Source organism: Rhinoderma darwinii, chromosome 1 (genome assembly GCF_050947455.1).
Source record: "Rhinoderma darwinii isolate aRhiDar2 chromosome 1, aRhiDar2.hap1, whole genome shotgun sequence".
In the NCBI taxonomy this organism is placed as follows: Eukaryota; Metazoa; Chordata; class Amphibia; order Anura; family Rhinodermatidae; genus Rhinoderma; species Rhinoderma darwinii.
The window spans coordinates 118677037-118821215 of NC_134687.1; the positions used below are offsets into that span (position 1 = coordinate 118677037).

At 41.3% G+C, this 144179-nt stretch overlaps 2 protein-coding genes across 2 annotated transcripts in view; one reads left to right on the plus strand and one right to left on the minus strand.

Moving 5' to 3' along the window:
* Nucleotides 1-16978, plus strand: part of ASIC5 (acid sensing ion channel subunit family member 5) — a 33092-nt gene extending 16114 nt beyond the window's left edge. Inside the window, exons 8-11 of the mRNA XM_075847596.1 lie at nucleotides 2200-2256; nucleotides 4194-4362; nucleotides 10295-10386; nucleotides 16797-16978. Coding sequence (XP_075703711.1) covers nucleotides 2200-2256; nucleotides 4194-4362; nucleotides 10295-10386; nucleotides 16797-16978 — 500 coding nt within the window. The remainder of the gene's footprint in view (nucleotides 1-2199; nucleotides 2257-4193; nucleotides 4363-10294; nucleotides 10387-16796) is intronic.
* A 19678-nt stretch (nucleotides 16979-36656) lies between these two features.
* Nucleotides 36657-118923, minus strand: GUCY1B1 (guanylate cyclase 1 soluble subunit beta 1). The gene is made up of 14 exons (XM_075860317.1): nucleotides 118795-118923; nucleotides 111966-112039; nucleotides 88339-88439; nucleotides 85573-85691; nucleotides 82572-82769; nucleotides 71099-71329; nucleotides 68155-68271; nucleotides 61694-61827; nucleotides 58390-58587; nucleotides 57921-58158; nucleotides 54885-55025; nucleotides 52988-53142; nucleotides 39119-39245; nucleotides 36657-37708 (listed from the first exon to the last, which is right to left on the minus strand). Exons 1-14 carry the CDS (start codon nucleotides 118795-118797, stop codon nucleotides 37703-37705), a joined length of 1842 nt encoding a protein of 613 aa, XP_075716432.1. The 5' UTR covers nucleotides 118798-118923; the 3' UTR covers nucleotides 36657-37702.
* Nucleotides 118924-144179: the final 25256 nt, after the last annotated feature.

Here is a 144179-nt window from a genome sequence, read left to right on the forward strand (position 1 = left end):
ACGGTGTCTGGTCCTGAAGGCGCAAAATAGCCCAGTCCTGAACTAGATAAGATCTTCTGGGGTCCTGTATCTAAGCCTACATTGTTAGGGTATGTTCACACGAGGGCGTCCATAACGGCTGAAATTACGGGGATGTTTCCGCCTGTTTTTTTTTTAAGCGGAAACAGCGTAGCAAAACTTGTAAAAAACGGCCCGAAAATGCGTACCATTGATTTCAATGGGAGGCGTCGGCGTCTTTTTCCCGCGAGCAGTAAAACTGCCTCGTGGGAAAAAGAAGCGACATGCTCCATCTTCGGGCGTTTACACCTCTGACCTCCCATTGACTTCAATGGGAGGCAGAGAAAGCGTATTTCCGTTGTTTTATGCCCGCGGCGCTCAATTGCCGTGGGCGAAAAACATGACGGAAAACGACGCGAAAAACGCAGCAAAAAAAGCCGCAAAAACAACGCCAAAAAGGCTACGATAAACGCCGCGATAAACATCGCAAATAAAGCCGCGAAAAAAGAGGCAAAAAACGCCACGAAAAACGACAGGAAAAACGCCATGAAAGACGCAACGAAACGCAGAAAAAAAACCGCAAACAGCGACGCAAAAAAAAGAGGCGAAAAACGACGCAAAAAAGGCTACGATAAACGCCACGGAAAACGTTGCGAAAAACATCGCGGAAAAAGCCGCAAACAAAGAGGCAAAGAACGCCGTGAAAAACTACTGGGAAAACGCCACGAAAGACGCAACGAAAAACGCAGCAAAAATAGCCGCAAACAACGATGCAAAAAAAGAAACGATACGAAAAAGGCTACGATAAACGCAACGGAAAACACAGCAAAAAAAGACGCAAACAAACAAGCAAAAAATGCCAAGATAAACGAAGCGAAAAACGGCCCGAACAAAGCGGCAAACAAAACCGCAAACAGCGCACAAAAAACTCCGGGAAAAATGACGCAAAAATCAACGTGCAGGGAGAGGTAAATCTGCCGCAAACTTCAAGACGGAATTTTGAGGCAGATATTCCTCCGGCAAAAAAACTCTGTGTGAACATAGCCTTAGTGGAGAGAGACGTGAGATAGAGGAGGGTGGGCGAGGGTTAGGGTGAGGGTGAGGGTTAGGGTGAGGGTGGACGAGGGTGAGGGGAGACACGAAGAGGTTTATAGACCTGAAAAGAGAAATAAAACATAATGGGGGGAGAACATTTGCTCACCATCCTTCAAGAATGTCAGCAAGGAGACAATCCAGTGAAGGAGGTCAGCGGGAGGAGCAAGGACAGCTCACGTGAACTCTTGGAAGGTACGTGCACGCTCATTGCAGCCTGCAATGAGCGTGCACGGGAAAAAAGTTTCATAACAAGGAAAGATCAACAAACCAGAGCTGAACTGCATGTAAACAAACTGTGCTAAATTCAAAGAAGAAATGTGCTAAGTAGAATTTTTTTTAAAAATAATGCTTTATTTAGGTTGTCTGTATAAGGGGTAATGTATGACAGAGTTTTTGAAAAAATGTTGGTATCTCGGACAACCCCTTTAAGATGTCTTCTAGAGTCCATGCCTGGATGGGTCAGAGCTGTTCTTGCAGCACAAGGGACACACACAATATTAGTCAGGTGGTTTTAATGTTATGGCTGTAATATTACTGTGCATTTAAGCTCCAAGCATTGTTTTTAACAGTCTTTGTCTTTCAGCACTGTCAATAAGAACATTCCAATATTCTGTACGTCACTGAACCCTAGTGTCCACATTAGTTAAAAATCAATGTTAAATCAATGTCAGACTGTATTGTACGTTATAATTTCTTACCGATGGCCTCTTCAAGAGAGAATTAAAGTTGTTGTAATAAAATGTCTTCTTTTTTTCCCAATAACAGCATTACTCATGTGCATGGGCTGCGTCTGGTACTGCAGCTCATTACCATTCATATTCATTCTCATACAACCCTTTTATGCTCCCAATAGCTGCTCACAAGATGTGGAATCGCTTAGCAAAGGATGGTGGGTTCTACGAGGGACGTGAAACTCATACTGTCATTCTAAACCTTTCTCATTGTAAAATTAGATGCAAGCTACTTATGAAAGCTAATACAATTTAGAACAATATTTAGCTTTGATCAAAGCCCAAAAAAGGTTTTTCATTAAATATATACAACTAGAATAATTATTTGTATTTTGAAACAAGGCTGATGAGCAGATGTTTATTCGTTTCTTTATAGGTAATGGTAAAGAATGTGATCTTCAAAGATTTTATAACTGTGCATACCCAACAATATGTAAGTATACAGATTCACAGAGTGCAGTTCAAATATATTTGTAGAGAAATGGTTAAAAATTAAAGAGGTTTACTCATTGTGACAACCTTCTTCCATATGCCCTATATAAGTGCCATGTGATAAAATGAGAGAGACTGCATCAGGGTTGCCATCCTCTCTTCTTTTTTTTTTTTCTAGATAGAAAAAGGTAATATAATGTCTACAGCTTAAAATATGTAAAATACTAATCATCAGCATGTACTGTGAACTGTAAAATAATGATCATTACAATCACAATAACCTGTACAAGCTCCTCCGGCTTATAAAAATGAGCCAAAGGTCCCCTATTTCTACAGACTTAGTGAATTTACTAACAGTTGGCAACTCTGAGTATTACCTATGTCTACCTATTCAAAGGCAACAGCCATAGAGCATATTCTTAGGGAAAAAATATGAAAAAGGCCACACAATTTAGGTGCATTTTGAAGAAATCCTTTTTGAAGAAAATGATTATAGTTAGTCTGGATTTCTCACATGCATTTTTTATGCAGTTTTTGTTAAAAAAAATTTTAGCCAAACACAGGAAGGAAAAAATTGAGCAGCTTCCTGTTCAATATTGTACGGTAAATTGTAGCTTATACTAAAAAGACAATGCTTTCAATATTAATGAAGAAAACACATTTTACAATTTAATTTCCATTTCACTTTCCTATTCATTTGTTGATGAGAAAGATTTTTATGTTTTTAGTTGTGTTTTATGACATGGACTTAAAACTCAATTTCCAGGTTGATAAGTACTAGCAAAACTATTCGGGATAAACTGCGTTTTAACACACTTGTCTGTTAGACTTATACGTCAAAGTTATCCAAAGATACCTATTCACGAGTATGTCCTTATGATGTACGCCAAGCCGGTATGCATCTGCAAACTTTATTTTTTGGTGGTATGGAATAGCATAGTAGACCATGCTATTCCATACAAAGGTATTAACGAAAAAAAATTATGCATTTTTTTTTACCAAAGTGTCCTATGGATTAGGTACTGTGGGATACATCACAACCTTCTGTACGATTTATATGTCCAGAATCCTCCCGACGTATTCCTCCAACATAGGGCTCTGTTATAATGTGAACAGAGCCTTATTCTGGTTTCTTCATCTAAAATATCCAAATATCTTATAATCACTCTCTTAAGTATTAGGGACAAACAATAAAATGTAGAGGGAGTGAAAGGGCTGATAATATTCAAGCGTTACCCACTATCAGTACTTATGTAATATAGAAAGTAATAATGCTGAATGCCACAGTGGCAAGAAGATCCAGCTTGGTCACTTTTAGGAGTGTTGTTTTTTTTGTTTGTTTTTTTGCTGCTAAAAGCCATTATAACTCCCTAATGAATAAGTCCAGGTAGAGTCAATTGTATTGAATTCTGCTAACCTGCAGACCCACACACCATTGTATGACTCCATAGGCTCAACAATGGCTGCTGTTTATTCTGTTGAAGGACTTGTACAGTAGGTCCATGCTATTCAATTCAATTTTCCTGCAGCTGCCCTTTAAATTTGTTCCCGAAATGCTGTATATTCAGTTCTATACCATATTATCCCAGGGATATGTCATCCCTTCTTCTGGAGAGAAAACCACTTTAACATTTTACTCAAGTTGCCCGGGTGTCGGATATACCATTGGTGCAACCTGTGCAGCTGCAGTAGGTAGGGGGGCCCACTGCCACATTAAATTCAGCTTTTTACTGCCTATTGGATTGCATGTGTGGACTGCGCAGTTGACAATGGCTCAGAATTATTGACAAATCGTTAGAAAGACATGACAGCGGGTTGTTCTTTGATGAGCTAATGGAGAGTAAGGGGCCCACATACTGTTCTTGATTGGAGGCCATCTGTTGACTATGTCCGCCAGTGCGAGTGGCTTTACTGAATGTGATGTCTTTGTGTCTACAGTTCGAATTGAGAAGGATGAGCTATGTAGTGTAGGAACGTACAATTCTTCTTGTCCGGTTCCTTGTGAAGAGACAGACTATCCTGCTACGCTCTCATATTCAACGTTTCCAAGTGACAAAGCTGCCGATTATCTCTCCGCTAAACTGAACAAAAATGCCTTATATATGAGGTAAATGTACATGTCACCAGTCTGAATTAAAGTTCTTCTGTTGTCACATTAATTCTGGTATGTATCCATGTTCTCTTATTGATTACAAAGAAATATCTGAGCTCATCGATGACCTTAGATTTTCTCGAGCTAAGATTTTATTATCTGCAAACAGAGGAAGCCCAGGAGGCTCGCAGTCAAACATGTTAATGTATAAAACATTGTTCTATCACTAAGTACTTAAGCAACATAAATCATATACAGCAAGTAACAAACATCAGCTGCCGTTTTCTAAAAGAGCAGTCTATTGATTTTAAATATGTAACCTGAGGAAAGAATGCCTTGTACAGTTATTTCCTAGATTAGAAAATGGGCCATCCGCAAGGAGGTCTCATTAATGTGTTCTATACACAGTCGTTAATGACCATGAGGGACAATAGCAGATTTTATACAATATTCATGTATTAGATTTTTATTATGAGCTTATATGTGATCGTTATTTGCTGGATCCTGTGTGTCAGAGAGATGCTGGACCAGCTTTTAAGCTGAGCCGTCAGTTCAGCTGAACTAACGCACGCGGCTTAGACAGAACAATACAGCTCCTATGTATATAGGATACATAGAAGCTGTGTCTTAAAAAGTTAAACTTTTTTGTAATAAAAGTGATAGCACAAAACACTAAATACATGAATTAAATTTAAAAAAATGCTTACAAAGATTACATATCCTTTAAAAACAAACTAAACTACAACTTAGACAACTTTTTGACTTCAGTTTTGTCTACTATTTATAGACTGTAATAGCGGCTTTACACACGCAGATGTTGCCTGTGTTTACAACTTTTAAAAAGAGCGCCGATTGACAATACAGCTTGTCGATCTGCGCTCGTTGCTCCGTTTAAATGGAGCAATGATCGTTTAGTAAGGGGGAGAACGATCGTTACTACGATTACTCGTCCCTATGCATTTGCATAATGTCCGCAGCACATCTCCCTGTTTACTAGCAACCATTTTTCAGCTACATAGAAAAGGTGATCCACCAATGAATGAGCGTTTGCTTGTTTATCGGCTGATCTTTGCCCTGTTCACACAGGGCAATAATCGGGAATGAGTGCTTATTCTCCATTTTAGTTTCCAATTACAGTATCTATAACGATCTTAAAGCGCTTTAATGAAACAGGGTAAATTAAGAGTACCTTTACATGCGGCAGATTTGTTGTAGAAATGTCTGCAACTGTCCCATTTATTTGAATGGACCTGAAGAAATCCATGAGCATGTGGCAAAAACAACCCCATTTATGTGTATAAAATGAAATTTTTCAGTTGCATAAATTTATGCAAAGAATCAGCCATGTGTAAATGTCTAAATAAGAGCATCTATAATATAATTATATAGGGTTAAAAAACAGCAGGTGCGCAAACCTGATTAAGAGCAAAAATGTTTGCATAGGTGAAAAAAACGTTTTTGGATCACGGTCTCTGACTTTAACCCCTTCCCGCCGCAGCTATTTTTCAGATTTTCATTTTCGTTGTTTCATCCCTACCTTCCAAAAGCCATAACGTCTTTATTTTTCCATGGATATAGTCCTATGATGGCTTGATTTTTGTGAGACGGGTTGTAATTTTTCGTAGCATCATTTATTGTGCCATATAATGTACTAGCAAATGGGAAAAAAATCATTTGTGGGGTATTCTGTGGGTCAATATGATTACGGCGATACCAAATATATATAGTTTTTTCTATATTTTACTACTTTTACAAGTAAAAACCTAAGTGTCAAAAATAAAATTTATTTTGCGTCGCCAAATTCCGAGAACCATAACTTTTTTTTATTTTTCTGTCGATTTAAGTGGTGTGAGGGCTTATTTTTTGTGGGATAAGCTGTAGTTTTAATGATACCATTTTTGGTGTACATGCGATGTTTTGATCACTTTTTATTTCATTTTTTGTGGGAGATGAGGTGACCAAAAAATAGAGATTCTGGCGTTTCCAATTTTTTTTTTTACGGCGTTCACCGTACGGGTTAAATAATGATACATTGTAATAGTTCAGACTGTTACGGACGCGGCGATACCTATTATGTTTATTTTTTTACTATGCTCTAGGGGGAAAATGGGAAAAGGTTTTTTTTTTTTACTTTTAATATATATATATATATTTTACATAAAAAGCAACAACTTTATTTTACTATTGTTTACTCTTTTTATTAGTCCCCCTAGAGGACTTCAACCAGCGATCGTTAGATCGCTTGCACGATATACTGCAATACTAATGTGTTGCAGTATACCGTGATTCTGACAGGCTCCTATTAAGCCCTGCCGGAGGCAGCGCTTAATAGGAGCACAAACATGGCGGACCTGGGGGCCTTCACCAGGCTCCCAGGCAGCCATAGCAACCATCGCCACCCCGCGATTGTATTGCGGGGGGCGTGATGAGCTGTTAGAGGGGGTCGCCCCCCACTTTCTAACTATTTAAATGCCGCGGTTGCTATTGACCGCAGCATTTAACGAGTTAAACGAGCGGGATCGCACTCGAGCGCGATCCCGCTCGCTACTCTGAAGTGTCGGCTGTAGCATACAGCCGACACCCGCATCGTATGGAGAGGGTTCACTCCGTGAGCCCGTTCCATACTTCCCCTTCCCGACTTTCGCATATGGATACGTCAAATGTCGGGAAGGGGGTTAAAGATTCTACAATGCTGCTTTGGTCATTGTTACATTACTTACGCATCACATTTACTCTTTAAATGGATATACATTTTTAAGTATCAGATGAAAAAAATATTTTTGGGAATTCTCTATTTTATTACTTTACTGCTGGATTCACACAGGATGGAAATGCTGCAGAATTTCCGCAGCATTTCCACGTTTCTACACCGTTTTTGCATTGCATCTGCGGATATCACCCCTTCTACATTGAAAAGGCTGAAATCCATACTGACCATGCAGAACAGAATGAGTATGCTGCCAATTAGATAACGTCCAGTAGGATGTGGATGAGATTTGTTAGAATCTCATCCTCATGACTCCGATTGTAATCCGCTGCAGATTTTCCGCATAGAAATTCCACACACAATATCTGCAGCATTTCTGTCCCAGGTGAATTGCATTCCGACAATTACAGGGATTGGCCTGATACTTTGCACATATAGGGTATGTTCACACGGCCTATTTACGGACGTAATTCGGGCGTTTTAACCCCCTAATTACGTCCGAAAATGTGGCTCGTTAGCGTTGGCAAACATCTGCCCATTCATTAGAATGGGTCTTACGATGTTCTGTGCACACGGTCATTTTTTTTACACACCGCTGTCAAAAGGCGGCGCGTAAAAAAGACGCCCGCGTCAAAGAAGTGCATGTCACTTCTTCAGACGTAATTGGAGCCGTTTTCCATTGACAAATTAATTGGAAAAGCAGCTCCTATTATGTCCGTAATGGACGCAGCAAAAAGCGCCTCAACATACCCATACTATCTAAGGGCGCGAGGCACACTAGAATAAAAATGGGGATCTTTATTCTCTGGTATTGGGCCTCTTTCACACGGCAGTGTTCTGGTCAGTATTTTGCTTCAGTATTTGCATGCCAAAACCAGGAGTGGAACCTGCACACAGAAAACGGATGTGAACATTTGCACTTTTTCTGTGTTTTGGACCCACTCCTGGATTTGGTTTCAAAATACTGACCAAAATACTGTCATGTGAAAGTGACAATAGAGCAGTATTGTAGTTTAAGAAAATTTCACATATTTGGTATCATCATTGACAGGAGAATGAGTGGTCAGGTTAAACTTATTACATTGAATTAGAAATGGAAGAAAAGTAGAAATGTAGCATTCTTTCCTATTTCTGTGCGTTTCTTAATTTAAAACATAAAGGGGTTTTCCCATGAGGGACATTTATGACATATCCACAGGATATGTCATAAATGTGAGATAGATGCGGGCCCCACCTCTGGGACCCGCACCTATCTCTAGAACGGGGCCCCTAAACCCCATTCTACCTCTTTGTGTGTCGGCTGATTTACGACCATGAAGGTGAAAATAGCATAGCTCGCTGAGCTACGCTGTTATCGTAAGCTCCATAGAACGAAATGGTAGTTACGGAAACAGCTATTCACTACTATGGGAGTTACGGAAACGGCGTAGCTCAGCGAGATACGCGGTTTTCTTAACTCCCGACCATACGGTCAGGAAGTGGCCGGGAGTCAGTGATAGCAGACAAAGCTAGAACGGGGATTTAGGGGGCCCCGTTCTAGAGAAGGTGCGGGTCCCAGAGGTGGGACCCGCATCTATCTGACATTTATGTTATTCGTGGGAAAATCCCTTAAAAACAATTAAAATATACTGGTTCTGTTTTAGTACCATATAAAAGCCCCATCCCCCAAAAAATGAAAAAATAAATAAATAAATAGCTGGTAGAAAAAAAAACAACAATTCACCTTTAGGCCAGCTTCACACGAGCATTGCGCATCTGGGACGTGAAAAACTGTGGTTTTTCACGTCCGAGTTGCAGCTGTGCTCTGCGGGACGCGTTATCACGCATCACCCATAGACTAGAGTCTATGGAGGGATGCGTGGATCGTGAAAAAATAGGACTTAGGTCATGAAACAACGAGCGTGTGAACTACCCCATTGAATTACATAGGTCCGTGGGACGAACATTGTTTTAATGGCCGTCACACGGACGTATAACACGTTCGTCTGAATAAGGACTTAGAATGTGTTGTACTAAAAGTTTAAATTTTGATGTTGGCATTTGGGCATTGAGGGCTTTGGTCACAAAGTGTTTAAGAATTCCCTGAGCTCATAGTAGTTTATATTTGTACGTTTAGCGGCCGTAGATAGAGATTTTTTAAGTTTCATTTGAAAATTAATTGAGTCTCTTTTATTTAATAATACATATTCACAAGGCAATAATTTCTATAAATAATCTTCATAAAAGACCTGAAACAATGGGACAGATTTACTGAGGGTAAGTTCACACATGGCAGATAGGCTTCATAAAAGCACACAGCATATCCGCCCTGGGCACCATAGGGAATTCCGGGCAAAAAAATATCACTAAATTGTGGTGCAGTTTTTCATCCAGAATGTCCCCTGCTGAAAACTGCACATAAAAAAATAAGTTTAATACTTACGTATCCATGTGACCGCTGCAGCCTGTGATTGGCTGCAGCGGTCTCATGGGATGAAACGTCATCCCAGGAGGTTGACCTGCATGGACAAATACAGAATTCTAGGTAAGTATAAGAAAAAAAATGTATGAGTTGAGTTTTTTTTGTGGCGGAATCGCAACATCTGCTATTTGTTTCTGGTTTTACCTCCGCATTGAATTGAACAGCAACACTATAGCAGCGATTCCGCAAATACAATTGACATGCTGCGGATTAAAAAGCCGCACCGATGGTGAATTTCTGAGTGTTTTTTCCACTTATTATTTATGCAGCGTGTGGATGAGATTTGTTCTGCTGCTACTGTATTATGCTGCGGAATTTCCGCAACAAAATCTGTTGCGGTAAATCCGCAGTATTTACTCTACGTGTGAACTTGGCCTAATGGTGTCTTACATTCAGACAGCTTAGAAATAGACTAGATGTGGCAAATTTATCACAGTCGCTTATGCTAGATGATAAATTTGGTGCACCTTTAGACATTTCCGTCTAACCTTATACAACCTCTTGGTTGGCTCACTTTAGACCAAAATGTTGTTGTAATTTTGTGCATCTTAAGCCACACCTCCTTTCCCACTAAACCACACCCCTTTATCACAAACAGTTAGTTTTGGTGCATTCCACTGATAAATGTGTCTAAAATTATTTGCGCCAAAAAGGAGCGTCTTAGGTCCGAATTCTGGAATAGCACCAAAAGTAAATATGCCCCAATATGTTATTTAGTACAGTATTTTTAGTTATGTTTAATACAGGAGATGCATGTGATCATTTTTTTTTCCTTTTAGGAATAATTTGGTGTACATTGACATTAAATACCAGGAGTTGAATTACAAAATAACCAAGCAACAGAAGGCTTTAACGTCTAGTGAACTTCTTTGTAAGTTAACGAGAAGATTACTTTCCAACTAAAATCATTATTTGTATTATTCTACTGTTGTGTATCCAGCATAAGTGTTCTAGGAAGCAAAATCCAAATGTGAAAATTTGGTATTGCCATCCTTATTTCCTTAAAAAATAGGTACATGTTTGCAGGTCTTCAAAGATCTCCAAAAATGTTGTGTTGTGTGCAACAAAATGTTGCAGTACCTTGAAATGAGATGTTTTTCCAAAATATTTTTAAAGGCTATGTACACCTTCAAAAGCGATTTATTATTTTTGTTTTATTTTATTTCTTTATTTTTTTTAATAAAATTGTGTATGTAAAAAAATTTTCTTTTTGAGATACAGCTGCTTTGTATTCTGTATACAAAGCAGCTGTATCTTGCACTGAATCCTGTATCCGTCAGGTCAGCGGCACTGATGGGTTTAGTGACAGCGGGTCCTGCATGTCTCTGACACGCAGGACCCGCTGACACTGAACCTGTCAGTCCCGCAGTCTCAGCGATAGATATAGCTGCTCTGTATACAGAATACAAAGCATCTGTATCTCAAAAAGTAAAAATCATTTTTAATTAAAAACAAATTAGAAAGTTGTACCAAACACACTGATACACATTTTTATGAAGAAAAAAAAAATAATCTTTCGAAGGTGCGTATAGCCTTTAAGGAGTTTACACTTTATGCTTACATCTGCTTCACAATATCTTCTCAAAACTTATAGCTCATTACTTGTTCATCTGCATCCTGCACTTTCATTCTACTAGAGATAATGTCATCCCATGAACGGTGTTCACTGGCGTTACAGAAGTTGCCGCATGGTTGAATACTAATTTATTTGTTGAATCACGCATAACACTTTTTCAATTGGAATAACGTAGAGACTCTGTCACCAGTTTATTAATTCCCTATCTCCTAACTAATATAATAGGCACTTTGTAGCTGATAACTACAGTGGGATTTGTTTTAAAAAAACGTTTATTATTTTAAAAGTTATGTGCATTTTTCTAAATATGCTAATGTTGCTCTAATAGCCAAATAGGAGGTGACTTTATTTTAACTCAGGGCGGTGTAATGTTTTCTGTATGACGCTGTCGAATTGTCATACAGCTTCTCCCCCTGACCAGCAACTTAGCGTGATCATATAGTATACAGCTTCCACTCCTGACTATGCATTCAACTGGTGATATCTCCGGTAGTTTCACAGCTAGAACTGCGATCCTGGAGCCACGGTTCTAGGTGGTCTACAACCAGAGATATGGCTATTTGAAGTGATCCCCTTCCCTCCAGCCTCAGTCTCCCACAGTGCGTGGAGCAGCTTCATGCGGATAGGACACCGTCAGAGGCTGTGCTGAGGCTCCACCTCAGGAGAATCGCTGGTGTTGACATCCACTTGTCTAGTATAGCCTCATTTACATATTTAGAAAAAAGCTCATAACTTGTTAAATAATAAACTTTTTGTGACACAATTTTCACTAGCCTTATCAGTGTGACACCGCCTATTAGATTAGCCAGGAGATAGGGCATTACTAAACTAGTGACATATCCTCTTTAAAACAAAATGCACCTGTCTAGATATTGCTGTTACATACTTGTTATTGCGCCCCCTATTATTCTTTTGATTCCCTTTCAGAATGCCCACCTAATGTGTCCAGTACACACTTACCCAGTAGCTCAGTGTCACCGCCCATATCCTCTAGTACACAGCTGGCGGTGTGATTTCTCCTATTGTGGAAGCCAGACAACGAGAATCAGTGCACTAGAAGCAGCTTCTTGGTATGCTTCTTTGAGAGGATTGCCATAAGACTGCACATTTTTGGCTTCTTCTCTGACTAGGTGAGAAGCCGATTCTTATTAACTGGACTTCACAATAGCAGGAATCTCCTCCACCGTTGTACAATAGGATCTGGGCGCCTACCAGGGCCTGACTGGGACATAAAATCATCCCTGGCATTTTAATGCACAGAGTCCTAAATACTCTCCATCCAATATGTTTGCGCAGTTCTGAGCCCACCCTCCAGATATACAAAAACATTACAGTGTTTCTGATACTCTTTGAAATGCTGCTTTCCATTTGTGCTATTCTGATATTTCATGAATCAATAAATGCCACAAAACTGTCCAGCATGTGATAGGCTGAATGTATACAGCGGCCCCAGCTCACATACAGGAACGGTGGCTGATTATCTGTTATAAAATGTTTCAGCAGCACAGAAGGAAGGCAGCAGGAATAGGATCCACTGGAGATGGTGACAATACACGGAAATGATCTCTCCTCAATAATATTAAAATTTCTAGTAATAAATAGAATATTGGAAAATATTAAGAAAATATGTGTGCAACAAATATAATACATCATACACCACCAGGATATACTGCAGCGTTCCGCCTCTGAAGCCAACAACCGAAATCTGTCCCACTGCAGTCGAGATAAAGTCAGCCATGTTATTATGAATTCCCGGGACATGTACCGCCGCAAACAAGGAGTTAAGACACAGGCCTTGTAAAACCAAATATCGCAATGGCCGTACAACCGGGGGAGAATTGGCCAATTGATTATTGACTGTCTGGACTGCTCCCATATTATCGCAAAAAAAACGAACCCTGCGATTTTTCAGTACCTCCCCCCAGATCACTGTAACCGATAAGATCGGAAATAATTCAAGGAGAGCAAGGTTAGACACTAGGTTCTCTGACTTCCAAGAGTCTGGCCACAGTCCCGCGCACCACTGATCCTGAAAATATGCAACATAATCGCACGCCCCAGACGCGTCCGTGTACAACTTCAACGCATCACTACTGATTACCGCATCAATCAATATCGACAAACTGATGTCCTTGTGATCCTATGTAAGGGAGGAGCGAACCGCTTTTCTCTGCCTAAATTGCTCATCATATTGCAACCAAGCAGTACCCCCATACACCCGATACGCCTCCACCACAAAATCAAATAACAGAGTAACGATGTACAATGCTCTTATGCCTTTTCACCAATGACGCTCGCCAATATTGAAAAGGCCTGCAGCCAATTGGCAAAAGTGCAAGGTATTAATCGATACCTGCGCTTTTCCTTCTCTCCCTAGTCTACGCCTATCTAAATTGAACTTCTTTAAGGGGAGTAATGAAAATATTTCCACATACTCGTCCTTCCAAATTTTTTCCCACACACCTTGCTTTAAATGGGCACCCAATGGTTGCACAGGGTGCATCACTCCAGCAGGTGAAAGGGGGCGCTGCGCTGGCTCCCTTCCCCTGCTTGTTTCAGAAGTGCCCGGGCCCGTCGACTCAGCGGCCGCCTTCCCGCCCGAGCACTTCTTTACTCAGCGGCGTCGCTACCGCTGTAGTAGCCATAGTGGCTGCTAGCAACAACACAGGGAATGAGGGTGCCCATGCCGCCCGTCAGGACAGGCCCCCACCCATGTCCGGCGATGCCACTATAGCAGAGCAGGGAGGTATCTTCCTGCTCTGCTATCTACTAGTGCCACTGTAGCTCCCTGAAGGAGCGGAAACCCTGTGTGGCCGGGGATTCCGCTCCTGGACAGAGCGCTTGATGTCTCTGTCCATATATGGACAGTGAAATTAGGGGCAACTCCTGAAGCGGAATCCCCGTCCACAGCGTTGCTAACTCTGTCACTGGGGATTCCACTCCAGGAGAAGCCACAGATGTCACTGTTCATATATGGACAGAGACATCAAGCGGAGCGCTCCAGGAGCGGAATCCCCGGCCACACGGGGATTCCACTGCTTCAGGGAGCTACAGCAGTGGCGCTATCTACAAGGGGGCTGTGTGCCACTACATACAAGGGGGCTGTGTGGCACTACCTACAGTGTGCTGTGTGGCACTCACTACCGTGTGCTGTGTGGCGCTCCCTACAGGGGGCTGTGTGGCACTACCTACAGGGGGCTGTGTGGCACTACCTACAGGGGGCTGTGTGGCACTACCTACAGGAGGCTGTGTGGCACTACCTACAGGGGGCTGTGTGGCACTACCTACAGGGGGTTGTATGGCACTATTTATAGGGGGCTATGTGGCACAATCTACAAGGGTTCTGTGTGGAAATATCTACAGGGGGAATCTGAGAGTGGCGGGCTGATGGTTAGTTTACTGTGATCGGCGGGCTGATGGTCATTTTAGTGTGAGTGGGGGGTTGATGGTCATTTTACTGTGAGTGGGGGTTGATGGTCATTTTACTGTGAGTGGCAGGCTGATGGTCCCTTTACTGTGAGTGGTGGGCTGACAGTCATTTTACTGTGATCGGTGGGCTAATGGTAATTTTACCGTGAGTGGGGGGGTTGATGGTCATTTTACTGCGAGTGGCGGGCTGATGGTCCTTTTACTGTGAGTGGCGGGATGATGGTCCTTTTTCTGTGAGTGGCGGGCTTATGGTCATTTTACTGTGAGTGGGGGGCTGATGATCTTCAAGTGGTTTCCACTTCTGTGCTCCAATTAAAATTAAAAGGAGGCAGAAAATACCTGCGGCGCTCGTTTGGTGCTTTTTTGCCTGCGTCTTTTGCATTAGCTTCAAAGGCTTAAAAAAAAAGGTCAAACAACGCTGTCAATTCAAAATCTGCTTCAAAATTCCTGAAGGAATGTTTTTTTTGCCTTACAAAAAACCCTGTGTGAACATACCTTAAAAATTGCTGTTTTCTGTGAACCCTGACTTAAATTTTTTTTTTTTTATAAAAAGTGATCAAAAAGTCGCATCTACTCCAAAATGGTACCAATAAAGACTACAAGTCTTCCCACAAAAATAAAGCCCTCATACAACTGCATCGGCGGAACAATAAAAAAGTTATGGCTCTTCAAATATGGAGACACAAAAACAAATAATTTTGAAAAAAAAGCGTTTTTACTGTGTAAAAGTAGTAAAACATACAAAAACTATACAAATTTGGTATCGTTGCAATTTTAACAACCTGCTGAATAAAGTTATTGTGTTATTTATATGACACGGTAAACGGCGTAGATTTAAGATGCGAAAAAGAGTGGCGAAATTTCAGGTTTTTTTCTATTCCCCCCCAAAAAAAAGTTTATAAAAGTTAATCAATAAATAATATGTACCTCAAAGTGGTGCTATTAAAAAATACAACTTGTCCCGCAAAAAACAAGACCTTATACAGCTATATCGACGCAAAAATATAAAGGTTATAGCTCTTGGAATGCGACGATGGAAAAACGTAAAAAATGGCTTGGTCATTAAGGTTTAAAATAGGCTGGTCATTAAGGGGCTAAAGCTGAGCTGTTTTTGCTTCCAGACATTTCTACATCACAATTACAGCACTTGCAGTTAGTTAAAGCAGTTGTCCGAGCAAATATGCAGTAAATTACAATTATTTTTGAACATCAAAAAATCACACAATATGAAAAATGTACGGTAAATGTTCCTATAACCTAATATGAAACCATCTTAACCTATACATTGTGTATACATTAATGCACAAAAGTATGTTTTTGGATATGGCAGGTACACTATAAAAATTAAATAATCAGAACTTAGATAGATTTCTGTTTGTGACAATAACACAAACACCCTGCAGACTAAAATACAGCAAGTGCGGCAACAAGGAAAACATCTTATTTTTGCTTTAACAGCTCTTGCACACGACCGAGATCGGGTCGTGAAAAACGGTCTCTGTATTTAGTTACAATAAGCTTTAGTTGCAATATGTATTTTAGTGTGTACGTTGTGAGTGTTTCACATTCATCACCATTGCGCCTAGTTCAAGGCCTTTTCTCAGCATTTACAACCCTTGCACACGACGATACGGGCCGTGAAAAAAGGTCCGTGTGTCAGACGGATTTCCCGGCCCGACCGTTACAGGTGAACGGGACTCCTGGCATCATAGACATTTTTTATGCCAGGAGTCTCTGCCTCCCTACGGAACAGCTGTTCTGTATTGAACAAAATGATACAGTATGGAACAGCAGATCCGTGGAGAGGCAGAGACTCCTAGCATTAGAAATGTCTATGATGCAAGGAGTCCTGTTCAGCTTTTCTGCGGTCGGGCCAGGAAATCCGTCCGACACACGGACCGCAGTGTTTCTAGCATACAAAATATACCTTTTTCATATTTTTTTTTTCTTCCATGTGTCCCCCTTGGTGCTGCTGATAATCTGTGCTGCTGAAGACACTCTCTGAGCAGAATCAGTCTCCTTCCCTTCTGGTAGCTTAAAATATAGTCCCTTCTTACCTCCCCTGCAGGAGAAGTCTTCCGAACTATACTGCCATGCTCCACTGGATCATTTTTTTTAACAGCATATAAATGGCAAACATAATGTTTTATGATCTACACAAAAATGTACTATTGTATACACGACAATACTATAATCTTACATAAACTATTAGATTATCTGTATTTTCTAGTAATTAAAGCCATTTTAACAGATTTCCCCTTTGTTTGTTTTTTTAGCTGACGTGGGTGGACAGTTGGGTCTGTTCTGTGGAGCAAGCATGATTACAATTATAGAGGTTCTGGAATTTCTGGTCACTAACTTCTTCTGGCTGGCTGCCTTCCTAATCCTGAAAGTACCCAATATCTCACAATGGACTGACAGCCAGTCAAGATATAAACAGGAGAGACAAGAATGCTGATAACAATATATTATGTCTTTATATCACTCATGTTATATTCCATATATCCATACATACTTTACAGAGTAGATATCTGAATCTCTGAGCTAAGTGTTTTAAATAATGAATGTGATGTACAGTATATATGTGTGGATTTTATAGATATGTATATTTTCCAGATACACTATGTGGACAAAAGTATTGGAACACTTGCACATTACACCTACAGGAGCTTTTATTACGTCCCATTCTAAATCCGTTTTGCCCATTTATCCAGAATAGCATTTGTGCCAGAAACTGATGTTGGGTGTCAGAGCCTAGCTCACAATCTTCGTTCTATATCATCCCAGAGGTGTTCGAAAGGGTTGAGGTCAGGACTCTGTGGGGGCCAGTGAAGCTATTCCACACCAAACTCACCCAACCCTGCCTTTATGAGCCATTGTTCACTGGGGCACAGTTATGCTGGAACAGAAAAGGGCCTGCCTAAAATGTTCCCACAAAGTTGGAAGTATGCAATTGTCCAAAATGTCTCGGTATGCTGAATCATTCAGATTTCCCTTCACTGGAACTAAGGGGCCTAGGCCAACCCCTGAAAACAACCCCATAGCATTATCCCTCCTCCACCAACCTTTACAGTTGGCACAATGCAGTCAGGCAGGTAGCTTTATCCTGGCATTTGCCAAACCCATATTCGTCCATCCATCTTAACGATGGAGAAGAGTGATTCGTCACTCCAGTGGACACGATTCCACTGCTCCAGAGTCCAGTGGCGGCGTGCTTTACACCACTCCATCCGACAACACTTGGCATTGTGCTTAGTGATGTATGGTATGCCAGCAGCTGTTCGGCCAAGGAAATCCATGTCATGAAGCTCCCGGGGCAAAGTTTTTGTGCGGATGTTAATGCCAGAAGAGGTTTGGAATTCTTCAGTACTTGAGTCAGCAGAGCGTTGGCGGCTTTTATGTACAATGTGCTTCAGCACTCGCGACTCCGCTCTGTATCTTTATGTGGTCTACCACTTCGTTGGTGAGTTGCTGTGGTTCCTAAACACTTCCCCTTTACAATAATGCTACTTACTTTCGACCGTGGAATATCTAGGAGGGTAGAAATTTCACTAATTGAATTCAGTGAACTCTTTACAAGAAATCCATTCGTTCATAAATGTTTGTAAAGGCAGACTGCATGGCTAGGCACTTATTTTTTTTTTATACACCTGTGGCAATGGGACTAAATGAAACACCTTAATTCAATGATTAAAAGGTGTGTCCCAATACTTTTGTCCATATTGTGTATGTATATATGTGCAAGATCTTTCAGTACAGATGTAGGACGTTGACATGCAGAAACACATTTTGTTGTACAGTGTTTTTCTGTGCTTTATATGTACGTATAGTATCTAGTGATCTGTCTATTTGAATATTGTTTGTATAGAATATTATAAAACACTTTATATGTGATGGTCATATTGGGTTTCTTTTGCATACATTCTAGCAAGAGGTAGTGGTACTGTAATGGAGAAACATTTTTACTAGAATCTACACTTTCCTGGATTTAAAAAAAAAAAAAAAAAAAAAAAAGTTTAATGGACAGTGATGATAAAAATGAAGAAACTATTAACTGTATATTGTATTCTTCCCTCTGGAATACTTCAGGGGGAAGTAAACAATTAATGTTTATGTATGGTATCCCAGGGAAATGTCTATGGGCAGGCTTCACCCTATTGTTCTCCTAACTCCCTAATGCCAGGGTGTATTTGGGTGCGTGTGTATATTTCCTGCATGGCAAACAATTCATGCAAGTTGGCACAAGAAGTCCCTATGGGTCTATATTACAGACTGCAGGCACTCTTTATATTGGAGCCTGCCACTTTTTATAGCAGATTTCGTTTGAGAAAATCTACATGTGTCTACATATAAAAACACATGGCACATGGAGGTACAGTATGGGCCCATAGCAGGCTTTATATATCATATTACGGATCTATACACAAATCCATAATATGGGCTTGTATGAGAATTAACAATGTTAAATGTACCAATAATTATAACTTACACTTCCCATTTATATTAAATCTGTAATTATGTAATTTTATGTTACATTAAATAGCCTTTAAATAATCAGTCAGTATGCCATAATACTTATCCTATGGAAAGGTAATTATTAGCAGGCATGGCAGTCATATATGGCAATAATTCCCCACAACATAGGGCATAAGCAAATGCTACTCACTGTAAGTTTTGCCATAAGACCAAACTAGTATTAGCAATATAGTAATTCAACAATAACATGCCATCATTTATAAACATGTAAAAAGAAGATAATAAAATCAGTGAAAACTGCAACGCTCAGAGGTTTCTTATAATCAGTCTATTAAAGCAGTGGTTCCCGAACTTTCTGAGGCCTAGACCCATCTTTTGTCGAGACTTTTGTTTGGGACCCCCACTATGATACTTAGCCCCATTTCGTCTGATGTATGTCAACATTATTCGTAGCTAGATGCCGGTACTTAGCTCCATTTAAAAAGTAAGTCCCTGCAACATTGAAAACAACGATAATGGGCCGGGGAGTGGGCAGGGTCAAGGTATCCTGCTGAAGTGCATCGCTGTGACCCCTCTATGGCTGCTGATGGTGGTTCATGGTTGGTACCCCACCCTTCCCTCAGTGGCCATCACAGGCATAGCTAGGGGTTTAGCACAAGGGAGTGAAACACATTTGAGTGTGCCCCAACCCAGTGGGCCCCCACACGGTATAATGACCCCTTAGTGGCACCCACACAATATAATGCCCTTATAGCTGTCCCCACACACAGTATAATGCCCCTATAGCTGACCTCACACAGTATAATGTCCCTATAGCACCCCTACACAGTATAATGCCTCTATAGTGCCTCCCGACACAGTATAATGCCCCTAAAGCTGCCCCTCATACAGTATAATACCCCCTTAACTGCCCCCACACAGTATAATGCCCCTATAGCTTCGCCCACACAGTATAATGCCACTATGGTCTGTGGAGGATTAAGAAATCCATAGGCCCTGGGCAGTTCCCCAAACTTGGGCCGACCTTTCCCTCCGCCGCTCAGCCATGCCTATAGTGAACACCACTTTTCTGTGCGAGCATTGACAAATGGGTGTTATGATTCCCCTTGTCAAAGGGCTGTGTCCCTACATACTGACAGTCTCCAACCATCACTAACAGTATCACAATGTGTAGAGACAGATCCTCTTGAACAATAGGAATGGTAACACACATTTGTCTATTAGTCCTAGGCTACACAAAGACTTTATGTGGAATACAAGGATTTCCTATAACAGACATGTCAGGAGAGGAGACAGATCCTCTATAGATCGAGTGACTGACACAATAGTGAGGTCTTCTGTGATAGGAGTCGTTCTCTTTTCTTTTCTTCTCCATCTGACACATTATGGCAACTTCTCCTGACCACTGCAGAGTTTCCTGATGAGACATCTTTGCCCCTCACTTCTACAGCCGTTTCCAGCCTCTATAGCAAGGGTGGGGAACATCTGGCCCGCAAGCTGTATAAGGCCCGCAAGATCATTTGGTCCGGCCCGACCTCACTTAGACTGCGCTGCCGCTGCATCATTCGCTACTTGGCTCCGACCCGCCAAGTACGGAGCCATGTATGGCAGCGGCGGTCTGAGTGAGGTCGGTGCGTCCTGGCCCAAGTGTGGATCATTCCGGTTACCTGACCTGAGTCAGTGACGTGAGGTCAGGTGACCTGACTGGTCCACTCCAGGGCCGACACAGTCCACTCCTGTCAAAGCACGCCCCGACCTCACTCTGAACTGCCACTACCGCCATGTTATTCCCTCCTTGGCTCTGTCTGCCCTACTCACTCACATTTAGGAGCAGGAGACAAGTATGGCGGCGGTGGTCTGAGTGAGGTGGGTGTGTGCCGACTCAAGTGTGGATCAGTCTGGTCAATTGACCTGAATCAGTGACGTGAGGTCAGGTGACCGGACTGGTCCACTCCCAGGCAGACTGGTTCACTCCCGTCACAGCACGCCCCGACCTCACTCTGACTCGAAGTGAGGTCCAGGTAACTTAAAGGTTTTTTTTCATCAAGGACATTTATGATATACCCACAGGATATGTCATAAATGTCCAATAGATGCAGGTCCCACCTCTCGGTCCCAGATCTATCTCTAGAACGGGGCCCCCTAAACCCCGTTCTACCTGTTGTGTTGTGGCTTCCGACAATGAAGAAGATTCTACCGCTCTGTGTTCCGGCTGATTTCCGACCATGATGAAGAAAACAACACAGCTCGCTGAGCTACCCTGCTTCCGTAATTCCCATAGAACTGAATAGTAGTCACGGAAGCATTGTAACTCGCATGCTACACTGCTGCTGTAACTGCCATTTACTACTAAGGGAGTTATGGAAACAGAGTAGCTCAGCGAGCTATGTTGTTTTCTTCTTCATGGTCGGAAATCATCCAGAACACAGAGCAGTAGAACGGGGTTTAGGGGGGTCCCTTCTAGACCCTCATCTATCTGATATTTGAGATATCCTGTGGATATGTCATAAATATTCCTGATGGGAAAGTAAGTAAGTCGGCATGCTGCAAATGGCAGCTAACAGCGTGATCTCGCGAGATCACACTTGCTGTCATTAAGTCCCACACAAACATTACCGAAGTGTCGGGATTGTGAATAGACATCACATCACGGCTGGAAGCGATGTCTATTCACTCTTAAGACACTTCAGTAACGTTAATGTGTGAGTAAGTGCCAGCACATCATGATCTAGCTAGATCACTATGTGCTGAGTACATGAATGGAGAGAAGTGTATGACACTGATTGGTCAGCGTCATACACTTCTCTTTACAACGTCCACTTGGTCAAAAGCTAAAATACGCCCAGTTGGGCATTAAGAAAGTCATTAGCATAAATCTAAAATAGGTCATAACTCCGTCAAAATTGATAGTTTTCTAAATAAAAAACAGCTGTAATCTACATTACAGCGCCGATCACATTATGTAGAATATAGGGCACTTATAATTTGGTGACAGAGCCTTTTTAAACTAATCCATCTACTTATACTTACATAGCTGCTCACAGTCTTCTCTCTGGGATCTTGCTGCTGTTCTGTACCTGCAGCCATGTGACCTGCAGGTCTCTTAACAGTAATAAGAACTTCAAACATACGGTCATGTGACCTTATGTCTGCATGTCCTTTTGCAGGACAAACAGAATTCAGTTCTGTCGCATTTTTGGGCGGAAATAGCTCGACAATGCAATGTACTTTGGGCTGCCCAAAAAGCCCATTTGATGATCCGCCATTGCCTATAGTGCCTCACCACACAGTATAGTGTCCCTATGACTGCGCACACAGGATAATGCCCCTATAGTGCCTCCCCACAAAGGATAAAACCCCTACAGCTGTCCACACAGGATAATGCTCCCATAGCTGCCCCCACACATTATAATGCCCTTATAGCTGCCCCAAACAGAATAAGGCCCCTATAGCTTCCCTAACACAGTAGAACACACCTATAACTGCCCCGACACAATATAATGTCCCCATAGCTGCCCCCATTCACTATATTGGTTTATATCAGCCCCCTCTCTATGTCCAGTATAATGCCCCCATAGAGCCTAATAGAAAAATAATAAAATAATTACTAACCTATCCCCATTCCCACAATGAGTGGAGGAGATCCCACATCACGTCTAACTGCGCCGAGCCGCTCACGGCTCTCCGCATAGTGAATGATGGAGCAAGGAGTTGTCAGCTCCTTGCTCCAGCATTCAATTCAACTGTATTTGTGTCCTGAAGACGCAGCTACAGTTGGAACCGGGACATAGGGGAGTGGCTCGAGATCCCACGGATGTCTTTACACGACCCCCCCAGGGGGTCGCGTCCCACAGTTTGGGAAATGCTGCATTAAAGCATCCAATCCCATATACAGTATAGCTAAAGCAACAATTTTATAATGCACAAAATGTTTCTGTAGGTAATGTGTAAGTTAGTACATCGAAGATTGTGCACTAAATATTTTTATCACATTTACAGGAGTGGGATCATCATTTAACAATAAAATACACCTAAATCACAAACCTAAGTATCTTATAATATTGACCACAAAATTAGCTGATTGATGCATTAAGCTGCCATGCATTTTACAGTTTTTCCAGCAGATGTCCTTACAACCCTTTTTTTTAAAAAAAAAACTTCTTAAAACACACTTATTCTTATCCTTATTCTTTATGAATCTTAGGCTCTGTTCACATTTTTGTTCAAGCTTTCTTTTATGGGTTTTCGTCTGGGTATTTATCACTTTTGACGGTAAGAACGGTGTAGCATGCTAAGCTATTCTTGCAGTCACAACTGCGGACACCTCAAAGGAATCACGAGGGTGCCCATTATAAGTAATTGGGCTCCATCAAGTGCTGCCTGGATCCGACATAGCATAATAATATCTGTCCTAAACAGAAGCCATATGGCAGATGTGAACAAAACATTATTACCTTAATCCATTTATGTATCTGAAAAACTGGCGCAGGGCTTCATAAATATAAACGTTCGACCAGGACACCATATTTTTACATGTACTTACGGTAGAAAGCTGGCATAGATTCATTGCTAAATTTGTGCCAATATCTTTCAGCATTACTTGATCAGCTTTCATTAATTTGATCAACTTTCAATATTACTCGGATAACGCCTAAACAAAACAACATTAGATAATTACAGTGGCAAGAAAAAGTAAGTGAACACTTTGGAATTACATGGATTTCTGAATTGATTACTAATAAAATGTGGTCTGATTATTATCTAAGTCACAATTACAGACAATCTCACTATAATGTAACATACAAACAGTTGCACTGTTCCCGTCTTTTATTTATCACATTGAGTAAACATCCAATAGTTCATAAATTAAATTCAGTAACATCCAAAGCAGGATTCCTTAACCACAGTACTGTTAACTTCCAATAGTTCATAAATCAAATTCAGGAATATCCAATTAACGGGTATTTTCGTTTCTTCCTATTCTCCATAAACATATTATTAGGGAATTTAGATTGTGAGCTCCACTGGGGACAGTGAGTGAATGCAACTTCTGTAAAGCACAGCGGAAAATGTCGGTGCTATATAATCAACATAAATAAATTATTAAACTAATGTGATTTATAAAAAAAAAAAAAAAAAAAAAACATTTTTAAAAATAAATACATAGCAAAGGTTTTGTTTTTCTTAAAGAGGCTCTGTCACCACATTATAAGTGCCCTATCTTCTACATAATCTGATCGGCGCTGGAATGTAGATAACAGCAGTGGTTTTTATTTTGAAAAACGATCATTTTTGAGCAAGTTATGAGCAATTTTAGATTTAGTTTCTTAATGCCCAACTGGGCGTGTTTTTACTTTTGACCAAGTGGGTGTTGTAAAGAAGTGTATGAGGCCGACCAATCAGTGACCAATCAGCGTCATACACTTCTCATTGTTCCAGCCCAGCTTCTTTCACGGCACAATCTCACTGTGCTGTGGATCATGCTGGGCTGGAACAATGAGAAGTGTATGAAGCTGATTGGTCACTGATTGGTCGGCCTCATACACTTCTTTACAACACCCACTTGGTCAAAAGTAAAAACACGCCCAGTTGGGCATTAAGAAACTAAATCTAAAATTGCTCATAACTTGCTCAAAAATGATCGTTTTTCAAAATAAAAACCACTGCTGTTATCTACATTCCAGCGCCGATCAGATTATGTAGGAGATAGGGCACTTATAATCTGGTGACAGAGCCTCTTTAACACCTTAACGACGAAAGACGGATATATCTGTGCTATGCAGTAGTTAGTTCCCGCATAAGGACAGATATATCCGTCCTGTGATGGCGCGGGTACTGCCACTATACCGACGCGATCAGTGGCAGGAGCACGGCTGTTATACACAGCCTGGCTCCTGCCCCAACTTTCGGAATCGAAGCACGCGCCGATCCTGGCAGTTCAACCCATTAGATGCCGCTGTCAATAGCGACAGCGGCATCTAATGTGTTTGACAGAGGGAGGGAGCTTCCTTTGTCACCCCATCGGCACCCCCGCAAAGAAATCGCAGGGGCCTTGTCGGGTTTCCATGGCAGCCGGGGGCCTAACAAAGGCCTCCAGGTCTGCCTTCAGCAACTACCTATTAGGCCATGTCATAGGCACGGCCTAATAAATTGCCTGTCAGTTTTACACTGACAGGAAATAATGCTTTGGTATACTATCTAAAGATCGCAAAGTAAAGTCCCCTGGTGGGACAAAAAAACCAAAGTAAAATAGTTAAATAAAGTTTATATATAAAAAAAAAAGATTACAGTAAAAATAAAAACAAACCACTTTTTTTGCCCAAAAAGTGGTTTTATTTTGTAAAAGTGTCAAAACAAACAACACATACACATATAAGGTATCGCCACAATTGTAACAACTCGAACAATAAAATTAACACATTAATTAAACCGCCGGATGAACGGCGTCCAATAAAAACACAAAAAACAATGGAAAAATTATTATTTTTTCTCCCATTCCCCCCATAAAAAATAAAATAAAAGTTAATCAACAAGTTCCATGTACCCCATAATAATACTAATGAAAACTACACCTTGCCCCGTAAAAATGAAGCCCACATACGGCCACATTGACGGAAAAATAAAGAAGTTACGTCTCTTGGAATGCGGCGATGCAAAAACAAGTAAATGTTTTCTAAAAGGGTTTTTATTGCGTAAACGTAGGAAAACATATAAAACCTTTACATATTTTGTATCCCCCTAACCATGCCGATACATAGAATAGTGGTAACATGATATTTACGCTGCATAGTAAACGGCGTAAATTTATAACGTGAAAATCAATGCTGGAATAGCTGCTTATTTTCAATTCTCTCCTAAAATAAAGTTAATAAAAGTTAGTCAATATATTATATGCATCCAAAAATGGTACAATTACAAAATACAACTCGTCCCGCAAAAAACAAGCCCTTATACGGCTATGTCGACGGAATAAAAAAAAAGTTACGACTGTTGGAATGCGACCGTGAGAAAACAAAAATAATCCAAAATGGCCTGGTCATTAAGGGGTTAATATATCTATTGGCTATTTATGTTCGTATTTACATCTAATCATAACTGAATGATTCCCATGGGCTACAGTGAGAATAAACACCAAACAGTTACAGTTTGCTGTAAAATTCATATTAGGAACACAATTCTAGATCCTATACATCCAATTAAAATGGCAATAATTCAGATTTACTGATCATTTAAAATCATTTGTTCTAAACCACATACACGAGGGCACATACAGCTCAAATATTCTGCTGAGATAGGTGACAATAGCGCTAAACAGCTATAAAATCTGATATAATCCTGTGTGACAGACTAATACATTATTGATTTCTTTCCACTCTGTCCTGTTCTATTCCTCATAGACTGTCTAGTGTATTGATCCATGGTACGTAGTATATATTGGCATGCTCAGGAATTGAATTAAAGTTACCTCAGAAATGAACAGGTAAATGCCACGCTTAAAACAATCGAATCCTGCAGCAAGCTGTTGTGTTGTCTATCAGTCATGGATTATTGGGCCACTTGCCTGATTCACTGATACAGCAGACAATTAATGTCATTAAATTACCAGACCAGATATACTAATCTGAACACGCACTGATAGGAGGACTGATGGGAGATGCAAAATAAAATTAGAATTGTCAAATCTTACACAAACTACATAAACTGTTCATTTCCGTTATCGTGCATGTATATTTAGTATCTATGTAATGTGTTGTGCAGAGAATGAATGTGCATTACATAATACTGATATGTTCTATAAAATATCACAGAAATAAAGAAACAACTTAGTCCGTGAATGTGAGGAAAAATAGTACAAAGAGTACTCGGCACACCAATTTGGAGTGAGCTATTTTTCTTATTTTATTATGCCAGTGGATATGTCATAGCTGCCAACAGTTCCGAATTTGCCGGGACTGTCCTGAATTTACAGAGACATTCCCGGCAAATTACTGTCTCGGGACGTGTCCCAGCAACTGCCACATTGAATTGTATCTTCGTGAAAACTATCCACTTCCTGCTCTGTCATTCACTCCTCCTGGAGCAGAATCCCCGCCCAGAGGATTGTCAACTTTCTGGTCGGGGATGCCGGCGCTCCAGGAGGAGCCCCTGACTTCACTGTCCATATATGGACAGTGACATCGTCAGGGGTTTCCTCTATGAGCGGGGTTTCCTCTACAGAGGAGGGGGGCACCATCTACAGGGAGGGGCGAGTGTGGCACCAGCTACATAGGGGACTGTGTGGCCCCAAAAACAGATGGGCTGTGGGGCACCAGCTACAGAGGGGGCTGTGGGGCACCAGCTACAGAGGTGACTGTGGGGCACCAGCTACAGAGTGGGCTGTGTGGCACAATCTACAGAGGGTGCTGTGAGGCACCAGCTAAAGAGGGGGCTGATTAGCCTGATGAAAGTCGATTAAGACCGAAACATCGCATGCACATATCCACTGGCACAATAAAATAAGAAAAATATCTTACTCCAAATTGGTGTGCCGAGTACTCTTTATACTGTTCTACAGGATTGGACCCCTACTCATGCACCCACTTCCACCGAGTGCTGTGCGAACCACTACAGATTGTGATGCAAGATAAAGACTGTCAAAAAATAGTCTGTAGTTTACTGATGGTATGATATCCTCCAATGGGGAATTGTAACCCCATAACCCACTCCCCATTGCATTATAATAGTGTTCGCACTGCTACATTATACCTCCCAAGTGTCCCTTTTTTTTAGGTACAGTCCCTACTGTAGACGTAAATTCCTCTGTCCCTCTTTGCTCCTTGAATGTCCCTCTTGTTGACCTGATAGATTTTTATTATTCAATTTACTATACTGCTCCAGAAAGTGTTTGCCTCATTTCTAACAGCATATTCAATCCCTGATTTGAACTATAAAAACATTCTACTGTATATTCAGATAATTTTTGAGATGTGTCAATAAAAATTAATTTGATGGGAAAAAAAACATGTTTCATGGAATGAACCATAAATGTCCCTCTTTGACCACCGAAATGTACCTCTTTGGGAGGTATGCTATAGTAGATGATTGCTATCATATTTTCTATGTTATCTAACTAGTCATCACATGTATGTAAGTTTTGGATTAAGACTATTACACCAACTGCCACTGTATGCCCCATAATTCAGCCCTGAGTACCAGATGTCCTTATAGTGAAGGTCCATCCTTCGGCTCGGGCACCATTTGTGCCTAATGGAAAAAAACGTTCCTAATATCATATTTATTATTCCAATAAGAGAACAGTAAAAACCAAGTTGTAAGTACATTTTTGTATGTGCAATATTTGCTATTAGTAAGCAGCAAAGTTTAATTACATTACCTATTCATTAATTATTAATTAATATGGGCACAATAAGTATCAACATTGAACTGATCTGTGACCTGAAAACTCATTAATTTTTTTTACTATGTACCAGATTCTTTGTAGTGATATTTTACATACTTGCATTGTTCATTCTGAAACTCTAATTTATACACCACCATTTATGGAGATCACTAGATTTTTATGTTCTTTGCAGCCTAATCAGATTACTGAAAGGAACGCAATGACAAAGGATGTGAAAATGGATTTATGGGCTGCGTCACAATGCTTACAATTATTGTAGGCGATACGTTTCCTTTCATGGGTCATTTACAGGAGTTTAGGAAGAGCATTTGACCAAAGTCGAGTAACCAAGGTCACAGCCAAAATCAGCTGACATTTCCCAAAGCAAGGGAGGACATAGTGACGTATTTCATAGGCCCTGTTTAGTCAAGTATCAGACATGCCCATTTGAGGATTCCCTGACTTGCCAACATTCTGGTACGTCTATTAACATAAGCCTGCCCCCTCAGTATAAACCCACCACTCCTGTTGACAAAGTACAGTTGCAAATAAAGTGAAAAGAGACCTTATCTTCCCATTGGGAATGTAATGGCTGCCAAATGACAGCTGCTTTCTTTTTACCTTCTTACACAGATGTATAGTTAGGCCTGGGTGGTGTAAGGTGAATGTGCAGCATAGTTGCGGAGAGAAGGGGACCAGGAGTTAATGGCAAATACAAAGTCACTTTACTTAAGCCTTTGTAACACTCACATATGACCACAGCGGACATCAACACAAAACTCAACAAGGTACATAAGAGGCACAGTCTTTTTTACTTGATTCAACTTGTTTAAGTCAATGCTGGCTTTGCACCCCTCAATTGCAGGACAGAGTCTCGGCAGTCCTTCCTGATACAGGGGTATGTCCTCTGCAGATACACAGGCCTTCACTTGACATTCTGGCTTACAGCCTATCCAAATTTGCTTGCGGGGAGGCTCTTGCCTGTTCACCGGCCAATCACAAGCTGCCTTTGGTGTGGAGGCACCTGTCCATTTTCCGACCGAGATTAGTACACACGTAGGGATGCTCTTGCCCATCACCCGCCGATACTCTAGACTGTCTTTGACACTTCTTCCGTATGGCACACCGATGCAGCACTTAGCAACAACTCCACTGAAGCTTTGGGCATAGCCCGCGCACTGAACATCCGCCTTTTATGCACTAAGTACCGCCCTTAGCGTGAGGACGCAGCCAAGCCGCATTCTGTCACATCTCTAATGCTGTCATAGTGTGACAAACATCTTAACTAACACGGTGTATGTGCCGTTTCTCCTGTATCAAAATACCCTAAAGCTACAGCAGCCTCGATTACCTGTACAAAAATTAAACTGCAATATATATGACATTAAAAATGACAAATAATCTTACAGTACACAACAGGAACATGTCTTACTCCGGAACTCCAATCCTGGTGAGAAAAGCATATTAGAGTCAACAAAATTACGTTTTAAGAACAGTACACTTTACTTCTATATACAAGTTACTTCTATATATACAATACAAAAGAAATAGGGTATGTTCACACAGCCTATTTTCGGCCGTTTTTCGGGCCGAAAAATCAGAAGCAGAATGCCTTCAAACATCTGCCCATTGATTTCAATGGGAAAAACGGCATTCTGTTCCGACGAGCAGCTTTTATTACGCGGCCGTTTTGAAAAACGGCCGCGTAAAAAAACGGCCACGAAAAAGAAGTGCAGGTGACTTCTTGAGACATTTTTTGAGCCGTTTTTCATAGACTCTATTGAAAACAGCTCCAAAAACGGCCGTAAAAAACGCAGCGAAAATCGTGAGTGGCTTAAAAAACTTTTGAAAAGCATTAGCTGTTTTCCCTTGAAAAAAGCTCCGTATTTTCAGACGTTTTTGACTCAGCGTGTGAACATACCCATATACTTGTGACCCTTTAAGGATGGGGGTCACTCCTACACTCTAACACGGAGATAAAGGAAAATACATGTGATGGACCTAAGTATCAAGGATGAAATGAAGTAACAAACCTTGGACACAGAGAAAGACAGGGACAATATGTCACATCATACCAAAAGCTGGGGCACTAAATCAATGAATCTCAAGACTAGAGCGCAAAACAATGGCTATGTACAAGAGAAACTGGCATACTGGTTAGGGTTTTGTCAAGGAACCATTATAAAAGGGCACTATGATGTGCGCCTTGCCCTTAGTAAATCATCTTTCAAAGAGCAAGGGGCCTGCATACTGTTTCTTTGTAGGAGCCCTCTGCAGTTTGTGTCCTCCCCTGTCCCCAAGAATAGAGTGCTTATTAGAATATGAACAGAGTAGAGAAAATAGAGTAGATACTCCTATAGGGACAATGTTTACTGGAACATGTCTATTTTAACCTGGCCTTAGAATAAGATCCTATATTGGTGTGGGTTTTTCTGAGCATTATCAATGACATTGGTAGGTTCTAAAAAAAAAATGCTCAGGGTATACCCAAGCTACTATACTTAGAACTACTTTTACTGTAAGTGTGAATAAATGTGTTCACACTTTTATCGTATAGTATGATGTTTGACATACCAAGAGCAGTACCATGCTATACTTTATTAAATGGATATGTTAGTCATTGTCAAAATTCCCTACCTATTTCCAAGTTCCAATGTTTATTACCCTTCCTGAGGGCAATGGGCAATGGGTACAGTACACTCAATAGCCATCCGTTTATTATTTCAATAGTTTGGACTGATTTTCCTAAGGCTATATTTACACGAGTGTGTTCGATTTGCGGGTGTAAAAAATGCCGCGTTTTTCCTACATTTCATGTCTGTGTGCATTGCGTATTTGCATCAGTGTGCTTTGCATGTGGCATGCGTTTTTCACCTCCATGCAAGCACTTCTTTTTTTTTTTTTTTTCAGTTCTTTGTAACTGATGTCGTCCGTGTGCTCTCCGTGGTTTTCACGCACCCATAGACTTCAATGGGTCGATGTGCTGTGAGTTATTTCAACGCACAGCACACGGACGAGTATTACGCTCGTCTGAATGAGCCCTTAGGTTACTCCTAGGTGTTATCTTTTTAAATGTTTTTTGTATTTTTTGATCATTGTAGTGTTACGTCGAGATTCCACTGAAAAAACTGAGTTTCATGTAGTTTCTTCTTTAAACATTGTTCAAATTGCACATTCATTTGTGGAGTTGTATCTTTGACACCTTTCTTCTAATACACCTAAATGTTCCATATTTAATCATGGAGATGGTAAAGAATGTTTCTATTGTGTGCTTGGTTCACAGCGCAGTTTAAAAAAAAATGAAAGCTAAATATTGGTGTAATTTACTGTTTATGGTATTTGGGAACACACAAAGAACTGGATGGCCAATTCCAAGCAGAGGACCATCAATAATGCTTTATCACTCTAAGGGTATGTTCACACGCTAAAATAAAAATGTCTGTAAAATACAGAGCTGTTTTCAAGGGAAAACAGGCTCTGATTTTTAGCCGTTTTTTTTTAGGCATCAAGCATTTTTTGATGTGTTTTTAACGGCCGGTTTTTGGGCTGTTTATAATTAACACAATGAAAAACGGCTCCAAAAACGGCTCAAGAAGTGACATGCACTTCTTTTTACAGGGCATTCTTTTACGCGCTGTTTTTTCAAACGACCGCGTAAAAAAAACGCCCCGTCGAAACGAAATGCCGTTTTTTCCATTGAAATCAATGGGCAGATGTTTGGAGGAGTTCAGCTGCCGTTTTTCTGGGCAGTTACGGCCCAAAAAACCGCTGAAAGTAAGCTGTGTGAACATAGCCTAAGCTGTGCATACTGGAACCACTACTATTTCAGGCTTAGCTTTTGTAGAGGTTTACTGCATGCCATTCCAAACTCTGTCACTTGTTCCCTAGCCACAAATTACAGAATTGCCTTTTTCCCCAACTGTGCTGAGAAAGTGTCAGCTCGCAGTGTGTTGGTAAAGAACAATTGAAAATTTTTTAAATGAAATGCGAGAAATTCTAGAGAAAGCGGACTTGTGCTTTGAGGTGTACCTCAAGGGATCCTCTTAACCCTTTACCGCCACAGCCATTTTTATTTTTTTTTCATTCTATTTTTTTCCTCCCCATTTCCAATAGCCTTAAATTTTTTATTTTTTCCTCTACATAGCCATTTGAGAGATTTTTTTTCCCTTGTGGAACGAGTTGTAGTTTTTAACTGCACCATTTTATGTAGAATATGATGTACTGAGAAACTTAGGCACTTAGAATTAATGTTTTTGGGGGTTTAGTTTTTATGGCGTTCACCCTGCAGTAAAAATTACATTTTAAAATTATTCTTCATGTCGATACAAATATGGCAATACCAAACTTATTTAGTTGTTTTTTTATGTTTTACTCTCTGTAGATGAACCTTGCTAGTCAACACTGTCTCAAACAAGCAGTCTCTGCAGTGTGAGAGCTGTGAGGGAAGCAGCGGCAAGTGTAATGTTAACTAGCAGGCTTGTAGAAACAGTGACCATGACCGGGCTGCAGCTAAACTATATCTTTAACTTGGCAGACAATGATAACAACTTTCATTTGATGAATTAGGAAGGAGAGGTCTGCATCCAGGGCCAGCGTTAGTGGGGACAAACTGGGCAATTGCCCAGGGCCCACATCCTCTTGGGGCCCCCTGCCCACTATAGCAACCATAGTGGCTGCTATGAGCCCGAGGCATAAGGGGGCCCACGTTGCCCGGCACATAAAATTTATGGGACGGTCGGCATGGGCCCCCTCATGCCCAGTGGCGTTGCTAGCACCGGGGGGAGGGGCCCTGGTGCTAGCGACAACCACATACAATTAAATACCAGATACAATTAAAACCATAGGCTGCAGGCCACGTTAGGCCTGCAGCCTATAAAATGCTGGGAAGAATCCCTGCGCAGGCCGGCGTGATGATGTTACTGCATCACGCTGGCCTGCGCGAGGGTCCCACCCAGAGGCTGTGATGCGCTCTGTCTGTCGCGGGAACGGAACTAGGTAAGTACAATTTTATTTGGGGGGGTCTGTGTGGCACTATATACAAGGGAGGGGGGCTGTGTGGCACTACCGTATTTTCCGGACTATAAGGCGCACATAAAATGTTGAGAATTTCTCAGAAATAGAAAGTGCGCCTTATAATCCGGTGCGCCTTATATATGAACCCGACAGTAAAGAGAGGGGTTCATACAGGATCCTTTACCTCTATCGTGGGCGGCAGGGGTCGGCGGCGGCATACCACAGCACACACCATGCTCCTCCCCCCCGTGCGCCTATGAATTTATTCTTCACTTGGGTTTTTACAGTATCCATAAATGGATTGAGCATTACGGCCACCGTAATCAGGAGCCACACTGAGTGATACTTACAGCTCTGTAGGATCCTTGCAATATATCTTTGCTTTAGCGTTAACTATACCCACTACCCCAAAAAATGCCTCCTGTTAAGAGACATGCTTATGATGCAGGTTTCAAGCTTAAAGCTATAAGTTATGCAGTAGAGCATGGAAATAGGGCAGCTGCAAGAGAATTCAACATTAATGAATCCATGGTGCGTAAGTGGAGAAAACAAGAAGATGACCTCCGCCAAGTAAAGAAGACCAAACTGAGTTTCCGAGGAAACAAAGCAAGGTGGCCACAGTTGGAGGACAAAATAGAACAGTGGGTTATGGAACAGAGAAACGCATGTAGAAGCGTCTCCACTGTCTCTATTAGACTCAAAGCCACTGCTTTAGCACGTGACATGGAGATCAAGGACTTTCGAGGAGGTCCTTCATGGTGCTTTCGTTTCATGCAAAGGCGTCATCTCTCCATTCGCACCAGAACTACTGTGTGCCAGCAATTACCAAAGGATTATGAAGAGAAGCTGGCCATTTTCCGCACCTACTGCATAACCAAGATAAATGAAAAGAATATCCAGCCAGAACACATTATTAACATGGATGAGGTTCCCCTCACTTTCGATATCCCCGTAAACCGTACTGTTGAGAAAACAGGGACCAGTACGATATCTATACGTACCACAGGAAATGAGAAGTCATCTTTCACTGTAGTTCTCGCTTGTCAGGCTAATGGCCAGAAACTACCACCCATGGTAATTTTCAAGAGGAAGACTTTGCCTAAAGAAAATTTTCCTGCTGGTGTCATCATTAAGGCTAACCCAAAGGGCTGGATGGATGAGGAGAAGATGAGTGAGTGGCTGAGGGAGGTCTACGTCAAGAGACCGGGTGGCTTTTTTCACAAATCCCCATCCCTATTGGTCTGTGACTCGATGCGCGCCCACTTGACCGATACTGTCAAAGCCCAAGTGAAGAAAACTAATTCGGAGCTTGCTGTCATCCCTGGTGGATTAACCAAAGAGCTCCAGCCGCTAGATATCAGCATCAACAGGTCATTTAAAGTTAAATTGCGAGCTGCATGGGAGCATTGGATGACAGAAGGTGACCACACATTCACCAAAACAGGGAGGCAACGCCGTGCGAGTTATGCCACTATGTGCCAGTGGATCGTGGATGCCTGGAAGAATGTATCAGTCTCCAGTGTCATCCGAGCTTTCAGGAAGGCTGGAATCACCACTGAAGAGCCTAGCAGCAGCAACGAAACCGACTCGGATAATGAAGAGGAGGACCCCATGCTTGATGCCGAAATCGCCCAACTGTTCAACTCCGACACTGAAGATGACGGATTTGATGGATTTCTGGTGGAGGAATGAACTGAAAAAGTACGGTAAGGGTATGTGCACACACACTAATTACGTCCGTAATTGACGGACGTATTTCGGCCGCAAGTCCCGGACCGAACACAGTGCAAGGAGCCGGGCTCCTAGCATCATACTTATGTACGACGCTAGGAGTCCCTGCCTTGCTGCAGGACAACTGTCCCGTAGTATAATCATGTTTACAGTACGGGACAGTTGTCCTGCAGCGAGGCAGGGACTCCTAGCGTCGTACATAAGTATGATGCTAGGAGCCCGGCTCCTTGCACTGTTCGGTCCGGGACTTGCGGCCGAAATACGTCCGTCAATTACGGACGTAATTAGTGTGTGTGCACATACCCTTAACGTTTTGATTTGCAATTACAGCTGAACCAGTTGCAAGTTATTGTTAAAAAGTGTAATAAATTTTGACTTGCAGTCTGAGCAATGGTTTATTTAACGGTAATGTGCTGCGCCTTATAATCCAGTGCGCCTTATATATGAAACATGATTGCTTACAAGGCGCTCATAGAAAGTGCGCCTTATAATCCGGTGCGCCTTATAGTCCGGAAAATACGGTATATACAAAGGAGGGTGAGCTGTGTAGTACTATATACAAGGGGGGCTGTGTGGCACTATATACAAGAGGAGGGGGATCTGTGTGGTACTATATATAACTACATATAATTACATATAAATAACCCTTTGGAAGCACATTTCACAATACTTTTCAGACTACTGCTTCCCATCTTATACACTAAGAGGTCACTTTATTAGCGACACCTGCCCTTTCACGATTGGATCTTTCCTGTATGAACGTTAGACACGTAACCCCTGAGTCCAACATGAAATCAAGTGAGCAAATTTTCAGTGATCAGTTTCAGTGTGAATACACATTAGAATGGGAAAATCTAGCGATCTGAGCAATTTTGAAAAATACATAAATATCGCTGCTAAACAAGCTTGGGCCAGTATTTTACAAACTTCCAACCTTGTGGGGTTTTCCCATTGAACAGTGTCAGGCTGGTGGAGTAATGGTGTGTGAAATGTTTTCTTGATAACGCTGGGTCCTCTGATACTTGTGGATGGACGTTTGAACATTAAAGCTGACCTTGACATTGTGGCTGACCAAGTTCATCCCTTTATGGAAACTGCTTACCTTATGGTAGAAGGTGACTTTAGAGTCAATTGTGGGAAGCAATCTGGTCCGCATGGGCCAATATTCCTGCAGAAATATTTCAACAACTAGTGGAATCTATGTTCAAACAAATTTCTGCGGTTCTGAAGGCCAACTGAGGTCCAACGCGCTACTAGATGGGTGTCTCTAATAAAACTTACTTGCAAACATTATTTTTACATAATAAAACAGCAAAAGCTGAGTTTATTTATGTTAAACCAGTCCATCATAATTTAGGTAATTTTTTTAAGTAACAAATCGGTATATGTTAAGTAATACATTTATATAAGATGATAAAAAAAATGTATACAACATCAGATTTTTTTGCCACTAATGATTACATCTGGAAATTATGTTTTATTATTGACCATTTGAAGGTCTTAACAATACATGAACACAATAAAATATACTGTATACTGTGTGATGAAAAAAATAATTTATTATGGATGTCTTTACACTACCTGGACAATTTATACTGTACATATGTGACGTGTAAAGATACAGATAAATATTAGGAAGCTTTTTTTCTTATACAAGGTTAGGTAAATCATGAAGTAACGCCTTACATTACATTCTGTATGTCAACTAGGAAGGCTTCATTCATCTACAGAGATCCCCAAATATACTATAATATGGCACATAGTTAAAAATATGACCTTTCTATCTGTATTTACAAGCATTTGCTTCTGTGTGTCAAAGTACAGACTTCGTTTTTATGTCAGCTCAATGGACAAATATACCCTGTTATTTACGACTATTATCTAAAATACATATCCTATAGAATACTATCATGTACATTGTTGACCTAGAGCACTGCCACTCAAATAACATACTAGTAAACATATAAAAATTACTACATTACATGTGGTGAAAGAGTATTATGGATACTAGCAAAAAATACTGAGAACACTAAGCAGGTCAGTAGCAACAAGCACAGTAAAGTTATGTATGTCATTCATTTGTACACCGTAGCTTAATTTGGGGTCACCATATATTTAGAAATTGAGGCTTTGTAGACATACAAAAATTTTTGAATTTAACGGAGTCTTCAATCAATTGGTTTATTTGTATACTGCACAGTTGTCCCTGCCTGATGTCAACACTATACATTTCTTTTTTATCCAAAGTACATAAATGACATAAATGTATGCATTCATTATATAGAGTGGTGCTAAATATCAGCTCTAAATATAGACTATCAACTAAATATAATAGTGTGCCACAATATTTGAACAATTTATTTTCTTACAAATTTGGCATATAGATTACAAGTTACAGGTTGCCACCAGGGCAACATACAAAGTACACTAAATTAATATTCACAGTAAACATGTACAGCTACAGTTTACATATTTGTGTGTAACAAATGAAGGGATAAGGAATAAAGGTTATTAAAATAAAACACGTCACGCAATATCTTGGTGATTTTCACTGGATTTTGCTCTTCAGTTCTAATGCTGTACTTATTCCTTTGAAAACAAAGAGAAAGATAATTTAATCATATAATGCACACAGTATATACACTTAGCACAATTAAATACTGACATAAACATAGAATGTGTCTTCGTTTTGGAGAGATTTAATGGAGCAGCTACAAAGAGTGTCTCTCTTTTCCTCTTTGGAGGACCCAGCATCTCCATGCATTACATGGACAGATCTTTTATTTCAATGAGAACTGTGTAATGCTTTATTTCCCCTGTGATGGCGCTGCTGGGGAATTAAACACTTGCTGACGGGCTCCTCTGCAGATTTTAAGTGATTATTGGGGGTCTAAGCAGCAGGACACTTTTTGATCAGCTTATTTTAACCCCATTGGTGAGGGGTTTTTCCAAAAACGGCCAAGCATAAAAATATTCTTTCTTTCAATGGAGCCTTGGCTATACATACTGTATGACAAATTAAAATATAAAACGGAAAAACCCTTTTAAAAACAGACATACGGTACTGCATTAAGGCCAACTTGATCTTGGTTCCAATACTACTCAGTAAGGTCACATGCATATAGCTATATTATGGATCTGAATTTTAAAGACCCATATATGTTATATGAAGGCATACAGAGGATGTGGCATGTTCTATTACATGCTGTATTTCAAAAGTAGCCTCCCCTAGATTTATTGCTTGTAGAGGAGAATACAATGCCCATAAAGGCACCATACAGTGGCACTTGGCTCCATTATACAGATTGTAGAGACTCTGTGTGCCACTGTACAGGCTGCCTGCACATGGCCTTTGTAGAGAGCCGTAATAGAGAACCCATAAAAGTGCATTGGGACTCTAATGTGGTTCTTTATGCCTCTGATTTCATATGGACTGACAGAAAACAAAATGTGGCATGGTCCATTAGATGCCGTATGTATAGAGCTATTTTCCTTAGTTATGGCACCCAACAGAGCCTGTACAGCAGTGCACGGAGGCCATGTGACTCCAAACTAGGGAACAGTATGGCCTCCATACAGTTTCCATGCATGCGGCTCTATAGTGTGTATGATCCCGAATACTGCAACTCTGCAGGAAGAAAGAAACCCAACACAGAAGGATGTGTGCTATGGAGAAACCAGAGGCATTCAACTACTGCTTCAGTCCTAGAAACGGACCAACGCTATTGAGATGGTGGATATATTGTGCACATTTAATTTTTAAATTGCAATCTTTTTCTAAAGCTCTATGGCCTGTGATGTGTTCTAGAATTTTTCTCTCAGTCAAAATAAATGCTGATTGTACAAACAATGTTGAAAAATACTTGGGTACAACTAGAGAGTAATATTTAGAAATTAATCATTCCACTGACAATGATTTATAACTCCAGATTTAATTCAAACCAAAAAAAAAAGTAAAATGTTTAGATAAGAGCAGTCTTCTATCCAGATTAGTCATACCTCTGTTTCTGCAGTCTTTCTGGATAGAAACCAGACTTGCATTGGGTCTGTTTTCCCCTTCATGCTCACTGGTCCTCTATGCCGTAAATGGAACTGGGGGTCAGCATTTTCTGCACTCATGAGACATCTGCATAATCATAAAAATTATAACATTAGACCAAAGGTGGAGTTTAGATTACTTCCATAATGCATAATAGAAGCACTAACGTTAAAGTTTTTTTCCAGTACTTAAATGCTGGTCTATGTGTAGGAGTCCAACCTCAGGATCCCTGCCGATCAGCCCAATAAAGGGGCAGCTCAATGCCTTTTACTTGAATAGGACTGAGCTGCAGTACCAGGCAAGGCCACTAGTAAAGAAGAGCTGCTGTGCTCCTGCCACGGCCCCTTCGTAGTGCTGATTAGTGGGGTCCCGGGGGTCAGATCTCACTGATTAAACATTGATGGACTATCGTTAGTCCTGGAAAACCCTTTAAAACTCCAAATGTATGTGCAGTACAAAGCCATCCAATTGTATTGAATACTGAAAACTACCAAAAACGTAGCATGATCATAGGTCTCAGTTATGCCAATGAAATTAGTTTTCCCACAGCATATATACAAATTTATGCTGCCATGTATCTTTTCATAATACAATATCTAGCACCTAGGGGTACACACAATGTCCCTGGGGGTACTCCTACTGTTTTCATGCTGTGCTTTTTTGGAGGTACTTTGATGCAATGTATTTCAGTTGAGGTACTTGATTTAAAAACATTAAGAAATACTGACCTAGCAAACTGACCATTCAGATCTTCAGGCCCTGCCGACTTCACAACACCTATGAACATGTGCACCGATTCAAATAACTAAATACAACATTATCTACTTCCTATCTGGCGGGAATAACGGCAATTATATGCACAAATGTTTTGACATCAATGTATTTGGTTGCTTGAAAAAGGGGGCGGACCCCCGAAAGATCACATCAGGCGTAGTAAGACGCCAATCAATCCTCCACATGGAGTCTCTGCTAAACAGAACCAAGACACTATTTTTGAAAAAAGAAAAACTACGATAGTGACGTACTTATTTCTATATAAATACTGCATTGTTTTAATACTCTGGAAGCATCTCATTTAGCATGTATCTAGCACCCTGATACTAAAATTGGGATTGAATTACCGGTAATTCTATTTTCGTATGGTGATTTGAAACCACACAATCTCCGGTCTATATCTGACAATGCAATGGATCTCATTTTTTGCTTCCCTGTTAGCTACTATCAAGCAGTCGACTAACTTTATATTACCCTCCAAACTGGATTTTTTTACATAACAAATTACCAATAAATACACTTTTTATTATCTTCTATTAAGTAAACATAAAAAAACAGCAAATAACAGAGATATTAAGTATCTCCAGAACCGTAATGACCCATACAATACAGTAAACACATTATGTATAGTGATCGTAAATGGCACAAAAAATGGCTTGTTTTTTTCAATAGAAGCTATGTGCAGAGGAGCAGGCCAGTGAGTACCTTGAGTTGAACCAGGCTCAGAACTGAGGAGACAAGGAGGCCAGATAAAAGGGGATCCAAGCGGGGGTAAGCACCAGAGTGGGGGTCTGCCCCAGAGTGGGGTCTTGAACAAAACAGCAGATTCATCGCAGAATGGCCTGAAGTGGCTATCCATAAAGAGAAGAGCACCTGGTGTCCGGAGAGCACAATACAAATTGAGGTAAAAATAGCAGCCTCACAAACTATATTGTAAGGCCTGAGTTGTCCTGTTGAACTATTCTGATATTATCATCAGACTAATTAAGAGGTATTGTTCTGAGGGACTTTCCAAAGCATTGAAGTATCTTGGTTGTCACTGTTGCCAAGATTAATGGACTGACTAGATATACAGTTAGGTCCAGAATTATTTGGACAGTGACACAGTCTTCATGATTTGGGCTCTGCATGTCACCACATTGGATTTTGAAATGAAGCAACTGAGATGCAATTGAAGTGTAGACTTTCAGGTTTAATTCAAGGGGTTGAACAAAAATATCCTGTGAAACGTTTAGGAATTGCAACCATTCTTCTACACAGCCTCCTCATTTCAGGGGCTCAAAAGTAATTGGACAAATTAACATTACCATAAATAAAATGTTTTTTTTTTAAATACTTTGTAGAGAATCCTTTGCAGGCAATGACAGCCTGAAGTCTGGAACCCATGGACATCACCAAACGCTGGGTTTCCTCCCTTGTGATGCTTTGCCAGGCCTTTACTGCAGTTGTCTTAGGGCCTGTTCACAACAGCGTTGGCTTTCCGTTGAGGCGTTGCGGCGTGGAACCTCGCAACGGAAAGTCAAACGGAAACCACAGCTTCCGGTTGCATCACCATTGATATCAATGGTGACGGAAACATTGCTAATGGTTTCCGTCTGTCACCGTTAAGGCAGGTCGACTGCGCTATTGATTCCGTTGAAAAAATGGAAACCTGCCGGAACGGTGACAAACAGAACGGAAAGCGAATGCTGATGTGAACAGGCCCTTAAGTTGTTGCTTGTTTGTGGGTCTTTCTGCCTTAAAGGGAACCCGTCACCAGAATTTCACCTATTGAACTTTACATATCCCTCACAGGCCGCTGCTATAAAAAGTTCATTGCCGTTATCCCCTCTCCTAAACTCCTCCTCTGACTGCAAATAACGGTCTGCAAACATTTTGCGCCTTTTATTGTAATAATCTGGTGTCCCTTTGTGCGCACACTCCAGAAGAGGACATCAATGCACAAGCGCGGGATTTTGTGTGCTGGGGAAGGCGAGGAGCTGTCAATCAAAAGTAAGGAGGCGGGGTAAACTCGGAAAAACTTGAGGAAAGAAGATTTGACTCTTTTCAAACGAAGATTTGACACTTTTCAAGCGAAGATTTGACTCTTTTCAAGCGAAGATATGACTCTTTTATGGTCATTAGCATACGTGTGGGAACACTAAAAGCCTGAATATTAAAGCTACAGAGCCGACTAAGAAGACAATTATAGGTTATATAGAAATGATTTTTCACCCACTACCACCTGGTATTGCTTTTTTAATAGGTGAAATGCTGATGACAGGTTCCCTTTAAGTTTTGTCTTAAGCAAGTGAAATGCATGCTCGATCGGGTTGAGATCTGGTGATTGACTTGGCCATTGCAGAATATTCCACTTCTTTGCCTTAAAAAACTCCTGGGTTGCTTTCGCAGTATGTTTCGGGTCATTGTCCATCTGTACTGTGAAGCGACGTCCAAACAACCTTGCTGCATTTGGTTGAATCTGAGCAGAAAGTAAATCCCTGAACACTTCAGAATTCATCCGGCTGCTGCTATGTTCAGTCACATCAATAAACACTAGTAACCCAGTGCCTTAGGCAGCCATGCATGCCCATGCCATCACACTGCCTCCACCATGTTTTACAGAGGATGTGGTGTGCTTTGGATCATGAGCCGTTCCAAGCCTTCTTCATACTTTTTTCCTCCCATCTTTCTGGTACAGGCTGATATTAGTTTCATCTGTCCAAAGAATGCTGTTCCAGAACTGGGCTGGCTTCTTTACATGTTGTTTGGCAAAGTCTAATCTGGTATTTCTATTTTTGAGGCTGATTAATGGTTTGCACCTTGTGGTGAACTCTCTGTATTTGCTCTCATGAAGTCTTCTCTTTATGGTAGACTTAGATACTGATACACCTACTTCCAGGAGAGTGTTCTTCACTTGGGTAAATGTTGTGAAGGGGTTTTTCTTCACCATGGAAAGGATTCTGCGATCATCCACCACTGTTGTCTTCCGTGGACGTCCAGGCCTTTTGGAGTTCACCACCAGTGCGCTCTTTTTTTTCAAAAATGTACCAAACTGTTCATTTGGCCACTCCTAACATTTGTTCTTTCCCTCTGATGGATTTCTTTATTTTTTTTAAGCCTAACAATGGTCTGTTTCACTTACATTGAGAGCTCCTTTGACCTCATGTTGTGGGTTCAGAGCAACATCTTCCAAATGCAAATGCCACATCTGGAATCCACTCCAGACCTTTTACCTGCTTAACTGATGATAGATTAATGAGGGAATAGCCCAGGCAGCCCATTAAATAGCTTTTGAGATAATTGTCCAGTTACTTTTGGTCCCTTGAAAAAGAGGCATCTACATATTAAAGAGCTGTCATTCCTAAACCCTTCCTCAAATTAGGATGTGAATACCCTCAAATTAAAGCGGAGAGTCGGCACTTTAAGCCCATATTGATTATATAACTGTATATTCAATATGTTTTGGTAAACAGCTAAAATGCCAAAACTTGTGTCACTGTCCAAATAATTCTGGACTTAACTGTATATTCCATCAGATGTATGGAGGTATTGCCCCCTCTATGGGAAAATATGTGTGGCATACACCACCCTACACAGATTATATGGCAGCACATGGAGGCCATGCGGCTCCATACTAGGCTCTGCTGTGCACAAGATTACACAATGTGTTGTGCTGCAATCTTATGTGAGAATGCAGAGCAAATTTGCAATCAATCTGATAGCTGTGATTGTTGGAAGTTGGGGGAGGGATATCAATTAAATTTCTATGATAATATAAAAAAAAATACTGTTAGATTTTTGGTGATCGCATGCGATTTCGTAGACTAAAATGACATGCAATATCGGCATACAATTTACCAATTACACTCAATCATTGCACTTAACGTAATCAAATGTTCATTGTGTAGAAAAGCATAATTCAAAAATATATATAAAGCTACATTTTATTACCTGAGAAACCTTGGCATTAGCTAAACATTTCTGTCTTTCACTGCACTTTATTGTTTCCAGAAAACATGCCATTTCATATTTGGAAATTCAAACTCCCCAGCCTCTAAACTCCTTTTCACCAGACACTTAGATTAATGATCTCGCCCGTCATTTTACCACACGTTTATTTTAGTAAATAATTGTTCTATTCTCCATTCATGCCTGGTAAAGCTACATATCTGTCATAAGAATACAATAAATCAATCATGATGCGCTTAGTATTTAGTTACTAGTGTCCCAATATACTTTCCAGCTGTAGCAGATGTGAAGTAAATCTTTTCATTTGGAGATTTGTGTACTTAAGATATAGCACTCCATTAAGTTTTTATTGTGCATTTCTTTTCTTTAATCTAGATCGGTGCCAGCTATCACTGGATATCTGATTCACAGTCCTTAAAGGTACGTTTGCTCCTTTCACAAGGAGCTATGTATGGGAACGATCGCTCCTTACTCTGATCGCTCGTCCCCATACATTTCTATCATGTTGTCAGAACAACTCTTTGTTTACACAGGGAGATGTGCTGCCAACTACGATAATATTTTAGGCTGCATAAACTATACAATCAGCCGATGAATGAGCCACTGCTCGTTCATCGGCTGATGGTTGCCCTATTTACACAGGGCAATGATCGGGAACGAGCGTTCTGTGAACGTTTGTTTGCCCGATAATTGGCCTGTATAAAAGGGCCTTTGCACTCACTATTTAAAGGGGTTGTCCATTCCCTAAAAATGTATGGCCTATCCTCAGGATAGGCCATCAATAGCTGATGGGTCAGGGGCCCGACTCCCGGGACCCCCGTCTATCAGCTGTTTTGAAGGGGTGCAGCACTCGTACGAGTGCTACTTCCACTTCAATTCTACTTGCTCACTGTGAATCGTCGACACACATGTAGCGGCGATTCAAAGGTATTGCAGCCTTTTCCCCCATTGAAGTGAATGGGAGAAGAAGGCTGCAAAAAATGTGTCGATGATTCACATTGAGCAAGTAGAAATGAAGGGGAAGTAGTGCTCGCACGAGCGCTGCACCCCCTTCAAAATAGCTGATCGACGGGGGTCCCGGGAGTCGGACCCTGACACATGAGCTATTGATGGCCTATATTGATTTTTAGGGACTGGACAACCCCTTTAACATGTGCTCGTTGCAATGCTAAGTTCTCCTTTTTACAGGGGCCAATGATTGGGTGAACGAGCACTCGTATGTTCACTCGTCCCAGATGATAGGCCCGATTAAACATGGAAGCCAACAGCGGACGAATGAGCAAACACTCGTTTGTCGACTGAACTAATCTTTTATGCTGTAAACAGGGGATGTGCTACCGACAGTAAAACTATAGGGAGACAAACAAATGGTCATTGCTACATGTAAATGGACCAAACGAGCGCAGATCAACATGTAATTATCGTCGATCGGAGTTCATTACCGGTCATGTAAAACCCCCTTTATAGATGAAAGACTGGAGATTTAGCATGTTGGACTTCATGTGTATGGAGATATTCTTCCTAGAAGAAATGCTTCTATACATCTATATGTATGAAGTTTAAAGTATCATGCCACAATGCCTCTGCTGTACCTGCATTTCAAAATGCTGAAACTTATATTTTATGGTACTCTGCTTTCCTGTCTTCCTATATAGTCTAATGTTATCTCTAACTTTTGTCAAAGTGTTTGATCGTGTTAAGTTTTATGATCATTCTGACCAGCTAGTTTGTTTGTTTATCTCTGCATAGCTTTTTCACCTCATGTGTCTAGTTGATTTGATTAATAGCTGAACGAGCTTAAAGGGAATGTGACGCTAGAATTTTTTTTTTTTTTCAAAACAGTTAGTATATAAATGATTAGACATTGTTCTAATTTTTTTAATTTTTTTCACAAGTCAGGAAATATTATAAATTAGATTCTAATTTATAACATTTCCATGTGCTGGTCACTAGAGGGAGCAATTCCCAAAATTGCAGCATTGGCATGTGGTAAAGCAACCTCATTGCTTTATGCTGCAAAATTGGAGAAGACACACTCGCTCTATTGTCCTCAAACAATCCCCCCTCCTTTATCCTGGCTAGTGCCAGGAGAAAGGAGGGGGTTGAATGTTAAAACCTCCTACACTGTGTGCTGCCATTTTTTGAGCGAATGCACAGTGTAGGAGGATTAGATACAGTGGTAATCACACAGTATAACACGAACATACACACACACACATCACATACACAAACATAACTTACCTGCTCCTGTCACCGCTGCCGCCGCTGCCTCCACTCCTAGTCCTTGCTTCTGAACATATGGACGGAAGCCGCGACCGGAAGTAGTCGTCTTACTGTCCGGCCGCAGCTTCCGGTCCACATGAAAATGGCACCGGATGTCGCTCTGCCGAAGACCTGCCTTTTGGTCTGTGTGAGAGTGGTGCATGCACCGTTCCCACACAGTCGGCGTACGCTATAGTGAATGGAACGGCTCCCATTCGCATTCTCTATGGGGATGTATGTGCCGTACTCCATCTCTGTATGTGTCGTTAATCGACACATACAGAGATGAGAAAAAAATTGCAGCCCCCATAGAGAAGTAAAAAAAAGAAAAAAGTAAAACACAAAAACACAAATAAATAAAAATTATTTTAATAACATACTAAAAGCAATAACATATAAAAAAAATGTTTTTCGTGACACCTTCCCTTTAATTAGGCCTAGATCTGAGCATCTACTCCCCTATAAATTTAGATGTAGCATAAGGGGAAGGCACTCGACGGCAGAAGTCATCTCTGTCTAAGTGGCATATTGTCAAAGTATTCTGGCAGTTAGACATGGCAGTTAGACAGGGTAAGTGACAGGTGATCTGCGAAATCAACAAACTATCACACATTCTAATTATTAGATTCAATAATCTATCTGTTTACAAACAAAATACAAACAAACATGTTCACTACCGCACTCATCATTATAGCTGCTCTTGGTTTACAATCCTACCGCCCATTTAGGCCTTGGCAAAAATCAGTCCACATCAGTCCCTCTCTCCTTGCCTCGCCCATATACAGCTCCCATGCACTATTCACTTTCCTCAGTCACCTTAACCCATCTCATCCCAATGCTCAACATAAAAATCACCCTCATAAATCACATAACCATCTGCTGTCTCTCTCCATTCTCCTGCTACTAGCTGCAGGGGACATCTCTCCCAACCCTGGTCCTCCCTTTTCTTCTGCCAAGCTCAACCACTTACCTGCCACACATAGAAACCCTGCAAATCTTCTTACCATTCCTTGTACGTCTTCTCCTGTCTCTTTTAACTGTGCTTTCTGGAATTCTCGGTCCGTGTGCAAAAAAACTCACCTTTATTCATGACTTATTCATTTCTAACTCTCTCAACCTCCTGGCTCTTACGGAAACATGGCTACACCTGTCTGACACTGCTTCCACTGCTGCTCTATCTTATTATGGTCTCCAGTTCTCTCATGCCCCCAGACCTGAGATCAGGCAGGGTGGAGGAGTAGGTATACTTCTTTCCCCACACTGCACTTTCCAGGTCATTCCCCCGGTCCCCTCACTCACATTTCCCTCTTTTGAAGTCCACACCCTCAGACTCTTTCACCCTTTTTCCCTTCGAGTGGCAGTTGTCTACCGCCCCCCGGGGCTCACCCCGCCAATTCCTACATCATTTTGCTGCCTGGCTTCCACAATTTCTATCCTCTGAAACACCCACTCTCATCATTGGTGACTTCAACATCCCCATTGATAACCCAATCTCCTCATCTGCCTCCCAGTTTCTATCTTTAACCTCGTCCCTAGGTCCGTCACAACTTACTAACTCTTCTACACATGAAGACGGGCATTCACTTGACCTGGTCTTCTTTCGTCTCTGCTCAGTTTCTGACTTTATTAACTCTCCTCTCCCGCTCTCTGACCACAACCTTCTCTCCTTTACTATCAAATATTCTCTGCCTCCTGAGGTCATGCCTACGTATCAGACACACAGAAATCTACATACCATTAACACTCAGAAATTCATAGACAGTCTACAGTCCTCATGGTCCCCTGTCTCTTCCTTCTCCTGTCCCAATCTGGCTCCCAAACTTTACAATAACACTCTCAAAAATGCATTGGATGAAGCAGCCCCCCCTACACTCCGAACCACCCGACAAAGACGATGACAACCCTGGCACACGCCTCAATCCCGCTTTCTTCAGCGGTGCTTGAGATGTGCCGAACGACTGTGGAGAAAATCGCATTTGGCTGCAGACTTCCTCCATTACAAATTTATGCTCAAAATTTACAACTCTGCCCTTCACCGCGCCAAACAAGTCTATTTGACTTCTCTCATCTCCACACTATCTAATAATCCAAAACGCCTCTTTGATACTTTTCACTCCCTCCTTAGTCCTAAAGTGCAGACGCCAATCACAGATCTCAGTGCTGAAGACCTGGCCACTTATTTTAAAGTTAAAATTGACAGCATCCGGCATGATATTATCTCCCAGTCCCCTAGTAACATCGATCCCCTTCCCTCCCGCACTCCCTCTTCTTCACTTTCAGCATTTGACCCAATAACAGAAGAAGTCTCTAGGCTCCTCCCTTCTTCTCGTCCTACTACCTGCCCTATTGATCCTATCCCCTCACACCTCCACCAGTCCCTCTCCCCGGCTGTCACTAGTCACCTGACTAAAATATTTAACCTCTCTCTTTCCTCTGGTATCTTTCCCTCCTCTTTTAAACATGCCATTATAAACTCATTACTGAAAAAAACAACTCTTGACCCATCCAGCGCTGCTAACTACCGACCAGTCTCTAATCTGCCCTTCATCTCCAAACTCCTGGAATGCTTGGTTTACTCTCGCCTTATCCGCTATCTCTCTGCTAACTCCATTCTAGACCCCTTACAATCTGGTTTCCACACTCTATACTCCACAGAAACTGCCCTTACTAAAGTGTCAAATTATCTCTTGGCGGCTAAATCGGACGGTAAATACTCTCTCCTGATTCTTCTCGATCTCTCTGCAGCCTTTGACACTGTAGACCATAAACTCCAAACTCCTACTTAACATGCTCCACTCTATTGGCCTCAAGGATGCTGCTCTCTCTTGGTTTTCCTCCTATCTCTCTGACCGCTCATTTAGTGTGTCATTTGCTGTTTCTACTTCTTCTCCTCTTCCCTTTGCTATCGGGGTTCCTCAGGGATCAGTCCTAGGTCCACTCCTCTTTTCTCTCTACACAGCCCCTATTGGACAAGCCATCAGCAGATTTGGATTCCAGTACCATCTCTACGCTGATGACACACAATTATATGCCTCTTCCCATGACATCACCCCTGCTCTAATACAAAACCCCAGTGATTGTCTGTCCGCTGTCTCTAACATCATGTCCTCTCTCTATCTGAAACTGAATGTTTCTAAAACTGAGCTCCTTGTGTTCCCACCATCTACTAACCTCCCTAAACCTGATGTCTCCATCTCTGTGTGTGGCACTATCATAACTCCTAAGCAGCATGCCCGCTGTCTCTGGGTTATTTTTGACTCAGATCTTTCCTTTACTCCTCACATTCAATCACTTTCACGCTCCTGTCATTTTCACCTCAAAAACAAAATCCAGAATCCGCCCTTTTTTTACGGAGGAAACAGCCAAAACTCTCATTGTTGCCCTGATTCACTCTCGACTTGACTACTGTAACTCATTACTAGTCGGTCTTCCCCTCACTAAACTCTCCCCTCTCCAATCTATCCTCAATGCAGCAGCCAGGCTCATATTTATGACCAACCGCTACACCAACGCCTCTACCCTGTGCCAGTCACTCCACTGGTTGCCCATACCCTTCAGAATAGAATTCAAACTTATTACTCTTACCCACAAAGCTCTACAAAGTGCTGCACCTCCTTACATCTCCTCCCTCATCTCTGTCTACCACCCTACTCGTGCTCTACGTTCTGCCAACGACCTTAGATTAAAATCCTCCATAATCCGAACCTCCCACTCCTGTCTCAAAGATTCTTCTCGTGCTGCACCAGTCCTCTGGAATGTGCTACCCCAGATAATCAGATTAATTCCCAATATCCACAGTTTTAAACGTGCCCTGAAAACACATCTATTTAGACAGGCCTATAACATTCCCTAATCGGACTCCTTTCCATGGCCCCCCTTTTAGATTAGTCATCAGAATAAGATTCCCTCACACTCCTTCTCTTCATGTCTGTCATACACGGATACTGGCTGGTGACCGGCTCATGCAGCTTTATGTGTACCACCCCATGTGTATAAAAATGGCTGGACTATTGTACAGAACAAACACTGTTACACTTTGTGTCTCCTTCATTTCCTCATAGATTGTAAGCTCTTGCGAGCAGGGTCCTCACTTCTCTAGTTTGAATTATAAATTAACTTTGTCACTATGTAATGTCTGATATTGTTTGTTTCATGTTCCCTCTAAATTGTAAAGTGCTGCGTAATATGTTGGCGCTATATAACTAAAGATTATTATTATTATTAATGGGACAGATTCACTACTGTGTCTGCATCTAAAAAGGGTCAGAAAAAGGTGGCAAATTTTTTGTGTAATTTATCACATTTCATTTTAGTCTAATTTAATAACAGAAGTTTGTACCTCACTAGAAACTTTTAAAAGTGTCTATAAAAGTGGATTTGGCTTAGTGGGGGTGTGGCTTAAAATGCACCAAATGAAAACTAAGCCACCAAGAGTTAATATAAGGAAGAGAAAAGTGCCAAGCATGTCTAGCAAGATGCTCCAAATACATTTGGCTTATTTTCAGACTGCCTGGTGTAAGTTTACACTATCTAAATCTTAGACAACTTAGTTAATCTGCCCCAATGTATTTACTGTCTAATTCATACAGAATCCGACAGATAATAATTTAATATGCCTCCATACATAATCAGAGGCACACAGAGATACAGTAGAGGCCTCATGGATTTTAATGGCAGCAATATTATCACTCTGTAGAAAGCAGGGCTGTAATATGGTTGTCTGCTTGAGCCTTCATACCCTCATACTTACAGTGAAGGAAATAAGTATTTGATCCCTTGCTGATTTTGTAAGTTTGCCCACTGTCAAAGACATGAACAGTCTAGAATTTTTAGGCTAGGTTAATTTTACCAGTGAGAGATAGATTATATTTAAAAAAAAAGAAAATCACATAGTCAAAATTATATATATTTATTTTCATTGTGCACAGAGAAATAAGTATTTGATCCCCTACCAACCATTAAGAGTTCAGCCTCCTCCAGACCAGTTACACGCTCCAAATCAACTTGGTGCCTGCATTAAAGACAGCTGTCTTAAATGGTCATCTGTATAAAAGACTCCTGTCCACAGACCCAATTAATCAGTCTGACTCTAACCTCTACAACATGGGCAAGACCAAAGAGCTTTCTAAGGATGTCAGGGACAAGATCATAGACCTGCACAAGGCTGGAATGGGCTACAAAACCATAAGTAAGACGCTGGGTGAGAAGGAGACAACTGTTGGTGCAATAGTAAGAAAATGGAAGACATACAAAATGACTGTCAATCGACATCGATCTGGGGCTCCATGCAAAATCTCACCTCGTTGGGTATCTTTGATCCTGAGGAAGGTGAGAGCTCAGCCGAAAACTACACGGGGGGAACTTGTTAATGATCTCAAGGCAGCTGGGACTACAGTCACCAAGAAAACTATTGGTAACACATTACGCCGTAATGGATTAAAATCCTGCAGTGCCCGCAAGGTCCCCCTGCTCAAGAAGGCACATGTACAGGCCCGTCTCAAGTTTGCAAATTAACATCTGGATGATTCTGAGAGTGATTGGGAGAAGGTGCTGTGGTCAGATGAGACTAAAATTGAGCTCTTTGGCATTAACTCAACTCGCCGTGTTTGGAGGAAGAGAAATGCTGCCTATGACCCAAAGAACACCATCCCCACTGTCAAGCATGGAGGTGGAAACATTATTTTTTGGGGGTGTTTCTCTGCTAAGGGCACAGGACTACTTCACCGCATCAATGGGAGAATGGATGGAGCCATGTACCATCAAATCCTGAGTGACAACCTCCTTCCCTCCACCAGGACATTAAAAATGGCTCGTGGCTGGGTCTTCCAGCACGACAATGACCCAAAACATACAGCCAAGGCAACAAAGGAGTGGCTCAAAAAGAAGCACATTAAGGTCATGGAGTGGCCTAGCCAGTCTCCAGACCTTAATCCCATCGAAAACTTATGGAGGGAGCTGAAGATCCGAGTTGCCAAGCGACAGCCTCGAAATCTTAATGATTTACAGATGATCTGCAAAGAGGAGTGGGCCAAAATTCCATCTAACATGTGTGCAAACCTCATCATCAACTACAAAAAACGTCTGACTGCTGTGCTTGCCAACAAGGGTTTTGCCACCAAGTATTAAGTCTTGTTTGCCAAAGGGATCAAATGCTTATTTCTCTGTGCACAATGCAAATAAATATATATAATTTTGACTATGTGATTTTCTGTTTGTTTTTTTAAATATAATCTATCTCTCACTGGTAAAATTAACCTAGCCTAAAAATTCTAGACTGTTCATGTCTTTGCTAGTGGGCAAACTTACAAAGTCAGCAAGGGATCAAATACTTATTTCCTTCACTGTATGTGTTGGAATTTTTCTGTCTTGATCTTCTAGCTGTATTAAATACCAGATCTATCCACATCATTCTAAAGTAACAGGAAAAAAATTCCAAAATAAGAAACCATTTAAATTCCTACATATGATTGTTTAAAGTATTTTAGGCAATAGGAAGGTTTCCTGTATGAAGACAGAATAGTCAAATTATGATCAGACACAAAGTGAATCTGTAGATTGGAAATTAGGGTTATTTAAATTAAGATGACATTCTCAGACAGTCACAGGCTAGGTACAGGCTGTCCCCTGATCTCTGTATACATTAGAAGCAGGATTAAATTAGAAGCTTACCTGCATAGACCAGACCTATTTTCCCCCTAGTAAGAGAGACTTTGGTTGTAGGCTGGGGGTACATGACTGTCCACTTTAAACTAAGGTTTAACTTTTTGACTGGAGCGAAATGTTAGTGTGATTTACCATTAATATTTAATTAATTTGTTTTGACTTCATTGGTATTGTCTTACCTGTATGTATATTCAGATATATTTATCTTTCCCTTCTCTCCAGTTGTCTCCGTTCTGCTAGTCAAATTGACAGTATTTCCAAACAGGCAGTAACGTGGCATTCTCTGACCAATAACACCCGTCACTACTTCTCCTGTATGTATGCCAATTGTGATCTAGGAAGACAGAAATAAAAGCTGGGCTATTAAATCTTTATTTTAATTTTTTTTATCAGCTCACTGTAGTCAATGGATATCCATGAACTTTTTTCAATGTCACTATTTATAATAAAAAATAATAATCCTAAAATTTTGCAGCTTTCACACTGGCCACTGAGCCCTATAATAGACTGATACTTCCTGTTCTGTAGAGATCACTTTTCATCAGTCATATCATTATCATAACAGGCAGGATTACAATGACAGGTAACGCCTATATAAATATAACTCAGGATCCACCCTTGACAATAGGGGATGACACAACTCCCCTCCTATCCCTTTCTACACAATGACCTCTGCACTGGTCACAGAGCAAGCCATGTGGCTGCTGTAAAGCATATCTCTAAATACTGTTAACAGCAGCTCAAGAAAAATTACTGTCCCCATAATCATGTACAGAAAATAGAACTAAAGAAATCTATAATATAAATCTACAAAGATTATGTTTCACTATGTAGTTTTAAATAGTAAAAAAAAAATAAGCCCAATTAGCCCTAACAGGTCATGTGATAAGGGTTTATCTGAAGCAAACTACTGTGCCCATGTAGATATTTATAGATGTACAAAATCGTACCAGGTTCATATGACTCAAATTATCTGTAGGTTATAACACGTAGATATAATATTTGTAGGCAATGCCAGTAGAAATGCAAAGATAAAGTTTTACATCATAGTATTAAAGTTGCAGACTGCCAGTGACAAGAGTTTCTGTGTTTATGTCCCCACGACAACACTTCCGACGTAGAGGCTAAACGTGTCCATGGGGTTAGATTAGCACGACGGAGGTCCTTTTAACCTTCAACTGGCCAGTATATGTTGGTTTTCAGTAGAAAAAAAATTATACTGCGCATTGATGTATACCACTGTATGGCAATTGTCAGAGGCATCCATTTAATGTATACATCGGAAGCGTTTCCCGTCATACACGTTAAACAGAGGTCCTAAATGTGATGTAAACAGGCCCTAAAAAAACATGTAAAAACACACCACGTGGTTCATGTGGTTTTGATGGTATTTTTTACATGCATTTTTTATAGCATTTTTTATTTAGTCTAATTTTGTGCAGGCATTTTTATGGATGTTGATTAAGTGATATAGAAGGCTATAGAAAAATTTCCATACCTCGTGAATGCTGCATTAAGATAAAAAAAAATGACACTGACCCCAAAAACGCTACCAAGACACCACAAACCAATACACTGTGTATGTAGGCTTTCTCATATTTTATTATAGACTTTAAAGTAACGAGTGGCCACAATGTTTTTAGCGAAAAAAGGGCAGAAAAACCGCAGCAGAAAAATGCGAGTAAAAGATGTGCGTGTATCCAACCTTAAAAAGGTTCTCCAGGACATTAAAGGGTTTTTTCACGACTGGACAACTGATGACCTATCCTCCGAATAGTTCGTCAGCATATGAATGTTGGGGGTGCGACACCTGGACCCTGCACTGTGTGACACCCGGACCCCGCACCGATCAACTGCTCCGGCTGCATCCAGGTGATGTTTTGAACGGTATGCAGTAGTTGGAGCCAGAAGCAGATGGCTTCGATCACGGAATAGCGGCCGAGCTGCAGTACTTCAGCTGTGCTCCTATTCAAGTTCTGCAGGTCTCGGAGGTCAGATCCCCGTCGATTAAACATTGATAGCCTATCCTATCTCAGGTGACTCTTGTCACCAAACACATTTTGAATGACTATTTACCTGTGCAGATTCCCCATCTACTTGAACTTGTCCAGCAATCTCCATCATGTCTAAAGCCAGGTGACATATAGACCTTGCATGGTGGACACATGGTTCTGGAAGGCCACTCACTGTCATGTACTTGTCGCCAACAGTTTCAACCTTAAAAATACAATTCTACATTATTCTACGCACAATGTTACCAAGGTGAACGGATTAATCAGGCATAAAAGTGGATTGACTTGGATTGATTAGGTTTTGACACGGGGTAGCAATATTGAGGGAATGTTTTCTAAATAGCACTTCACCGACACTGGCGATACTTTTAATTGTTCCAATCCCTTGCAACAGGGACGAGGAGCATATCACCTCCTTCCTTCTTAACATTGTACTACATACGTTCATGCCGCTCTGGAAAATGGAACGGAGCCTGTCTGGTTAACAGGCTCCATAGCATCAGGGGGACGGATGCAGATGCCCTTGCAAACATTCAAGGGCTCAAAGAATTAAAGCCTCATCTGTTAAACAAAGGAACATTGGACCATGAAAGCTAGCAATGACTTACTATACAACACAGTTAGCCAAATAGATTTCTATTAGGTTTTTTTTTCTGCTTCCTTAATTACATTTAACCCCTTAGTGACCACCAATACGCCTTTTCACGTGATTCACTAATGGGCTTTAGGCTAGGCTGACGCCTTTTCACGTCAGCCTAGTCTAAGTCCTGCACAGGTCTCCCGTGCAGGCAGGAGCCGGGGCTCTGCTGTCTGATGACAGCTGAGCTCCTGCTCCAACGCCCGCGATCGAAGTTTACTTCGAACGCGGCCGTTTAACCCGTTAAATGCCGCCGTCAATAGCGACCGCGGCATTTAACTTTGTTTACAGAGGGAGTGCGCTCCCTCTGTCACCCATCGGCGGCTCGCAAATGAAATCACGGGTCTCCGATGGGGTGTCATGGCAGCCGGGGGCTTGATAAAAGCCCCCAGGTCTGCCCTGGACATATTCCTGTTAGGACGCGCCGGAGGCACGTCCTAACAGATTGCCTGTCAGATTTACACTGACAGGCAATAATGCTCTGGTATACGAAGTGTACCAGAGCATTATAGCAGCGATCGGAAGATCGCACAGTAAAGTCCCCTAGTGGGACTAATAAAATCAGTCATCAAAGTGAAATAAATATTATTAATAAAAAGTACAGTAAAAAAATAAATAAAACCATTTTTTTCCATAAAAAGTGGTTTTATTTAGTAAAAGTGTAAGTACACATATGTGGTATCGCCGCGACCGTAATGACTCCATTAATAAAGTTGATAGGTAATTTAAACCGCAAAAAAAACCGCAAAAAACCATGGCGAAATTGCAATTTTTTTCCATTGCCCCCCAAAAAAGTCATAATAAAAATGAATCAATAAGTCCCATGCACCCCAAAACAGTGCCATTCAAAACTACGTCTTGTCCCGCAGAAAACAAGCCCAAAAAATCACTACATTGATGGAAAAATAAAAAAATTCCGGCTCTTGGAAAGCGACGATGCAAAAGCAAAAGCAAAAGCAAATAATTTTAGTTCAAAAGTGTTTTTATTGTGCAAAAGTCGTAAAACATAATAAAACCTCTACAATTGTGGTATCGCCGTAATCGTACCGACCCATAGAATAAAGGTAACATGTTATTTACGTCGCATAGTGAACGGCGTCAATTTAAAAACGCATAGAACAATGGCGGAATTTCAGGTTTTTTTTATAATCCCCCCCAAAAAGGTTAATAAAAGTTAATATAAAAATTATATGTACCCAAAAATGGTGCCATTAAAAAGCACAACTAATCCCGCAAAAAACAAGTCCTCATACAGCTATGTAGACGAAAAAATAAAAAAGCTATAGCTCTTTGAATGCGACTATAGAAAAACGAATAAAATAGCTTGGTCATTAGGGCCTAAAATGGGCTGGTCACTAAGGGGTTAAAGGATATTCAGAAGAAAATGTGTCCATTCTCTATTTTAAAAGTTTATGGTGACATACGAGGCATCTTGTCAGCTGGCACCATGTAGTGACTTTTGTCAACTCATTTTATATTGAACATGAATAAATATCATATTTATGTTGTATTTACAGTCAGCTGAGACTATATTTAATACTACAATTCCTAAAGTAGAACTAGTCTGGGCACAGCACGCATGGGATGATTCGATGCAATGGAATGTGCCTACAATTTGTGCTACAGATTGTAATACATTAGACGTAATGGAACTTCCATTACTATTAATATCATTTCGATGTGGCGCTAAAATATGATATATTAACTGCGTAAGAGAAAACTTTCTGATGGATGGAATAGATTTGTTTCTGTTTAAAGAGACATGAATACACAAGTGCATGCAGTTTACGTTTACGTTTTAACATTGCCATAACGGGACTGTAAATATTATTTAGAATGTATATAACTTCTTTATATACCTTTGGAGTGACTGATACAGCTAAACAATAAGTTGCTGAATTTTTAACTCATTATTAGTTCTAGAACACTTACTGTATCTGCATTTAAAAGAACCGCCATAATTATAATTCAAGGTTAGATCATTAATTATATCAAACACAAGTTAGGCCACATGCACACGGACGTGCTTTTGCGGCCACAATTCTCCCAAAAATCCACGGGAGAATTGCGGCCCCATTCATTTCTATGGGGCCATGCACACGACCGCAGTTTTTACTGTCTGTGCATGGCCCGGGAGCCCGCACCGCAGAAATAACGGACATGTCTTATTACGGCCATCTTCTGCGGTTCGGGCTCATTGAAAATAATGTCCGCGGCCATGTGCATTGCCCGTGATTTGCGGGAGGCTTGCGGCTGAAAGTCCGCTGCCGGCCGACCCGAAAATCACGGCCGTGCACATGGCTACGGTCGTGTGCATGAGGCCTTAGACCTTTTCTAAGATGACTTTTGAAGAATAATAGAAATTACGACGCAAATGTGAACATAACCTTAATGAATAGCCTTACAGAATCAACTGAAATAGTGGACATCCAATTTAAAAAAAAAAATATAACAATTATTTACCTTGTAGACAAAAGGATTCTTTCGAGAGTCAGTTAAAATATCAAATCTTGTGTATACGTCATTCAGAAGATTCACAATCTTCATTGCTCCTTCCCCAGATGCATGCTTGCTGCAGAACGCATTAAATCCCACAATCCCACTAAACAGAATTGTGACATTGTCATATCGCTTGGCTGGGACTGGGCGCTTATGTCTCAGCTCATTAGCAACAGAAGGTGGAAGAACAGAGTACAGAAGGCTAAAATGAAAAGAAAATGGGACATAGACATTTAATAGAAATGTAACGGAGAACAGCTGTTATGAATAATATTATATTCATAATGAGCAGAAAATGGTTAATTAGACAATGGTGAAAGGTTTTTCACACTGGTGACTCATAATCCTCCTTGAAATGGGGTCACGCTACATTTCTGATGTCATCATTACTATCATCATTGCTAATGTAATATAATGTGAAAGCATCTCTTACGTATCAGTCTTTTTCTTCTCATCTTCCAGGGCCCTGAGGGTGTGCTGCAGCCGGTCAGTAAGTATTTCCAGTTCTTGAGTCAACTTATATTCTTCTCTGAACTGTTCTCCAAGAAGTACAAGGTCGCGAGTAGCGTCATGGAGAGGTATATCGCTGAGATACAGACCTCTTCTTGTCAAGTCATCCAGGTTCATCACACTGTGATTAAGGATATTATCGATTCATCATTCTATATTTTACATATGTTAAAAGCCAATACATATTTATGTAAAAATTACAATTCTGCCACTGCACGTCATGATCTATTTTACTGGGCAATTTCCAATATTCATATACTTCAAGATTATAGGGCGCATTTTTCTTTTTATTTAAATTACATAATATTACTTTATGAAGGTTATTACAGTTATTTAAAACACAAAGATACTATGCAATGTGAAATATCCTAAGTTCCAAGATGGAGAAGGAACAGGTGGTGCTAGTCTGTGAAACATGGTGCTGAGCATTAGGAATGTACTGTCATTTAGCAAGGGCAAACACAGGATTTGTAAAGAGGGGGTCCAAATTTGTTGGTCCACACATTTGAGGGTGCCCCACATTATAGTTGTTTTGCCAGCTTGACTATATTTACTACATCATAAGTTAGTCCTAGAGTAGTTGAGAGGTTATAGTGATATAGTGCAATATATCCAGTACCGAATTTAGCTCCTGTAGGCACAGATTGTCTGGCGTCTTAGGCTCTGCCTACCAAATTCATTACGTTTGTATGGCTTTAAAATGTAGCTTTTACAAAATAAAGCAGAAAGAACATTGTGGTGCACATCTCACAACATCTAGCATTATCTGCAGCCTTCCCCTCGAACCTCCCTAGGTGTCTTCCTCTCATATAGTGTATTATTATGTCATTTTCCCTTTAGCAGATACGCTTACTCCTAAGAAATCTATAAGTTTGTGCCTATAGGTAAATCCAGCCCGGTAAAATCCCTAGATGCGTAGAGTGGTTTAGGGCTTAATATTTCTAAAGGTCTACGGTAATAAAGGAGTTAAAAGTAAAATCTGGGATTCTTCAAGGTGGTTATGGGTTAATATCTGTTCGGATAGTGAAGTGGTTAATGGTATTATCTGCATGGTCTAGAACATTAAAGAGCAAACATGTACATAAAGTATAATTTCATTTTATTTAATCTAAACAGACTACTCAGATTCATTTCTGATTAATGATATATCTATATAGCGGTCTAGGCTCTGTTTTTCTGTCCCATGCCTCCAAATCCAAGTCCTCTGCTTCCCTTCTGACAGCCATAGAGTTACATGATAAAATACTGGTTGCCCGCAGCCACCACTAGGGGTAGCTCATGGCATTCAGAATTATAGTGCTGTCATTGAACTCAATACTAGATGTATCAAATCCATATGTAAGGAGCTCCCCCTAGTGGCAGCTAAAGGCAAAAATAATTTTCATATAACTAATGTGTGCCTACTTCTCCTGAAGGAGGTGTTTCCAGGAACAATAAAAAGTGCAGCCCTGCCTAAATAACATTGTGTTTAGTCAAAGACAGGCTCGCATCTGGTTTATTATGAAAATTTAGTTGTGAACTTATTTTCTTTGCCTGCCATTGTGAGCACATTGACCAAATCATTCTATTGCAGAGTTTTGACTTTTCTTAAAAAGTTTACAATTTTAACTGAACCCAAACTGGTACAGTAATTTAAAGGGAATGTATAACCTATATATTTTTTTTTTACTAATTAAATCCAGGGAAAACCATAATATTTTTCAATACTATTTTCTGTACATGGGGCGGCCATCCTGACTCAACTGCTGCTCTGCCATGTTAACAGCATTTAGATATCTACTTTACAGCAGCCACATGAGCTATAGGAAACAATAGTGTGCAGATGACCCATTGACTTCTATTGGAGCGTGTTCTAGGCATGCTCTGTGACCTGTGCAGAGGTTGCTTTGCAGGAAGGGGGAGGAGGGGAGCTGTGTCCATCCCCTATTGTCAAGGGTGGATCCTGTGTTATCTATATAGAGGAGTTAACTTTCATTGTAAGGGCTTGTCCACACGTAGCGGAATTGCTGCGTATTTGCCGTCCGGAATTGCAGATGGAAAATACACAGCAGAATACAGTAGAAGCAAAGTGGGTGAGATTTAACAAATCTCATCCACACGCTGTGTAAAATTCAGACCAGAAATGGGCCTGCGGTACGTATTTTTCGTACCGCAGCATGTCAATTCCTGCTGCAGAAAGTGAACTGAATTCCTGCGTTTTTTCAGGGGAGACGTCACCATCTCACAATATTGAGACAAATGCAGAAAAATCTGCACCATATTCTGCTGTAAAAAATGCAGGAAATAGTGTGTTTTTTCCGCAGCTGTATTTCTGCTACTTTCTGTGGAATTGCTGCAGAAATTTTCTGCAGCAATTCCGTTACTTGTGGACGAGCCCTAATGCTGCCTGTAAAGATAATGAGATAACAGCTGAGAAGTGATCTATACAAAATAGGAAGATTCCGTCTATTGTGAGGCTCAGTGGCCAGAGTGGAAAATACTTAGCGGGGGATAACACCTCACTGCAATGGGCGGAATCAAAGATCAATTTGATTTTGCCCGTTTAACCCCTTAGACGCAGCGGTCAATCATGACCGCGCAATCTAAGTCGTTAGAATGAAATGGGCGGCCCCCTCTCCAACACAATCGTGGGGTACCGATGGTCATCATGGCAGCTTGGGGTCTAATGAAGACTCCCAGGTCTGCCATCTTTGTACTCCTATGAAGCCCTGCTGGCATAGCTTCATAGAAGACTGTAAGAAACACAAGATACTACAATACATTAGTATTGAAGTATATCATGTAAGCGATCCAACAATCGCTGGTTCAAGCCCCCACAGGGACTAATAAAAAATAAGTAAAAAACATTAAAATATATATTTTTTCATTGTCTAAAAAAATAAAAAATTAAGTGAAAAAAAACTTTTCCCATTTTTAATGTAAAAAAACCCTAAAAGTTAACATAACTGGTATTGCCACGTTCATAAAAGTTTGAACTATTACAATATAATAATATTTACATAACTCACTCGGTGACCGGCGTAAAAAAAAATTTTATATCCGATTTGCTGCTTTTTGGTCACCTTAGCGCCCCAAAAATATTGAAAAACAGTGATCAAGAAATCGCATTTACCCCAAAATAGTACCAATAAAAACTACAGCTTGCCCTGCAAAAAATAAGCTCTCACAAAATAAAAAAGTGGAGGAAAAAAACTAAAATAAAAAAATTAAAATTGACGTCTGATTACCTTGGAGAGCAGAGAAAAAGTATGTTGTCGGCTTCTGGCAAGTAGATCATCTGTCCTTTTAAGCGTAGACAACTTATTTCAGTTAGAGTCAGTTCATCTTCGGTCTCTAATTTTTCCACATCAAGCAAACCTTCCTTGTATTAAATAACATTATATTAATGAAAAAATTTCACAGCCATACAGACAAATATAACAGACATCATTATTGCAAGTGTTGGTGAGGAAACATTAAATTTTTATGTCTTCTTAGTTGGCTCTGTAGCTTTAATATTCAGCTTTTTACTGTTCCTGCACTGTATGCTAATGAGCATAAAAGAGTCATATCTTCATACGAAAAGAGTCATATCTTCATACGAAAAGAGTCATATCTTCATTCCTCAAGCCTTTCCGAATTAACCCGCCTTTTTGCTTTTGATTGACAGCTCCTCGCCTCCCCCCAGCACACATGAAACCCCGCACTTGTGCATCGATGTCCTATTCTGGTTCCTTTCGCACAACGGGACACCATAGCGGCACATTCGCAGTAACTAGATTTGAGGCCTGGATGAAGCAGGGAAGGGTATCGGACCATACACGACAGGCACATGCACCCGTCATCTCAGATGAAATTCTGGCATTCTGGGTGGGCCAGTATTCGGCGGTGGGCCGGCATAAGAAAAGGAATGAACGAGACTGCTGGATTATTATCATAAAAGGCGCAAAATGTTTGCAGACCGTTATTTACGGTTGGAGGAGGAGGAGTTTAGGAGAGGGGATAACGCCAATGAACTTTTGACAGCAGCGGCCAGCGAGGGGTGAGTAGAATTCAATAGGTGAAATGTTGGTGACAGGTTCCCTTTAAGGTAATGTGCACACTAGGCGGATTAGCTAAAATCTACAGCATATTACATTAGCAGCAAAGTGGAAGAGATTTGAACAAATCTTATTGACACGCAATGGAAAAAATCAGCTGAGAAAACTTGCATACATTGACCTGCGTTGTGGATTTTTAATCGGCAGCATGTAAATTTATGCTGCGGAATCGTACCACTTTTGTTGCAGTTTCTCCCCATTGAGTTCAACAGGGAGGTAAAAGCTGCAACAAATAGCAAATGTGCGGTCTCTTAGCTGGATTTCTTTGCGGGTTGTAGGTCGGATAGGCTGTGTACTTTTAAGCATCGTATCAGTCCTGTGTGATCATACCCTAAAGTTGTTTTATTATTATTTTCAATTGAGTAGTTTTCCTTAGGATAGATCATCAATCCATGATCAGTGGGGTCTGACTCCCCCAGGACAACCCAGCGAGCAACAGAATGAAGGGGCAGGGGTACTTGCTGGTATGTTGCAGTATCTCAAAATGGCCATACAAGTGTGTCTGTCCCTGGTGCTGCAGCTCAGTTCCACTTTGCCTGTTCAATTGATCAATGCGCATACAACTTTTTTGCCAGGGAAAGCTTTGTACGCTCATGTGGTATTACACAGCCCTCATTGAAATGAATAAACGTTAACCCTGAGTCCGCCACAGTGGGAGCTGCTCTCCGCTACGTCTGTCCACTCTGGCTGATAGAAGAGGGACATCCTAGTGGAACATTTACATAGGGGTTGTCCTAAAGGAACACGCCATTAAATGCTATCTCCATTTAACATTACAGATATTAGAGGCTGGACCACTGACTTCTTTTTGTTAGATTATTGTTAAGGGACTTTTAAATGGAAAGACTTCGACAAAATTATATTCAATTTTGTGAAAAAGAGAATGATTGTCAACAAAACAAATTAGTAGTTGAATTAGTACTGAAGAAGAAATTATTTCTTAGGAAGTCATAAAGATGCTAATCCCGACTGCCAGGGAGAGAAATGGAGCTTTTTTTTCTCACTGCTAGAGATTTTCTATTACACTATAATCTAATAACTACGTACTATAGGTGGTTGTATATTGTATTAACCTCTCGGTTGCTGTACCTTTGCACTGTGTTCAATCGTTAACAAAAATAACAGGGAAAAAAAAGGAAAAAATTGAATTTGCGCAGACATTGAAGATGTCTCCGAAATGAACCTATCCAAACGATCAACACTTTTCATTATAATCCTTAGTAGTAAACTGAAAATGAAATGTATTAAAAATAACAGCCACTGGTCAAGCCATATGATAGGGTTAAACTATGTTACATCCTTTTCCTCGATATTAAAGGAAATTCAGCAATTAAACATCTGACCATCACAATAAAAGGAAGGGACACTTCATTTAGCTTGCTTGGCGCTATGCGACATATAAACATTCTACGACAGCTTTGGGTTGCTACGATCCTATGTAGTCCAAATAAAAATCTTGCTGTATATTTTAAAATGTTTTTTTCCATTTTGTTTTTCCTGTGCTGAGACATTGTAACTGTGGGTAAACATAACCCTATTAGGAAATATTCCTGCTTGAAACCTAGTATAAATGAAAGCTGGCTGTGAACTACAGCCATATGTGGAGCTAATCATAAATACTACTTTGAAATTCCAGAAAGAATGTACAATGATTTAATATATCATAATGTAACTTTTGCAAAGATTTCTTTTATACTTCTTCTCAACAGACTTTTCTTCTGTTCATAAACATTTCTTGTCTGTGGCTAACAAGCACATGAGCAATACTTGCAAAGTGGGGCTAAGCTTTAGGTTCAGATATTTTTTCGAAAAGAAGTAATTGGATGGGAAGTTTTTGTGAATGCAGCTAACCATTAAATGTAAAGGGTTATTCCCTTATCTAAGCCCTGGGACACCATTGTCAAGAAGTAGGGTCCTACTACCACCGGAATGCCTGGTGAGCCGGCCACCACATCTAAGGAGAGAATAAATAATGTAGAAGTCGCACATGTGAGAAGCCCTCTCCATTCAATTATATTGAAGTTACGGAAACATCTGTGCACGGCCACCCCTCCATTTATTCTCCCACCTGGATATGATGGCCTGTTCTTGACATAGGTGCAAGTCCCAGATCTAGTACCTGCATTTATCAGACATTAATTGCATATTCAGTGGATATGCTATTATTTTAATTGGGAAACCTCTTTAACAAGTTCTGGTATGCAGGCAGGCTTCATAAAATTAGATACCCTAATAAAAAAAAAGGTGTCACTGAAAGATCCTGAACTCACAAGGAGTTGTGTAGAAGCCACATGATCTGTCTTAGCTAATCAGTCGAGAGAACTGCTGGTTAGAATACAGCACACGGCCTCTTCCAACCCATACGGAGTTCAAGTCCATACAGTGGCTACAGGATGATGTCTTCTTTGCATCATCAATATGAAGGACACTTTACCTACAAATCTGAAATAGGCCCACATGTATATTATAGGGTTTTGTACAAGGCGTGAAATGCCGCTATTATGCCTTTAATCTTTTTCAACCTGTGAGGATTTCAGATATAATATGGGGGTCAGTACAAGACACAAAATAAAGCTATTATGTCTTTTATTTTCTTCAACCTCTAATGATTTCAGATAACATCAACCATAAAATCAAATGAAAAAATTAAGTATATCATAGGATATATATGGCAATATATTAGCTACCAAATCTTTACTATTAGCAGTGCGCTTTTAGTCGTTTTTTACATCACAGTGGATTAAGCAATTGGACAGGACCTAATGGCTTGCCTGCTAAGCGGCCCACAGGGCCTTTTCCCCTTCTCTCATCCTTTAATTGTTCTGGTTAGAAAAAAATATATGGCTAGACCCAAGTATAGAAGTGACTGCAAATATGTCCTTATGCAGTAAACGAGAATAAGCTTCCATCATTTCTAGCTGCTATGTTAAATTAAGAAGAAGGAATATATTTTTGAAAGCGTTGGTGCTGAATTTTAGAGTAGTTAATATACAGTATTTTACTTTAATATGGCAACTGTTGCTAGGAAACGTGCCCATTGGATTGCGAGTGAGTTTGACACTGATGTGTTCTTTTCTAACTTTCCTTTGACAGTTGACTCCCAGCTCAGATTACCGTTAACAAATCTACTGTGAGTATATAGTAGGAGACGGATCAAACACACTTCCAGATGTGGGGTCTAAATACAGACAATAAGTCTCCTAACCCTGCTTTCCACACATTCTCAATCTTTTACTTTCCCATGCTGTGCACTGTAATGTCGTCTCATCAGTTTATTTCAGAATTTTAAAAAACCCTTAACTTTTTTCTGCTCTACCATATATATCTAAACATTGATGTTGGGAGATGTCATCAATTGTATTAATAAGCTCTCACTTAACGTGATTCCCTAACAAAGCTCTTGTCTTGTCATGTAAAGGTGTTTTTCCATTATCCGTATGATATGACATAGCTTCCTAATCTGTTGGGGTTTCTCCTTTACTGATTTTCCCTGTACAGAGGCGCTCTCTGCCCCCCGCTGTGCGGAGAACTACAGCACAACCCCATTTGTTGGAATGAAGCCGAGTTCCCTGCACAGCCGAAGGCAGCAGAACTGCCATACAAACATCAGTCCCTTCGTTTCCAGGATCTGTGGGGGCCAGAGGTCAGTACCCCACTAATCATAATGTTATGGCATATCCTACCAATATGCCATAACATAATTAGATGGGAATACACCTTTAAACCGAAGAATACCTTTTCTTATCTTGATGGATACCAAATTCAAGAACTAACACATATTTTTAGCACAGTAAAATGATTTTTATAAAAAAAAGTGTATATACTGTAAATAATATTGGCTATACTTTCACAGGACAGGCTAGGCAATTCCCCTGCTCCTTAAAGATTCTCTCTTCTTTTCGGGTTTCTCCTACCCATTTATGAAGACTTGGTTATTAGCAATTCAGCAACTTCTCCTTTCCTATGTTGTCTGTACATGGGGTCTTTGATGTAGCCATTGTTCAGAAGTTAAATTCTTGATGTCGTGTTTGTTGATTCATGACATGAACATCTTTTTGTGGAAATTTTTGCACATTTAGTTAAATCAGCTACTGCTGTTATGTAGCATTCATCCTCAGTGAGTTACTTCTTAATCTATACCCCTTCCCCCTAAATGGTGCCTTAGATGTCCGCCTGCGCCACCTACCCACCCCAGCCCTGACCTTCTAAAAAAAGTACAGATCAAAGATTCCTTTAACCCCTTCCTGACATTTGACGTATCCATACGCCAAAGTCGGGTATGGGGAAGTATGGAACGGGCTCACGGAGTGAACCCACTCCATACGATGCGAGTGTTGGCTGTATGTTACAGCCGACACTTCACAGTAACGAGCAGGATCCCGCTCGAGCGCGACCCCGCTCGTTTAACCCGTTAAATGCCACAGTCAATAGCGACCGCGGCAATTAAATCGTTAGAAATAGGAGGTGACTCCCTCTAGTAGCTCATCGCACCCCCCCGCAATGCAATCGCGGGGTGGCAATGGTTGATATGGTAAAGGCACCCAGGTCCGCCATCTTTGTGCTCCTACTATGCCCTGCCTGAAGCCTGTCAGAAAGACGATATACTGCAATATAAAAAACTAATAAAAAACTAATAAAAAAAGTAAAAATTTGTAAAATAAAGGGTTTTTTTTATGTTAAAAAACAAAAATTTTATCAAAAGTTAAAAAAAAACCTTTTCCCATTTTCCCCCTAGAGCATGGTAAAAAAAATAATAAACATAATTGGAATCGCCGCATCCGTAAAAGTCTGCACTATTACAATGTATCATTATTTAACCCGCACGGTGTATGCCGTAAAAAAAAAAAAAAAAATGTAAACGCAAAAATAAGCCCTCATACCACTTAATCAACAGAAAAATAAAAAACTTATGGCTCTCAGAAGTTGGCGACACAAAATAATGAAACATTTTTACACTTAGTTTTTTACTTGTAGAAAAAACGATATATATTTGGTATCGCCGTAATCGTATTGACCCGCAGAATAAAGATAACATGTTGTTTTAATTGCACAGTGAATTCCGTAAAAATGAAGCGCAAAAAAACAATGGAGGAATCACTGTTTTTTTTCATTTTGTACCCCACAATAAAAAAAATTCCCGTTTCCTAGTACATTATATGGCACAATAAATGGTGCTACGAAAAACTACAACTCGTCCCGCAATAATCAAGCCCTCATAGGACGATATAGACGGAAAAATAAAAAAGTTATGGCTTTTGGAAAGTGGGGAGGAAAAAACGAAACTGAAAATCTGAAAGTTGTTTACGACAGGAAGGGGTTAAGGATGTTGTAGATTAGATATCGTTTTGTATATGATGTTAAAGTGGATCTGTCAGGTCCCTTATGCTGCTCAATCTGTCAATACGATTATACACGTTTGGTCACAATCTCTTCGCCTGAATTTCCGAACCATCACCAGATATTTTACTATTTCACATACAAATTTGCATTCATACTCATCAAAAATGATGACTAATTCGTCTTAACCACAGTCACGTCTGGTCTTTTTCAGTGATGCACAGCGAACAATATATATGCGCCCAGGGCCATAACTATAAATGATTCTTTACCTTACTTCTCAGGACAAACACAGTGTTGATATGAGAGAGGATTCCATGGAAGCTAATGTCAATGTGGGGTCGTACCAAGGAGAACACTGACAGCAGGTTACAGTTTCCAGGCTGGAGCTATAAACGTGTGGGGAAAGGAATATTATATGGATTATCCATGCTTTACATAGTAGAAAGATATGACAAATGAGCCAGAATAAAACTATTGGCCACGCATTACAAACTGTTCCTTCAACTAAACTGTGGAAGATTTGTTCATCTTCTATAAAACGAATAGAAAAATACACTATATGAACACTAGTTTGCATATTTTTACGGACTGTACAGTATTCGCTCCTTGTGGGAGTATAGTATTCTAATGAAGTTGTAGAAATGTTCACTCTTATGTTTAAAATAAAATGGTGCTACTATTGTAAGTGCTTGCGTAGGTTCGCTAGGCCTCGTTTAGACATGGCGGATGTGTCTCAGATTTTTGATACAATGTACAGTACAATGCAAGAAAAATGGGTTGTTTTGCAAAACCCATTCATAGGCTGCTAAAAAAAAATCCAAAACGGATTGTAGGGCACGCTGCAGATTATAATAAAAGCTATAAACGCCCCTATATTTCATGGATTTCTGTCAGATTTTTGCAGCAGATTTCCCCCTTCACAATGCAAAGAAAGAATCTGAAACACATCTGCAGCCATATCCAAATATCCACCACAATGAAACACAAATTGAGTTGATCCGTAATAGCACAAGTTGGACAAGAAGTGTAATATTGAGGATAGGGGTATCTTACGTTTTGTAGATGAAGGAAAATGTAAAGAGGGTTACACTAGTACTTAAGTTTTTTTTTAAACTAATGACAGGAACAGATCCCAGCAGAGGGAAAAGGGAAACAATTCCCAAAGTAGATCCATCTTTGATTAAAACTGACTAACTGAAATCTGACCCATTATACATGTGTTAACAAGTTATTTCTGATCAACAATTTGTTACAGATATAACATATAAATTGCTAAAATGAGATAGATAGATAGATAGATAGATAGATAGATAGATAGATAGATAGATAGATAGATAGATAGATAGATAGATAGATAGATAGATAGATAGATAGATAGATAGATAGATAGATAGATAGATAGATATGAGAGATAGATAGATAGATAGATAGATAGATAGATAGATAGATAGATAGATAGATAGATAGATAGATAGATAGATAGATAGATAGATAGATAGGAGATAGATAGATAGATAGATAGATAGATAGATAGATAGATAGATAGATAGATAGATAGATAGATAGATAGATAGATAGATAGATAGATAGAGTGATAGATAGATAGATAGATAGATAGATAGATAGATAGATAGATAGATAGATAGATAGATAGATAGATAGATAGATAGATAGAGTGATAGATAGATAGATAGATAGATAGGTAGATAGATCATCTATCTATATCTCTGTATCTCTGTATCTCTGTATCTATCTATCTATCTATCTATCTATCTATCTATCTATCTATCTATCTATCTATATCTCTGTATCTCTGTATCTATCTATCTATCTATCTATCTATCTATCTATCTATCTATCTATCTATCTATCTATCTATCTATCTATCTATCTATCTATCTATCTATCTATCTATCATCTATCTATCTATCTCATATCTATCTATCTATCTATCTATCTATCTATCTATCTATCTATCTATCTATCTATCTATCTATCTATCTATCTATCTATCTCATATCTATCTATCATCTATCTATCTATCTATCTATCTATCTATCTATCTATCTATCTATCTATCTATCTATCTATCTATCTATCTATCTATCTATCTATCTATCTATCTATCTATCTCTCATATCTATCTATCTATCTATCTATCTATCTATCTATCTATCTATCTATCTATCTATCTATCTATCTATCTATCTATCTATCTATCTATCTATCTATCTATCTATCTATCATCTATCTATCTATCTATATCTCTGTATCTCTGTATCTCTGTATCTATCTATCTATCTATCTATCTATCTATCTATCTATCTATCTATCTATCTATCTATCTATCTATCTATCTATCTATCTATCTATCTATCTATCTATCTATCTATCTATCTATCCATCCATCTGTCTATCTATCTATATCTGTGTATCTATGTATCCCTTGATAAAGCTACACGCGAAATGCGCGTCGGGGCACATTCACTTTGCTTTTTATACCTCTAATGGAACTTTGTCCGCCAGCATTTGTTTGTTTGGGGAACTGCACTACCAGCAGATCCCTCTAGACTTTTCCATTGAGATGGATTTGTATTTTCATTATACCAGCGCATACCTCCCTTTTTCTGTGTTTATTCCATTTACAACTGTACTCTGTACACTTTTGCATTTATTATGACCAACATCATATACTCCTTTTTTGACATGCATTAGGCTATTCACTTGTTATTGAGAAGGTGTTGCTTTACATTGACTGGTTACATTTGTTATCATTTCCTCTCTTAATTTGTGCGACTTTGTTGCGTCAGTAATGCCATCTTTTGGTCACCTGTATATTGTCAATTGGCTCACATACAGTTAAATCCAGTTTTGGATCCAATGTATTTTATAAATTTTATTGTCCATTTACGTGTATCAATAAAGATTTATATTTTTCTATTTTCATACTATAATAGTACATGACTCCTGGTTCTCTTGTTTGCATATGTTCATAATTTTGGAGTCTCTATTTCTTGACTTCTTGGGGGTGTGATGCTATACTCAAGAAGCACCCAGCCACCTTACTTAGATGCCTTGTGAGACTAATGTTTAATAGATAGATAGATAGATAGATAGATAGATAGATAGATAGATAGATAGATAGATAGATAGATAGATAGATAGATAGATAGATAGATAGATAGATAGATAGATAGATGATGGACAATTTACCTGAGGAAGAACTCTGTAGATAGCATTTCCACATTGTGTAACAACAAGATCTCTATCAAACATTATATGAAAAGGGAACGCTTTGCAGAACGTGTAGGGACTAATACGGGACTCTTGAGTTCCATTCTCCTCAAATCTGTCCAGATCTTCATAAAAGTCTTCCTCTCTGGAGTCTTTTTCTTCTATCAAGAATTGTGTATGGTCACACTCCTCATTTCTTTGTTGAATGACCTTAGCAAAACATCAAGAAGCAAACACATATTTAATGTTCTTACACCACCCATTTATTTCATCTATTATATTGAAACGTTTAGATACCAGATAATGGCTTCCAAGACATTTTGTAAATGGTACCTTTCACCCTCATGTGCCATTCCTCACAGCACTGTTAGCACTGCTCTCTACTGTGCCATAGAAATAGACAGTTTATCCCCAGGACTATATGCATGACATAAAAATAATTATCCACATTTTATCAAATTTCTAATAGACTGTCTAACAATCATTTTCTTGTAGGTTTTGCCAATGTGATGATGGAAGTGATGATTTGCCAAAGGAAAATTCCTTTCTTGAAAGCAAAAGGGAATTAATTGAGCACAAGCTATTGCCTAAATAATACTAGTGTGATAAAGCTACAGGTTGCTCACCTGGAAGTGGTTGTCCCAAATGGGTAACCCTTTCTTAGTATGAAGCTGTATCAGGGATGTATTTTAAGGGGTGCAGTAGTAGCAGTCCCAACAGGGCCCTGTTGCCTGGGGGCCCACAAATTCCCTCGGCCACATCAGAAAACACCAGTATTAAAAATGGCACATGGTAATTGGGGTCCTGTTACTGATTTTGCATTCCTCTCCAGGAGCTGCTTCAAACCACTGAAGGGGAAATGTGGTTTTTCATGGTGCCCATTCAAATAAATGGAAGCCTATATATTATGTGGTCGTGTGGAGTGTGCCACAGCAAGAGAAACCCTTTGCTGTAAGGGACCCCACACTCTGATGTCCATATGCCCTAATAGGGCATATAAAAAGGGGTTGTCCTGATGGGGCAACCTTCTTAAATGCTTCCTCTCACCAGATTCTAACTGAACATGCTCAGCTTAGCTCAGTTTACCGCAACATTAATAGTAGAAAGAAATGGCAGCATAAGCGAGACACTACTGAACCCAAATGTTAGGTGTTATATTGTAGCCCCATGGCGTTTTTAAATAATACCAACAAATTGTCTCACTAATGGCAGTATGTTATCTTCAGCAATTGTTTAATGGGAATTATCTGCAGATGGGATACAGACAGTACTATGACTACAGGGTACTATAAACGTATTCTTTAATTTTAACAGTAATAAAACTCGTAAGCATAAAATTACAATTACAACATAAGCAACAAACACATTCTGACAGCTGTTCCAAGTATCCCACCTCAGTGAAGTAATACATCAATAGTCAAGTCGAAAACTAAAGCCGGTGGTTAGGATCCGCACCTCAAGTACGTGTTGGGCCATCAAGCATGGATGTTCATTATACTGATTATTTCTGCTCCTGTGCTACATTTATTTCCGTGATTATATGCAATTGCTTTCCTAATTCATTTTTAAGAAGTAGCAATGCTGTAGTAATAGACTTTATTTTATGTTTCAACCAAGGAACCAGGTCAACTATCATCAAATTTCAGTCAATTCTATGCAATGAGCGGTTCTAATGTTCAACCATGTTCTGTTGTCTGAATTACTATAAGTATGTATATTTCTCCTCCTGCCAAGTTAAGTGACTGCTTAAGGGATAAACACACAGGAATAGTAATGAACTAATTAAAGTGTGACTGATGGTAAATAACGCAGATGTTCAAGTATTTCTAAAGATATTTTAATTAATTACAGTGCCAATTTTAGACTTTATGAAGAGCCTTTTAATGTACGAGAAGCTGCCACACATAATCAACTAAACATTAGTTGGTTACACGTAACTTATTTAAAGGGGTTTTCTGGAGAGAGAAAATACATGGCCTATCCTCAGAACACGCCATCAATATCTTATCGGTAGGGGTCCGACTCTTGGCAACCTTGCCGATCAGCTGTTTTAAAGGGGTCGCGGTACTCATGAGATCACTGCTTCTCCTTTATGCCCTTTACTTTTAAGTGAATGGGAGAAGGCTGAAATACTGTGAACCGCCGCTACAAGTGTGTCAGAAATTGACAGTAGTGAGCAGCGTAATGATGAAAAGGAAGCAGTGCTCGCACAAACGCCGCGGACCCTTTAAAAACAGCTGATCGGCAGGGTGCCAAGTGTCAGACTTTTTTTAAACTATTCTACGCCAAACCTAAAGGGGGTTTTCCACTATGGGAAGTGATGACTAGGATATCCCTTCCCGTCTGCATTGATAGAGGTCTGGCTGTCGGAGTTCCACCTATTCTTAGGCCGCAGCGGTAATTTATCACATTGCTGTCTAGTGTACAGATCTCACAAAGCCATCGCTAGGCAACAATATTGCTCCCCGCCCAGCAGGGATGAATTCAATTCCTCTCCAGGATGAAGGATCTTCTTGATACAGGTATAGATTTCTAATGCTAATCTGTTTTGCCTTGGTCCTAACAGCATCACAATACTGGGGTAATTCTGCCCCTGTGTACTAGTAGGACAGATGGAATTTTTTTTACTCAGATTAAACACTAATTATTTAGATCACCCTCCCTACAAAAGAATGTCTAGCCCTTCCTACCTTGTGTTTATTATAAAGTAGTAGCCTTACTTAGGGCCGGAAGCTTGTGCTACTGTTAGGACTAAGGGAAAACAGATTTAACGTTAGAAATCTACATTTCCCTTATGTCCTACTAGCAGCACAATAATGGGGATTTAGAACGAGGTAACCCCATAGGGAGGGCCCTCTTTTCTGGTGAAAGTCAAAATTGATCGGTCAAGAGTTGTCTCCTCGGAGAACCAAAAATTAAGCCTACAAGGGTTGATAAATATTAAGTGCGAACTACAAGCTGCACAGCTAATTTGATCCATCTGGTATTTGCCACATGTCTGAGGATGGTAGGTCTAATTCTAGCAGACCGTTTCAGGAACCTTTTTGCTAAGTGCTTTTGTGACAAGGATCTAACCCGAAAAGGCAGACCTGGACTAAATTTGAACCTTTCAGGTCGATAGATTCAGTCCTTATCTGAATCCTTCCTGCAGGCAGTGTAGGATGTTGTTAATATGCAGGTTGGAGCTATTCACTCCCTGAGTGGAATACCAAGCTGATAAGATCCATGTGTAAGAATTCTTGCTAGATTCAGACCTGGACTGTGAGCAGGTCTTCATAAATTTATTGTAGAGCCCTTTAGATTATAAAAGGGGCTGGTCAACCTTCAGGCTGTCAGTTTGAAACTCTTCAGGTCTTGGCAAAGTTGAGTGCTCTGAGACACCAAGTTCTGCACTTGGGGAAGTCTCCAGTAACATCCTCAACTCATCTGAATGAGTTGGGAATACCATGACCTCTGTGGCCAGAATGGTATGATGGCTTTTACTGTGGCCTGGTCTTGACTGATTTTTCTCTATACCCTGGATATTAAAAATAACGGAGGGAAAATGTAGGTCATCCTGAACATCCTAGGGATGGACAGGGCATCCACTGTCAAGTGATTGTCTCTCTGATAAAGGGAGAGACATTTTTCCACCTTGGCTCTGAATCTGTTCGCCATGAGATCCTTCTCTGGCACTCCCCACATCCTGGTGATCTGCTTGAAGATCTCTAGATTGAGAAACATTTCTCCTGGGACTGCTAGACTTTGACTTAGTGAGTTGGCGATAATGTTGAGGGAGCCTTGATTATGTACAGTAGACAGATGGGTAGGTTCAACTCAAGATATTTCCCACTTCCCTTAGAAGGGGTACTGATTGGGTGCCACTCTGCTTGATGTTATGATGTCCAACATTACACAGACTGTTTTCCCCTGGACTTGCAGAGTATATAATATGGTTCTCAGTTCCCTTCAGATCAAGAACATAGACCTCTAGAGGGGACTCCTTGAGCCCTGGACTGTATTCTCCTCCTGGTGTACTCCTAACCTAGTTGAGATGCATCTGTAGTCAACAAGATCCAGAGATTATAGATCAAGGACCTCCCATCTCTAGGATGTTTTCACGGTCAACCACTCTGGGTTGCGGTACCTTAGGTTCTGGATCTCTCTTTGGAGCGGTCATAAGTGCCCTAAGGCCCAAAGAACTGTCTCTGCAGCTGCTGACATGAAACATAAAACCCTCTGCTGCCAAGATTCTTTCCCGCCAGGTGGGAGGAAGGGAGAGAATATCTCTTGGAAATATATGACATTGTTCTTGATGGACAATGTCCGACTTTTTCCAATGTATTATCCAACAGCGTTGGAGTTACTGGACAGTAGTTTGAAGATGGAGCATCAGATGAATCACCCAGGTAAGGAACCACAGATATTGCCTGTGTTCTTACATGCAGCTATAGCAGACAACACCTTAGAAAATGTGTGAGGAGCCGAAGAGATCCTGAACAGAAGAGCTGTGAACTGCAGGGTGCTTGAACCTGCCTCTTATATACACAGCTGTTCTTAGATATTTTCTGAAATGGGAATGTGAACGCATGCATCCTTCAAGACCATAGAGGCCATTAAATCTCCTTTTCATGGATCTGATTGTCTCCTATCTGAGTTTTTCTTCCTGAAGGTCAATACCTTTCTTTTATTTTTCCGAAGGCTTAGGAGCTAGAATTACAGGAGAATAATCTCCAGTTCCTCTCCCAGAAGTAGGGACCTCCTCTAGGATATTCATTTCTAGTAATTGTAGAGGGAAGATATTCGAGATGACCTGATGTAAAGGAGCAGTACGAGAAATCTTCCCGGAGGAAGCAAATAGCCGGACTGCATGATCTTCAAACCCAGGAAAGATTATACTTTGCCAGCTTCAGGAGACAGTTGGAGGTGCCACCTACTCGAAGGGATCTGGCATCAGAGTTTGGGCTAATGTCAGAAGTTATCACAATCCCTGCAGCTACAGTGCTTTCAATTGGAGGTTGTTTTTCTTTTAAAAACCACAGCTAGGCCTGCTCCAATATATCTTGAGTACATTCCTCCTTCCCTGGTAGGCGAATGCTTCTGCTGAGGACAGGGGCGTAGCTAAAGGCTCATGGGCCCCGATGCAAAGGTTCTTCTTGGGCCCCCCTCCAAACTTCTCAGGGTCGATGGCCTGCAGCTTTCAGCTGCATCGCTGGGTCTCCTAAGTGATCCAACAATGCAGCACTAGCAGCCAGGGGCTTCACTAAGGACTTAAAACATCAGGGAGAATAGCCCCAATACATATGTGCCCCCCCCCAAACAATTTTTTGTACGTGTATGTATTAGTTGCACTTATACATATATATATATATAGCACTACGACCCTAAAGCTATGGATAAGATTAGATACAGTGGCTTAGCAGACAGTAGCACACATTATAGGATTAGATACAGTGGCTCAACAAACAGTATCACACATGATAGGAATAGATATAGGGCCCAGCAGACAGTATCACACATGATAGGATTAGATACAGTGACTCAACCGACAGTATCACACATGATAGGATTAGATACAGTGGCTCAGCAGACAGTATCACACATGATTGGATTAGATATAGGGCCCAGCTCGCTGACATGGCAGCTCCAGCGCTGGACCCAGGAAAGGTAAGAATAATAATTATTTTCCTTTTTTACGTGATACTAATTATTTTTGTGTGTTTGTTTTTTTACAAGTTCGTTTGTTGGACTACTTCAGATTCGAGGACTACTTTGATAACTGCGTTTTTTTCAATTCTCAATAAAATGGATAACGAGGGTTGTGTGGAATTTTTATTTCAATAAAATATTTTATCTATGTCTTTGTATTTGTTTAAACTTTATAACTACCGCCCTGGTAATTGTCGCTGGCTGATTCACAACGCCCATTACTAAGGGGGGGACTTAATGTTAGACATGAAGAGGTTAACACTAATCCCCATTATTACCCTGGTACCCAGTGCCATCAGGAAGAGCCGGGTATGATCTAGTACCCGACCATCTGTAGTGACAGAGGGGCACTGGGGCGGCCACAGTCTGATATTATTAGGCTGGGAAAGGCCAAAAACTGTGACCCTTCCCACCCAGGTAATGCTAGGCTGCTGCTATGTTGTATCTGGCTGGTTATAAAAATGGGGGAACCCCACATCGTGCTGTCCAATTATTTATTTTAAAAAAAAATGACGTGGGGTCCCCCCCATTTTTCATAACCTGCCATATACAACACAGCAGCAGCAGGCTAGGATTACCAGGGTGGGAAAGGCCACTGTTTTTGGCCTTTCCCAGCCTAATAATACCAGCCTGTGGTCACCCCAGTGCCCGACCATCGCTACAGATGGTCGGTTACTGGATCGTACCTGGCTCTTCCTGGCACCCCTGGGGGCAGTGGGTACCGGGGTAATAATGGGGGTTAGTGTTAGCCTTTTCATCGGCTAACACTAAGACCCGCATTAGTAATGGGCGCTGTCAATCTGTCAGTGGCCATTAGTAAGTTGGCAGCGATAAGGTTAAAAAAAAAATACAAAGACATAGAAAAAATAGATTTATTGAAATAAAACACCCCCACACAACTCTCATTAACCATTTTATTGAGAATAAAAAGCCGTCATCAAAGTAGTCCTCAAATCTGACGTAGTCCAACGACCGAACATGTACAAAAACACAAAAAAAAAACATTAGTAAGGGCCTGTTCACATCACTGCAGCCCTTCCGTTGATGGGTTCCGTCGGGCTAACCCCTCAACAGAAAGGCAAACTGAAACCTCCGCTTGATCTCAATGGTGACGGAAATGTTGCTAAAGATTTCCGTTTGTCACCGTTGTGGCAGGGTTCCGTTGTTTTGCATTGTCGACTGCGCTATTGATTCCGCCAAAACAACGGAACCTGTTCACAACGGTGACAAACGGAAACCATTAGCAAAGTTTCCATCACCATTGAGATCAATGGTGATGCAAACGGAAGCTAAAATTTCCGTTTGCCTTTACGTTGAGGGGTTAACCAGACGGAACCCCTCAACGGAAGGGCAGCGGTGATGTGAATAGGGCCCATGTGCATGTGTGATACTGTTTGTTGGAGCCTGTATCTAAGCCTAATGAAGGCTTAGATACAGGGTGCAGCAGACAGTATTCTTATGCAGTATAAGCTGGGGCCCTGTATCTAAGCCTAACACACGGTAGGCTTTAAAGGTTGTCCAGTCCCTAAACATTGATGGCCTATCTTCAGTATAGGAAATTAATAGCTGATGGGTTGGGGTCAGACACCCGGGACCCCCGCCAATCAGCTGTTTTGAAGGGGTTGCAGCCGCTCATACGAGTGCTGTATCCCCTTAATTTCCCTCACTTGCTCACACTGTGAATCGCTGACACGTCCGTGTCAGCGATTCAGTGTGAGAAAGTGACGGGAATGAAGGGTAAGTAGCACTCGTACGAACAGCTGCAACCCCTTCAAAACAGCTGATTGGCGGGGGTCCCGGGTGTCTGACCCCAACCCATCAGCAAGGCACTAAAATTAAATTTACCTCCATGAAGTGTCGGGATGCTGTGCGCAGCGCATAGCATCGTGACGTTATGCAATGCGCATAGCGCTGTGACATCAGAACCTCTGATGCGCTCCAGGAAGAGGAGGGTAAGTACTGTCAGTTACTATAGTAACAGGGGCCCGTGCAGTTTATTACATAGGCCCCAGTTACTATAGCAACCGCTGCGACCCTTATAGCTACGCCACTGGCTGAGGACCTTCTTACCAACCTCTGTTGCCAGAAGCTGAAGACATCTAAGAGACAAATACATATTTGGTCTCACAGATACCTGATTTCACATACGTATCTGTTTTCACAGAAAATAAGTATAAAACCAAGTGATAGCGGCACTCAATGAGGCAGTGCAGCATTATACCCAGTTTAAATAGTGGGAACTGGAGCAAAAGAGAGGTGAGCTACTGCACCTCCAAACAAAAGAACCTAGTTCCAAAGAGAAAATGTTGGATGCAGTCATAAAACAAAAGAATAGGCTTCCTCTTCATACAAACATTAATTTTCTCCGGAAAACTCTTATCTGAGAAACGCTGAAAACTCAGGGCACCAACACGTGTAACATCCCAAGGGACGCTAACTTGGACTTCCGAGAGAGAAGAAAAGGTTAATGTGAATTAGTGCAACAACAGGCTAAAACATTCAATAGCAGGCTGCAAGCAGGGCCGGCCCTAGGATAGATGGCGCCCTGTGCGAAATGATCTTTCGGCGCCCCACCCCATCAGTAAAAAAAAAATGCCCTATAAAAAATTATAATGCCCCTTTAGTGCCCCCATACAGTATAATAATAATATAATATATTACAACCCCTTGAAGGACACAGTATTTTGTCCTCTAATTGTGCCCACAGTATTATGCCATATGTAGTACCCCTACACAGTATAATGTCTGCTTAGTGGCCCCCACACAGTATAGTGCCCCCTGTATATTTTGCCATATAGCTTCCCTGTAGACAGTGCCATAATCCCCCACCTCCTTTTTGTAGATCGTGCCATACTGCCCCCCCCTCCCCCTTCTAGACAATGCCATACAGCCCCCCACCTCCCCCTTGTAGACCGTGCCATACAGTCTCCCACCTCCCCCTTGTATACAGTGCCCCCAAACAAAAATTGTACTCACCTAGGCCCCGTTCCCATGACGAACTGAGCTGCTCCATGACGGGATCCTGTAGCCTAGTACAGAGTTTCCCAACCTTTTCTGACTCGAGGCAGCACTGGAAAAATAAAATTTCCTCACGGCACCCCTACCAAAAATTGTTTCGAGAAAGACAGAAAACGGCTAAGAACAAGTACTACACTTGTAGGGTATGTTCACACACGTTTTTTTTGTAAGGCAAAAAAAATCTGCCTTAAAATTCCTTCAGCAACTGACAGCGTTGTTTGAATTTTTTTTTGTGTTTTTTCTTAAGCTGTTGAAGCGAATTCAAAAGACGCAGGAAAAAAAGCACCAAATTGGTGCCGCAGGTATTCACTGCCTCCTATTAATTTCAATTGGAGGTCAGAGGCAGAAACCACTTGAAGACCATCAGCCCCCCACTCACAGTAAAATGACCATCAGCCCAACACTCACAGATTCCCCCTGTAGGTAGCGCCACCCAGCCCCTTGTGGGTAGCGACAAACAGCCTCCTTGTGGGTAGCACCACACAGCCCCTTGTAGGTAGCACCACACAGCCCCCTTGTAGGTAGCGCCAGACAGCCCCCTTGTAGGTAGCGCCAAACAGCCCCATTGTAGGTAGCGCCACACAGCCCCCTTGTAGATAGCGCCACACAGCCCCCTGTAAAGAGCGCCACACAGCCCCCTGTAGAGTGCGCCACACAGCCCCCTGTAGGGAGTGCCACACAGCCCCCTGTAGGGAGTGCCACACAGCCCCCTGGTAGGAAATGCCGCACAGCCCCCTGCTATGGAGTGCCCCTCAGCCCCCTGGTAGGGAGTGCCGCACAGACCCCTGGTAGGGAGTGCCGCACAGACCCCTGGTAGGGAGTGCCACACAGCCCACAGACACCTGGTAGGGAGTGCTACACAGCCCCCTAGTTGGTAGTGCCACACAGCCCACAGCCCCCTGGTTGGTAGTGCCACACAGCCCACAGCCCCCTGGTTGGTAGTGCCACACAGCTCACAGCCCCCTGGTAGGTAGTGCCACACTGCCCACAGCCCCCTTGTAGGTAGTGCAAGGACTACGAAATGATCCTGATAGCTGGCGGGCAATAGACATTCAAAAAGGACAACTGTGCAGGGACACACAAGATACCCAGCTTTCCCAGCTATCAAATAAATGTGTGGAAATAAACTAAGATATAACTTTTATTTAGTCTAGCTAAAGGATTAATAATTTTAGCTAGATTAAATAAAAGTTATATCTTAGTTTATTTCCACACATTTATTTGATAGCCGGGAAAGCTGGGTATTTTGTGTGCTCCTGCACAGTTGTCCTTTTTTTGTAGGTAGTGCCACACAGCCCACAGCCCCCTTGTAGATAGCAAAACCCCCTTCCAGTATAGATAGCGCCACTGTAGCTCCCTGAAGGAGCGGAATACCCGTGTGGCCGGGGATTCCGCTCCTGGCCGTTCCTTGATGTCTCTGTCCATATATGGACAGTGACATCAGGGGAATCTCCTGAAGGGGAATCTCCTGAAGCAGAATCCCCGTCGATTCCACTCCAGGAGAAGCTCCTGTCATCTGTGTCCATGATGTCATTGGCTTCTCCTGGAGTGGAATCTCCGGTCATAGCGTCTGCAACACTGTGATCGGGGATTCCACTTCAGTAGTTTCCCCTGATGTCACTGTCTATATATGGACAGAGTCATCAAGCAGCGCTCCAGGAGCGGAATCCCCGGCCACATGGGGATTCCGCTCCTTCAGGGAGCTACAGTGGCGCTAGTAGATAACAGAGCAGGGAGATAACGCCCTGCTCTGCTATAGTGCCGTCGCTACCGCTATAGCAGCCGCAGCGGCTTCTAACGGTGCCACCGCCCTCATGCCTGGTGTCGCCGCTAGCAGCCACTATGGCTGCTACAGCGGTAGCGACGGCCACTAAGTGAAGAAGCGCCCTGGCGGAAAGGCGACTGCCTAAGGCCGGCCCTGGGTGCAGTTAGTGAGTGGCACCTGACCCGCTAGTAGTTGCAACGGCGCGGGGATATACACACCCGCGGGCGCCCCTCTTGCAGTGTGGCGGCTGGCGCCCTGTGCAACCGCACTGGTCGAACGTATCTAAGGCCGGCCACGGCTGCAAGCAGCAGCTTCACAGATTGCATAGGGTTAAGAAACACCCTTTGTACACCTCCAAGTTCAATCTAGGAATTTCAGAATAATAAATGAAAACAGAAACATAATGCAAAGCAAACAAGCAGAGCAAACCATCTTTTCAAGTCAACACACAGGACAGAAGAAGCACAATGTGGAAGGGGCTAGACGTCCTTTTGTAGGGAGGGGGCTCTAGTTTATTAGTGTTGAATTTGATTCAATAAAAAATGTCATCTGTCTTACTAGTACACAAGGGCAGACATACCCCATTATTCTGCTGCTGATAGGACGTAAGGGAAATGTCTATTAGATACCCGGCAATTACTTTTTACTTTTTCAATAATATGAACATGAAATTATAAGATTGATCTACAAGTGTATCTTGGTTTGTCTATGGGTTTATGAACTCCAGTGTTGGCACTGCATTATCCCCTAAAGTCAGAATACTGTGCATATATTTATGTACGTACTGTATTAGGGCTAGCCCACAATCTGGTATGTACCTATGAGATACTAAGAACAATGTGCTCACACAGTACTCCATATAGCATTATCAGGCTGAGCAGCCTACAGTTCCGACTAGCAGAATGAAAAAAAAAAAATCATAATAAAATCTAATGTAACATACTGTTGTTGACTCTTTGGAAGATTACTTTATAAACTCACCTTCATATCTATTTCTGTTCCATGAATTTGCTGCGCCACTGTCTTGATAATCCCAATAACAATATCTTGCAGTCCTTCTCTCTCTGAATAATAGTGTAAAATAAGGCCTTTCCCCTTCTCTGCATCAGTACATCTAAATGATGGAGCACGCATACCTGGATAGATAGTACCTAAGTGATCGTGCAGAGCATCTAGGTTCTAAAAATATAAAGAAAATATCAAAATTATATTTTAGGAAGGCAAACTTTCTTTTAACCACAATACATGGTGCAATAAAAGGTATAAGAAAATAGAGGACTGTTCACTCATTGGTGAATTATATAGGGATCCACTCCCTCTTGGCTCCAACTTGTAGGATGTAGTCTGTAGGTGGTTCATCAACTGTGTTATGTGAATGATAGGAAACAGAAAATCATCTATTCTATGGTTAATAATGCCCCATGTGATCTCTTCCGTTGGTGACCATCCATAAGGCAATGTGGGCAGTTTTTTCCAATTGTAGAGGGAAGCATCTTGGCAGATATACAGTCCATCCCTGCATTACGCTCTGCTATGTCACAACAGTTATCTACGAGGTATAGCTAGAAGTGATTTAGAAGAAATGATCAGAATATTCATGGTTGGGGTTTATGTTGTAAAACACTTGTCACAGCATGGTTTGCACAACACATGTAACTTTCCCTCCTTCCAATCTCCAATCTGTAGGAAGGGGCTCAATACATTTTCTGTCTAAATTATATCCCTCCTCTTACCCATGCCTTCCAGTAGCCATGCAGAAAAATATTGAGTGACAAGGCAGAAGATTTTACTTGTATCTGGGGTTCTTGGAGCTGCCCACCTTACTACAGTATATATTAGTATTTAGTAAATTACTTTTTTAGGAATTAACTACTAGTACAGGGGCAAATAGATAGTTACATGGGGGTTTCCAAGTGCGTTGGTGCTCACAACGGAGACAGCAAAATGCCCCCGATTATATGGACTTTATCGTTCTACATAAATTGCATCATGTACATTTACATAAGGTTTTTAGGTTATTGATGCTATATTGATATACATTATACGTGGGCTAAAATCTATCATCCCTGCATGTCTATGATGCTTTAGTGGTCAACACATACATGTAACTATTTACTGTAATTATTTTATTACATAAGATTACCATATTGTTTAGGATGGTGCAGGAATTAATGGTGGAAAGTGCACCTTTAATTTATTTTTATTTAATAAATAGGTCCAGAATTCACATAAGGCCATTTTACATCAATATTTGTTAGCCAAAACCAGGAGTCGACCATTAACAGAGAAAAAGTATAAATGAAAGATTTGTACCGCTGCTATATTATGGACCCACTCCTGGTTTTGGATTACAAATACTGATGAAAAATACTGACCAAAATACAACCATATGAAAGTTGCCTAAAAGTCAGGCATCAGCTTTTTACATAAAGAACTCCAACTCACCTGATTCCAGTCATACATCAATAGCGTAACATAATAAAATTATGTATTCCTGTAGCTACCACTAGGGGGAGCTCACTGCATAGTGATTTTTTTTCAACAATAAATGCAGTGAGCAAAATTACAGCCAAAATTACAGCCTTTAACTGGATGTTTTTCATGAGTTTCCAGGCACTATGAAACCCAACCTAAGTGCACCCTACTACTATAATAAATCATGCTATCCGTCTGCAGATAGGCAGCAACTCCAGTAATTTAAAATGACTGAGCTCACTCAAGCCCTACCAGCATCAGATTATTGCAACCTATTGCTACATAAATTGGGGTCCTTCTTAATACAGGGAATTTATGCCATGAGTTTAGAGGGAACCTTAGATAACCTAAGCTTGGTTCATTAGAACCGTGTGGGTTTAGCCATTTTCCCCAGAACTAAAATGCATGTAAAACTACAAACTTTCAGGGGATCAGCACTGTGATATGCATTTCCTTTCAAAATTTGGGAATAAAATTGTGTGGCAGAAAATAATTCTCTCAAATATGGTAAAGTTGGCCACTGACATGTTAAACCTATATTACAATATATTTCACTATTATAAAAAAAAATAATTCTGAAATATTATTTCAATCATAACAAGTATGATATAAAATTATATTTTTTTACCTTTCATTTTTCCACAAATTATCGTTAGATGTAAAAAGCAAAGTTATTCATCTTATTATTTTATCATGGTGTCATGGATAATGCCATTATCAATCATGGAAAATGATCTACGGGTTTTTAATCGGTTTAGGGGTTTTTGTTTTTTACAACTCAGCCAAAAATCCCAGATTGACAACATTTTTACAGACATATTGTATAACAAAATGAATATATTAATAATAAAATTACATCTAAATATACTTACAATATAAAGAATAAAATATAATATATTAATACTATATGTCTAAATAAATATGTGAACTGTAAATGCTGATAATTAAATTTTTTATAATTTGCACAAACTCCTTCAGCTTCATAAAGATCACGAATCCATCAATTTTTTATTACAAACAGTAGCAAAAAGTTTTATTTTTTTACAGACCGTCCATACATTTTTTTACAGACAGTTGGAACCCCTGGCTAAGCTGAAATCTATCTTTTATACTGAGATCTTTCTTTAAGGAGAAAGAAAAATCTGCCGAGGTTCATTCCGCAACAATTTTACCACAACAATTATTTCTGAGAAGATACTGGATACCACAATTCATCCTGCTCACATTTCAGCATAATTGATTTCCTTTTTATTTTGCAATGCAAACCTTAAAAGCCCACTAGAGACTCTTTAACTGATCTGTACTTTACTCTGTCGACTTATTTTCCATAACAGCTATTGATTTTTTATAATGTCTGAAAAATAGCATGGCTAATATATCTGTTTGTATATGGCTTGTACTGTATTGCTATTATTTGTGGTCACTATGCAGATAGTGTCCAAAAAGAATATCTGTTGTAATTTATAACTTTCCGTTGATCATCTGTTGTTATGAAACAGGAACTGACCTGCAAGAACTCTCTGACATTGGATCCAAGTACCCGAAGAATTGTGTCATATCCAGATTCTTGGCAAAAAACAAAAAACATATTTCCAAACATTTGGAGAATATCACCGGCATTGAGATCTGTGGAACAATTGAAAAAAAAAAAAGTTTAATTTACAGGGCAGTAGGAGACCTTTAACACAATACAAACCCCGTACATATTTTTCTTATATGCCATAATATACAGAATCAAAAATGCAGTTAAAAATTAGCGCTTGAGTACAAGGATGACTATTAGACGGGGGAGATTTATGCCCCCCACAGTCATAACAAACAATATGTCTGTTGTCAATCTCTAAGGCCGTATTCAGACACCATAATACAGATGCAAGATCTGGTCCCGCACTATTCTGATGAACTGAACTTGTATCAACATAGAACCTCTAAGTTTGGTTCACGTGACTGTGGGGGGGCTGGGTATTGCAGCAGTAATGGGGGTTGTATTACTGCTGTCTGAAACCGGCCAATCTAAGATTTGTACACTTTTGTAACCAATTATTTTAACACATAGCTCTGCACAGGAGCTGTCTACGGAAACAGAAGTTCATTTTTGATCAAGACTACTTGTAAAATGGCCGAATTTTTACTTCGGTAGCAATAAAAAATGGTTAAGAAAGTGCAAATACCCTTGAAATGCTACGTGTTATTCCCTAGTATTTAACTGAAGCTGTCAGTGCATGCTGGGAGATGTCTTGAAACACTGCGGTTAATTTAAATGTTTCATAGTAACGTCACCACTGATTAGTATTCTACAATGTCCTGAGACTAATATATAGCGACCAGTCCAAACCTATTATATATGGCACAACAGCTCCATGGAGACAAAGGTCTGCAGTTACATTAAATATTTTCCGTTCTGGCTGGTACTAGGCAATGTTTGTACTGTGCTCATGATATAGAAACTGTCTGTGCGTAGCTGTTTACATGGCGTGCCCAGTAAATCAGTGACTCACTCCAGAAGGAGCTGTAAGGCACATTTACACGTAACCTATTTTTAAATCAAAGATTAATAATCACTGAACCCCTGAAATTGTTATCCCTGAAGCATTAAATGGACATTTAGACAATGACAACTATGGTACATATTTGGAACAATTTGTGACATATATCCAATCGTCGCACCAATACAATACTACAGGGACAAGTCGGAGTAGGATTATGTTATAATATACGGTATAAAGAATTTCTATGCATTACGTTATATCAATAATGAATGAGACTTTTATAGCTTTCTTGTATTGTTTTATGCTTTTACACTGGGCAATTATTGTTATATTTATGGCAATAATCTATACATCTAAACAAGGACATGACTACTAGCAAATAAAGGTAGCCATGTGGGAATAAATTTGTTTCAGGGATTTGTACATCATGAGCGAAGAGTAGGTTTCTGTTAAAAGGGTTTTCCAGGATTAGAAAAAAAGATCTGTTGTTTTTTTCTTTCTTATAAACAGTGCCATTGGCAGTTTCTGGTATTGCAGTCTATCCCAATTTACAAAGTATCTGTCACCGGTTTGTGGGGGTTAGTCAGTGTTGGTTTATGAAATTTTCTCTTGTGAACATTCGGTTAATGATCTTTTACATTTTTAGTGTTGATTTCTGTAATTTTTCAGTTACTGTCACTTTTATGTGAATGAGTCTAAAGGGGTTTGATTGTGTCTGAATGAGTCTAAGGCTGGATTCACACGAGCATGTTTGGTCCGTAAAGGACGACACGTATTTCGGCCGCAAGTCCAGGACCGAACACACTGCATGGAGCCGGGCTCCTAGCATCATAGTTATGTACGACGCTAGGAGTCCCTACCTCTCCGTGGAACTACTGACCCGTACTGAAAACATGATTACAGTACGGGACAGTTGTCCCGCAGCGAGGCAGGGACTCCTAGCATCGTACATAACTATGATGCTAGGAGCCCAGCTCCCTGCAGTGCGTTCGGTCCGGGAATTGCGGCCGAAATACGTTCCGTCCTTTACGGACCGAACATGCTCGTGTGAATACAGCCTACAGGATGAAGCTGCAGTGAGAATATTGACCAATCAGATTCAGTGTTGCTCAGCAAAGTATGTATCCTGTATTCTAATAGGGCTGGACAAGGACGGAAGCGCTAATGAATATTCATCAGCAGCTATTTTGTTAAGATACATAGATTAAATTCTGTACAGCTGCAGTGTAAGTTACAGGAAGAACATCATATAGTTCACATAGTGCGAATATATTTATCATGTAAATCTATAATGATCGGGTGGTCCGAAGACATGAAAAAACAGCGTTTTGGTGATACTTTTTAAGTGAATGGGACTGAGCTGTTACAGGAAAAAAGCTGAAACTTTTTCTAATTCTGGACTACACCTTTAAGCTATGTGAGATATCAATTGAGGATTGTTTCATAAAAAAAATCTCATTCCACAAATTATGCTTAAAAAATACTTTTATGTTTCAATACGGCAAGGAAAGGAGTGAATTTGAGAAATCCTGTCTTAAAATATCCCACAGATTAGGCTGTTGATAATATTTAGAAGCCTGTCTTGAAAGAATGCATCTTTTTCTTAGCGCAAGAGGCTCAGTAATGATACGGTATGTTAATTATATTCCTTACGTAAACTTCGGGTTTAATAAGGAAACACACAAGAGTAAAAATAGATTAGAAAGCCACGAACGTGAATTGCCTTCCTTTCAAACTTCCTGCAACAGTTATCACAGTTTTACAGAAATCCACATTTTACTTACTGAGCACTTTGCTTGCTGCTGATACAAGGTCATAGGTTTTGGAGTCATCATATATTATTCTCACCAAGAACTGTCCCTCTTCATCGAGCTGTGCTTCTCTTCTACAAATTCAATGGAGAATTATGATGCAGCATGTAAACTGGTTGAGTTGTATTCTCTAACACTGATGATATAACATTAAAGATTTTTTAAATGATTAAAGGGGTTTTCCGAGAATTACATTTCCCCACGCAAGCAGAAACCTGTAAAAAATAGAAAAATGTTCTACCAGATAGGACTTACCGTTAAAATTCTCCTATCCCACACCTCCACTTGCTAGCTGTCTCCATAGGCCTGTGTATACCGTGGCATTGTATTTATAGTGATATAATGTTACATGGCCGTGGTATGCCTTTCTACTCAGTTCTAAAAGTGGTTGTCTGCTTTGCTAAAAGGTTATCTTTTTAAAAAATAGGCTGATCACAGGTTGTCCCAAAGCGATCAGATTTAATCTGTAGTGGAACCTGGCAGCAAGTGTTTAATTTCCCTGCAGCTCCACCATATGAGAAAAAAAGCATTACACCGTTTCCATTGAAATGCAACAACATCTTGGGTCCTCCAGAGAGTGATGCCCTTCGTAGCTGTTCTCTGCTTTAGTTAATAGATGGAAAGTCTGAATGAGTGACCCCCCCCCCTCCCGCCCATCTATCAACTCAAAATGCCTTATATCAAGTTGGTCAGCACATACTTTCAAAATGACATAAATGTGCGGGTGCACCAACAGATATGTCTACCATTACCTTTGCTTGAATTTGGTTAAGGACTCCATTTTCTCATGAAACAAATTCAATACAATATAATGACATGCTAGCAAAACCCTTGACAAACTGCAATACACATCACAACCACTGGGTGGCCTGGCACAGACAATGGTTTTTGAAAGCTCAAAATGCCCAAATACGGAATTTGAACATATCCTTTCTAAAACCCCTTTAAATGTTTAGTACATAGATGTTAGGTCTATACAGAAATATCTTTTAAAACTATTCCCATATTAATGGGGTGTTTTTGGTCTTATAGAAGGCTCTACACACTCATTCTCTTTATCTCTAACAGGCTATGGAAACTTGTGTTTATATACATTTTTTAATTGACATTTATTAAAAATTGTAGTTACTTTTTGTGGTGCAGCTTCAACGTTGCATAGCGCCACTGTAAGCCGAATCCGTCAATCAATCAGACACATAACACAAACATTTCATTGAAAAAAAAAAGTCTACAATACTTTACGTGACCTTTATGTCTCCACTTACTATACATTTTCCACCATTTATACTCCTTATCATTTTGCTACCATATAGCTCACTTGTGCCTTTCTCCCTTGTAGACCAGGTTTTAGGACTATATATGGCTTGGACATTAGGAAACCAAGCACATTTTTCTGGCATGATACAACTTCTATAAATCAAAGTAGACAACTAAGTTAATTATTTATAGAATTTAGCGAATATCTCACAATATGTTCTTTTATCAGCTTAGGCTTACGATTTGAATGTAGTGTTCTACTTTAAAGTTTCATGGCAATGTAAGACTTTTTTCTGCCATAATGTGCATAATTATTTCTTACCCATGTGAATCTTATTATACAATTTCTACCACAATTATATATATTTTTTCTTCCGACAACTTTATTTTGTTGTTTTGTTGATTTCTTGTTCATTTATAAAATGCAGAGGGACGCCTGAGATTCTAAATAATTTTGGAATAGAAATTATAACTGAATTTTGCCACGGCAGCCTTAGGCCTTATTCACACGGTCGTGTTCAGTCCGTGATAAACGGACTGCATGTCGGCCGCATTTCCCGGACCGAACACAGTTCAGGGAGCCGGGCTCCTAGCATCATTGTTATGTATGACGCTAGGTGTCCCTACCTCCCTACGGGTATTACGGAGACAGGGACACCTAGCCTCATACAGCGAAATGCGGCTGTATATCACGGACCGAACACGGCCATATGAATAAGGCCTAACTCTGTCAAATACCACATCCATAATATATTCCATATCATATCAGTTTGTTATGTATGATTGCTCTGTAGCATAATAGAAAAGTTAGTGTATTGCAAGGACTTGGTTGTGATGCGGCAGTCTTTTCTTTCTAATTGTTTTGAACCATCGTCCAAACTTCATTTAATAGCGATATAAAACTAATAGCAATATAAGACTAAACAAGTGAATCTTCTTAGTAATGCATAATAATCAATGTCAGTGAATGTGAAATTTCAGTGTGATTTTCTACTAAGGCCAGTAACATGAATTCGAATTCCTGTCCCGGATTCCAAATGAAGAAAACACCATATATCAGGCATATCCTCACATTTTATTTATTAATAGTGTTTTTTAAACCACCTACAAAGCAAAACTGCAATCTTTTGATCGTTCAAGTAGCGGTAAATATCATCAGTGCCAAGAGATCTTAAAACTAGACTTCATCAAATAAGAATAACAAAGCATATATATAGAACAGGGTCGACAGCAGCATTTACTACATACTATACATGTATTAGAATGATGAATAAACAAAAAGATTCCAGTGGGCCATTGTACATCTTTCCAACATATAAATAATACTCTTATTTTCCAATAATAGTACATACAAACTGTATAAAGAAAGTTTTTTTTTTTCTGTTTAACCAGGAATTAGCAGCACCCACACAAAAGCATTCATAGTAACCGAACATTTCCATTTCTTTGTTTCTCTAAGCAAATTGAGTATGCAGTCACTTCAATATTTTCCATTGTTCGTTGTCTTTCTCTGTCTCATTATTAAAAAAATGTATCTCAAATAAAATGAGTGATTAAAGCAATCTATTGTCAACATACAGTGTGCCGAGGAAGAGGAACTGATAGCAATAAGGAACTGCGGCCATGCGGCAGGGATATGTTTAACCCCTTAAGGACATGGCCAATCTTCATTTTTTTTCATTTTCATTTTTTCCTCCCGGCATTCCAAAAATAACTTTATTTTTTCGTCGACATGGCCATATGAGGGCTAGTTTTTTGTAGGACAAGATGTCGTTTTTCATAGCACCATTTATTGTACCTCATAATGTACTGGGAAACTGAAAAATGATTATTTGTGGAGTGAAATTGGCAAAAAAACAGCCATTTTATGGGGGTTTTCTTTTTACGGCATCCATCAGGCGGTAAAAACGACATGTTCACCTTATTCTGCAAGTTGATATGATTACAGGGATACCAAATTTAGATATTTCTTTTATGTTTTACCAATTTTTGTAAAAAAAAAATTTGCTAAAAAAATATCATTGTTTTGTGTCGCCATATTCTGGCGGCAATACCAGTTACGTTAACTCTTCTTTTTTTTAACATTGCTTTAGGGAAAAAATGTGAAAAGGGGGTTGTTTAGAACTTTTAATTTTTATTTTATTTTGGAACATTAAAAAAACCTTTAGTTAACGGTCTTTTATTAGGATTCGAACCAGCTATCGCTTGCATGATATACTTAAATACTAATGTATTGCAGTATATCACTATGCTGACAGTCTCCTTTGAAGCCCTTCAAAGAAGTACTAAGATGGAAGACCTAGGGGCCTTCATTAGGCCCCCAGGCTGACATGACGACCATCGGCACCCCGCGATCAAGTCGCAGGGGGGGGGCAATGGCATGTCGGAAAGGGGCGTCCCCCTGATTCTGAAGATTTAAGTGCTGCGGTCGCAATTGACGGGGTTAAACAAGCAGAATTAAAGTGATCTTTGATCCCGCCATTGCAGTAAGGTGTTGACTGTATTACACAGCCGTCACCCGCTAAGTATGGAGTGAGCTCAGCCCGTGACCCTGCTCTATACTTGCCCTTAACGGCTGCCGCGTACATGTACGTGGTATGTCGCTAAGAGGTTATAAGACTCATCACTATCAGCACAACTGGTTGCAAGATAAATAAATAGAAAAAGCCACAAATCTTCAGGCTGATGAAGTTTTTTTAAACATAAGTTTTGTCGTTCTTTGTAAGTGATCAGAAAAAAGTATTTGTTTTTACATCCCACATTTCAAGATCTGTAACTTGTTTATTTTTCTGTTGATGTGATCATATGTGGGCTTGTTTTTTTACAGGACAAAGTGTAATTTTCATTGGTACTTTTTTGGGGTACATGGGACTTATTGATTAGTCTTTATTTGTTTGTGTTTTTGGGGGGGGATGGAAAAAAAAAAGTTTTGATGTTGTTTTTCAAAAAAATGTTGTACGCCGTTCACCCGTTTAATCGATGTGTTAACTTCATTGTTATAGTCGTTACCATCGCGGCGATACCATATGCGTGTAATTTTTACACTTTTACTAAATAAAACCACTTTTTATGGAAAGAAAAGTGATTTTATTTTTACAGTAATCTTATTTTTTTTTCCACAAACTTTAACTGTTTTTAAATTTTTTTCTTAGTCCCACTAGGGGACTTCACTATGCAATCTTCTGATCGCAGATGTAATGCTTTAGTATACTTAGTATACCAAAACAATATTGCATGCAACTGCATGGCCTAGTAGGCAGTTACTGATGGCAGACCTGGGGCCTTTATTAGGCCTCTGGCTGCCATAGAAACCCATCGGCGCCCGGCAATCACGTCACGGGTGTACGAATGGGATGACAGAGGGAGCTTCCTGACAGAGGGAGCATTTTATTGCAGAAATTTCTGTGACTGAAAATCAGTTCCATTGATCTCAATGGAACTTGCAGAAATCCATACACAACTTCTGGTGGTGTTCAGGGGTGCTGCACGCCCCCTCTGCATTACCAGTGAAAAAGAAATGCGAGTCAGTGTCTCCACGAAACAAAAGCACCACTGGTTGGAGATTCCCACTGACTTACAGGACTCTCCCCTCCCCACATTTCCTTTCCATAGGGACTGTGGAAGTAGTAAGAATCACCCTGAACTCCAGTTCAGGGGAACTGTACAAGGACTGCTCTGCACCCAGTGTCCTAACTGCTGATAGGTATCCGTAAAATGCCTGTATGTAAACTGCCACTGTTTCATTAACTGTATTATCTTTAGGATCATATACTGTCTATTGCAGGGGTGAGCAACCTGTGGCACTGGTGCCACAGCAGACACGTGGGGCATGTTTTGCTGGCTTCGGTGTCCAGCATCATTGTGTGCTTGGCGGCGCTGAACACAGAGAGAGAGCGGTGCTTCATTATGTGCTTGGTCGGAGCTGATCATCAGGTGAGAGAGCAGTGCTTCATTATGTTCTTGGCAGCGCTGATCATCAGGTGAGAGAGCAGTGCTTCATTGTGTTTGTCGCTGCTGAAAAGTTGGCAAGCACACAATATAGCACAGCTTTCTCTACTGCTGTTCAGCATCGCCAAGCGCATCATTAAGTGCTGCTCTCTCTTGGTGAACAGCGCCGCAAGGACGTAGTTCAGTAACCGCTCTATAAAAAAAATAAGTTAGCAAAAGTTGTCAGATCTTTCTCCTATGTGCACCCCCTAAGCTGCTGTTCAGGAGTCACTCTCTCTCTCTTTCTCTCCTGTGTTCTGCACCCCATCTGGTATTCAGTAACTACGGTCTCTCCTGTGTGCAGTTCCCCCTAGCTGGTGTTCAGTAGCCATAGTCTCTCTTATGTGCACCCCTCCCCCAACTGGTATTCAGTAGCCTTGTATGCATCAAAGATGGATGATCTTTGCAAAGAAAGTCAGGTACATGGGTTACACTGGAATGTAAAATGAATTAACTGATTAATTGGTTTACACTACCGTTCAAAAGTTTGGGGTCACCCAGACAATTTTGTGTTTTCCATGAAAACTCACACTTATATTTATCAAATAAGTTGCAAAATGACTAGAAAATATAGTCAAGACATTGACAAGGTTATAAATAATGATTTTTATTTGAAATAATAATTTTCTCCTTCAAACTTTGCTTTCGTCAAAGAATGCTTCCATTTGCAGCAATTACAGCATTGCAGACCTTTGGCATTCTAGCTGTTAATTTGCTGAGGTAATCAGGAGAAATTTCACCCCATGCTTCCAGAAGCCCCTGCCACAAGTTGGATTGGCTTGATGGATACTTCTTGCGTACCATACGGTCAAGCTGCTCCCACAACAGCTCTATGGGGTTGAGATCTGGTGACTGCGCTGGCCACTCCATTACAGATAGAATACCAGCTGCCTGCTTCTTCCCCAAATAGTTCTTGCATAATTTGGAGGTGTGCTTTGGGTCATTGTCCTGTTGTAGGATGAAATTGGCTCCAATCAAGCGCTGTCCACAGGGTATGGCATGGTGTTGCAAAATGGAGTGATAGCCTTCCTTATTCAAAATCCCTTTTACCTTGTACAAATCTCCCACTTTACCAGCACCAAAGCAACCCCAGACCATCACATTACCTCCACCATGCTTGACATATTGTGTCAGGCACTCTTCCAGCATCTTTTCAGTTGTTCTGCGTCTCACAAATGTTCTTCTGTGTCATCCAAACACCTCAAACTTCGATTCGAGACTCTAATGTACTTGTCTTGTTGCTCAGTTGTGCAGTGGGGCCTCCCACTTCTCTTTCTACTCTGGTTAGAGCCTGTGTGTGCTGTCCTCTGAAGGGAGTAGTACACACCGTTGTAGGAAATCTTCAGTTTCTTGGCAATTTCTCGCATGGAATAGCCTTCATTTCTAAGAACAAGAATAGACTGTCGAGTTTCACATGAAAGCTCTCTTTTTCTAGCCATTTTGAGAGTTTAATCGAACCCACAAATGTAATGCTCCAGATTCTCAACTAGCTCAAAGGAAGGTCAGTTTTATAGCTCCTCTAAACAGCGGTGCTAACATAATTGCACAAGGGGCTTCAAGTGTTTTCTAATCATCCATTAGCCTTCTAACACAGTTAGCAAATACAATGTACCATTAGAACACTGGAGTGATGGTTGCTGGAAATGGGCCTCTATACACCTATGTAGATATTGCATTAAAAACCAGACGTTTGCAACTAGAATAGTGATTTAGCACATTAACAATGTATAGAGTGTATTTCTGATTAATTTAATGTTATTTTCATTGAAAAAAACTGTGCTTTTCTTTCAAAAATAAGGACATTTCTAAGTGACCCTAAACTTTTGAACGGTATTGTATGTCACATACGTGGTAACAGTTTGTGTTATATGAGTTTCATGTTTGCAAGGCACACTGAGTATTTCATCATTGATTTTTTTTTTTTTTATCAGCACTTTATCCAAAAAAGATTGCCTACCCCTGGCCTATTGCTTTGTTTACACACAGCAAAACCAAAAAGTATTTTTTAGAAGCTAAATAGGTCTGCCATGTAATTTTTCCTTCCCAATTCAGACCAATTTTCTACGGATTACGTATTTTTCCATGATGTGCATGTTTTAGTAATAAATGCTGTTAATCTATTTTGGTCTGTTGGTCCCGATTAACCACAATTAAAATGAAAGAAGACAATAATATAATTTATTTAAAAATTTATCTGTAACATTTATGATTCCACGAAAAGAAGATTTAACAAGTTATGAGATTTATTGTATAAAGAGTTAATGCAGCAGAAGAATAGATTACACCATTCTTCCATTAATTTTGAGTTTAGTTTTTACGGCGTTCACCAGGCACTAAAAATGGCATGTGTACTTTATTCTGCAGGTCCATATGATTATGGTAATACCAAATTTATATAGTTTTTTTTATGTTTTACTACTTTTCCCCAAAAAATTGTTAAAAAACAATAATTTTGTGTCGCCAGATTCTGAGAGTCATCATTTTTTAATTTTTTTCATGCGATAGCTTATTTTTTGCGGGGTGATCTGCAGTTTTTATTAGTACCATTTTGGGTACATACAACTTTTTGATCACTTTTTAATAAATTTTTTTGGTAGGTGAGGTGACCAAAAAACAGCAATTTAAAGGTTTTTCCTTTTTTATGTCATTTACCGTGTGGGAAAATTTGCATATTTTAATAGTGTGGACTGTTAGGGTATGTGCACACGACAACGCCAAATACGTCTGAAATTACGAAGCTGTTTTCAGGAGAAAACAGCTCCTGAATTTCAGACGTTTTTACAAGTGCACAAGTTTTTCGCGGAGTCTTTTTACGATGTAATTGGAGCTGGTTTTCATTGGAGTCAATGAAAAACGGCTCCAATTATGTCCCAAGAAGTCTCCTGCACTTTAATTTTACGTGCCGTCTTTTGACAGCGTCGCGTAAAATGACAGCTCATCTGCACAGAACATCGTAAGACCTATTGCAAGCAATGGGCAGATGTTTGCCGACATATTGGAGCCGTCTTTTCAGGCGTAATTCGAGGCGTAAAACGCCTCCATTACGTCTGAAAAGAGGTCCTGTGCACATGCCCTAATGGACGCTACTTTATTGAAAAAATTGGAAAATGCTTTTTTTTTTAACTTTAACTTTTTTTTAAATTGTATAGTGTTCAAAACTTGAAATTTATTTTACATTTTCTTTAGTCCCCCTAGGGTCCTTGAACGCATGATCGTTAGATCGCTGCTACCATACAATGCAATGCTTATGTATTGCAGTATATAGTACTATTAACAGGCTTCTATTAGGCCCTGCCTCATGTAAAGTTCTATTCAAATTAGCGTTTTCACTGTTATTTTCTTCTGCTGTGTTTAAAGAAAATAAAAAATAATGGTTTCTATAAATGTTACTATTGATTTCAGATTTCAAAGGAATTATTCTTTTCTTTTTTAATCTAATTTTTATTGAACAGGAAGTACACATACTAAACAAAATATATAAAGGCATTATACTGTATAAGCACATACTAAAATAACCTTAACTTAGGGCTCAAAACAATCCGACCTGTTCCTTTTTTCAACCCCAAAGACCTATACCCTTTGTATAAATGTGTCTTCCCAATTTTATCTGATAACCATAAAGTAACTCTTTCACACACAATATAAACAGGCAGGGCCACCATCAGGGCAGTACTACTGGTACTGCTGTCAGGAGCCCGGCCACAATGATGAAAACTAGGGGCCCGCTTCTCAGCTACTTTTAACATTTGAATGAGGTCGCCAGCCTTAGTTAGCTGGAGAAAGGAACGGACCCTGCAATATAATTTAATGTATATAATCAGGGGCGTAACTAGGAAAGACTGGGGCCCATAGCGAACTTTTGACTGACCCCCCTAGGTGCCAAACACAGCCCCCCTTATAGATAGTGCCCCCTGTATATTGTGCCATACAGCCCCCCTGTAGACAGTGCTATACAGCCCCCCTGTAGACAGTTTCACACCCCACCTCCGCCTTGTAGATAGTGCTATACAGCCCCCACTGTAGATATCACCATGAAGCCGCCCTGTATATAGCGCCATACAGCACCCCCTGTATATAGTGCCACACAGCCCCCTCCCTTGTATATAGTGCCACAAAGCCCCCCTTAGTAGATAGTGCCACACAGCCCCCCCTTAGTAGATAGTGGCACACACAGACCTCTGTAGATTGCGCAAAATAGCCCCCTGTTGATAGCACCACAGCCCTCCCCTTGTAAATAGTGCCATACAGACAGTTCTTTTATACCATGCATTCACACCCTTGCACTACACTAATACTGACACCCATTTATCGCACACTTGTGAGCACTTAGTTTGCCACTCCCTCAAGACTAGTGGGAGTGGCTATCACTGTTTCATGCACTCTCCTTCTGAAGCATTTTTGACCTGTCTGCGTCCTGCTGGGAACGGGTTTTCATCTACCCACTTAGTAAGTTTGGCCTTTTCTGTGTTTTTGAAGTTTATCTATGTCCCATTTTTTCTGCTGATGTTTTCCCCTAATATATAGTCTAGTACACCCCTGTCATGCGCGGTGAAGTGATGAAGCCAGGCAGAGTTCACCTCGCTGCATGGTGCAGTGTATTATTGCCGGTCAGTGTAAAACTGACAGGCACCTGCTAGGTCATGCCTCTGGCATGGTCTAATAGGCAATTAGTAAAGGCAGACCTGGAGGCCTTTGTTAGGGCCCCAGGCTGCCATAGAACCCATCAGCACGCGGGGATGCCAGTGGGATGAGAGAGGGATCCCCCTCCCTATAAAATCACTCAGATGCGGCGCTCGCTATTAAGCGCCACATCTGAGGGGTTAAATATGATCGGAGACCACTGCTAGTGGTCTCTGATCATTGCCCTGAAGCCCGAGGCTGTTACTAACAGCCCGGGCTTCAGCAGCACCCCGCACGATGGGGAAAAAGTTCTTCTGAAGTGCCGATGTGAAAAAGCGGCGCTTCAGAAGAACTACCCTAAACGGCCGACGTAAAAACACTATACACTGGTCGTTAAGGGGTAAAAAATCATATTCATTGTTTTATATGCGACATTCCATTACAATGTTGCATACACATGTACACAATAAAAAAATAAATACCCAGTTCTCATCATCCTCAACCCTTCCCCCCATTCTCAAGCGACTAATAATAAGAAATAATAAGAAATTACAATACATTTCCTAACTCCCTTTAACTCAAACTCCAGTGGTTCATCCACATCTTCCAGAAATGCCCAAATTTATCCAGGTTTACTTTCTTTCTATGCCGGTATAAATCATAATGCACGATGTAATTTACTTCTTTCCACATCTTAGGGTATGTTCCAATGGGTCGAATATGCTGCAGGTTTTCCACAACGGGAAATCTGCAGCGTAATTTTTAGAAATCCGCAGGTAAATCAGTCACAATTTTTTCTGCGCATATAGATGAGAAAATGCAATGTAGATGCGGTTTTTACTGCGGAGTACTAGCAGAATAATTGTTAAAACCACAACAAAACACAGATTGTGATTTTCACAACAAATTTTATGCTCCCTATACAAGTCTATGGGAAAAGAATGCAGTACTGCATCTTCGCTCAAAATCTGCAGCATAAATTGACATGCTACAGATTAAGTAGTTGAATTTCTACACAAATTATATGCAGATTTTAGCCGCAACATGGGGATGAGATTTGTTAAAATCTCATCTACTTTGCTGCTACTGTAAATGCTGCAGATTTTTGGTAAATTAAAATCTGCAGCATATCTGGCCAATGGAAACCTTGCTATAAACAGTTGTTTATAAATTGATTCTTCACTATCAATTATTTTTTCTTTCTGACCTTTAGGGTCGGCAAAGATACGTATTTTTACCATAAATTTCACCCATCTTTTGCAGTATATTTTGCCATAAAACATCCCCATCACGTGTGAATTATCAGTGTCTTCCATCTCAAACTTTGGACACTTAGATGAAATTTAAATCCATAGGAATTTTAATTTCTTGCTTTATAATACAGCCTATGGGTTATAAAGAAGTGCTTCACCCTGTATGATGATTATTTTTTAAACTTTCTTTATTTACATTAACATTATTTAAAAAAAGCTTCATTTTCTGTCCCTATCTTCTTTTTCCCCAAAGGGTTTTACTTTTAAATCTATCTTTATTACCCTATACCTTCAATATTTGTTGATATACTTTAGGAGCAATTTTGTTCCCCTCTATACAAGCTAAGTATTCGCTCTAGTATTTATACTCGGTCTACTACAAACAACCTTTTTTCTTTTGTGTATATTTCTAAATTTTTAATTTGTAAATATTTATTATAATCAAAACGTGTTCCACGCACATATTTCACATAATGCATCCCCTTATCTACCTAGCATTTTGCATTGTTATTTTAACAAATATTTTTAATTTTACATTATAAAAAAGGTGTAAACTCCCTTTTATACCCAATATTTGCTTAAAGTTAATCCATACCTTGATTATTAAGACGATAATTCTTGATTCTTTGCTTTTTACTTTGTTTGACTCAAGTAGGGAAAGAACACAATCACATAGACCTTAACCCTTTCATGACCAAGGGTCGTTGATGCCCTTGTGTCCATGTCAAATTTTAAATTTTTTGATATGCATTTAATATATTTGCAACCGCTTTGAATAATTACTTTGTCTTTTACAAGACTTATGAGGCTTTCATTTTCTATAGTTTAATTAATTCCATGTTTTTAATTTTTATTATGAGCAGACAAATAACAAAAAAAAATTGAAAATACACACTTTTTTTATAATTTTTAGATATATTTATCTATATCATATATATATATATATATATATATATATATATATATATATATATATATATATATATACACTGTTGCAGCTCTGTAACAATTAGTCTTCTTTCTTCATCATCCTGGATCACTGTCAGGAGAGAGTGAAGAGGGATATAAGGCTATATTCACATGACGTGAAAAAAAAGGGCAGTTAACAACGGATCAACTGTAAGGGTATGTTCACACGCAAACTCAAAAATGTCTTAAAATACAGAGCTGCTTTCAAGGGAAAACAGCTCCTGATTTTCAGACATTTTTTAAGCCCCTCGTGATTTTCGCTGCGTTTTTTATGGCCGTTTTTGGAGCTGTTTTCAATAGAGTCAATGAAAAACGGCTCCAAAAACGTCCCAAAAAGTGACCTGCACTTCTTTTTCAAAATGGCCATGTAAAAAAAACGGCCCATCGGAGCAGAACGCCGTTTTTCCCATTGCAATCAATGGGCAGATGTTTGGAGGCATTCTGCTTCTGACTTTTCGGCCGTTTACGGCTGAAAATAGGCCGTGTGAACATACCCTCAGATTTCCATGACTGTTTTGCATCAGTGTGCCTCAAAATTTCAATCGATTTCCCGGCCGTCTGACCATTTTTAATCGCCATTTGCCATCTGTTTTTGATGGCAGTTAAAAAAAATGGATGAATTTTAGTTGTTAGGATTTTTTTGTACCAACCCCTGAAAACACCACAGTGCCCATGTAGATAGTGCTGCAATACCCCTGTAGATAGTGCCATATTGCACACTGTCGATAGTGCCTGTTCCACTGTAGATAGTGCCACAGTTTCCACTGTAGATAGTGCCCACATAGTGCCACAGTTCCTACTGTAGATAGTGCCCACATAGTGCCACACACAGTGCCCATGTAGATACCACCACAGTGTCCCCTGTAGGTAGTACACATATAGTCCCACAGTGCCCATGTAGGTAGCACCACACCCCCTGTAGATAGAGCCACCCCTCTGTATATACCAGCAGAAAAAAATGGAACATAGATTACTTCAAAACCACAGAAAAGGCCATACTTACTAAGTGGATGGGTGAAAACCCGTTCCCAGTAGGACGCAGCCAGGTCAAAAATGCTTCAGAAGGAGAGTGCATGAAATAGTGATAGCCACTCCCACTAGTCTTGAGGGGAGTGGCGAACTAAGTGCTCACAAGTGTGCGATAAATGAGTGTCAGTGTTAGTGTAGTGCTAGGGTGTGAATGTATGGTATAAAATAAATGTATATGTTATGGAAGTGTCAGAACTGTGTTATAATGTAATAAAAAATAAATAAGTGTGATGAATAGGGGTCAGTGCTGTGAATAGTGCATGGAGAGTCAGTACTATGTGTAATACATGGAGGAATAATGTGCCAGTCGTCAGGCATAGCATATCTAGCCAAATCACAGCCTATTTGTAACGCCCCTAGTATCAGCTAAGGCGGGCTGCTCTGCATGCCAAACCAAACACTAGCACATCATTCTCTCCCAGCACATAAGACCCGGCCGCGTCCTGAAAAAAGTGTACATAATAAAAATATTCATAAAGCATGGGGTATTAGTTGTTATTTTGGCCAAAATACGCAAAGCTCGCATCCCAACGTCAAGGGTCCCCAGTGCGTTACAAATAGGCTGTTATTTGGAAAGATATGCTATGCCTGACGACCAGCACATTATCCCTCCACGTATTACACATAGTACTGACACCCCATGCACTATTCACAGCACTGACCCCTATTCATCACACTTATCTATTTTTTATTACATTATCACACAGTTCTGACACTTTCATACATACACATTTATTTTATACCATACATTCACACCCTAGCACTACACTAACACTGACACCCATTTATCGCACACTTGTGAGGACTTAGTTCGCCACTCCCCTCAAGACTAGTGGGAGTGGCTATCACTATTTCATGCACTCGCCTTCTGAAGCATTTTTGACCTGGCTGCGTCCTGCTGGGAACGGGTTTTCACCCACCCACTTAGTAAGTATTGCCTTTTCTGTGGTTTTGAACCCCTCTGTATATAGCACCAACCCCCCTGTAGATAGCATCATCCCACCTGTAGTTAACACCATCCCCCTGTAGATAGCACCATCCCCACTTAAGATAGCACGATCCCGCTTGTAGTTAGCGCCAACCCCCTGTAGATAGCACCACCCCCTGTGGATAGCATCATCCCCTTGTAGATAGCACCACACCTCTCTGTAGATAGCACCAGACCCCCCCCCCTGTAGATAGCGCCACCTAAGCTCCCTTTAGGAGGGGAATCCACGTTCAGAGCGCTTTGGCTGGGGATTCCACTGCTAGTGGGAGCCCCTGACGTCTCTGTCCATATATGTATCAATGGAAGCTGATCATAGAAGTTTTTGTCGTTGTCCCCTGTGCAAAACTAGTGTGGTACAGGAACTGCTGAAGCCTGGGATGGGTGGCACATAGATCTCCATAGACTCAAGTAGAGAAAGTGTGTCACCGAGCCTGATACACACCGCTGCTAAGCAACCATCCCAGTCTGATATATAGAGATAGAAGCAGCAAGAAAAATAACAGACGAGACACTGACACATGGAATAGCATAATGGTACACATGGGAAAAGTTTAGTTTTGGCCAGAGTGTCCCTTTGAATACATTTGATAAATTAGCAACAAATAGGGGGTAGATAGCAGGGAGTATGACTGCAGGTTCAGACTATAGAAAGTTTTTTTGCAGTCTATAATGATGGAGATTCTTAGAACTACATAGGAGGAGATTTTTAATCTATAATATTTGAAAATTTGCTTCATTTTAGATGCATTGGAGCAATAAAACAAAATTGGTTGCAAAGAGGTACATAGCCTATAATTTAAGACTATTAAAAACATATTGGTGATTTCCCATGACCTTTGGTAATCTGCTACAAATTTTTTGGAAAGGTAAATGTCCGGAACAATGAAAGATGGTTTCGAATTATAGAAAAACATAAATGGCTTACTGGAAAATACAACGGTGGGCAAATATGAAGTGCAATGACACTTGCATGTAAAAAGAGCTAAGAGACTAAACTTTCCTTTTAAGGGAACAGCATGGAAAGTATATATTACAATCACATTTCAACACACATAACATAACTTTTCCACTTTAGCTGAGTGAGAAAGAACTTTTATACTTACATTAAATGTCATATGAGGTTTAAATGAAATGTCTCACACTAGGTGAGAATTTCAAGTGGTGTCCATTAACATTCTTTGTGCAGACAAGTCTGTGTTGCATTCAAACTTATCTCATAAACTATAGTGTAATAAACTAGACCACCTAAATTGAAACAAAGCAAATCTACATATTTCTGCAGTGATGTCATCTGGAAGCAATACACATATAAATAATTGTAATCTCAACCAGAGCTGGGTTAATATTGATTGCCTCCATGGACAACAATATGTAGTCCTGTTCCCTCAAAACCTAAAGCAAAATGCATAGATTTACCCAGCAATCTGACAAACATTCCAAACATACAAACATGCAAACATTATTTGCCATCTTTATATCTTTAAATATTTTTCTCAGATACGACCAGTACAGTAGTTCTGAGCTATGCTGTTTGTAAAATATTTGAAGGTTCTTTAACCCCTTCCCACCATTTCACGTAACTGTACGTGATGGGATGCGGTCTTTTCCCGCATTTCCACGTACAGTTACGTGAACGCTTTAAACTGTCGCTGCACCGGGATGTGCGGCGGCAGTTTAAAACAGACGGCTGTCCGAGACTGCCTAGCAGTTGAGGATGCCGGCCGAGGACCAATCACAGCTGTCCTCAGCCGGCGATGGCTGTGATTGGTCCATCAGTGCAGATGGACCAATCACAGCTTAGTGTGACGTTTCGAACAATTTAAACTTCCGCCGCACATCCTGACGGCGATCGCTGTGATTGGTCCATCAGTGTAGAAGACCAATCACAGCTTAGTATAATTTACTTTGACAGGTAGAACTCATTCCATTTCACGAAATACGACTGTCCAAGACAGCCTAGTAACAGGGGATGCCGGCCGAGGGCCAATCACAGCTGTCCTCAGCCGGCGATGGCTGTGATTGGTCCATCAGTGCAGATGGACCAATCACAGCTTAGTGTGACGTTTCGAACAATTTAAACTTCCGCCGCACATCCTGACGGCGATCGCTGTGATTGGTCCATCAGTGCAGAAGACCAATCACAGCTTAGTATAATTTACTTTGACAGGTAGAACTCATTCCATTTCACGAAATACGACTGTCCAAGACAGCCTAGTAACAGGGGATGCCGGCCGAGGGCCAACCACAGCTGTCCTCGGCTGGCGATCGCTGTGACTGGTCCATCAGTGCTGATGGACCAATCACAGTTTATTATGACAGTTGGAGAGGGGAGTTTAGTGTAGTCTCCGTCTCTGACCGCTTCACTTCTGTCAGGGAAGTGATCAGAGAAGGAGCTATTGCTAGTTAGAGAGTAAATTAATAATTAACTATATAAATTAACACCTGGATCACCCAGCAGCCAATCTACTGTGCCCTATACAGCTGTCCTGCACCCTATACAGGTGTCCTGTGACCTATACAGATGTCCTGTGACCTATACAGCTGTCCTGTGATCTATACAGCTGTCCTGTGCCCTATACAGGTGCCCTGTGACCTATACAGGTGTCCTGTGACCTATACAGCTGTCCTGTGCCCTATACAGGTGCCCTGTGACCTATACAGGTGTCCTGTGACCTATACAGCTGTCCTGGGACCTATACAGCTGTCCTGTGACCTATATATTGTCTCATCGCTACCGTCCTGTATTCTGCGCCTAATTGGGACATACCAAACTCCATCCACCTGCGTTTGACACCTGTTACCCGGGAGTTTTTGTAGATATATTAAAAAAAATACCTTGGTTTTCGGGAATTAGTTATTCTATAAAATAAAAAATAAAAAAACACAAAAAAAGTTTGACGTTACTTTCAACGCCAGTGACACTTTGTTACTAAGTTTACAGAAGAAAAAAAAATGACTAAGCGTCTGTATACTGCCGAAGAGGCATGTGCCATGCTCTTTGAGGACTCTGATTCTGGTAGTGGGGAAGAGGTGACATTTTTAGTGTCCTCTTCGTCTAGTGACCCATCGAACTGATGAACCACCACGTAGGCATCCAAAGGTAGGCGTCAGTAGTGCACAATCGCAGCCCATTACAGCTGACTCCAAATGGATCCCCGCAGATAATTTTGTGCCCCAGGTGCCTGAATTCACTGCGACTCCAGGCATCAATGTAGATACCGCAGGCTTCAGTGAAATTAACTATTTCCAACTGTTCTTCACTGATGACCTTGTAAATTTGATTGTGGCACAAACGAACATATATGCCCAGCAATTTATTTCCCGCAATCCAAATAGTTTTTATGCCAGGCCCCAAAAATGGACCCCCACAAACCCCACTGAAATCCGCAAGTTCTGGGGACTTCTATTGAGTATGGGCATTACCAAAAAACCCACGATACGTTCCTATTGGAACAAAGACATCCTTTATCGTTCCCCTCTTTATTTTCTTGCCATGCCCAGGGCCCGTTTTGAAATTTTATTAAGATTCATTCACTACAACAATAACGATGAGTGCCCACCCCAAAACGACCCCAATTATGATAGACTGTATAAAGTTAGGCCAGTAGTTGACCACTACAACTTAAAATTCAGTCAGGTCTATACGACCCAAAAATGCCTTGCAGTGGACGAATCCATAGTCCACTTTAAAGGCAGATTACACTTCCGCCAGTACCTGCCCAATAAAAGGGCTAGGTATGGCGTGAAGCTGTATAAGGCCTGCGAAAGTGTGTCTGGGTATACACTGCGCTTTCGTGTATATGAAGGGAAGGATTCAAAGATCGAGCCACCAAACTGTCCCCCTGTCCTGGGAATAAGTGGGAGGATAGTATGGTATTTGCTCCACCCCATACTAGACCAAGGATACCACGTGTATGTGGACAATTTTTACAATAGCGTCCCCCTCCTGAAGTGCCTTTCTGCTAGGGGCACACTAGCATGTGGCACAATACGGCAAAATCAAAAGGGTCTCCCCAAGTCTTTTATAGAGCAGACACTGCGCCGTGGGGAAAGCAGGGCTGTTTGCTCCGAAAATTTGATGCTTGTCAAATATAAAGACAAGCGTGATGTCTTTATTTTGACCACACTGCATGCTGATCGATCCACCGCAGTTCCAGTCAGAGGAGCCACAGAGCAGACCACCAAGCCTGTGTGCATCCAGGACTATAACCAATTCATGGGAGGGGTGGATCTTTTGGACCAGGTACTGCAGCCCTACTGTGCCCTAAGAAAATCTAAGGTGTGGTATAAAAAATTGGCGGTATACCTCACCCAAGTGGCTCTCTATAACACCTTTGTTCTCTACAGAACCGCAGACAATACGGAGACTTTCCTGGGATTCCAAGACAAAATTATATTTAAAAAATGATTTTTGGAGACCAGGAAGCAGAGGGCAGCAGTGAAGGTAGCAGCACTTCTGGGATCTCCAGAATAATACATGCCCAGCATTTCCCGGGAGTACTTCCCCCCACAGAAAAAAAACAAAAACCCCAGAAAAGGTGTTTAGTTTGCTCAAGCAGAGGGATTAGGAAAGACACCACTCACCACTGTATGACCCGTCCCTCTAAACCAGGCCTCTGCATCAGAGAATGCTTCAGTTTTTATCACACCTCTGTTGATATTCATTAAATATAATTTTTACTACTCCAATAACATCACATCCATTCCATTTATTTCTTAAATACCCCCTGGGCATTTATTTTCCAAATTAATTTGATATCTCAATAATACCACACCCACCTCCCCCCCCCCAAAAAAAAAAATACAAATTCCCATTATACCCCTAGATGAATACTGTGCTTTGAATTGTGCAATTTTATTAAATGAGGCATTTCTTGAACTTACTTTATGTTCTGGAGCCTCTGCAAACATAAGGTGGGCCTTCCCTTCTGAGCCCTACAATGTGCCAAGGCAGCAGTTAATGGCCACATATGGGGTATTGGCCTTATCCGGAGAAATTGCTCAACAAATTTTGGGGTGCTTTTTTTAATTTTTTTATTACCATTGTATAAAAGAAAAATTTGAGGATAAAGCAGGATAAGCTTTATTGGAGAAAATTAAATTATGCATTTTCACGGCCCAGTGTTTACAACTTCTAAGAAGCACCTTTCGAGTCAAAATGCTCACTACACCACTAAATGTAGTTTACAAAATGGGGTCACTTCCTGGGGGTTTCCACTGTACTTGTACCTCAGTAGCTCTGCAAACGCGACATGGCACCCGAAAACCATTCCAGACAAATCTGAGCTTCAAATAGCGCTACTTCTCTTCTGAACCCTGTCGTGGGTCCAAACAGCAATTTAATACCACACATGGGGTATTCCCGTAATCGGGTGACGTTGCTTTACAAATTTTGGGGTTCTTTTTCTCCTTTATTCCTAGTAAAAATTAAATATTTCTACATTTTCTCAGAAAAAAAGTTGATTTTCATATTCACGGCCGAATTCCACTAAATTCTGCAAAAAACCTGTGGGGTCAAAATGCTAACTATACCACTAGGAAAATTCCTTGAGGGGTGTAGTTTCCAAAATGGGGGCACTTTTGGGGGGTTTCCACTGTTTTGGTCCCTCCAGGACGTTGCAAACATGACATGGCACCGAAAATCATTCCAGCAAAATTTGTGCTCCAAAATCCAAATGCCGCTGTTTCCCTTCTGAGCCCTGCCGTGGGTCCAAACAGCAGTTTATTACCACATATGAGGTATTCCCGTAATCGGGAGAAGTTGCTTTACAAACTTTGGGGTTCTTTTTCTCCTTTATTCCTAGTAAAAATTAAACATTTCTACGTTTTCTCCGAAAAAAAGTCGATTTTCATATTCATGGCCGAATCCCACTAAATTCTGCAAAAAACCTGTGGGGTCAAAATGCTAACTATACCACTATGAAAATTCCTTGAGGGGTGTAGTTTCCAAAATGGGGGCACTTTTGGGGGGTTTCCACTGTTTTGGTCCCTCCAGGACGTTGCAAACATGACATGGCACCAAAAATCATTCCAGCAAAATTTGTGCTCCAAAATCCAAATGCCGCTGTTTCCCTTCTGAGCCCTGCCGTGGGTCCAAACAGCAGTTTATTACCACATATGGAGTATTGCCGTAATCGTGAGAAAGTGCTTTATAAACGCTGGGGTTCTTTTTTTCCTTTATTCCTTGGAAAAATGAAAAAATTCTATGTTTTTTCAGAAAAAAGGTGGATTTTAAATTGTACAGACTTTTTCCAATAAATTTAGCAAAAAACCTGTGGGGTTAAAATGCTAACTACACCCCTTAATAAATTCCCTGAGGGGTGTAGTTTCCAAAATGGGGTCACTTTTGGTGGCTCTCCACTGTTTTGGCACCACAAGACCTCTTCAAACCTGACATGGTGCCTAAAATATATTCTAAAAAAAGGAGGCCCCAAAATCCTCTAGGTGCTCCTTTGCTTCTGAGGTCCGTGTTTCAGTCCAATAGGACACTAGGGCCACATGTGGGATATTTCTAATAACTGTAGAATTGGGGTAATAAATATTGAGTTGCAATTCTTGGCTAAAACCTTCTGTGGTACAATTTTTTTTTATTACAAATGAATTTTGGCAAAAAATAAGTAAATTTCACATCTATTTTGCTTTAATTTCTGTGAAACGCCTAAAAGGTTAAGAAACTTTTTGAATACTGTTTTGAATACTTTGAGGGGTGCATTTTTTTAAATGGAGTGATTTATGTGGACTTTCTAATATATAAGGCCCTCAAAGCCACTTCAGAACTGAACTGGTCCCTGTAAAAATAGCCTTTTGACATTTTCTTGAAAATGTGAGAAATACCTGCTAAAGTTCTAAGCCTTGTAACGTCATAGAAAAATAAAAGGACGTTCAAAAAACGATGCAAACATAAAGTAGACATATGGGGGATGTTAACTAGTAACTATTTTGTGTGGTATTACTATCTGTCTTACAAGCAGATACATTTAAATTTAGAAAAATGCAAATTTTCACACATTTTCTCTAAATTATGGTGTTTTTCACAAATAAATACTGAATTTATCGACCAAATTTTTCACTAACGTCAAGTACAATATGTCACGAGAAAACAATCTCGGAATTGCTTGGCTAGGTGAAAGCATTCCGGAGTTATTACAACATAAAGTGACACATGTCAGATTTAAAAAAATAGGCTGTGTCCTTAAGGGGTTAAGGGATGAATTACAAAGTGATATCACAGATGCAGGGACTATAAGAGCCTGTACATACATTGTTAAAAAGTTGATTGTTAGGGTATGTGCACACACAAAACCAAAAACGTCTGAAAATACGAAACTGTTTTCAAGGGAAAACAGCTCCTGATTTTCAGACGTTTCTTTATTCAAAGTCACGTTTTTCGCGGCCGTTTTTGAAGCTGCTTTTGTATAGAGTCTATGAAAAACGGCTCCAAAAACGTCCGAAGAAGTGACATGCACTTCTTTTTCGCGGTCGTTTTATTACGCGGCCGTTTTTCAGCTGTTTACGGCCCGAAAAACGTCAGAAAATAAGCTGTGTGAATATACCCTTAATATTTAATGTTTAATGATGTTTACTAATTGTTAATGTTTAACTTTCAAATTGGACCTAGCGGGGTTCTCCCACCTTTTGTCATAATAGGATCAATAAATAAGAGTCCCAGAAGCTGAATCCCCAGTAATGTCATTTATAGTATATCCAGAAGATACACAAGGATTTGTAATTATTCCAGCTCTTTTTAATGAATTTATTGGGGATGGAATAGAAAGAATCACAAAAAACTATTTAGAATAATTAAAATGTGACAGTGAAATGTTGCAGAAAGACCTTAACCCCTTCACGACTGCCATACGGCTATATATGTTCCAACTGCCGATGCCCCGTGCAGCTGTCACATATATACATGTTGGCAGCCTGGAACAGGGTTTAATGTGTACAGGGCTGTTTCAGTGTGAGCAGCGCTTCACTTTCCTGTCTGCCGGGTCTCTCCACATGTGTTGGCACCTACCCCCCCTAGTTTCATCAAACAACCATGTGTTTGATCACAGTTAGGTAGCTTAGAAGTACAACGCTGCAAACACTGAAGCAGTGAAGCACCTTCCTGTCTGCGGGCTCTCTCCCCAATGGGGTCCCCAGGAACAGCATCACAAACGCTCTGGCCGGTGACTCCTTCTTTGGGAAAGCCCTTGACGTTACAGTCCATATATAGCCTTCTTCACTCTCCCCTCACAGCGATCCAAGCTGACGGAGAGGGAAGACTAATTGTTACAGAGCTGCAACAATGTATATGTATCAGACCTCTGACCTCCAATTGAAATTAATAAGAGGCAGAAAATACCTGCGGCACTCGTTCGGAGTGCTTTTTTGCCTGAGTATTTTGCATTATCGTCAACGGCTTAAAAAAAAACGCAAAAAAAAAAGTCAACTAACGCTGTCGATTCAAAATCTGCGTCAAAATTCCTGCAGGAATTTGAGACAGGTTTTTTCTGCCTTACAAAACCCCTAAAAGTGTACTGCTTGTTTTTTGCCATTTTCTGTCTTTCTCAAAACAATTTTTGGTAAGTGTGCACTGAGGAATTTTTTTTTTCCATGGGTGCCTCGAAAAGGTTGGGAAACTCTGTACTAGACTACAGGATCACTCCGGCCTACGCAAGGATCCCATCATCAGCGTTGTGGAGCAGCTCAGTAAGTCGTGGGAACGGGGCCTAGGTGAGTAATTTTTTTTTGTTTGGAGGGCACTGTCTACAAGGGGGAGGTGTGGGGCTGTAATGCACTGTCTACAAGGGGGAGGTGGATGGCTGTATGGCACTGTCAACAAGGGAGAGGGGGCTATGATACTGTCTACAGGGAGGAGGTGGGGGAGTATGACACTGTCTACAAGGAGGAGGTGGGGGATTATGACACCATCTACAAGTAGGAGGTGGGGGATTATGGTACTGTCTACAAGGAGGAGGTGGGGGATTATGGCACTGTCTATAGGGAGGCTGTATGGCACAATTTACAGCGGGGCAGTATCTACAAGTGGTGGCTATGTGTGTCAGCCAGGGAAGTGGGGCATTATACTGTGTGGAGGCCACTAAGCAGACATTATACTGTGTAGGGGCACTACAGGCGGCATAATACTGTGTGGGCACAACTAGAGGAGAAAATACTGTGTCCTTGAAGGGGTTATAATATATTATTAAATATTATTATTATAATACTATATGGCGGGCACTAAAAGGGAATTATATTGTGTGTGGGGCACTAAAGGGACATTATACTGTGTGGGGGCATTATACTTTTTTATGGGCCATTTTTTCTATGATTGTCTGGGAAGCCGAAAGATAAATTTGCACGGGGAGCCATCCACCCTAAGGCCGGCCCTGCTGTCAAGACACGGAACAAATTAAAATTGAAACTTGAGGAACCTCTGTCTACAAGAATGAAACAAGCAAAATATTTAAAAAACATGGAATGTATATAGAATGAAGCGTCCATATCTAACTTACTTGATATCTTCCCATATTTCTTCTCCATAGTTCCTTATCACCAGCAACTCCAAGGCATGGTTGACAAATCCATACTATAAGAAAATTAGGATTTTGGAAATATAAAAAATATATATAAATAGATAAACTATGAAACATTTATAACAGAATGTAAACACTCTACTAAGAAACAAACAACAAAGTAATAATACTAAGCTATTCTGTACTAGACAATTTTTGAAGTTCCAACTTGGAGCCACTTGTAAGGGCCATCAGCACAATACAGGAAATATCCTTAAAAGGAAAGTAAACATTCAAAAAACTTCTGACATGTCATAGTGACATGTCAGAAGTTTTGATCGGTGGGGGTTCGAGCACTGAGAGCCCTACCAACCGCTAAAATGAGCGACAGAAGCGCTTGGGTGAGCGCTGAGCCCCTTTGTTTCTGATCAGCTTTTCTCGGAAAGCCGAGCAATTGGTGTACGGGCTCAATAGAATGTCTATGAGTCAGTATACCAACTGTTCGACTTTCTGAGAAAAGCCGATCAGAAACGAAGAGGCTCAACGCTCACCCGAGCGCTCCTGCTGCTTCATTTTAGTGATCGGTGGGGTTCCCAGTGCTCGGACCCCCACCGATCAAAACTTCTGACATGTCACTATGATATGCTCAGGCGGACCTGGCGCCAGCCTGCCCACCCTCAGCACCTTGCTCCCAGTGCCAGGACTCTCACAGTTTGAAGGGAGTCTCCTCTCCTTCCTCCTTGATAGCCTTTTTTCTCTAGTGCATACCAGCTGCTTTCAGTGTCGCAGCCTGCGCAAGTTAGGTCAGATTTATCAATTTAGCGCCACCCCTAGCGTGAGGAATGTAGACACCACAGTGTATGCTTTCTCACCAAATCCACTTAAAGATGGCGTCCAAGCCGTTTCTCCCGGCGCCCACAAAAGACAGGTAAGCCACTGTTCCCTGAGCAGACCTAATGAGCTTTTCTGTCTTGAGGACCTGCCAGCTATGAAAAAATTTGACCACAGGTCCTATGCACATAACAAAGTACCACACCATGTAATAATGAAAGCATAGAAATAGAAACAAAGCGATATCACAGCATTTATCATGAATAAAGAGCAATTCACACAGAAATAAACTCAACATAACAGCAGCAGATATTGTTCCTTCTCCAATATCTGAACTAGAGGAAGGGCCACTTCACACCTATACACACCTATAGCCTTTACTCAAGTCACGTTCAGCCCACATTTTTAGTCTTACGGGCAACCATCTAAAAACATTAATAAATGATGTTATCAACAAATATCCCATATCAAAGTTTAAGACATCACCATTATATCTTGTACAAAACACTCTGGTATTTGCTGAATATTTCATAGGCACCTATTTATACCTCCCAATATTCTGACATCAGCATTATCTGCGAAATAACCACTTTACATTAAAAAAAACCCTACTGATTTTAATATGTGTACAGTTAAGTTCAGAATTATTTGGACAGTGACACAAGTTTTGGCATTTTAGCTGTTTACCAAAACATATTGAATATACAGTTATATAATCAATATGGGTTTAAAGTGCAGACTCTCAGTTTTAATTTGAGGGTATTCACATCCTAATTTGAGGAAGGGTTTAGGAATTACAGCTCTTTAATATGTAGCTACCTCATATTCAAGGGACCAAAGGTAATTGGACAATTATCTCAAAAGCTATTTAATGGGCTGCATAGGCTATTCCCTCATTAATCCATCATCAATTAAACAGGTAAAAAGTCTGGAGTTGATTCCAGGTGTGGAATTTGCATTTGGAAGCTGTTGCTGTGAACTCACAACATGAGGTCAAAGGAGATCTCAATGCAAGTGAAACAGACCATCGTTAGGCGGAAAAGAAATGAAGAAACCCATCAGCGAGATAGCACAATTTTTAGGAGTGGCCAAATCAACAGTTTGGTACATTCTTGAAAAAAAAAAAAAACAGCGCTCTAACGATCTTGTGAGCTCCAAAGGGTCTGGACGTCCACGGAACACAACAGTGGTGGATGATAGCAGAATCCTTTCCATGGTGAAGAAAAACCCCTTCACAACATCTATCCAAGTGAAGAACACTCTCCTGGAAGTAGGTGTATCAGTATCTAAGTCTACCATAAAGAGAAGACTTCATGAGAGCAAATACAGAGGGTTCACCACAAGGTGCAAACCATTAATCAGCCTTAAAAATAGAAAGGCCAGATTAGACTTTTCCAAACAACATGTAAAAAAGCCAGCCCAGGTTTGAAACAGCATTCTTTGGACAGATGAAACTAATATCAACCTGTACCAGAATAATGGGAGGAAGAAAGTATGGAGAAGGCTTGGAACGGCTCATGATCCAAAGCACACCCCATCCTCTGTAAAACATGGTGGAGGCAGTGTGATGGCATGGGCATGCATGGCTGTCGAAGGCACTGGGTCACTAGTGTTTATTGATGATGTAACTGAAGACAGAAGCAGCCAGATGAATTCTGAAGTGTTCAGGGATATACTTTCTGCTCAGATTCAACCAAATGCAGCAAGGTTGATTGGACGTCTCTTCACAGTTCAGATGGACAATGACCCGAAACATACTGTGAAAGCAACCCAGGAGTTTTTTAAGGCAAAGAAGTGGGATACCCTGCAATGGCCAAGTCAATCACCAGATCTCAACCCAATCCAGTATGCATTTTACTTGCTTAAGACAAAACTTAAGGCAGCAAGACCCACAAACAAAGAAACAACTGTAGACAGCTGCAGTAAAGGCCTGGCAAAGCATCACAAAGGAGGAAACCCAGCGTTTGGTGATGTCCATGGGTTCCAGACTCCAGGCAGTCATTGCCTGCAAAGGATTCTCAACAAAGTATTAAAAAAAACAAAAAAAAAATACATTTTATTTATGGTAATGTTACTTTGTCCAATTCTTTTTGAGCCCCTGAAATGAGGAGGCTGTCTAGAAAAATGGTTGCAATTCCTAAATATTTCTCAGGATATATTTGTTTAACCCCTTGAATTAAACTTGAAAATCGAAACTTCAATTACATCTCAGTTGTTTCATTTCAAATCCAATGTGGTGGCATGCAGAGCCCAAATCATGAAGATTGTGTCACTGTCCAAATAATTCTGGACTGTATATACCCCACCCAAAAATGTATTATTCAGAGTGGTTCTGCAACGTTTGCCATATTGCTAATTTAGGCAGGTCCTGGTTCTTATTAGAACACTGGATAATACCCCTCAGCACTGTGTGTAATCCAGTGATTCATTCTTCCCCCATACAAGCACTGTGCTGAATATTGTAGTTACAGAATAATCAGGCACAGCGCTAGTGTGCACATCTAATATAGGCACTGGGAGACATTCATCAAAACTAGTACAAGAGAAAAGCAACCAATCACATTGTTCCTTTCCTTTTCCAAAAGGCCCCTCAAAAATGAGTGGTGGAATCTGATTAGTTGTTAAGGGCAACTGCTCTTCTTTTCACTTGCCCATTTCTAGGTGAAATAATAGACAAACAGCACAACAGTTTCCTAGTAAATATGTTCCAGAATTGTTATTTCATGAGAATATAAGTTTTTCTTAAAATAGACATGTCAGGAGCAGTGACAGGTCCTCTTTAAGAATCCCTGGCCTCATAATTTGGGTGTCAGTTATAGCGTTTTCTAGGTGTGTTTGCTTGTGTTTTTCTGATTGTGTGTTACCTGTCTAGTTTTGTGTTTTTTTCCACTCCGTGTTGTATTTCATCAGTCCTTATTTGCTACAGTGTTTGGTCTTGTTTAGTTGTTCAGTTCTATCCTGTCTCAAATGTTCCCTGTTCTGCTTGCCTAATGTCATTGACTTTTGGATCTGTAGAGCCTCATGCACATGACTGTATTGGTTTTGGGGTCAGCAAAATAAATTCACCAGTTTAGCGAAGCCGTAGATCCGGACCGTAGAAAGACTTATCCATAGAAATTAATGGGTCCGCAATTTATCTGCAAAAATGTGGATAAATTGCTGACGCAAATGCTCGGTCGTGTGCATGAGGCCTTAGTTTTATTTTCATTGCCTATAGTTCCTAGTGTTTTGCTGGTGCTGTGTTGGGGACAGTTTATGCTGATTAGGGACTAGAGACAGTGATTAGAGACAGTGTTTGGGACAGTGACGGTTAGTGGTGAGTTGTTAGGCCCAGTGTTTAGGGACAGATCCAGGCGTAGATATAGGGAAAGCTAGTTAGTGTTAGCTTATCATCACTTATCATCCATTTGGCTTCCATTATCTGACTGTTATCCCTTTGACTATTCCGTTGGTTCACAATTCGGCCCTTCTGTAGGATAACTCAGTACTGGGAGGCACTGTTAGGCCCCATGCACACGAACGTATTTTTGCGGCCGGAATTCACGCAATTCAAATCTGCGGGTGAATTGCGGCCCCATTCATTTTAATGGGCCCATGTACACGACCATGGTTTCCACGGTCCGTGCATAGCCCAGGAGCCTGGACCGCAAAAAGAATGGACATGTCTTATTATGGCCGTGTTTTGCAGAATAGGCTCATAGAAATGAATGCATGCAGCCATGTGCACGGCCCGCGATTTGCGAGTGGCTCGTGAGTGACACTCTGCGGCCGTCCAACCTTGAAAATCACGGTCGTGCACATGGCTATGGTCGTGTGCATGAGGCCTTAGTCTCCGGGAAAAGGGATTGCTGTAGGGGAAGCTTAATACTGCCATCTTGTTGTCAGGCTTTTAAGCCAAATATTAAAAGTTTTTTGTGCCCAAAACTTACTTCCATGAAGAGGTACAGACAATGCAGCTGTAATGGGGTCTAGAGGCTGAGTGGACCCCCTCTTGTGCAGGAATTTGGTTCTTTCTGTGTTAAAAAAAACATGGTGGTGGCTTTCTGCTTTCTTGCTCTCTTATGTGGATTCTGCTTTGTTACCTAGGTAAACATTGTTATGCTATTTTTGCATTTGTTTTCTATCAAGAAAATGGGGGCATGTTCTTTAAACTGCTAAATGGACTTATGAATTCTAGTTACTTCCCTTATCACCTATACTTGATGTGCCTGTGCCACTGTTTGGAAAAAAGTGAAACATATTTTGGATATGCCTGGTTCCTTCATAACTCCTGCTATCTGGTGGTTATGGGCGGGTGCCTCAGTCAAATTTGGCACAGGTAACAACAAGTGATACAGACAGTGGCCGAATACTCTGCTGATTAGCAACCTAAGAATTAGTTGGTGGGTGACGATCTCAGTTTTTCATGCACTTTGCAAGATACAGCATCATCCCTGCGGGCGAGTGGTGGACAGTCATACATGTTATCACCAATTCTCAACCTAAATGTCAGGGAGAAAAAGATGGTGGCAATGCACAGTACTCGATTTAATGATTTCATGATAGTAGTACAGTATTGGAAGGGTAAACGGGGGGAGTTTTTTTTTTTCTACGAAAAACTTATATTTTAGGAAATAATAGGGGGTCATGTGCCAATAGTGTCACTTTATTTGTTATCATTATGCTGTCAAATATGATAACATCTAAAACATATTTTTAACATTGTCACATTATGGCAGTCGGCTGCCATGTTACCTTTTTAATATCAGTGTTGTTGACTTTTTGAAGTGTAAATAGTGTTATACATCCTCTATTGATACATAAGTCAATCTTTCATTTTTTCGGCTGCAATAAGGGTGTTCTAGCTGTCCTTTCACAAGTATCAACAGTTTTTCACAAATGAATGCATTGAATCATAAACTACATAACAATATTCTAAGTATGATTTTCAACCATTATTTTCTGCTATTAGCTTGGCACTTTATTATTAGTAATTGATACAGCATCAGATATTGTAACCCTGAGAAATAAAAGGTGGCAAAATATTACAGATATTAAAGATTGAGAGCTGTAAACCTAATGGCAGAAAACACAATACACACAAATATGCAGTATTTTATGTGAATCATTGCAACTACCAACAAGAAATGTACAAAATGTACTCAACAGATAAGTGACCGTGTTTTATTTCCCAATATAACGGACAACTGGTATACAATGTGTAAATAAACCATGTGAAACATGTACGAAGGTTTGTCACCAGCGAACATGACGCATTTGAATCGAGTCCAGGGCCTTCTCCAAAATGACTGGGCAGCTAATGTACTGACGTAAACTGTCATTACAATGTCGCCTCTTGTTTACGTTGAGGTTTTATCATAGTCATTTTCTAACAAGTTTCTTTATTATGTGGCTGCTCCGTTACATCTCTTTGTTCATATAATTTGGCAGAAAAACAATTCAAGAGAATGGTTTGCGGCAATGTGTGGCATTTGTGATTGTGTTGCTGTGCTACATCTACTGATATTGTATATATATATATATATATATATATATATAGCCAAAATAATTTACAGTGGAAAAATGTTACAACACGACCTAGGCAATGATCTCATTTAGGAATGCAGCTGTACTGACACCACAATACATGATGATAATGTTATTAATCTGCATGCATTATGTTACATTGTAGCAAAAACAGGATGTGCTGTAAATGATAATACAGAACACATCCACCCACACATATTATTGTAAAGATGCACTGATTTCATGTGAGCCAAGATCTGAAACGAATCATATGATTTTGCGATCATTGACGTTCTAAACCTATTAAATGTACATCATATAAATATATATACATATACATATACACACACACACACACACACACACACACACACACACACACACACACACACACACACACACACACAACAATTGAAATGATTGTCCATACCTCTATATTATAGACATCATTTACTACTTAATTTAAAAAATAAATAAAAAAACAGGCACTTACCATTCTGCCGGTTGTTTTCCTTTCCCCCTTTCAAGAAGACAATGGTGTATAAAGAGTTACTTAGTGACAGCCTCTGCAGCTCTAATGAAGCTCAGTACAGCAGCAGAGCTGAATCCGACACAAAGCCCCGCCTCCTGATGACAAACAGGCAGCAGCAGCCAATAGGAGCTGAGATGTTGTGCTTCTCTTCCCCGTCTCCAGGACTGAGCAGAGGATGCCTGACAGGGCTATGAGCTGTCACAGAGAAAAGGGAACCATCATCAGCTCATCTTGTTGCTCCAGCAACAGCAAAGTTACAGTCAAGACACATCTTGGCAATGTCTACCTGCTGCATTGTGGGAGAGAGAAGGTTAAACTCATTTCTACTATTAGAGACACTATAAACAATATTTCTTCATTTGGTAAATCTTATTCCTACAAAATAAGTCATGTCGGGCAAATACTGTAGGCAAAAGTCTAGGTAAGATGTATGTTACCAGATTCTGACTGTATTTACGTGTGTGTGAAGATTATGGATATAAAATGGGTTCTTGATTAGGAAATATAATAATAGAAGTGCCGGAATCTGAGGAAGACGATGTGTCTGGTGAAACTGCTTCACTAGTCGTGTAGTATATTAGGATTAATATATTGGCGTAATTTTGATTATATACATAACCTACAAAATTGACTCACACTCCGCACAAATCCTATAAAAAATAATGAATGATTTATTAGTTCACTACATAATAAAAACACTCAATAATTAAAAGGACATCGCAAACAAGAAATGCCCCAGAAGAAGCAACGTCAAAATGTGCGTTGGGCATCTTGGTCTGTATTCCTCATGTTACGCATTACGCACGTATATATTAGATTGTCTCCAGTGATACCACATTCCGTGTATACGATATCCATTTATTTATTCTTTTATTATGTAGTGAACTAATAAAGTATTCAATATCTTTTATACGATATGTGCAAAGTGTGAATGTGTTTTATGGGATATATATATATATATATACTGTATATATATATATATATATATATATATATATATATATATATATATATATATATGTATGTATATATATATATATATGTATGTATATATATATATATATATATATATATATATATATAAAAATATATATATATATATTTGGCTACATCTGGTTTGTGGAATAGAGTAACAGCCCAATTTGGATTATGTAGGATATGTTTTATTTAATGCCATATGTGTTCAGTGGACTTGTATATTTGTCAATTCTGTCTTGGGTTCTACTTTTGGGGACCATGCCCAAGTGGGGGAGATGTTTGCTTACATATATTTCTTCCATAGGACTGCTGAATTTCTCACTATGAACTTATCCCATATTCAGTGCAGTCCCATTACCCCATGCAACCGCAATGCCCCACAAGAAATGCAAAGTCCATGACGTGAACCACAGGTAACAATTCAAATGGGCAAGGGGGATCTTACACCCACTCAAACTTGGTTGATACTACATTGTCCACACTGTCTATATAAACTTCCTGCTTCTTCTCTTCACTATGAGAAGATGCAAGTATGAGAAGATTCTAGGAATCCATCATCATATCCTCAAATATGGTTTTCTATAGTTGATCAAGCCGTAAACTGTTATCAATGCAAATAAAATAATCCCTGCCTCTCAAGCCTAATAATAACTTACAACTTCTATCCGATAGATGAATAGTTATACAATAATAATGTAATGACAGGGAAGGGAGACAGACAGGTGAGCCCTAATCTACCCACCACTCAGTCCCTGCCTACTTGCAACGGCCCGTCCTAGGCGACGGCGTACAACTGGGCGATGGTCCCTACGCTCAATAAGTGCACGACAGACAAACAGACGAGGGTACACAGAAGCTAAGGGAAATGGGGCAGTTGCCCACGGCAACACCGTGAGCAACAAGAGTAGTGAACGAGCAGAGTCAAACCAGGAGTGTACGGGGTACCAAACGCAGAGCAGGAGAGTAGTGAACGAGCCGAGTCAAACCAGGAGTGTACGAGGTACCAAACGCAGAGCAGGAAAGTAGTCAGTAAGCCAGGGTCAATATGAAGCAGGGACAAATAGTTCAAGCAGCAGCAGAGCCAGGAAACAGGAGAATCACAGGCAAAGGAGGAGCAGGAAGTGAAGGTATAAATAGACAGAGGGCGGGAGCTAGCTCCGTCTGGCCAGGCTGTGATAGGTTCTCCCACTCCTCAGCCTCCCAGCCTGATTGGTAGAAGGAGGGGTCACTCGATCAGACTTAGGAGCAGGTGCAGACTGACTAACCACGGGCGTCGACACAGAAGCTGTGTCTGGCAGATCCTTTACAGTACCCCCCCTTTTATGAGGGGCCACTGGACCCTTTCTAGGTGGACCTGGCTTATTGGGGAACCGAAGATGGAACCTCCTGAGCAATACTGCAGCGTGAACATCCCGGGCGGGTACCCAAGTCCTCTCCTCAGGCCCGTATCCTCTCCAATGGACCAGGTACTGGAGAGAGCCTTGGACCATCCTGCTGTCCACAATCTTGGCCACCTCGAATTCTACCCCTTCAGGGGTGAGAACAGGGACCGGAGGTTTCCTCGAGGGAGCCAAGGACGGGGAGCAGCGTTTCAGGAGGGAGGCATGAAACACGTCGTGTATTCGAAAAGACGGGGGTAACTCCAGTCGGAAGGAGACAGGGTTAAGGACTTCAATGACCTTGTACGGCCCTATATACCGGGGAGCAAACTTTTTTGACGGGAATTTAAGGCGCAAATTTTTTTAAGACAGCCACCCCAGATCCCTGACCACAAACAAGGGGTTAGCAGAACGTCTTCTTTCTGCCTGAGTCTTTTGTATGCTCTGGGATGCCTCTAGGTTCTTCTGAACCTGGGCCCAGACTGTGCACAGTTCCCGATGAATGACATTTACCTCAGGATTTTTGGAACCACCAGGTGAAACGGAGGAGAACCGTGGATTAAACCCAACATTACAGAAAAAGGGGGAGACCCCTGATGAGTTACTGACCCGGTTATTTTGGGTCAAATTCTCACTCCTCATGAATTCCGCATGGACCCTGCCAAGGTTCAGGCTGTGGCTGAATGGGTCCAACCTGCCTCCCTGAAGGCGTTACAGTGCTTCCTGGGGTTTGCTAATTATTACAGGAGATTTATTGCTAACTTCTCGGTCATCACTAAGCCTCTTATAGATCTTACTCGCAAAGGTGCTGATCTCCTCCACTGACCTCCAGAGGCGGTCCAGGCTTTTGAGGTCCTTAAGAAGTGCTTTATCTCGGCCCCAGTGCTGATTCAGCCTAACCAAATGGAGCCATTCATCGTGGAGGTTGACGCCTCCGAGGTGGGAGTGGGTGCTGTCTTGTCCCAGGGTACCAGGTCCCTCACCCATCTCCGTCCCTGTGCCTACTTCTCCAGGAAGTTCTCGCCCACTGAGAGTAACTATGATATTGGCAACCGCAAACTCTTAGCCATTAAATGGGCATTTGAAGAGTGGCACCACTTCCTGGAGGGGGCTAGGCACCAGGTAACGGTCCTTACCGACCACAAGAATCTGGTTTTCCTAGAATCTGCCCGGAGGCTTAACCCGAGACAAGCTCGATGGGCGTTATTTTTGACTAGATTCAACTTTTCGGTCACCTATAGGGCTGGGTCTAAAAATATTAAGGCTGATGCACTGTCGCGTAGCTTCATGGCCAGCCCTCCTTCGGAGGAAGATCCTGCTTGTGTTTTGCCCCCAGGTATAATCATTTCCTCTGTTGATTGTGACCTAGTCTCCGAAATTGCGGCTGATCAAGGTTCAGCTCCCGGGAACTTTCCTGAGAACAAGCTGTTTGTTCCCCTACAATTCCGGCTAAGGGTACTCAGGGAAAATCATGACCCTGCACTATCTGGCCATCCAGGCATCCTGGGTACCAAGCATCTCATTGCCAGAAACTATTGGTGGCCTGGGTTGCTTAGAGACATCAAGGCCTACGTCGCCGCTTGTGAAATTTGTGCTAGGTCCAAGACTCCCAGGTCCCGACCAGCGGGCTTACTATGTTCTTTGCCCTTTCCTCAGAGACCTTGGACCCATATCTCCATGGATTTTATCACCGATTTGCCTCCATCTCAAGGCAAGTCAGTGGTGTGGGTTGTAGTAGACCGCTTCAGTAAGATGTGCCATTTTGTGCCCCTCAAGAAACTACCCAATGCTAAGACGTTAGCTACCTTGTTTGTCAAACACATCCTGCGTCTGCATGGGGTTCCTGTCAATATTGTTTCTAACAGAGGGGTACAATTTGTTTCATTGTTTTGGAGAGCCTTCTGTAAAAAGTTGAAGATTGATCTCTCCTTCTACTCAGCCTTCCATCCTGAAACTAATGGCCAAACGGAGAGGACTAATCAGTCTCTAGAACAATATTTAGGGTGTTTTATCTCTGACTGTCAATATGATTGGGTCTCCTTCATTTCCCTCGCTGAATTTTCCCTTAATAACCGGGTCAGTAACTCATCAGGGTCAATATGAAGCAGGGACAAATAGTTCAAGCAGAGGCAGAGCCAGGAAACAGGAGAATCACAGGCAAAGGAGGAGCAGGAAGTGAAGGTATAAATAGACAGAGGGCGGGAGCTAGCTCCGTCTGGCCAGGCTGTGATAGGTTCTCCCACTCCTCAGCCTCCCAGTCTGATTGGTAGAAGGAGGGGTCACTCGATCAGACTTAGGAGCAGGTGCAGACTGACTAACCACGGGCGTCGACACAGAAGCTGTGTCTGGCAGATCCTTTACAGATAATATTAGAGTGATTCCCACATGTTCGTTTAGTGTATCTGCTACTGTAAACAGATTATATCCATTCATATATACTGTATCTGTCCATATATATATATATATATATATATATATATATATATATATATATATACGGGGTACAAATAAATTAAGAATTCCCTAGGCTAGAATATTTCTCGTTCGCCTAGGTCTCATTTATATAGGTCAATAGAACTAACACTGTGGTCACTGATTCCTTTTTTACTTAGAGTCCCTACAAAATAGTCACTCTAGATATATTTCTAACTAGCATAGGTCACTTTGTACTATGGGTTTTGACAATTTTAGGCACAGCATCCCCTGCTTTCTTCTCTATGGTTATTTATTTACCAGTGTAGACCATTGGTATATTCTGAGCCTAATGTTTAGTGGACAGTTGTACATGCATCCAGTCTTTGTTGGCCCAGTAGTAGTGCAGAACATTATCCAGTTCATGGTATGTAGGTTAGCGGTGTGGGGTTGTGTCAAATTGTTGGCGAATGTGGTCCATGGTATCCAGTAAATGCTTACATGGCTCCAATGATGTGTCCTTTAAAGGACACTCCAATGACAACAATCTGAATGATCATGCTGTCATCGGCTCATAGCTTTCTTATTCCTGCTCTAAACTCTTGTATCAGGGAGATATTGGTGCAAGAGAATCTGTGGTTCTTCTGGCAAATGAGAGCAGCTCAGTTCTCAATATCATAGGGGAACCCATGCATCTGTTTGTATTCGGGTTAAAGGAGTTATCCTTTTTGAATTCGGCAGCAGTTGTTGGCTTAACATAATAAACTAACAGATACTCAACCCCTGAAGTGCCCCTGCTCCAGCGCTGAGGGCCTGTTCTCCACTGCTCCGGTCTCGGAAGCTCCTGCAGGGGTCACATGCTGTTGCAGCCAATCGCTGGCCTCATCGGTCACGTGCCATTCATGGCAGCATCACCACTGAGGCCAGCGATTGGCTGCACATGACCTATGAATAGCACATGACTGCTGCAGGAGCTTCCGGTACCAGAGTGGCAGAGAACAGGACCTTACTGCTGAAGCAGGGGGCACTGCAGTGGATCAGTATCTGCTGGTTTATTATGTTATGTTATGCCATCCCCTGCCCTGCTGCTAATTTTAAAAAGTCCCAGATACTTAATTTAAAGCCTCCAATGCTATAGCTACAAATGCCTAGTCTAATTCGTGTTACACTTACAGAATCTAGATTTATTCCTTTTTTTTTTTCCGTCTATTGATGTATTCTTCAGAATGAGGGAATTCAGGTTGCCTAGCAACCACGTGACATCCTGTCTAGATTACCACTATTTCCTAATTTGTCCATTGCTTCTTATCAAATTTTGGAACATGCCAGAGTGGTCATGCTACAATGTCAGATTTCTTAATGACCCTGATTCTCATATTTTAGTTGAAATTTATGTTCCCTAAAAGATATATCCTTGTGTAAGGATGCCCAAATCTATTCCCACAGACGAGTGAACACATCTGGTAATGTTTAAAGCAGGGTTGGGCACAGCTAAAATAATTGTAACTTCAGTTTGATGCAGGAACTACCACGTAGAGGGTTTTGTATCACTAATATTATTTGTTTTCTCTTATCTCTTCGCGATGTGGGTGGGTGGTGTGGGAAGAGGAAGGTTAGGACTAGGGTATATTAATATATATGTGTGATTTTGTAATTGTCTCTTGGTTTTTGTAATTGACCATTTTGAAGCGTAATAAAGAATTAGAAAAAACATTTTTTAGTTTTACTGTCGAAACTGGTGTTATTCGCAACAATTTCATATAGTGCTTCATAAATGTATTGCCTAGGGACAAGATGAGCTGGAAAGCCGCCTACATGACATACGTTTTAAGTGTTTACCCCCTCTGATGCTACTACATAATTTTTCTAGTAATATTGATAGATATGTTTCGTACTTTGGATTGTAATGGCGCAACATTTTGAAAAAGATTTATTCTTTCCATTGTTTTCCCATCATAATTTTGTGGCAGACTGAATCTCGCAATGTACAAGAATCTTTTTGTGTTCAAATAAAACATTGGACGATCCAGCCTCAGAGATACAATATTAAAGTCATTGTACCCTTTTACACAGTCGCCCACCATTGGTATCTGATGTTTACCAAGGGAGGCTTGAAATATGAGGCAGGATTGTCTACTATTGAAAGCCAATTTACCTTGAATCCCTGCAATGAGTTAGGGTATGTTCACACGGCCAAATTTCAGACGTATACGAGGCGTATTTTGCCTCGTTTTACGTCTGGAAATACGTCTCAAATACATCGGCAAACATCTGCCCATTCATTTGAATGGGTTTGCCGACGTACTGTGCAGACGACCTGTTATTTACGCGTCGTCGTTTGACAGCTGTCAAACGACGACGCGTAAAAATACAGCCTCGTCAAAAGAAGTGCAGGACACTTCTTTGGACGTTTTTGGAGCTGTTTTCTCATAGACTCCAATGAAAACAGCTCCAAAAACGGACGTAAAAAACGCCGCGAAAACGGCGTGAAAACGCCGCGAAAAATGCGAGTTGGTAAAAAAACGTCTGAAAAGCAGGGTCTGTTTTGCCTTGAAAACAGCTCTGGATTTTCAGACGTTTTTGTTGACTACGTGTGAACATACCCTAATATGTGTGTCCAGAGTCCATTCTTAGGTCATGGTCTTTTTCTAAATATCAATAACCAGAATAACAGGTGGAATTCAAAAGTCAAGCACAATGGTGTCATAAACAGCAAAAAAATTCTGAGAAGTCGCTGGACCACTACAAGTACCAACAGAACATTCTCTTTATGAACTGCTAAGCAGAGTTTAAAGTGTAGCTAAACGTTTGACTAAACGACATGTCAGAAGTTTGTACTGGTGGGGGTCTGAGCAATGAGACCCCACCAATCGCTAGAACGAAGCAGCTGAAGCGCTCGTGTGTCGCTCAGCTCCTTTGTGTTCGGCTTTCTCCAGAAAGCCGATGTATCGGAGTACGAGCTCATAGACTTTCTATTGAGTCCATACACGATGCATTTATTTCCGGAAAAAGCCGAACAGACACAAAGCAGCTAAGCGCTCACACGAGCACTTCAGCTGCTTCGTTCTAGCGATTGGTGGGGGTCTCAGTGCTCGGACATGTCAGAAGTTTGTCAAACATTTAGCTACACTTTAAGTAAATTTGCTACTTATTGTACTGTTTTGTGTATACAGCTCCTATGCAGACTCATGTGTCTCATATGATTGCAGACTACGAACAACCTCAGTGTGAAGTCTAATTCCGCATTCATGTGTTACTCTACTCTTTCTGTACCCTCTGCTTGCTAATGTATAGACAAAAGGAGAGTCTACAACCAGGGAACCACGTACGTAGAGCTGCATAGGAGATATCTATACAAAGCTGTAGGATATTTTACTTTACAATTTGCTTACATTTTTATTTCAGATGATTTGGATAAAAAAAAACAAAAAAAAGTGTTAGGGTATGTTCACGCATAGTGTTTTCAGACGTAATTCGGGCGTTTTACACCTCGAATTACGCCTGAAATAACGCCCCTAATACGCCTACAAATATCTGCCCATTGCTTTCAATGGGAATTACGATGTTCTGTTCCCATGAGCCTTTATTTTAGGCGTCACTGTCAAAATACGGCGCGTAAAATGACGGCTCGTCAAAAGAAGTACAGGACACTTCTTGGGACGTTTTTGGAGGCGTTTTTCATTGTCTCCATTGAAAAACAGCTCCAAAAACGGCCGTAAAAAACGCAGCGAAAAACGCGAGTTGTTCACCTGAAAACAGCTCCGTATTTTCAGACGTTTTTGCTCACTGCGTGTGAACATACCCTTACTGTGAACAGCTTACTTTTTGAGATACAATTGCTTTATATCCAGTATACAGAGAAGCTGTATCGTGCGATGAAACCTGAATCCGTCAGGTCAGGGGGACTGACGGGTTCAGTGACAGCGTATCCTGCGTGTCTCTGGCATGCAGGATTGAGCTGTTAGGCATCATTTACACGAACTTTTCACGCGTGTCGTACGCACCTATATTAGGCTATGGGGCAGTGCAGACAGTGCGTGAGTTTTGCACAGCGCGAGCGTGTTGCATAAAACTCACGACATGTCCGTTCTTTGTGCGCTGTTTGCGCATCACGCACCCGTTGAAGTCAAATGGTGCGTGAAAACCACGCAGGTCGCATGGAAGCACTTCCGTGCGAACAGCGTGATTCGCGCAACAGCTGTCAAACTCTGAATGTAAACAGAAAAGCACCACGTGCTTTTCTGTTTACAAACATCCAAACGGAGTGTCATAGTGATGGCGGCTGCGCGAAAATCACGCAGCCGCGCATCATACACTGATGACACACGCAGCTGTTAAGTGCCTTTTGAGCACGCAAAACGCCACATTTTTTGCGAGCGCAAAACGCACACGCTCGTGTAAATCAGGCCTTAGGCCGGGTTCCCACGGTTTGGATACGCTGCATAAAAATCACGCAGCGTGTCCGACCTAGTACCCGCAGGGCATTCCGTCCGAAAAATTGCACCACATTGCGGTGCGTTTTTTCGGACGGAAATTCCTCTGCGCAAAAACGCGCTCATACTTACCCCCTCCTCTGAAGCACGATCCAGCCTCCATAGATGACGTTGCAGGCCATATCACGCTGCAGCCTGTGATTGGCTGCAATAGTCACATGGGATGCAATGTCATCACAGGAGGCCGGACTGCAGGAAGAAGGACGGCCTTCTTGGTAATTCTGGGTAAGTATGATTTATTTTTTTCCAGAGTTGCAATTTTTGCAGCGTAAACGCTGCGATTACGCCACAAACGTCGCATCACTTGGCTTTCTGTTGCGGGTTTTGCTTCCCCATTGAATTCAAAGAGGAAAACCCGCAGCAGAAAATCAACAAAAACGAAGCATAAATTGACATGATTTAAATTCCGCACCGCAGGTCAATTTATTAACGTTTATGCTACGTTTCTTTTCCGCAGCGTGGGCATGAGATTTACAAAATCTCATCCTCTTTGCTGCTACTGTAAATGCTGCGGAATTTCCGCACAGAATTCCGTTGCGGAAATTCTGCAGCGTTTAGCTACGTGGGAATCCTCTGTATACAGGATATAAAGCTGCTGTATCTCAAATAGTAAAAATATTTTTTAATAATATGTAATTGCCCAGTTGCACCAAACACACTGATAGACATTTTTATTTAAAAAAAAAAAAAGCTTTCAAAGGTTTACATAGCCTTTAAACAGAATGGAATGTCGGTCGTTGAATTAGGCCTTAGGGTCAGTTCACACGTAGAGTAAATAATGCAGTTTTTCCGCAACAGAATTAGTTGCAAAAAATCTGCAGCAAATACAGTAGCAGCAGAGTGGATGAGATAGAACAAATGTCATCCACACGCTGCGTAAATAGTGAGCAGTAAAAACGCTCAGAAATTGACTTGCGGTGCAGAATTTTATTCCGCAGCATGTCAATTGTATTTGCGGAATCGCTGCTAATTTGTTGCGGACTTTCTCCATTGAATTAAAAAAATGCAACTCAAAAAAAATAAAAAATCTTATAGTTAGGATATGTTCACACGCAGTAGCAAAATACATCTGAAATTACGGAGCTGTTTTCGCCTGAAAACAGCTCCTGATTTTCAGACGTTTTTGTAACTACTCGCATTTTTCGCGGCATATTTTACTGACGTTATTGGAGCTGTTCTTCAATGGAGTCAATGAAAAACGGCTCCAAAAACGGCCCAAGAAGTGACATGCACTTTTTTGACGCGGGCGTCTTTTTAAGCGCCGTCTTTTGACAGCGACGCGTAAAATTACACCTCGTGGGAACAGAACATCGTAAAACCCATTGAAAGCAATGGGCAGATGTTTGCAGACGTAATGGAGCCATTTTTTCAGGCGTAATTCGAGGCGTAAAACGCCCGAATTACGTCTGAAAACAGTGCGTGTGAACATACCCTAATACAGGAGTCTGGGTTTCTTCCTACCTCCAGCACGGCCTCATGAGATGGCGTTTCATCCTATGTAACTGCTGGCAGGCCGGCTAAATGCTGCAGTTTCCGCAGCGGACATTCCGGGCGAAAAACTGCACCACAGTTTGGTGTGGATTTTCGGTAAGAATTCCCTGCGGCACACAGGGCGGATACGCTGCGTTCTTTTATGCAGCGTATCCGCACCATGTGAACTCAGCCGAACAGTTAAGTTCCCCCTCCCCCAAGAAAAATGTATAATGAATCCCTTCCCCCACACATAACATTCACAGCCAAGTCACACCCTCCCCACAAAAAGTTTTACACAAAATCCCCTCCCCCACACATAGCATTCGCAGCCAAGTCCCACCATGCCCCACATATAGCATTTTACACAAAATCCCTCCCCCACATATAGCATTCACAGACAAGTCCTACCCTCCCCCACAAAACTGTTTTACATAAAATCCCCTCCCCCACACAGCATTCACAGCCAAGTCCCACTCTCCCCCACATATAGCATTTGACACAAAATCCCCTCCCCCACATGTATCATTTACAGTTAAGTCCCCCCTCCCCCACAAAAACGATTTGTAAAGAATCCCCCCACACATAACATTACAGCTCTCTCTTACCTGTCCTGGAGGAATCTTCCTCAGCAGTTACAAGTTGCAGGCAGGAGGGGGGGAGTTGCGTGGCACTGCTCCTCTCCAGCTCATCCTTCTTCCTCCGTCCTCCCTGTCTTGTGGGCGGTTCCCTCCATACGTGACACGGAGCATCTGTTTCCTGCTCAGGCAGCATCTTCCTCTCAGGGCCCCAGCGTAAGAGTAAAGAACGGCCCATTACATAGCAGGGTCTGTTCCTTTCTCCAAGTAACTAACGCTGGGGCCCTCATTTTTAAAGTAGCAGACAGGCCCCTTCTTTTCATCCTTGTTGCCAGGCCCCTGACAGGTGTACCAGCAGTACTGCCCTGATGGCGGCCATGGTCATGCCAACAGTAAAGCATCCTGAGACCATTCATGTGTGGGTTTGCTTTACATCCAAGGGAGGGATGGGCGCACTCACAATATTGTCTAAGAATACTTCCATTAATAAAGAATGGTATCTAAACAGCAACTTCTCCCAACGATCCAGGTGATGAACAATGCTTTTTCGAGCATGATGGAGCACCATGTCACTAGGCAAAAGTGATAACCAAGTGGCTCTCTGAACAAAACATTGACATATTGGGTCCATGGCAAGGAAACTCCCTAGATCTCAATCCCATTGAGAACCTGTGGTCAATACTCAAAAAGTGGGTGGACAAATAAAAACACAGAAATTGTGATAAACTCCAAGCACTGATTAGTCAAGAATACATTGCCATCAGTCAGGCTTTTGGCCCAGAAGCAGATATCCAGAATGCCAGGGCAAATTGCAGAAGTCTTGAAAAATAAGGGTCAACACTGTAAGGGTATGTTCACACGGCCTATTTACGGACGTAATTCAGGCGTTTTTGCCCCGAATTACGTCCGAAAATAGCGCCTCAATAGCGCTGACAAACATCTGCCCATTGAAAGCAATGGGCAGACGTTTGTCTGTTCACACGAGGCATAATTTACGTGCCGCTGTCAAATGACGGCGCGTAAATAGACGCCCGCGTCTAAGAAGTGACCTGTCACTTCTTTGGCCGTAATTGGAGCCGTTATTCATTGACTCCAATGAATAGCAGCGCCAATTACGTCCGTAATGGACGCGGCGTTCAAGCGCCTGCACATGCCGTTACGGCTGAAATTACGGGGATGTTTTCAGGCTGAAACATCCCCGTAATTTCAGCCGTTACGGACGCCCTCGTGTGAACATACCCTTAATATTGAGTCTTTGCATAAATTTGATGTATTTTTCAATAAAAGTTTAAAAACCATATGAAATGCTTAGAATTGTACTTCAGTATACCGCAGAAACATCTGACTACAAGAACTAAAAACACTGAAGCAGCAAACTTTGTAAAAACCAAAATTTGTGTCATTCTCAAAACTTTTGGCCAGGATCGTAAGTCAGAGAAGTTCTATACGACTTGGAGCTCACTCCAAATTTTTTTGTACAAAAAATCTGTATTCCAAATGGAAAATACTTCAATAGTTGCAGTTGGTTATATTTTTAGTAAATTAATATCTCCCCATGTAGCAGACAGACAACTTCAACACTTGCCTATTTGAATTAATTTTCACACTCAAAGTCTATGGCTTCTCTCGGGTTAATGCAATTTATTATCTCACCCTGCAAGCTGTTTTAAAATTTCAAGGTCCCAATACAATCTTTTTGCCAGCCGAAGTGTGAAACATTTTTTCCTATCTTGACTTTTGAACATCAGCCAATTGTCAGCTGAGAAGCATAACATGACAAAAGCTTTATCAGTCAGCGGCATGACTTTCTCAAAAGCCAGGGCAGTATGGTTTTTACACCCGAATACTGCTTCATCTACCAGTAATGTATACAGAAGACTTTTCTGCAGTAATTTAAGTTCTACGGTTAGAATAGTCTATATTACAAAACAGTGAAAACATCTCTTAGGCTGGAGTCAAACTCAGCATTTACTTGTGTTTTCAGTGGTGTGTCTCTTTGCATTTTTTCCCAGATGTTACAGTTAAATTAAAATATGAGAAAGCCCATATACGCAGTGTTTTGATTTATGGTGTTTTTGTAGTTTTGGGGGTCATTGCTGTTTTCTTTCAAAGGCTATTCTATAAGAAATCAAAAATGCCTGAAAAAATTAAACTACATAAAAAAAGCTGCCAAAAATGCATTTAAAAAACCGCAATTTAAAAAAACTCAAAATGCATGCCGTTTTTTCCAGGCATTTAAAAAAAGGTGTGTGTGAAGGAGGCGTTAATGAAACCTCACTCAGGAAGTCTATGAAGGAGATTTATTAACCAAGATGCACCAGATTTTTGGCACAAATTGTATAAAAAATAAATAAAAAATTCTGCAGAATTTACTGTAACAGCAAAGTGGATGAGATTTAGAAAATCTCATGCAGACGCAGCAGAAAAAAATGCAGCATAAATGTTAATAAATTGACCTGAATTTAATTCCGCAGCATGTCAATTTATGCTGCGTAATTGTTGATATTCCATTGCGGAATTTCCCCTATCGAATTCAATGGGGATGCAAAACCCGCAATAGAAAGCCAAGTATTGCGACCTTTGCGGCGTAATCACAGTGTTTACTCCACAAAAATCGCAACTCTAGAAAATAAAAAAAATCATACTTACCCAATCACAGGCTGTAGCGGCGGTCACATGAGATGATACGTTATCCCAGGAGTCCGGCCTGGACGGAGTCAGAGGTCCAGCCCCCTGGGATGATGTTACATCCCATGTGACCGTCACTGCAGCCAAGCAGTCAAATGGGCTGCAGCGTCATCCAAGGAGGCCGGACTGCACAGGAGGAACGCATCGTCATCAATGTGGTGCGGTTTTTGGACGGAATATACTGCGGGTTCCAGGTCGGATACGCTGTGCGATTTTTACGTAGCGTATCCACCGTGGGAAACCGAGTCGTAAAATGCATCATACCAACGTGCACATTTTTTTTGGTGCAAACTACTGGCTTAAAGTATGGCAGCCAAAGACTGGTATTAGAAAGAGAACACTGAGGGTATGTGCACACGATAGCTGCTTTTTACGTCTGAAATTACAGACTGTTTTCAGGAGAAAACAGCTCCGTCGTTTTAGACGTAATTGCTCGTCCTCGCATTTTGCGAGGCGTCATTGACGGCCGTAATTTTTAGCTGTTCTTCATTGAATTCAATGAAAAACGGCTCAAATTACGTTCAAAGAAGTGTCCTGCACTTCTTTGCCGAGGCAGTCATTTTACGCGTCGTCGTTTGACAGCTGTCAAACGACGACGCGTAAATGACAGGTCGTCGGCACAGTACGTCGGCAAACCCATTCAAATGAATGGGCAGATGTTTGCCGACGTATTGGAGCCGTATTTTCAGACGTAAAACGAGGCATAATACGCCTCGTTTATGTCTGAAAATAGGTCGTGTGAACCCGGCCTAAAAGTCTAATCATTCAGAGCGCAACATTGTGATAAATTTAGCACAGTCTCTGACTGTCCGGTCTTGATTCTGTCTAAATTTAGGACAGTATTAATACAGTAAATCTGCCCCATTAACTTTCTTATCTGTCATACGCTCTCCCACACTGCAATTACCCCCCAAAAAAATACTCTTTGCTCTAACACCAAAGATTGGCAACATGCAAGTGTAGATGTGATGGTGGTATGTGTTGGTAACCACTGGTAGTGGCTAAAAATTACATTGATTATTTTGAAGCTATCCTCTGAATTAACCTTTAAAATAATGCATCCCTGCTTCAAGTGTATTTATTTATATACTTTAGTGTAATATATATAAATCACAGGATCGATAGACATGTTAATGATATGCAAATTATAAAAAAAATGGATACAAATTATTCCAAACATCTTGATTTATTCGCGTATGAGAACAACACCCAGAAATACATGCACTTATGCGCCTTGGCATGCTATCAATGAGATTTTTAATGGTTGTTATGCCACACTGAATGCACCTGGGCACGCAAATCATCAAGATTGGCTGCTGGCAGCTCCCTTTGCAATTGCCGACCAATGACATCCCAGATGTGCTCGATGGCAGACAAGACCGGAGACGCTGCAGGCCATGGTAGCACGTTTAGGCCATGCAGGCTGCTCACAGTAGCATCAGCAACATGCGGCCTGGTGTTGTCCTGTTGAAAAATGGCTGTACCACTGATTCACAGAGTAAATCAATGTAATGCCGAGCTGTTAGTGTACCTAAAATTAAGACTTGAGGGATCCGTCTACCGTACATTATGCCACCCCACACCGTAATCCCGGGAGGAGAACTGGTGTGACGTTCCCTTGTGAAGGCCTCTTTATGGCGTTGCCCACGTGGTCTCCATAACAATCTCCGGCTAACATTTTGTCTGAGACAAAAGCGAGACTCATCGCTGAAACGGATAGACCACGATTCCAGCCTTTATTGTCGTCTTGCTGTGCACCATGATATCCTTTGAGTGCAGTGGCGTGTGGTCAGTGGAACAGCTGTAGCTGGACATCTGGCTCGTAGCCCAAATGCCTTCTGATAGTTTGTGTCGACACTGGTTGCCGCCCTAGGCTTGGGATGTGACGTCCAATTTCACTTTCAGTACAGAATGGATCACTACGTGCCATTCTTTCAATCAGATGATCCGTCCGTGCAACAGTTCGCCTCCATGCACCTTTTGCTCTCATTCCCGTTCGCTGTTGTTCTCCCAACCTCCGGGACACACAACGTTGAACAGTGCTGACATCTCGGCCTGGGCACATAGCCATCTGCCGGAGTGATAAACAAAGGTCTCTCAGTTCAAGTATTCTTTCTCACATTTTCAAGAAAATTTCAAAAGGCTATTTTTACAGGGGCCAGTTCAGTTATGAAGTGGTTTTGAGGGCCTTATATATTAGAATACCCCAATAAATTACCTCATTTTAAAAACTGCACCCCTCAAAGTATTCAAAACAGCATTCAGAAAGTATTTTAAACCTTTAGGTGTTTCACAGGAAATAAAGCAAAGTAGAGGGGAAATTTACAAATTTCTCCTTTTTTTGCCGAAATTAATTTTTAATAAAAAAAATTGTGTAACACAGAAGGTTTTACCAGAGAAGTACAACTCAATATTTATTGCGCAGGTCCTGCAGTTTTTAGGAACATCCCACATGTGGCCCTAGTGTGGTAATGGACAGAAACGCTGGCCTTAGAAGTAAAGGAGCACCTAGTGGATTTTGGGGCCTGCTTATTTTTAGACTATATTTTAGGCACCATGTCGAGTTTGAAGAGGTCTTGTGGTGCCAAAACAGTGGAAACTCCCCAAAAGTGACCCCGTTTTGGAAACTAGACCCCTCAAGGAATTTATCTAGGGGAATAGTTAGCACTTTGACCACACAGGTATTTTGCTATATTTATTGGAGTTAGTCTGTGAAAATGAAAATCTACGTTTTTTCTGAAATAACATAGACATTTTTTAATATTTACAAGGAATAAATAAGAAAATGCACCCCAACATTTGTAAAGCATCTTCTCCCGATTACGGAAATACCCCATATGTGGTAATAAACTGCTGTTTGGACCCACGGCAGCGCTCACAAGAGAGGGAGCACCATTTGGATTTTGGAGCGCAGATTTTGCTGGATTGGTTTTTAGTGCCATGTCGCGATTGCAACCACCTGGAGGGAACAAAATAGTGGAAACACCCCAAAAGTGACCCCATTTTGGGAACTAGACCCCTCAAGGAATTTTTCTAGGGGTTTAGTAAGCATTTATACCACACAGGTCTTTTGCAGAATTTAGTAGAATTAGGCAGTGAAAATGAATATAAACATTTTTGTCCACTAAAATGTTGAATTTTTTCATTTTCACAAGGGATAAAGGAGAAAAAGTTGACCTAAATTTGTAACGCAATCTCTCCCAAGTATGACAATACCCCACGTGTGGTAATAATAATTTTTTTTAATAGAAATTAATTACACTTTGCAGGACTGATCCTTTTTTGCTTTTCCATTTTAGATTTTCACTCCCCGCCTTCCAAACGCCATAACTTTTTTATTTTTGAATTGAGCGGTGTGAGGGCTTATTTTTGGCAGGACGAGCTGTAGTTTTTATTGGTACCATTTTTTGGTAGATGCAAATTTTTGATCACTTTTTATTACATTTTATTTAGAGCTTTGGTGGCCAAAAACAGTGATTTTGGCGTTTTAAATTCTTTATTTCTTACGGCGTTCATAATGCGCTATAAATGACAATTTTACTTTATTCTGCGGGTCGGTACGATTACAGCGATACCATATGTATATAGTTTTTTTTATGTTTTGCAGCGTTTTCACAATAAAATCACTTCTTTATAAAATTATTTATTTTCTGTGTCAACATATTCTGAGAGCCGTAACTTTTTTATTATTCAGTCAAAAAAGCTGCGTAAGAGCGTGTTTTTTGCGGGACGGGTTGTAGTTTTTATTGGTACTATTTTCGGGTACACGCGACTTTTTGATCACTTTTTATTCTATATTTTGGGAGGGGTGGTGACCAAAAAATAGTGATTCTGGCATTGTTCACCGTGTGGTAAAAATAACATTATAGTGTTATAGATTGGGTCGTTACGAACGTGGTGGTACCAAATATGTGTACTGTTTTTTAACGGTTTCATTTTTTTTACTATAATAAGAGACTTATTATAGGAAAAAAAAATCTTTTATTTTTACACTTTTGTAAAACATTTTTATTAACTTTTTTTTTTTTTTTCTTTACTTTTTACACTTTCTTTTTTTACCTGCAGCTCTGATCGCTGCTAGAATACATTACACTACCTAGGTAGTGTAACGTATTCCAACTGTCAGTGTGACGTCACAGTCACTCTGACAGTTAGTCTACGAGGACCAGCCAGAGGCTTTCCCATTTTTTTTTTTTACTTTTAATACTTTTTTTGTAACATTTTAAAAAACTTTACTTAACAGTTTTTTACTAGTCCCCCAAGGGGACTTGAACCAGCGATCATTGGATCGCTTGCATGATATACTGCAATACTAATGTTTCTCTGCATTGTGAGACAAACTATCATTTCTTTTTCCTAGCTACTTTACCTCAATTTCATATCCAAATGTATAGCCTTCTACTGATGTTCAAATGTCTTTCTATAGTTTTTTCACATTCTTAATTGTTATCTGTATCATTTGAATGTCATTTACTGCTACACATATTTGCATTTTGAACAAAGCATAGAAGTAACCTGTGTGCAGAACAAAAAACTAGTGTCTGCACTCTGAAAGACCCTGGTTCAGCTCAATACTAGCAAAGAAAAAGAAAGAAGGTACATTTATAAGACTCTATTCATACCACATTTATGTGCTACATCAAGAGGATGTTTGGTTAGTTACAAAACGTATGCAATGTGTCAAACTTATAGATTTCTATGGGCCAAACGTATACTAATAGACTTACCTTTTGGCTTACATCTGGTAGGGTAACAGCTGGTAACTGTTGTTTGCAGTTTTAAAAAATGTAATCTGCCTGGCTATTTACTACCACCATTACCACAAAAAAAGTATACATTAAGGTCTATGTTTTTTTTTATAATGAAAGTCAATAGCTGAAGTATGAAACTATTTTTGAACATAGTTGCATAAGTTTTTTGCATACAGTTGAATATACATATTTTAAGGAAGAAGACAAAAAAACTCAACTGTATGTCTCAAACGTGGTTTGAATAGAGCATTAGGGCTTGTCCACACGTAACAGAATTGCTGCAGAAAATTTCTAAACTCTGTGCCCATAGATTGGCACATAGATTGGCATGGCTGTGCGGCAGACGGAGGGGGCCCCCCTTCCCTCCCTGTGCACTTTTGGCAACTCACTGATCGGGTCCCCTTCCTTCACATATGTTATGCCATCAATAACATGTTAAGGAAGGGGGCCCGATCTGTGAGTTGCCAAAAGTACACAGGGTGGGAGAGGGCCTGGAAAAACGTGTTAGGAGGGAAGGGGCCTGGCAAGGCTTGCTCTGTCTGGAGGTCTTTGTCACCTAGTAACCAGTGTCACTGTCAGATGCAGTGCAACATCTGACAGTGATGCTCACTAGGTGACCAAGACCACCAGATAGAGTCTGCCGCACCTAGCAAGCAGCATCGCTATCTTCAGACCAGTTATTGATTCAGGATAGTGGTGCTGCTGAAATTAAGCCCAATCAGTGTTAGGGTTATTCTTGCTCTGCCCCCTGAGCCTGCCGGTGCTTTTACTGTGTGTGTGCTCTGCGTCGTGTAGGGGACTGACTGAAAATAAAATTAACTAGGAGGTAGTGGTTGCTGCCCTGTCTGTAGAAAATGTTTGGAGTGGAGCTCAATGGACAGTTAAAGGGGTTTGACCTTCTATAACATTTATGGCATAACCACAGGATATGCCATAAATGTCAGATATATGTTACGGACAGTTACGGGAGTTACGAAAACAGTTACGAAAACAGCAAAGCTTGCTGAGCTACTCTGCTTCCGTACCTGCCATTCACTTCTGTGGGAGTTATGGAAACAGTGTAGCTCAGCGACCATCTAATCAGGAAGTGGCCGGAAAGCAGCAGGAGCCGAAAAAGGCAGAACAGGCTTTAGAGGGCCCCGTTCTAGAGATAGGCTCAGATCCCAGAGGTGGGACCCACATCTATCGGACATTTATGGCACATCCTGTGGATATCCCATAAATGTCCAAGATGGGCAAACCCCTTTAAAGCTTTCTGTTAGGGATCTGCCAGGTACTACGTCTAGGTATACTCCTGGGATTAATCAATCCACACCTGAGGCCAGACCTGTTCGATTGACACCATCTCCCACCAACCAGGGTGGCAGGCTCAGGAGTGGGAGAGCCTATCGCGGCCTGGTCAGTCGGAGTTAGCTCCGCCCCCTTTCCTTTATTACCTGCTGTGTTCTCCTCCTCAGTGCTTGTAATTCTTTTGGATTCCTGGCCCCACTGCTGCTTGCTCCAGCCTGCTTCTGCCATGCTTATGCCTTGCTGCTGTTCTGCTTAACCCGCTTTGCTTTGCCTCCGGCTTGCTTCCTCCTCCGTGCTCACTTGGGTATACTCCACTTCATCCTGGTCCTGACAACTCATTCACCGCTCCGTTTCCTCGCGGCGTTCCGTGGGCTACTGCCCCTTCCCTTGCGTGTTCCCTGTTTGTTCTCCCGTGCACTTAGACAGAGTAGGGACCGCCGCCCAGTTGTACCCCGTCGCCTAGGGCGGGTCGTTGCAAGTAGGCAGGGACAGGGCGGTGGGTAGATTAGGGCTCACTTTCCCTTCACCTCCTTCCTGCCATTACATAATTACAAGCCACTTACCTAGTCTACCATTTCCACTACGCTGACGCTATCATGGACCCCCTTGAGACCCTGACCCAGCAGATGCAGGGCCTCTCCCTACAGGTCCAGGCCCTGGCCCAGAGGGTCAACCAGGGTGACGCTGCCGTAGTAGTTCCCCTCACCTCACCTCTAGAACCCGACCTCAAGTTACCTGACCGGTTCTCAGGGGACCGTAAGACGTTTCTCTCCTTCCGGGAGAGTTTCAGACTGTATTTCCGCCTTAAACCCCACTCCTCAGGTTCCGAGAACCAGCGGGTGGGTATCATCATATCCCGACTCCAGGAAGGGCCCCAAGAGTGGGCCTTCTCCTTGGCTCCTGACGCCCCTGAACTTTCCTCTGTTGATCGCTTTTTCTCTGCCCTCGGACTCATTTACGACGAGACTGACAGGACTGCTTTAGCCGAGAGTCAGCTGGTGACCTTACGTCAGGGTAGGAGACCGGTTGAGGAGTACTGTTCTGATTTTAGAAAGTGGTGCGTAGCTTCTCGGTGGAACGATCCGGCCCTAAGGTGCCAGTTTAGGTTAGGATTATCTGACGCCCTGAAGGATCTGCTGGTTAGCTACCCCTCTTCTGACTCCCTTGACCAGGTTATGGCCCTAGCAGTACGACTTGACCGACGTCTCAGGGAAAGTCTGCTTGAACGCTTCAATGTGCTCCCCTCTGACTTTTCTGCGATCCCCCCCGAGGTCCCGTCTCCTCGCCCCTCCACGGAGGACTCGGAGGTACCTATGCAACTCGGGGCCTCCATGTCCCCTCGACAACGTAGGGAGTTTCGCAGAATGAATGGTCTCTGCTTCTACTGTGGGGACGACAAGCATCTTCTGAACACCTGTCCCAGGCGCAAGAATAAAAAGCCGGAAAACTTCCGCGCCTAAGTGATCATCGGGGAGGTCACTTGGGCGCACAGGTATTTCCCGTTAATGTGAAACGCAATAAAATTTTGCTTCCCTTTCAGGTCTCGTTTGCTGGCCGGTCTGCCACTGGCAGTGCCTTCGTGGATTCTGGCTCATCTGCTAATATCATGTCTGTGGAATTTGCTATGTCTCTAAAAATGCCTTTTATTGATTTACCTTATCCTATCCCTGTAGTAGGTATCGACTCAACTCCCCTTGCTAATGGTTATTTTACTCAGCATACTCCTGTTTTTGAACTCCTGGTTGGCTCCATGCATTTGGAGCAGTGCTCTGTACTGGTGATGCAGGGATTATCGTCTGATCTGGTATTAGGTCTTCCCTGGTTGCAGTTGCATAATCCCACGTTTGATTGGAATACTGGGGATCTCACCAAATGGGGTAGTGAATGTCTTATGTCATGTCTTTCTGTTAACTCTATTTCTCCCCGGGAGGAGGTAAACACGCTTCCTGAGTTTGTTCAGGATTTCGCCGATGTGTTTTCTAAGGAGGCCTCCGAGATGTTGCCCCCCCATAGAGATTACGATTGCGCCATCGATTTGGTGCCTGGTGCCAAGCTTCCTAAGGGTAGGATATTTAATCTTTCATGTCCTGAACGTGAAGCTATGAGGGTGTATATCCAAGAATGCCTGGCCAAGGGTTTCATTCGCCCCTCGACTTCTCCTGTAGGTGCTGGCTTCTTCTTTGTGGGGAAGAAGGATGGTGGTCTTAGGCCATGCATTGATTATCGTAACCTGAATAAGGTCACCGTAAGGAACCAGTACCCACTTCCTTTGATTCCGGATCTTTTTAATCAGGTTCAGGGAGCCCAATGGTTTTCTAAGTTCGATCTGCGGGGGGCATATAACCTTATCCGCATCAAAGAGGGGGATGAGTGGAAAACTGCGTTCAACACACCCGAGGGTCATTTTGAATACCTGGTCATGCCCTTTGGGTTGTGTAATGCCCCTGCTGTCTTCCAGAATTTTATTAATGAAATCCTGAGAGATTACCTGGGTAATTTTCTTGTTGTGTACCTTGATGACATACTGGTGTTTTCCAAGGACTGGTCCTCCCACGTGGAGCATGTCAGGAAGGTGCTCCAGGTCCTTCGGGAGAATAATCTGTTTGCTAAGACTGAAAAATGTGTCTTTGGGGTACAGGAGATACCATTTTTAGGGTAAATCCTCACTCCTCATGAATTCCGCATGGACCCTGCCAAGGTTCAGGCTGTGGCGGAATGGGTCCAACCTGCCTCCCTTAAGGCGTTACAGTGTTTTTTAGGGTTCGCCAACTATTACAGGAGATTTATTGCCAACTTCTCGGTCGTCGCTAAGCCCCTTACGGACCTTACTCGCAAGGGTGCTGATGTCCTCCATTGGCCCCCTGAGGCCGTCCAGGCCTTTGAGACCCTCAAGAAGTGCTTTATCTCGGCCCCCGTGCTGATTCAGCCCAACCAAGAGGAGCCATTTATTGTGGAGGTTGACGCATCCGAGGTGGGAGTGGGGGCCGTCTTGTCCCAGGGTACCAGCTCCCTCACCCATCTCCGCCCCTGTGCTTACTTCTCTAGGAAGTTTTCGCCCACGGAGAGTAACTATGATATTGGCAACCGCGAACTTCTAGCCATTAAATGGGCTTTTGAAGAGTGGCGGCACTTCCTGGAGGGGGCCAGACACTAGGTAACGGTCCTTACGGATCACAGCAATCTGGTTTTCCTAGAATCGGCCCGGAGGCTTAATCCTAGACAAGCTCGGTGGGCACTATTCTTTACCAGATTTAATTTCTTGGTTACCTATAGGGCTGGGTCCAAGAATATTAAGGCTGATGCCCTGTCACGTAGTTTCATGGCCAATCCTCCTTCCGAGAAGGATCCTGCTTGTATTTTACCCCCTGGTATAATCGTTTCTGCCACGGATTCTGATTTAGCTTCTGATATCGCGGCTGATCAGAGTGCAGCTCCCGGGAACGTCCCTGGGGACAAACTGTTTGTTCCCCTGCAATACCGGCTAAGGGTACTCAGGGAAAACCATGACTCCGCTCTATCTGGTCATCCTGGCATCTTGGGCACCAAACACCTCATTACCAGAAACTATTGGTGGCCTGGGTTGCCTAAAGACGTTAGGGCTTACGTCGCCGCTTGTGAGGTTTGCGCTAGGTCCAAAACCCCTAGGTCCCGACCTGCGGGCCTACTACGTTCCTTGCCCATTCCCCAGAGACTTTGGACCCATATCTCCATGGATTTTATCACCGATTTGCCTCCATCTCAGGGCAAGTCGGTGGTGTGGGTGGTAGTAGACCGCTTCAGCAAGATGTGCCACTTTGTGCCCCTTAAGAAGCTACCTAACGCCAAGACGTTAGCTTCTTTGCTTGTGAAACACATCCTGCGTCTCCATGGGGCCCCAGTCAATATCGTTTCTGACAGAGGGGTACAATTTGTTTCCTTATTTTGGAGAGCCTTTTGTAAAAAGTTGGAGATTGATCTGTCGATCTCCTCCGCCTTCCATCCCGAAACTAATGGCCAAACGGAGAGGACTAACCAGTCCCTGGAACAATATTTAAGGTGTTTCATCTCTGACTGTCAATTCGATTGGGTCTCATTCCTTCCCCTTGCTGAATTTTCCCTGAATAACCGGGTCAGTAACTCGTCAGGGGTCTCCCCGTTTTTCTGTAATTTCGGGTTTAACCCAAGGTTCTCCTCCGTTTCCCCTGGTTGTTCCAATAATCCTGAGGTAGAGGATGTTCATCGGGAACTGTGCACTGTCTGGGCCCAGGTTCAGAAGAACCTAGAGGCGTCCCAGAGCGCACAAAAGATTCAGGCGGATAGTAGACGTTCTGCTAACCCCCGGTTTGTCGTCGGGGATTTGGTCTGGTTGTCGTCCAGGAACTTGCGCCTTAAGGTCCCGTCCAGGAAGTTTGCTCCCCGATTTATTGGGCCTTATAAGATCATTGAAGTCCTCAACCCTGTATCCTTCCGTCTGGAGCTGCCCCCATCCTTTCACATACATGACGTCTTCCATGCCTCCCTCCTTAAACGCTGCTCCCCGTCCTGGTCCCCCTCGAGGAAACCTCCTGTTCCCGTTCTCACCCCTGAGGGGGTGGAATTCGAGGTGGCCAAGATTATGGACAGTAGGATGGTCCAGGGCTCCCTCCAGTACCTGGTCCATTGGAGAGGGTACGGGCCGGAGGAGAGGACTTGGGTACCTGCCCGTGATGTTCACGCTGGGGTATTGATCAGGAGGTTCCACCTTCTCTTCCCTACTAAACCGGGTCCTCTTAGTAAGGGGCCGGTGGCCCCTCATAAAAGGGGGAGTACTGTTAGGGATCTGCCAGGTACTACGTCTAGGTATACTCCTGGGATTAATCAATCCACACCTGAGGCCAGACCTGTTCGACTGACACCATCTCCCACCAACCAGGGTGGCAGGCTCAGGAGTGGGAGAGCCTATCGCGGCCTGGTCAGTCGGAGTTAGCTCCGCCCCCTTTCCTTTATTACCTGCTGTGTTCTCCTCCTCAGTGCTTGTAATTCTTTTGGATTCCTGGCCCCACTGCTGCTTGCTCCAGCCTGCTTCTGCCGTGCTTCTGCCTTGCTGCTGTTCTGCTTAACCCGCTTTGCTTTGCCTCCGGCTTGCTTCCTCCTCCGTGCTCACTTGGGTATACTCCACTTCATCCTGGTCCTGACAACTCATTCACCGCTCCGTTTCCTCGCGGCGTTCCGTGGGCTACTGCCCCTTCCCTTGCGTGTTCCCTGTTTGTTCTCCCGTGCACTTAGACAGCGTAGGGACCGCCGCCCAGTTGTACCCCGTCGCCTAGGGCGGGTTGCCTAGGGTGGGTA

Excerpts from the sequence above, each read along its gene's own strand:
- GUCY1B1 (XM_075860317.1), bottom strand. Across the intron at positions 58,588-61,693 it reads CTTTTTCTCTGCTCTCCAAG|TGTGATGAACCTGGATGACT; the intron begins GTAATCAGACGT and ends CCTTAATCACAG. Across the intron at positions 39,246-52,987 it reads ATATCTGAATATACATACAG|ATGTCTCATGAGTGCAGAAA; the intron begins GTAAGACAATAC and ends ATGATTATGCAG.